General features: G+C 37.2%; 2 protein-coding genes across 4 annotated transcripts; one reads left to right on the top strand and one right to left on the bottom strand.

Moving 5' to 3' along the window:
• The first annotated feature begins 12054 nt into the window (after positions 1–12054).
• DHX36 (DEAH-box helicase 36) lies at positions 12055–42477 on the top strand. Of its 2 annotated transcripts, XM_007432989.4 has the most exons (26): positions 12220–12350; positions 12465–12534; positions 13446–13564; positions 16532–16748; positions 18078–18116; positions 19080–19250; positions 19347–19426; positions 22561–22635; positions 22823–22989; positions 23972–24053; positions 24987–25127; positions 25579–25681; positions 27184–27271; positions 27930–27985; positions 29081–29145; positions 30175–30318; positions 33126–33243; positions 35546–35644; positions 36555–36728; positions 36965–37051; positions 37794–37877; positions 37959–38058; positions 38147–38237; positions 40430–40550; positions 41244–41396; positions 42006–42477. In XM_007432989.4, exons 2-26 carry the CDS (start codon positions 12502–12504, stop codon positions 42189–42191), a joined length of 2793 nt encoding a protein of 930 aa, XP_007433051.2. In that variant the 5' UTR covers positions 12220–12350; positions 12465–12501; the 3' UTR covers positions 42192–42477. The 2 variants fall into 2 exon arrangements, with proteins under 2 accessions (XP_007433050.2, XP_007433051.2); XM_007432988.3 differs by lacking the exon at positions 12465–12534 and having other exon boundaries at positions 12055–12350.
• Positions 42478–49409: 6932 nt separating this feature from the next.
• Positions 49410–108142, bottom strand: ARHGEF26 (Rho guanine nucleotide exchange factor 26). Of its 2 annotated transcripts, XM_088132681.1 has the most exons (15): positions 107972–108142; positions 104349–105453; positions 99316–99355; positions 97291–97436; positions 91417–91473; positions 84658–84818; positions 78082–78234; positions 76646–76775; positions 74302–74376; positions 67495–67584; positions 67011–67165; positions 58989–59198; positions 56019–56086; positions 55390–55494; positions 49410–51335 (listed from the first exon to the last, which is right to left on the bottom strand). In XM_088132681.1, exons 2-15 carry the CDS (start codon positions 105402–105404, stop codon positions 51193–51195), a joined length of 2589 nt encoding a protein of 862 aa, XP_087988807.1. In that variant the 5' UTR covers positions 105405–105453; positions 107972–108142; the 3' UTR covers positions 49410–51192. The 2 variants fall into 2 exon arrangements, with proteins under 2 accessions (XP_087988807.1, XP_087988808.1); XM_088132682.1 differs by lacking the exon at positions 91417–91473.
• Between the last annotated feature and the right edge of the window lie 36037 nt (positions 108143–144179).

The following is a 144179-nucleotide window of genomic DNA, read 5'->3' on the forward strand; positions in this document are numbered from 1 at the left end:
CTTCTACATTTGTTTTAATTTTCAACACTGGGCTAACTGTATATGGACACATATAAAAGTGGAGGTGGTCCAAAGCCATTTTCCAATGGAGTATTCACTATAATTACTATAATTATAATGTAATTATAATATTATGTACTGTGTTTGTACAGAGATACACAAACTTACCTGCACTTTTTAATTCTTAAAATTCAGTTTTTAATTTCATAAAACCGAAATATCTCTCTCATATTTTGAAATAATTGTTCTGTGCTGCATAAACTTTAAAGAGAGCCCTGTGTTGTTTGCTTTAGCACTGACAACTCTATCCAAGTACTGCAGTGTCACTGATTCACAAACTGAGCTCCCATAGGCTTACTACAAGTTATCACGTATAAGTGATCAACAAAGAATTGATTTCATGATCTACATTGCATAAACCAAAAAAAAATCAGAAACATAGCAACTGATTGACCAATTTTTGTAGGGTAAACTTAACTTTCTTCTCCTTCATCTATCTGTGGGTTTCAGAGTACAGGTAGGATACAATTATTCTAATATATCCATTACTGAAATGAATAAGAAAACTATTCTATGTTTGTACAGAAACCACTGTATGCCCAGAAATCTTTAAATCCATCACACAGAGGCTGGATTCCCACATTATACCAAAAAAGGGAAATATCACAATATTTATTAATGTGTATATACATGCACATCACTTTATTCTCTTTCAGGCTAAGCAATGTTTTGCAATTGAGTAAGAAATAGTAAGCTACACAAGTTAAAGGCAAGAGATAAGAAAAGAAAATACAGCTATACCTAATTTATACCAACACAGTATTGTTCCATACCTCTATGCTTGTAATACATCCTTGCTTCTACTACCTCCATGCACTGTTTCATTGTCTTTTGTTCTTTAAATGTATTTATTTATATATGAGGCTTTTATATTGCTTTGTTTGTAACTGTCTCTAAGGTTCTGACCTCCTTCTTTTTATGAATCTCATCAACTCCACCCAAATGTTTCAGTCTGCCCCTTCCTCTCAACCAATCCGTTCTTTCTTCATAGTTGCCTTGCAACATCAACCCCATTCATTCTTTCCTTATGCCTAAACAATTTCCACATATTTTGTATTCAACCCACATTCACTCAGCATGCCTTCATTCTTGATCCTACTTCTTGTTTTACTACACACAATCTTAAGTAACTCATTCATAGTGCAACTAATATTGGTGAAATACCCAACTCTCACTTCTATATAACAAAGGGAACAAAAATGCATGCTTCTATATGGCTAATTTTGCTTCTTTCACCAAAGACTCATTCTTCACAACAGATCATATGCTACCTACTACCTTCCTACTAGCATTGCATGTCTTAAAATTTTACAATCCATTCTTCATCTTTAATAAACATTCTACCCAAGTATATAACTTTATCTTGCTCTAGTTTTTATTCATTTATATGTAACTGGTAATCATTCAATCAATCATTTTGTCTATTGAACACAGCTAACTTTGTCTTTGATGCATTCATTTTCAGATCCATTCTTCTCATTGCATCATATAACCTATCTAACATCCATTTTATATCATTCAGGTTCTTTGCAAACAACATGGCACTGTCTACATACAACAGTGCACACAAGTTGAAATCTGTAAGCAACATACCTCTAATGCCAACACAAGCATTCCTTATACATTTATCCATCAATACATTAAACAACTACAAGGTCATCACATGTCCTTGCTTTATTCTCTTCTCAATGTTGAAACATTTGTTAAGCACTCCATTTATTCTCACTCATTCTTTACTTCCACCATATACCACTTTTACCATATTCAGCAGCCAATATTCAAATCCATATGTTTGCAAAATATTTCATAATCCAAGCCTGTTCACTTTATCATACATTTCCTCTAAATCAGTAAGTATATAAACAATGTAAGTTAGTTTATCAAATCTCACATCAGTTTAGAAAGTAAGAAAGTAGTGTATTGGCAGAAACATCAATAAAATGGGGCCAACTATGTCCCAAATCTCATTATAGGAGGTGAACTCTTCATCTTTCCTACACTGTATGGTGATAATTTGAAATCCACAGACTCATTCTCAACAGTTTGCTATGGACTAAAAGATATATTCTGATTTATAATTTGAAAACATAGCTATTACAATAAGGCTTGAATTTAATCAAATTCAGTTGCACACATTTTTGATGCCTTATTGAAAATGTGGAACTTCTTTAAGTGACTTATTTCCACAGGGATCAACAGTGCAGAGATTTCAAAGGAGCCATCCTACAGGGAGTTGCTGATTAAGTCATCCTTAAACTGTCCATATTCTTGTGATGCTGATAGGAGAGATGCAGAGAGCTGGCTGTTATGCACCAGTTCTATTTTTAATCTGCATTGAAGCCATCAATCTGTTAGTTACAATGATTAATTTATCTTTCACCTTTCCCTGATTTTCATCAAAGAAGATTTTCAATTAGGGCATTTTGAATCCTTCAAATTATTGATTCAGAACTCCTGTCATGATGGCTTTTGCATCTGCAGTCACTGAAGCTGCAAACCACAAATACAGAGAGCATTTTGACTGTTTGTGAAGGATGGGCTAAAGCTAATTTTTACAGACTGAAGTGAAAATTCTGTTCTTAAAGCCTCCACATTCTCACTGTTCAGCACTGCCAATCAGCCTTTTGTCTGGTTTTCTATTAATTTCTTAAAGGACTACAATCACTGGACAAAACACTTCCAAAAATCTGGTCTAACATCCAATGCCCATCCTTTAATACCAAATTGAAACCATCTAATTTCTCCCCAAACTATTATACTAGCTCATAAAAAAGAAATACTTCTAAAATACAAATGAAGCAAACTATATCATCATCATCACCATCATCATCATCGTCATCATCATATTCATCCTTTATTTTATGCAACTCAAGTAATGCTCCATCTCCTATTTTCTCCACAAAAACAACCCTATAAGGTGAGTTGGGCTTGAAGAGAGTGACTGGCCCAAAGTCACCCAGCCAGCTTTCATATCATGCCAGTGCTCACAGTCTCCTGATCACTTTAGCCACTACACATTCTGCTTGTGTTAAGGGTTTTCTTAATACTAATTTGTCACTAGTTAGTTAGTTGTGCATTTATCCTGGGTTAGATAAAAGCAGTTCAGGACTCAACTTATTGTAAGGTACTGTACTGCTGTTGTGTGATAGAAGTAAATAAATTTTCTTGTACAGCAAGTCCATCAATGGCATTCTGTTCAGCGGCCAACGGGATTGTGTCTCATTTTAGTAAAAGTTTGGAGTGATTGGATGTTATTTATCCATCAAGAGCTATTTACATGGTATTAAAATCAACTTATTCCTTCCTAGTGTTTATTTATTAGAGAACATTAGAAATGGTGAATTGCTTATCATTTTTAGAAATCCAGATGGATTTACATTTCTGAGTTCTTTTAAATCTCTTATGAGCAATTATTACATACTTTTCTTCTCTGAATTTTCCATCTTCCCCTGTGACCTTTAATACGCATCAGAACATAGTGTTTGACATTTCTGGGCAGAAGGATGGTTGTCAAAGTGACCTTTTTGAAGGTGACTTGAAAGAAATGTGATGCAACCAGATTGCATGTTGGATAGAAAAAATCCTGGAAAAATATAAGAAGCGGACACTGAGTTAACTGAACAGCAGTAATGTTAGGCTACTGAATAATACATTTCGCATCACACTGAAAATTGGGAGGCTCAATATTCAAAACATTTTCTGTATGTCAGCTCTCTCTTCTCCCTGTCTTCTCACAGCTCAATTTCTATTTAGTTAGACTGTAATCTAGAACATCAATCCTTGGTTGCTCTGAATCCATCTTCATTACCAGTATGGGGTAGCAAATCTATTATTTTAGGTGCTTCTTTTTGAAACCTATCTGACAAAGCTTGAGCAAGAAATGTTGTTGCCTGAGGCAGTGAGCAATATGGTTCTTCTGTCCTTTCTATTACAATGACTCCTTTCAATTATTATTTCTATGTGTAGAAGACAATTGGACTGACTTCAATACTGGCAACAGGATTTGATTTCTGGCTCAACTGTGGGCATTAACCTATTTTAGGGGGTTCAGGGTGAGCTGCTTAGCACACACAGCTCTGTTATTCCACATGATCCTTGCTTCCTGCATCTGCTGCTTGAATGGCAGCCTAGTTATGTCTGATGATTGAGCAGCAGATGCAGCCCACCACAAAGGTTTTAACAAATATGTTAAAATGATCCTGTATCTGCTCAGCTTTGGAAAAAAAGGAAAGGAGCATACCAAACCAAAATAGCGTGAATGTGAACTAAATCTAATTTAATAGGATTTAGTTCCATGTAAATACATGTTGAGGATCAGGCCACAAATGCATTAACTTGAGACTTGTGTGTATTCCTTCCTAGTTTGCATCCCAGTATAATATGGAGTATTTGTTTAAAAACATTAAATAGGCCCTCAAGGCAGCTGACAACAAAATACATATGTAGCATATATAACAGGAACATTATAACTAAAATGTAAAACTAGCACGAGTTAAAATATATGCACAGCATCTAATAGATTAAAATGTTTATTTCCCACTTTGAGGAATATTTCAAGAATATGTCTATTAGTCTTCTAAATCAGTCATTAATTCCTAAGTGTAAATTACTCCAACGTCTCTAATAGCTTGTGTTGTTGTGCTAATGGATTGTTTCCACAGGATTTGTAGCATTTAGTAGACTAATGAATATAGTGAATATAGTATTACTGCAGAGTGATAAGTGGCTGTGAGCTTCCTGTTTTCTTGCCGTACCACTTCTTATAATGTCTGGCAATGCTCTGAGGGCAAAGAGTAAATGCGTAAGTCACATTTTTCAATTTTCATTTTCAACCCCATCTAGCAATGTCTTATCCATCAGTGCTCAACACACTCATCTACCGTAGTATTTATGTGAGTCCTGTCTACTTTGCAAGACCGTAAGAAGGAACTGTGTGGCTAGGTAAACGCCTGTTAGTAAGTGTGAATAAGTCATTACCAAAAAAAAATAATAAAAATCTTCACACTTGACATCATCTAAGATACAATACTTTCTAATGGAATTGCTCAGAGATGCAGCTACACCAGAAGAGGTGTGATCTGTATCTGTATGGCCAACATTTACAGCTAGCACATCATCTACTTCTTCTTGCTCCCCCTTCTTTTTCTACCTAAAGTGCACGTGCAGTGAAGCTGGACCTGCATCCATTTTTCAACCCAGTTGATCCAGTACAAAAGCCATGGACATATAATCCTAAACTAATGGAGGAAAGGTGGTATGCAAAACTTAAATATTAATAATGTTACTAATAACCAGAACACTGTTTTACCTTCAAATATGTAATAATATTTTGCAAAAAGTATTGAATGCAAACCAACATACACATAATCATAGCATGTCTAAAATTCAATTACATTTCAAATTCAGGCACTATATTTCATGGTTTGCTGCCTTCAGTACTTGACTGCAAATCCAGCCAGATGTTTTATTACATCAATGGGTCCTTGTACTTTCAAAAGGAGATTTCATAAGCATAATATTTTTACTAACAGCCTTTTCTGAATAATCAGCAACCGCGGTGCCCCTAATCAATTAGAGGAGATTAAGAAAATGAACATTGCCACTGAAATTTAATTCCATTTGTATAACTACTGTGTCATCAGGAATGCAATCCAACATTTGAATTTAAAGCAGCTTTTAATAAAATCTTTAAAAAATAAGGAGAAAGAGAAACAGTGTGGCTTTATGGGAATTATCTTCATAAAGATAAAAGTGTAATTCGGATCTAAGCTAGAGATCACTCCCTAGTTTGGATGAGATTTACCACCATCATGGAGCTCTCCTACACAACTGATGGATCCAGAGAACATTTAGGGATTTCCCAGTAGCCTAGCAGACAATTCTGATCAGGTGCTTGACAAGATTGCCCCTGAGGGACTCCTGTCTATTATTGGATTCTGGGGTGCTCCTGGGTTTACTGAAGAACTCCAGGAGATGTAGTGGCAGAAACAATGCTGGGAGCATCAGTAGAAATAGGCAAATAGTAAACTTGACAAACATAGGAAAGACTCATGTTCAAGCCTACACCATTGGATAAAGACAGTAAAATGTTCACATTTTGACCTTCTTGTCTAGTGGGTTGCTACCTGGTGGCCCTCTTTACAGTCAATTGAACCCTTTTAGGGAAAAATAGACAAGAAAAGCCACTGCCTGGCCACTGTGATACATTTGCTCATTTTGCTGTCACAGTCACTCAAATGACCAGAAATGTGACTCCTCATGGGCAGGTATGAAATGTGATGGGGGAGGGTCTTGTAAAGTTATCTAGGATTCATTTCAGCTTGTGGACTGTAGTGAAGCAGATAAGATGTTCTCTAGCATAAGCCCTGCCATCTGCAATTTAGATCTATGCCACTCCTGGCTTATTTTGGTGGCCTGGGAGTATGTGAGTACCTGGATTTCATAAGTAGTCAATGTCTGTTTAGGGGATGGAATTCTGCCATATGCCTTTAAGGAGACATTGGTGAGCCTCCTTCTGTAGAGGCCCCCTCTGGATCCAGCTACTGCCCTCCTTCCTACTTTCTCTTTTATGGGAAGGCTGTTGAGAGGTTTATTTGAAACCTTGTTAGTCAAGGTTAGATCCAGACACGGGAATGAAATAACTTTTACTAACTTTGGTGGATTACCTTTGTCAGGAACTGGATGGAGAGCATTCAGCCCTTCAGGTCCTAACAGACTTCTCAGTGACATTGAATATCTGGATTACCTGTGAGGGTTGGATATTGGAGACATTAATCTGCTTCTTTCTGAGTGGATGAATCCAATAGGTGGGATGTGGTGGTGTGGGGGGGGAGAGACAAGTCAACTTGGTAGATTCCTGCAGGATATTTCTTTTCCTGTTACTTTACATGGGCCTGCTGGGAGAGGTTTAGTTCAGGGTGAGATATCATGTGTGTTGATGATACCCAGCTATACATCACCACCCCTTGTAGGCCAGAGATGCCATGGAACTTTTGGCCTACTTTGGACATTACGGCCTGAATGGGGCAAAGTTTTTACCTTAAAAATATGGAGGTGCTGTTTGTCCAAACATCATCTGGTTCTCTGTCTGTTCCAGTTATAATTCAGATAGGGCAGCATTATCCTTGTGGTAACAGTCTGCAATATAGGTGTCCTCCAAGCTACTCTTGTAAGGGTAGGTGAAGGCCATACCAAATGGGTCTACCTGGAGTGACCTGGCAATTGTAACTCATGCCCTCATCACCACTAGGCATGATTAATGCACTGTGTTCCATGTGGGGCTATCTCTGAACACTATTCCAAAATTGCAATTGGTACAGAATGCAACTGCCCATATGCTGACGGGTAAAAGCCACTTCAGCCATGTGACATATATATTGCAGGCATTGCATGGCTTCCAATAGGCTTCCAGGTACAAGTCCAAGTGTTGCTTTTGACCATTGAATCCCTACCTCCATAGGTTGGCTCCTAGGTACTTGAAGGACCATCGTCGCTACATAGAACCCATCCAGTACACTTATTCCAGTTGGATTTGTTGACAGTCCTCAGTATACGAGAGGTCAGATCAGGAGGAGTCTGGAGGTGGTGTTTTCTGTGAGGGCACCCAAGTTATGGAATGGTCTACCATTGGAGAGTAGATTGGCACCAACTTGAAACTTTTCTGCAGTTAAAACTGAGCTATTCTGCATGGCCTTTGAAAGCTAACACCACTCAATATTGGTGGGTGCCTTTGATTATGGGATTTGAAATTGATATTGTTTTAATTGATTGTTGTTATCCTGTTATTTATTCTGGTTTTAATATATGTTGATTTTTGTGTTTTATGGTTCTGTTGTGTTTTACTGCTGTAAACCACCATGAATCGCAAAATTTGGCAGTTATGTTAATTTAATAAATAAACAATCACAGATCAGTGTCAAGCTCTTTCATTAAATAATGGGGATGGAAATAGTGGTGGTGTGGAAGTGCCCTCTGAATTTTTCCAGATGTCTACATTAATCTACTTGAAGAATGCCCCATCTACTGGCCATTTGGAAATTTCCAAATCTATCTCACATAAAATGATATATGTGCATTTTCCATACCAAAGATCACACATGTTGCAATTGCCCTGTGGCAAAAGCCAGATCTGAAGTGTGGCCCTCTGGTATGTTTTGAGCCTTCAGTAACTTGGACAGGTCCATGGTTGCCATGAACTCCTGAGATCACCTGAGATCACCTGAGATCACCTGACCACCTAAATTGAAGTCCCCAAGGACAAGCAACCACAGGCTCTCCAAAACCAGCCCAGCAAATGAATTCAGCAGGTCAGGCAGGGGTCTTACTGTGCAAGGGTGGAACATCAGCAGCAATCCCAATTGTTCCCTAAGGCTCAATGTCAACTGGACAGCCTCACATCCAGTTATCTGCAGAGCAAAAAGTAGAGGTGCCCAAAGTCTTAGAAGTGAGTTCTGCTGTGGGAGCCATGTAACACTTTAAAACAACTTCCAGGGGGTGCTTAGTTTGAAATATCATTGAAGAATCCCTTTGATTACTGGTACAATCCTAGCAAGAACCTTCTACAAGAATATAGACCCTGAGTATCTGATACTCAGAAAAGACTTTTTCTGTTTCCTGTGTCCATAATGGCTTTCATTTCATGCTCAAAAAATCAGGGTGTGGGGCTGAATCTCCAAATCCTCTAGGGATGAATGAATTCTGATGGTAAGATTTTTTTTTTTTTTAGTTGTTCCACACAGGTTTACCCATGGGAAAAAACTAAGATCACTGAAAGAATTTAATACAGTTATATCAAACAGCCAAAAGTAGACTATTCCCATTCATGATTATTCTTTGCAAAACTATAACTTCCTCTTCCTAAGTAAGCGGATGATGGATGCTGTGAAAAGAAAAACTAAGCAAGCAGCATGAAAAGAACCTGCATGGAGCAAAATATTACTTTAATCTGGATAACTCAAAATTTTGATTATTAGTATATGCAGTTCTTCCAACTTTCTCTATTTAACATATAGATCTTGGTGGGAAGAAAAAAGCAGAAGCAGGAAGACAAAAATTCTTCAACAAATGCAATCAAGTTCCTAAAAATCTCTGTTGTTACTGCTATTTTAGTAGTATGCATAAATACAAAAATAACGTAATTTAAGAATAACATATTCTAGACAACTGAATAGTACTGCAGGGACCTCTGGCTTTTTTCTGATGCCCCATCCTTAATTTCCTTTGGGGAACTGGGAGCTCTACCACATCTGTCAGTGACAGAAAAGCAGGGACATGAAATGGTAGGAAAATATGTTTGAAATATGAGCTAGGAGAAGACAGGAAACAGCACAACACTTAACACAAGCAGAATTAATTCTGACCATCATGTCCCACAGCAAAAGGTACATTAACTACAATTAAAGCTGAAAAATTTCATTAATTAAGAAGAAGCTCAGCTGCTGATTTCATTATTACACAGAACTATAATGGAAATACCTACTTGAGATAGTCATCCTTTACAAACATAGTTCATGTTTAAGGTACATAAATGTGTATTTAAATACAAAATGGAAAAAAATCGTATATATCATAAGTTATTTTCAGAATACTTGACATTTAATAATAAATTGGTAATTAGATTCAGTATAGATGCAGACTCAAAGTGAAATTTATTATAACTGCAGGATCAAAATGAAATTTATTATACGGAAATAAATTATCTTAACCAATTATGATGTTGATTTATTCTTATTCAGTGTAGTTGAAAAATGAACTCCAGCATCTAGTTTCTCCCTATGGTTCACTGGATATTGACTGGACACCCAGCGAGCTAATCTGGTGCAGTGGTTAAGGTATCAGGCTAGAAACTGGGAGATGGTGAGTTCTAGTCCCACCTTAGGAACAAAGTCAGCTGGGTGACCATGAGCCAGTCACTCTCTCTCAGCCCTAGGAAGGAGGCAATGGCAAACCACTTCTGAAAAACCTTGCCAAGAAAACTGCAGGGACTAGTCCAGACAGTACCAGGAGTCAACACTGACTCAAAGGCACCAAAAAAAAAAAATTAAAAAAAAAATCAGCACCACAAACAAAGCTACAGTTTATATTTCTAACAGTTAAGCATCCTGGACCTCTGTGGCTGGAGGGATGAATACCAGTTTCACATTGTCTCACATTATTTTTATCATATCTCATTTTTCTAACAACTGGTTTAACCTTTGAGAACTTTACAGAAGTCTTATTGAAAAAGTGAAAACAGAATTTTTAGCCTTTTCCTATAAGAAACAGGCTACAGCTTCCTCAAAGTGTCATCTATGTACATTTGCAGATACAGACCGGACTACTTTATTCACACCATTCATATCCTTCTGGCAGAAAATCAATATCTGTGTGAAATTTTCATTTATGTTTACATCAGGCACTGAAGAATATATGATAGTTAAGATTCTGCACACATACTTGACTGTAATCAGCAGACATCTTTTTCCTGGGTCTAGCACTCAAAATTACATACAACTATATGTGAAGTGGAAATGAAAGAGTATAACTGTACTAACAAAAGCATTACAGCATAATTTCCATAAATCAGAGTTTGCCTAGAATGTCAAGAGTGCCTCAATTTATACCTGCTTCCACTGAACCTAGCCATTGACTGAGTTTTAAGTTCGATTGGTTTTACTTTGAACTATACATGAACTACAGCTATTAAATTGCAGCAATTACATCAGGGCCTTCCAACTCTTTGGGCTGTTGACTACCAGGACTGTACAGCAGAGACTGTGCAACTGTCCTCCCGGCTGTCACATGATCCTGGGAAAAGATTTGTCTATTTTGAAAAGCTGCAGACAGGGATTTTATGACCTGAAAGACTGAACAGCCTTTTTGAGCACAATTTACATGTTGAAAATATATTGTGGGGGCTGTCACAATTCAACTGTTAGGACTGCAGGCTTTCCCATATGCAAAATATTGATTATAATCACTTACAAACAGCTGATGGCCCAAAATGATATCTGCCAGCTTTCATTCCTTTTCCTATGCAAGTGCACACTAAAGTTGGAATGTTAGTTTACAGCATGTCAATTTTATTTAGTTTTTTTTTTTAATGTAAAAGATTAGGGAGGGAAGGACCCTGGCAGGCCTGAACCTTGGTACCCCCAGGCACCATATTAGGGAAGCAAAAATTACAATATAAATCTTTGGACATTTGATCTTTGCTGCCTTTAATAGATATGCCTTAAACTTCATGTGTTACTTTCAAGTTAACACAGATCAAATCAGACAGGTTGCAAATTCTCCGCACTTTGATTTGGAATTGAGCTCCTCCGCCCTGTGGGAGCCTTAAAATAAGCTAAGCTGAGCTCCTGCTGAACGCATGGATACAACCGTGCACTTTTCTTTGCAACGATTCAGAAGCGATTTGCCATTGCCCCTTCCAACTTCCCTTCGATTCCCGTCTTGGCTGCATCGCTGAGATTGCCTAGTAGTCTCGCATCGACCCTACAGCCCAGACTAGGTTGGCAAAATGCTGCTGCTGGTTAAACCGGTGAGAATTACCACTTGATAAAAGGCTGCGATTGTATCTAAAATGCAGGTCCGTGCCACTCTGGTAAAGCTGGACCGAAAACACCTTTCGCTGAAACACCGCAAAAGATTCACGCACGCAAAAATCACGGTCCGCTCCACAAACACCACGGCTGCCTTAGTATGACCGCGACCCCTTGCCACGTACGGACGATTTGCCTAGCGCTGATCCGGGCTGCGCAAATCCCGACCACCGCTGGAGGGCAGCAACGCGGATACCCCAGCTGTATTCTAAATTCTAAATCTAAATTCTAAACCCACGCCTGCTGGGGAATTCTGGGAGTTGAAGTCCACACATCTTAAAGTTCCGGGGGCTGAGAAAAAATGTTCTCTAACGTCCACTTAGCGGCGCTTGCGCCTGCGCGCCAGGCTCTCCTTTCCGAACGGAAGTAATAATCCTGGGTCAGGACGGCTTGAGCGTGTGGCCGGTTCTGCTTCCGGAGGTCATTGCGTCCGCTGACGGAGAGGAGGGTCTTTCGAGCCGCGCTTCGGTTGCCGGGTTTACGATGAGCTATGAGCACCGCCGGGCTTGGAGCCGTGGGGGCGGGCCCCGTGCTTCGCAGTCCTCGTCGTCCTCTTCTTCCAGCGGTGGCGGAGGAAGAGGGGGCGGCGGCGGCGGCGGCGGCGGCGGCGGCCGCGGCCGTCCTCCTCCTCACCTGAAGGGCCGCGAGATTGGCCTGTGGTACGCGCGGAGACAAGGGGAGAGAAGCAAAGAGGCCGAGAGGCAGCAGGTGGGTGATGGCACCGGCAGGGGAAAGGAGAGGGAGCAGAAGAGCTCAGATCTCCTTAGTTTGGGGCGCGGAATATGCCGCCTCCTCCTCAATTAAGGTCGTTTCCCTTGATAGACCCGGGAGCCTGAAACTATGGCGGGGAGTTCGGTTGATGGGGAACTGCAGCTGTAGAATTGGCGATGAGGTATGTCTTGGACGTGGGAAACTGTTCAATGTATGTCAGGGCCTTATGGTTCTCGTATTCTATGAAAAGGGAAGAAAAATCTCTAAACCTGTTTTTGCGCACAGCGGTGTATCTCTTTCAAATCAGATTTTTATTATGGTCGTAGACTAGCATAGTATATATCTTTATGATGACTCATAATTTGTCTTTTTTTCTAAGATAAAGAAACTCCAAATATTGTAACCTTTTACATCTTTTGCAGCTCTTTGATAACTTTGGGTATTCCTTCCTGTTCTGGCTTTAGGAGATCCTTCTGCATGCATTGCTTCAAGTTGAACGTAGTAAAACAAGTGTGGCTGTGTGGAGGATTTCTATAATATTGTTATGCAGTTTTAGCTTGTGGTTCTTTGATAATGTGGAATTGACTCTTTTTTCTGCAGCTCCTATTGGTTTGTTTTCATTAAGCTATTTGTCACAATGCCAAACTATTGTACTATTTTTAGCATGCCATTCAGACACCTTTAGCATATATCTTAGCATATATACGTACTTTGTATAGTTCTCCTAATGAACCAATCTTTTGAGCAGTTCCTAGTGGTTGGCAGATGTTTTGCCTGTTTATCTAAGTTTACCTTCAGTACCTGAAAGCCTTTTCACTGGCCTGTAGAAGTTCTGCTATTCCCTACCACATTAGTAATCAGAAAATGCTTCTTTTTCTGCTCATTGTCATTGACCAGCTGAATTTTGGGGCACCTAACATAATGATGTATAGAGGAGCAAAGATCTTTATAAGAATGATCCTCTTTTTTTTCACCCCCTCTCCTATGTCCTAATGACACTTTTGAATAAAATAGGTCAGTGAGACAATTAAATCCAGAATAAAATTACATGCTATATTTAAATTTTTAATAAGATACATTTTATTTACATAGAGAGCTGTGGTACATATGGATGAGCGCAGAGAAGAACAGATTGTACAGCTGCTGAATACTGTCCAGAACAAAAATGAAAAAGAGCAAGAAGCTATGTCTTGGTGGTCTGATGAAGAAGGGTAATAAGAACATTAAATTTTTTTTGTTTTAGATAAAGTTACTGTTTTTTTATTCCTCTTGGAATTACAGCCCAATCTTAAAAATGGTAAAACATGTAATACTGTGTCAGGTTTGATTTCATGTCCTGATTGGAATTAAAGAATATAAAGTTTGGAAGGATTATTTGAGATAATCTGGTTCAATCCCCTGCCCAGTGTATGAATCCACTATTATCTCCAACAGATGGCTATCCAGCTTCTGTTAAAAAATACCTCCAGTGAAGGAGAGCGCACCATCTCTTGAGGCAGTCTGTTCCAATGTTAAACAGTTCTCACTGTTAGGTTTCTTTTTTTCCCTGATGTCCAGCCAAACCTACTTTCTTGTCATTTAAACTCTTTGTTTCTTGCCTTGTCTTCTGCACCAGCTCTGAGCAATTCTGCTCCTTCTTTTCCATGACAGCCCTTCAAATACTTGAAGACAGCTGTCATGCTTCCTTGCAATGTTCTCTCTTCCAGACTAAGCATATCCAATGCCTCCAACTGTTCCTCTTAATCTTTTCCTTCCAGCCCTTTAGCATGTTGGTTGCTCTGCTGTGACATACTCCAATCTGTCATTGACCTTCCTAAAATGCAGCACCAGAATGAATGCAATATTCTGGGCTCAGTCAAATACTATTAGGGTCTCATGGGATACTGGGTCAAATACTTTGCTGCAGGCAAGATATGCTAAGTCCCCCACTTAACTGTGGTCAGGTAAATGGGCCAGTTTATCATAGAGGGAAATTAGAGTGTTTGGGCGTCATTTATTCCGGATAAGCCCATGCTGGCTTCTATCAAGCAATGCATTCTTTCCAGTATTCTCAGATACTGGAGATATTAATAATCTGTTTTGTCCGCTGTTGACCACAAACAGACCATTCTGTAGCCTTGGTTCTCTTTTTCCCCCTTTCTAAAGTTAAGACCAATATTTGCCTTTCTCCTGTCCTCTGGCAATATTCCTGTCCTCTGTGATTTCTCAGTGATCACAGAAAGGGGCTTGGAGATGACATCTGCAAGCTCCTTCAGAATTTTTGGATGATGTAAGTAGTCTGGTTCTTGAATCTTTAATGCATTCATTCAAGATAACCAGAGACTTCCTAACCATCTCTTTACTCACCTTAGACTCTCACTCCATTTTTGTCATTCTGCTTTGGTCCATTTGAACACAGTTTTCATCACAGTCTGATGCTTTCCTTGTATTTTGGACTACGGTACAGTGGAACCTTGGGTTACGAACGCTTCTGTTAACAAACTTTTCGGGTTACGACCAGCTCCGGCCGCAAAATTTTGCTTCGGTTTGCGAACTCCGCCTCAGGGTACGAACAGGACACGCGGCCATTTTCCCTCCCATGACACGGTCCGCGGCCATTTTCCGCCCCTGACATGTGATCGCGGCCATTTTTCCACCCTGACACGTGGTCCGCGGCCATTTTTCCGCCCCTGACATGTGGTCCGCGGCCATTTTTCCGCCCCGACACGTGGTCCGCGGCCATTTTCCACCCCTGACACGTGGTCCGCGGCCATTTTCCGCCCCTGACACGTGGTCCGCGGCCATTTTCCACCCCTGACACGTGGTCCGCGGCCATTTTCCGCCCCTGACACGTGGTCCGCGGCCATTTTCCGCCCCTGACACGTGGTCCGCGGCCATTTTTCCGCCCCTGACACGTGGTCCGCGGCCATTTTTCCACCCCTGGCACATGGTCCGCAGCCATTTTTCGCCCCTGACACGTGGTCGTAGGGAGGGGGACTCTCCCTCCAAGCAATAGCCACCTCCCTGTCCTCCACGCCAGAATGGATTAACGGTAATTACACTGAACCTTATGGGGAAATTTGCTTCGGGTTGCGACCAATTCGGGCTGCGACCAGAATCACGGAACGAATTAAGTTCGTAACCCGAGGTACCACTGTATTTATAATCCCTTTCCATTGTTCATGCTGCCTGAAACCAGTGCTAGTTGAATCTCTAAATATAGGTGGCGGGGGAACAAGGTGTGTATGTATGTGTATATACACATATAGGTAGTCCTCGTTTAGTGACCACAATTGGGACTGGGAACTTGGTCATTGAAGCAAAGCCATCACTAAGTGAAACCGCAGCTATGTCTATGTACTTACTTCAGCATTCCTTTGCTCTACAAACCTGCAAAGGGCATAAATGTGAGGATTGGTCATAAAGTTACTTTTTTATCACTATCATAACTCTGAATGGTCACTAAATGAGTCAGTCACTAAATGAGGACTATATATAGTAATTTGTTTATTTGTTGTTCTAAAGCAGCACATCACAATAATGCTTTTTAGTTTGAGAGATTGCCCTCTAGGAATCAGAATGGTTAAAGTAGTCAGTAGAATTTGTTGAACTTTTGGTGTCCGTGAATGAACATCTTAAATTGTCTTTTCAGAATGCATTATGTGAAATTGATAAGTTTGATAATTGTAGTCCTGTGAAGAACTAACATGCTGAAGTTTGATTGCTTTTGCTAATGATTATCACTGTTCTTTAAATAAACAGTTGAATGTAAAACTGTACCTGTCCTCTTCTGCCATATTATTCCAAATGCCTTTCCCAACACTTTCTCTGTATGTTGGCTGCATTGATAGTAGACTTTCTGTACATGTATTAACTAGTTCAGTAGCCCACTGAAGTCAGAGAATTGAGTGCACAGGAATCATAATGTTATGCCTTATACATTTTATAATTACAAGTTTTAGGCTGGAACTTACTTGAGTTAGTGCTGTGATGTGAGTATAAGGAGAATGGCAGACTGATACAGGAGAAAAGAAAGACAAATAGAACAAATCTGAGTCTGCAAGATCCACTGAAATTAATAGCACCTACTTAACTGTAGGTGAGCAGAGAGTTGTAGATCAGAATTTTAATGATTAAATATACATTTCAATAAAATATATCTTTTCACAGTAGGAATACTTACATTTATTCTTTTCCAGGTATACAAAGGAGGTTCCTACTAAAACAAAGCCTGTTGTGGAAAAACCTGTTGTGGAGAAGGCTCCTGAAAGGAGAAGGCCAGCCTTGGAAAAAACATTTCTAGGTCAAGATTCAGAGTATCTCTTACAAGAAAACATGCCAGATAGTGACTTAGATGAACAATTTAAAGAAGAACTGAGAAAGAAAAAGTCTGATCCAAGATATATTGAGATGCAGGTACTGAGATTTTCTGAATGGCAGGATACAACTTTTTAAAAGTCATCTAAGATTTATTTTTATTAGTTTTTATTAGCTTTTCCTCAAAATTATAATAAATTGTACAAAAAAATGTAATATAACTCAATGGAGCATGAGGTAGCAGTCTTACACATCTAGAATTAGTGAGACTTAATTTCTGAGTTGATGTGTGTAGGATTGTCTTCTAATAGCGCATCTGTTCCTTCAGTCAAGAATGCTCAGCCATTGAAGCTTCATAATCTCTTATGTCCTGTTGGCAATGGAATGATGAGATGGAAGTGAGGGAGAAAAGTAGTTTATATATTTATGTCCACTCAGAGGTAATAATTTTCATAATAGGACACGATCAATATCAGGGTCTAGGAATAATATAAATAGATTGGCAGTTTAAATCACTATTGTGTTTAGTTTCAGTGGTGCTGAGATAAAGACTTATTTCTTGGTACACAAGGCATGCTAAACTGTGTAGGCAAACAAGGCACCAAGGTAATTGAAGAAACAAGAGTGAACATAGTCTTAGACCAAGATTATGGGTAAGTGATTTGGCAGATGAAATAAATCCAATCAGTGCTAGATCTGCAAACATGCTTGATACCTTGACAGAGTGAAAGGACAACATTTACTAGACTCAAGGTACTCAGGCTTTGGGTTAACAAGATAATATGTAAGATTGTGAACTATGCCGTTCTAAGCAAATATTCATATAGTCAATAAAGGAAGAATAATTGGAGGAGATACATAAGTAAATAGAATTATGTCTCCTCTGCATACCTTTGGTATATCATTTTTGTTCAAAACCAGTGTTGTTCAGTTGACAACTCCATGTGTATAAGCATTTGGATCTCAACATGCCAGTAAGTAGTGGTAAGCATTCCTTCCCTCTTTAAATCATGTGATGTCAGCAAGCAGCTGTTCTGCAGTAGACAGTGTATCAGAACTGTGGCTTACTTTGAAGGATCCTCATTGCAGACTGTGGTATTGTTTTCACTGAGACCAGCACTTCAATAATGTCACCAGTATGACTGAGAGAGAGAGAAGGGTTACTGCAGTCATGCTAAGGTATCACTTTAGCAGAGATACCATCTCTTGAATACCTGGTATACTTTGTCTTGTTTCAATCCATTTTTGAACTGATATATAACAATAACCGTTAAAAAATGTAGTTCTTAAATGTAAAGAGAGAACTAGTACATCTGAACTCTTTTGGAATAGGGGATATCAGGGAAATTATGTTTTATAATCCTACTAAACTTTTTAAACAAATGAATTATTATGAAATAACCAAGTTTCATGTTCTTTAATTTGCAGAGATTTCGTGAGAAATTGCCTTCCTACAGTATGAGGAAGGTAAGGAATGTTTATTGAAATAATTTGTTCGCATCTTTAACATGATTAGGATAAAGAGGTTTAATATGAATAAAATGAATGCTAAGAATCATGAGGGAAATCTCAACAATAAAATAATAAAAGCAGTGTGGTAAAATTGCTAGGGTAATTTCTAGGAAGGAGTTGGAGCTTGGTGGTATAATATCAAATTTAATCAGGCCATTTGTTTAAAGAATTGTCACCTAGTGTTCCTGCTGAGACAGTTATGAACCTAAAGTTAAAACATTACTTCTCTTAGTTAGCATGGTTAGCTTAAAGATGAAGACTGTAACTCATGAAGAAATTAAGTAGTTGCTTATAAAGTACTTGAAAACTGTTTTATTAATGCTAATGTTTATTTATTGGGGGAGAGATCTTAATGGTCTTAAATGAGGCAACATTTTTAGTAGAATTAATGCCCTTTCTAACCTGTAAGGCTTGTGCCAACCAGAGTACAAGATAAGAGACTAGGTGTTTTTGTTTCTATTTAATTCCCATATATTGTCCATTATTCTGATCAGAAAAATAAGAGTAAATGCAGAAGTTTCAGATCAAGTGCAGTTGTCTCCTTTGCTGGAGGTACACTGAGAATGATAACCATTTGGATCCTGCAAATCCAGGCTTTCTTTAACGCATTCCCAACATGTCTATTTTACTCTCTTCCCAGCATCGTTAGCAACAGGTCTACAGTTCGTGTAACTGTATCTGGCTAGGTTACATACTTTTTAAAATAAGGGATATTTGTTTATTCATTAAATCTATTTAGAGAAGCAGTCCAGACAGATAACAAAATCGAAACCAATACGTTATCACCTAATAAAGTTAATACTAAGTTTATCATTGTATAGTGTGGATTTTATTTATTTCATAGATGAATTAGTGCATGAATACAGCGTTGGTGCATCTATACACAAAAAGTGACCATTATTGTTCTTTCCAAAACAGGAGCTTGTAAACCTTATAAATAATAGCCGGGTAACTGTCATAAGTGGCGAGACTGGTTGTGGAAAGACAACCCAAGTAACTCAGTTCATTTTGGATGACTATATTGAAAGAGGAAAAGGATCTTCTTGCAGGATTGTATGCACTCAGCCTAGGAGAATCAGTGCTATTTCTGTAAGTGATATTTAAATCCATTCTGTAATTTAAAGCAGTACCTGTGTTTTAGAAATACATAGATTTTAATAAGGTATTAATTCTCTTAAAATTAAGGTAGCAGAGAGAGTTGCAACAGAAAGGGCTGAAAGCTGTGGTAATGGAAGAAGCACCGGATATCAAATTCGCCTAGAAAGGTACATGATTCTTGTTTATAACCTGATATTTCACAGAATGTAGATTCTCTTAAACAGTTTCCAATCAGTTGGAAGTATACTTAACATTTGAATGCCTGGATCAAATTTTGTTTGATCTTGTAGCCAAGAATGACTTACGTACCACAGTTGTTAAGCTGGACATAAAGGAAGCTGTTGTTCAACTGATCCTCCTCAGAGCCTTTAAAATTGGGTACATGATTGCACAGCCTTCAGAGACTCCATTGATGTGCTGAAGAAAGTTGCAGCTTAATAATAGTTCTGTAGCCAACTAATAGTTTTATTGTGACAAATATTGACAGAAAGAGAAAGGATTGGTTAGGCTGCATTTTTGTGTATACATGTCTAGAGACAGATATAGAATTACATTGTTAGTGTTCTAAACACTAAAAACATATAGCACATGGACAATTATAGACATAAAGAAAGATTGAGATGATAATTATAGTTTGGGGAAATAGTAATTGTCAGGCCTAGCCCAAGGAACTCCAAGAGACAATGCCAATTCAGTCCAGCTATGTTTATTAGCTACAACCTCTAGGAAGAATCTTCCCAGACTAAAACCCCAGTTCCCAAAGTCCTCCAGCCACAACAGTGTGAATTCCTCAGGGAGGTGCCAGTCTCATCCTCTTGTTCCTCCCATGCGGTTCTGGCGAGCTAAGAAAATGTTTATCTCCCTGAGCTTGGCCTTCATAATTCCATTCCATCACAGTAATAGAGAGTTGAGGGAAGGCTTTATGAAGCAGGGCACTTAGAATTGCAGTATCTGAATGGGTCTTGTCAGAGGAAGAATGGACATATCCAGAAGAGTATCAGGAGAAAAAGAGGAATAAAAAATAGATAAGATGATCTCATTTCAGAATGAAGGGAACGCAAGGGGCCTCACTTTCAGTGGGTCATGAATACTGAGAAACTTACTGAGGACTGAACTAGGCTTTAATCTGCTGGCTTTACAAATGCCTTGAATACCTGCTTGTTCTAGAAACAGCCAAATGAATTCAAGAAATGATTGGGAAAGAACAGAGGTTGCGAGTTAGTTATTAGAGGTTTCTGAAGCAAACTCTGTGATTGCAAAACTCTTAATTTAGGATGGAGAGGCTAAAACAGGGAAACATTAGGGCTGAAGACAATCTGGATTATCTACCAATTAAAAGCTATTTGGAACTTGCATGTATTCAAATATTTGGGTCATGATTTGGCAGAACATTAGTCCTGTATGGCTATGAAACATCAAAATCACTGAATCCCAGTTCTGTATCTCTCCATTGTGATATTTAACCTCTTAAATATAGCTGTGTAGACAAAGCAAAAGTCCTGTTCCGTAGTCAGTATGAGAAGCAGCAGTGCTTCCAAAATAGGTGGAGAGCCTGCTGCACTAGTCTCAATTTTGTTATCTGCCTTTCACAGAAGTGGGACAAGGTATTAGGGTGCTATATTTACCAGTGTTTGAAGGAATTAGGAAGTTGCAAGCAAGAACACAAAATGCAAACTATCATGATTGAGGTTTTCAGAAGTATCATAAGACTGACTTTGTGATACAGCTAGGTAGGCAGAACTCAATGTAAGTTACTTTAAACAAATGATGACTTCTTGATTCAAACATTAATCAAATGACTCATGCTAGTGTGATCAAAATATATGTTTGTTGCTACTTCCTTGAATGTTTCCTTCATTTGCATACTGCTTTCTTTGTGTATTGAAGTTAAAGTAGTTCATAGCAAAACATGGTATAGGTAGTTCTCATTTAGTGCCCACAATTGGGACTGGCAACTCAGTTGTTAAGTGAAACAGTCTCTAAGTGAAACTGTGACTGTGCTTATGATCTTACTTCAGCTTTCATTTGCTTTACAGACCTGCGAAGGTCATAAATGTGAGGATTGGTCATAAAGTTATTTTTCATCACCGTCATAACTGTGAATGGTTGCTAAACAAGACAGTCACTAAATGAGGACTATCTGTATTACAATACCCAGTATAGCGCTCATGTGGTTGCATTGGAAGTGGCTGCTTTTTATCTTTTATTCTTATACTGCACAATGGTTCTAATAAGCTGAAGTTTTGCTTTAGTTCAGTGAAAATTTTTAAAAAGCTGAACAACTGCTATTTAAACGATAGGATTTAGGGTGTTGTTTTGTTCAAAATTATGCTCATGACTCTCAAGATGATTCTGAGGAGACACCCCCTCCCCAAATAATAGTAATTTTTAAAAATGGCTGAGATCTCATAAAATCACCAAATGTTGCAAGATTTTGATATTCTCTTTTAAAATCTCAATATGTTTTGGACATCCACGCCAAAAATATTTTGAGATTTTGCACCATCATATCAGGTTTTAATGATTTCATGAAATTTAAAATAATCATTATTTTTATTTTGGCCCAATACCATGGGCCAAATATCTTGTCCATCACCAATAGTCTGCAGACCACCCGTTGGAAATATTGATTTTGGTATATTGAATGTAATGCCCGGGGACTGGGGAGATTTTGCAATGGCTCCCTTACTATGGTTAACATCATCCTCTCTTCTTGTGTATGCTTTTATAGTTTTTAGTTTTAGTGATTGTTTTATATGTATTTGTGGGTTTTTTAATTGAGTGTTGTACACTGCCCAGAGTCACTTTTTTGTGAGATAGACAGTTATATAAATATGATCAATCAATCAATAAAATAATGCAAATTTGTCCAGAACTAGGTCCAGATAATGATTTCTGTGAAGAGTTCCTTCCATTCTTCAGTGGAACTAGAATCCAGCAGTGGCATTTTCCTGACAGTTTTTTTTTCTGCACCACCCAGAACCTTTTTCTGTGCTATTCTAGAGGTTCCTAGAATAATTTTCTAATGCCAGTGGAATATGACTGAATGCAATTTTAAATCCACTCTATTGATTTCAGTAAAAATTTCATCTAGGGAAATGTGTTGATAGAATTATAGTTGTTATCTTCATTTTGAACAACCATGCACTTCATTTGGATCTTAATAAGTGCGGAGCTGTTGCTGAAGTCATATTGATTCATTATGGCTTTTAAAACTGTATGTCCTCCTCCTAGTTCTCTATTGATTTCTTTAAATGCAAAAAAAAGGGGAACTGAAGTATTTTTAATGGGTTTCTTTCAGCCGGTTGCCAAGGAGACAAGGTTCAATTTTATACTGCACAACAGGAATTATCCTGCAGTGGCTCCAGTCAGACAAGTATGTATTTTTTTTTAATCAAAAGAAATAATAAATATTTTTTCAAGGATTTATTTAGTGGAACATTTGCTACTGCTAACAACTGTACTTGCTATGGGCAGTCATTTCCATTTATTTATAACTCTTTAATTGTATTTCCTGGTTTTGAAAACCACCATGTCTATTTGCTTTGTATTTTTTGTTGTAGACAATTGTCCAGTGTAAGTCATGTAATCCTTGATGAAGTCCATGAGAGAAATCTTCAATCAGATGTTTTAATGGCAATAATTAAAGATCTCCTGAATGTACGACTAGATTTGAAAGTAATTCTGATGAGCGCTACACTGAACGCTGAGAAGTTTTCAGATTATTTTGGTATATTACATAATCAACATTTTTATATGTAAAACGTAGTTTGTTTTAACTGTTGTTAGCATTCAGAAATAAAAAGTCTAATCTGAGAAAGGCAAGTAAGCATGAAACAAGTGTTGGATACTTCTAAATCAGAATATCTAAATCAGAATAGCTAATAAATGTTGCATAATATGGCACACATTTTTTTTAATCGAACCATCCATATAAATTTGACAAATAAATACTGCAAAATATAAAATGAGACAAGGATGAAAATTAAACCTATTTGACTTTGATTTCAGTTAATTTTTTCAGCTTTTTTCTGTTTGGGGAAAAAAAGGGTTCTTTTCCCTTGGGGTGATTTCATAGCTTCACAGTGCAAAGTAGGTGTTCCAAACTTAACACACTGAGTTTACACATTTTGGAAGCCAGAAAATAAATTGGTATTTGGGAGTGCTGCAAAATGGGCTTTGGGAAGTACAGGTCCCCTTCTTAATCCATTTCTTAGGCACTTTGAAGGCCACAGCATGAAATCTATTTCTGGTATGTCATGTGCTGAGGCCTTAGATGGGCTGCTGCTAAGGCACTATTATGCTTTGCTGTTGGTAGTAGCAATATCCCTTAAACGTATGCAAGTATATCCCATATGAACTGTTAACTTCTCCAAACAGAACCTTTGTATGAATACTAATTGTGCATATTCCCAAAATGCTTACAGGGCTTACAATTTACATTCTAATGCATAGGGAAGTTTGCAGTTGGGTTTTTTTGTTTGCATAGTTTATGTTCCTTGCAGTAGTCTTGTGCATATGCCAAAGAATGTTATATTCTCTTAAGAAACTAGATCAGTGCAAAGTTTTTGAAATGTTCTTTTATTCTGTATATGCTTCATATTCTTTTCTTCTGGTATTTTATGCCTCACGTATGGTGCTCTGTTTTATTCACACAGCAGTCTGTTAAAAATGCTAGTGTTGTCATATTTTTTTTCACTTCTTTATGACAGATAGTTGTCCTATGATCCATATTCCTGGCTTTACTTATCCTGTCAAGGAATACCTTTTGGAAGATGTAATTGAGAAATTACGGTTAGTCAGAAAATACTCTTTTTCTTTTCAGAATTGTGGTAATAATTCTAATTTGGATTGAGTAGCATATAGATTTCAACCTACACATTAGGCTTCCCTTTGGACTCTTACTTCTTCATATTTCCCACACATGATCCTATACTGAACCTTTCAGAACAGGTTTGAAGCTTGTGTACAGGTAGTCCTTGGTTAATGACCACACGTTTAGCAACCATTCAAAGTTGCAACAGCGGTGAACAAGTTGTACTTACTACTGGTCCTCAAAATTCCAGCTGTTGCACCACCACCCCGGTCATGTGATCACAATCTGAGTGCTTGGCAACTGGCTCACATGACAGTTGCAGTGTCCTGTGGTCATGTGATCACTATTTGCAAGGTCAACAAGCAAGGTCAATGGAAGCTGGCAGGGAAGGTTGCAAGTCACTCCTGCCACTTTTTCTCCCAAGGACCCCCTATGGAGTACGAGATCACAGGGATCTAGTACTCTGTAGCACATTTGTGCTGCAACACCCCCTCCCCAGCCTGCGTGCACTTGCATGGTACCCCAGCAGCCCCCCCCTCACTCTGTAGCACTTACCTGCCCTCCGGCCTGCTTGTGAACCGCCCAGGACTTGCAACTTCCAGCTGGCTTCCCCGTTGTCTTTGCTTGTGGGAAGCTGGCAGGAAGTCGCAAGTTGCAATCACATGTGGTCCTCGCTTAATAACCCACAATTTTTGCTTAACGACAGCAATAGGGACTGCTGGGATTGCTGTTGTTGCGATCATGTGATGTTGCGCTTTACGACTGCACTGCTTAGTGACAGAAATTCCGGTCCCAATTGTTGTTAAGTGAGGACTACCTGTGGTGCAATAAAGAAAAGTAGAAAATCCACTTTGCAAGCAAATATCATCCTGCTACAATCCTGTAATCCTAACATTGTATCCATTTCAAAGGTACATACCAGAAAACATAGATCGCAGGCCACATTGGACAAAGAGATTTATGCGGGGACATATAAGCAGACCAGAAAAGGAAGAAAAAGAAGAAATTTATCATGAACAATGGCCAGATTATTTAAAGCAACTAAGAACGCGGTAGGTATATATATTTCCTTTCCTTTTTTTATGCAACTTTCTTTTTTTTTTAATTTCGTCTAATAACTTTTCTTCTAAGGAAGCAAAGTATTGAAAACTGGTAGTTGACTTCACAGTAAATGTGTGGGATTGTGAAACACTGTTTTAAACTAGCAGTATTTTTATGATTTTTGGTAATATAATTTTTGAGTCTTTCTTACTCAGTGACTTGAATTATGACAAATTTGGATATGCTAGTGTGGGGAAAAGCAAAAACTTCTCATTGCTTGAAAGCAAACAGTTTATTTACTGCAATTCCTTTTTAATAGTTAACTATTACCCTGGCCTTAACACACACTATAATAGTTTTGCTCTTTTTTTTCTTTCATACAATGAGAAGCAGTATATTCTTATTAAGCATAGCAATTTTGTATTGGCTGTACTGATTCTTTAATCTCTACATGATTTCTAGATATTCAGAAACGACAATCGATGCACTGGAAATGATGGATGATGATAAAATTGATCTTGATTTGATAGCAGCATTAATCAGATATATTGCTCTTGAAGAAGAAGTGAGTTTCTTACTGGCTAGTACCTTGCTTGCTTTATTTAGTTGCATGTTTAGTCATCTGCAGAGGAGTCAAACCAGGCAGAATGTTTGTGGCATCATGATCAAAGCCCACCCCTTTTGTACATGCATGTACAAAGGGGCAGAGCTTTGATCATGAGCTGCAACTAACATCTTGGCCCTTTCGACTTTCAACCCACAGACAGCACTGCTTGATTTCTGTCTTAGTTTTATGTGATGCTATTTAAGTTAAGTTAATATGAAATGCAACATTTGAGAAAAAAAGACTTACGTTGTAATTCTATACAGGTTTAGTCAGCAAAAAGTCCACTGCAATGGGGCTTACTGCATTCCAAGTAGTATATAACAATAGCCATAAGCAGTTGGTTAATTAAAAGAAAACAGTAGAACATATCTATGTGACTTTGACTGGATCGTGTACATCATGATTTAAGATTAGAAAATATTTTGCATTCCAGCTCTATGCATTTGTAATAAAGAAAATTATTTTGTAATTGATTTGCATATGGGATTTTGCAAGCTGTGCCATGAAATGGGTGAAATTAAAGTGTCATTTTCTCTTGGAAAATGTTAATATTAATTGAGAAATAGTGAAAACAATTTTTCCTACTATTACATATTGTCCATGCAAGTATTAATTTATATAGTATTGAATAATCACTAGGCTATCAGATTTTGACCATTATCTGATAAGTTTAATCTTTTTTAAATAAATGGTGAACATCAAGCAAGATCACTTCACTGCCATCCCACTTTTATTCACTCAAATATATAGCTAGGAAGAAATTATATAAGATTTAATGGATTATTTTAAGAACTGCTTCATGTTTGTAAAGAGCAATAAAGTACAGAAAAACATTTGTAATATTTTTTGTTTGTTTGCTTGTTAATGAAGACATTAATATATAACTTACATTTCTGAACTTCCAATCTGGTCTAGCTGAAATGGGGTGAAAATGAAAAGGTGGGGACAGATTTTATAGATGATCTGTGAGCAGGATTTTATCTGCTTCGTAAAACAAGAATAGGTAAACCTGGAAATAGACCATCATCATCTCCACTCAAGATTCATCAGCTAACCAGAGAAATATAGCGATATGTTTCTTTGCTTACAAAAGCAAATAGAAGCAAGCAGTAAAATAGATTTAAATATTTCCAGTCGGCAGTCTGTGCTCCTGTATTTGTAAATTCCTCCAGATTCAAAAAAATCTGGAGAAAAGGGAAAAAGGAGAGATCTTGGTGTTGAAAATTTCCTTGTTGTCCTCTTTCAGGTTCATTAGCACAGTATACCCTTTGGCTGTTGTAGGCTGGAAAAAAAGGGAAAAAAAAATCTAGGCCTTGACTGCAGTTGAGGGCTTACTACCTCTGATCTAAAGCTCTGTTTAAAAAGACTGACCTAGAATTATGTATGTGACCATATTGTATGCTATATTTATACATTTAAAAATACAGATGTGTTGTTTAATATACCTGTTTTATATTCAGGAAGGCGCAATTCTAGTATTTCTTCCTGGATGGGATAATATTAGCACACTACATGATCTTCTGATATCTCAAGTTATGTTTAAATCAGGTAAAATTATATAACTGAAATACTTTTTTCAAAAAAAAATAGCATATCGTATGCTAGGCTTTTTGTAGAATTTGACCTTAAGAATTCAGTAAATAATTTTCAGACATATATTGGCTTACATTAAATATTTGGAATTGGAATGAACTAGTAAATCAACACTGCCAAATAACTACTGTAATACTAAAAAGCAAAGTTATGTTTATCTATATAGTGTTGAGCCTTTCCAGTTGGCACTCTGAACCTCTCCCCCTGTTCTGTTTGTCATTGTTCTGTCATCCATGAGAATTTCCAGAGATGGAGAACTCCAATCTGGATCGATTGAGTGATCCATCCCTTCAAATGTATTACGTGTCACTCACTGCTGAGAAATTGTGGTTAAATGTTTACCATTATTTTTCCCCTCAAATCTGTCCATCCAGCTTAGTCAATATCTATCCTAATATTGGGAATGAACAGTATTTTTGCCCTTAGTAACAACAAATGTGGCTCTATTAAAAGTCATATTCAGTAAAACTGAAGTTTTTAATTAATTGGAAAGCATCTTTGAGAACTATTTGTACAGCTTTGTTGCCTTTTTATACTTCAGCTCTCTACTTTTTTTCTTTTCTGCTTTCTAACTGAATTTCACATTCGGTATCATGCTTATTTTAATTTTCAGATAGGTTTGTCATCATACCTTTGCATTCATTGATGCCTACTGTTAACCAGACTCAGGTATGTATAATAACTGATAGGGACCATAATTTTAATAACCTTATCTGTACAGGTAGTCCTTGCTTATCAACTGCCTTGTTAGCAACCTTTCAGAGTTATGACGGTGTAAAAAAAATAGCTTTGAGACCAGTCCATGCATTTATGCCTGTTGCAGTGTCCACAGCCACATGATCACCATTAGTGTGTTTTGCAAATGGCTGGAAACAAGCAGAGTTAATAGAGAAGGAATTTTACTTTAGGAAGTAAAACCGTAAGTTGTGGTCACGTGATGTTTTGCTTAGCAATCCTGGCACTCATTTATGACCGCTGCAGCGTCCCATGGTCATATGATCCCCATTTGTGTGTTTTGCAAATGGCTGGAAACAAGCAGAGTTAATAGAGAAGGAATTTTACTTTAGGAAGTAAAATCATAAGTTGTGGTCACGTGATGTTTTGCTTAGCAATCCTGGCACTTAACAAAAGAGTTGCCAGTCCCAATTATGGTCGCTAAGTGAGGACTAGAAAATGCATGCATCTGTTGAACAATACCTCAAATTTGTATACAATATTTGGCATCGAATTAAATTAATTTAGTCTGGATGTTCACAAAATTCATTACATTTTCTTTAGCATTTTAAGTAACATGAAAAGTCAACATCTTCCTACTCTGAAAACACTAAGAACATACTCAAAAAATAGTCATCCTGAATCTCCACATATGATAGAATGGGCTTACGCTGCTCACCTTTGGGCAGTGTTGTATACCATACAAAACCCTTTGGGATTGGAGTGGGTTATAAGTAGTGTAAAATAAATAATAAATACATATCTAAGATAAAGAACATAATGCTTTAATTAGGGGAAGTTATGTATAAGAAGTGTAGCTCCAGCTCCCTTATTCCAATTTTTTTTTTGTTTCTACTTGATTGCTGTTGCCTGCTATTTTAATGATATGGTTCAAGTAATATATTCATTGTTTGTGTTTTAATTTAGTGCTTATCATTTAACTGAAATAATTTAAATCAGCTAGATACAGTTTAGAATAAAAAATAGATTTTTATAACAAATTTTCTTATCTTACTGTCTTCATTTTCCATGCTATTTTTTTTCCTGCAGGTGTTTAAAAGGACCCCTCCTGGTGTTCGTAAAATTGTAATTGCTACAAACATTGCTGAGACTAGGTAAACCTTAGTTTATGCTTCTAGTAATACATGAAATTAACTTACTAGCAAAAATTTGAGTATCTTAATAAAAATTAAGATGATTTCTTTGAAGAGTAATAGGAGTAAACTGGAGGGAAATGTTTTGTAAACCTTATTTCTCTGTGTTTTCATTATTAGACAATTCTGCTTAGATATTTTAAATGATGTACAAGAGAATCTAGGCGTTTTCAGCATTTATAAATTGGGTTGCAGTCCTGAGTTTGAAGTTAGGGTCAGTGCCCATGGGAACTTTGCTGAACTTGTCTGTAATTTTGTTGAGCCAAGAACTGCCAGAATTCCGAGCCAGGATATGGAGTGGTGTGCTGGGCAATTGTGGAGGGCATCAAATTGAGCAGGGCAGGCTTACAGAATAAATGCAAAGATGCTTTTTTTTTTTGTTATGCCTCCAAAGGCACATGTGAAACTAAATAAAATATAGTATATTGCCATTGCTATTTTCCAAACAGTGTTTCCATTCTTGTCAGTCTTATTTAATTTTTACATATTTATATGTGTACGGAAAGAGTCAGGCCGATTATTTGGTTTAAGGCTACCTGCTCTATAATTATTTGATGCTCAAAGTCTGGAAATTCCTATTGATGAAATGTAGATAATCATACATAGGATTTTGTGTCAAAGATGAAATTCTAAGCATACTTATTGAGCAATTTCATCAACTTTCTCCCAAATATATCGGGTAATGTTGTTTAATTCTAATAATTACAGTGTAAATTTGTCCTCTTACAGTTTTAGCATTTTGTTTGTTCAGTGGGAGCATTCATACTACAGTATGCCTGGGCTTACCTTTTCTATCTTGGTTGGCTTTTTGTCAAACAAAGTAATTGTTGCTGTTCCTTATGACTTGATTCTGTAGCCATGGGGAGGAAAAGGACAGTGTTTGTGTCTTGCAAGGAGAAAATTACTTTATAGAGGGATTGATTGGTATATGCTAAGAATCTGTGTGATGTGGATAAACAAATTGCTTCTCTCTGTTTCTCATTTCTGCAGTATCACCATAGATGATGTAGTTTATGTTATAGATGGAGGAAAGATAAAGGAAACTCATTTTGATACGCAGAACAACATTAGCACAATGGCTGCAGAATGGGTTAGCAAAGCAAATGCCAAGCAAAGAAAAGGTAGAGCAGGCAGGTAAGTATAATGCCTACTATTATAAAATTGGTTAAGTGGGGAACTGTTGGCTCATTTGACATATTTTCTAATTAACTTTAAAGACATTTCAATTTTTATTTTTTCCCTTCACTGCAGATACTTTCTTAATGTTGAAGTCTTTCTTATTGCTTCTCTATTGCAATTTTATTTGCTGACTTGGTTCTTCTAATATTAATACTTTTTTTTAATGAGTGGAAAATCTTTAGGTTTCAAGCAAAAAGTCCAAAAGCAGTTTCCAAGTAGAAACAAAGCTAGTCAAGGTCTTTTCTTCAGTTAGAATAGTCAATTTTGCCATCTTTGCTAACTCCATCAACTTTACCATCCATTCTTCAATTGTAGGTATTTGTGGGTCCTTCCATTTCTATCCATTTAAGAGTCTTGCCACTGTTATCATATAAAGGAATAAAGTCCCATGTTTTCTTTCTATCTGTTTATCCGCCATACCTAAAAGAAAAATCTCTGGTTTCAATTGTACATCCATTTTTAAAATTCCCTGAATTGAAGTAAATATCAAATCCCAATATTTCTTAGCCTTCTTACAAGTCTGCCAAAGATGATAAAGCTACCTTCACATTGATTACATTTCCAACATACATTTGACACTCCCTTATATATCTTAGACAACATATCTGGTATTAAATATCAACAATGCATCATCTTATAAAGATTCTGTTTCAAATTGTAATTAAGTTTAACTTTAATCCTTTACTCCACATATTCTCCCATTGGTCTAACATTATATTATATCCAATTTTTTTTGCCCAATTAATCATGCAGTCTTTAACATAATTATCTTCCATGTTCATTTTCAACAAAAGTTTATACATTTTAGCAATAACATGTTCATTGTTAGTACACAAGGCCAACTCAAAATCAGTTATCTCGTGTGTAAAGTCATAAATCTTTTTGTCCAGTTTAAATCTTTCTAGCAACTGAGCATATGTAAACCATTGACAGATAGGACCTTAATTTAGGTTCTCCCTCATGAAAAGTCAATAAATCAATATATGGCAACCATTTTTGTTTAACTATCATTTCTCTTCTATAAAAAGCTTCTTGGGGTGACAACCATAAAGGAATGTTAGGAGACAATCTTGCTTTATATCTATTCCAAACTCTCAATATAGCACGTCTAATAAAATGATTTTTAAAATCAATATTAACCTTCACTTTATCATATCATAAATAGCATGCCACCCAAATCTTAAATCATGTTCTTCTAACTCCAGTAGCGTCTTGTTTCTTAAAGTCATCCAGTTTTTCATCTATACCAAACAACAAGCCTCAAAATACAATTTTAAATCAAGAACCCACCTTTTTCTTTAAAAATTGTTCTTTCTTGTAACAATTTATTTGTAACAATTTATACTTAATTCTTGGTTTTTTTACCTTGCCATACAAACTTAGAAATATCTTTTTGCCACTGTTTAAATGGTACACCAGTTCTCAATATTGGTATTGTCTGAAATAAAAATAAAATCCTAGGTAAAATATCCATCTTTATTACTGAAATTCTACCCAGTAGTGACAATTGTAAATTATCCCATCCCAATAAGTCTTTTTTAGTATCACACCATACCTTAACATAGTTATTCTGAAATAACATACAATTCATATTAGACAGTATATGAGGTCGTAATTGCAAGCTGGGCACCCAAGCGCTTGGATTGCAATCACGTGACCACGGGGGTGCTGTAATGGCTGGAACTTTGAGCACTGGTTGTACGTCCATTTTTTCAGAACTGCCATAACTTGGAACAGTCACTGAACGAATGGACATAAGTTGAAGACTACCTGTAAACTACTAAAAAGCTCTAAGGAGCTACTTAATATTTTTCCACAATAGACCAGTCCTTGGATTTTTTTTTTTTTGGCTTAGTCACTGGGAAATTCAGTTTGAGCTTTGGTCTCAAATACATTGGTGAATGAAGAAAAATATTATTACATGGAATCTAAATAATAAATGGCAAGCTTAACAACCAAGGATGTGCATTGCTTTGATGTATAGGATTTCTTGACAATCCCCATCCTGTATTAGACACTTGGATGGGGACTGTCAAAGCACTGTGGCTTGGAAGCAGTCAGCTCCTTGTAAAAATAGTCTTTGTGAGCAAGTAACCTCTACTGATATCACTAGCAATAAGATGGCATGAATGTACATATAAGCTGCCCCAACAAATCATATATTTTTGTTTATTCCTTCTTAACACAAAAAGCTCTTGCTGGATCCCCTGCTGCACTGCATTAGTTTGTTGACCTAGATTAGGGATGGGTAATCTGTGGCTCTTGTGATCTCCTATTTGCAATTTTCAGAATCCATTCAGAGCACAATTGCTGAAAACTGATTGCATTGTTTTCATCCCATTTAAGGTGGGAAACAGATGAAAATCTGTATGATAGGCAAATCATGGTTAAAAAACAAACCAAAAAACCCCCATGCTCCCCAAAGAAACGAAGCCCCACTCACATTAGTGACAGGATATTATCCCATACTGTGTATGCCTCCCCAAAACTGTTAAAGAGTAGCCCTTGGCCATAAGAAGTTTGCCCAGCCCTGATCTAGATCATTGACCATCTTTATAACTGCTTCCTGATGATATACGAGGAAGGCATAGGTTTTTAAATTTGGTGTTCTCCCATTAAAATTATTTTAGATTATTCAGTTTGAATTTGTATGTAACGCTGTTCTATTAAAAAAAATGCTACTAAATAGCTGTAATTATACAAGGCATCCTTATTACTACTTGGAAGAAAGTACTTAATAGAGTATATTTATCCTTTTACAGAGTCCAGCCCGGCCACTGCTATCACTTGTATAATGGTCTTCGTGCCAATCTGCTAGATGATTATCAGTTGCCTGAAATCCTGAGGACACCTTTGGAGGAACTGTGTTTGCAAATCAAGGTAATTTACACTATTGGGACAATGATAATATATGCTGGTGAAGCCTTGCTCTTGCACTTTAGGAAATTGATTTTGGTAAAAATGTTCAGTTGGTCATTCAGTAACTTTTACAATAATTTTGAAGCTCTGGATGACCTAGTCCAAAGCTAGGGTTCTAAATGTTGGGGTGCAGAAATCAGAAACAAAAATAAGGAATAAAAAACAGCTAGATGACAGTGCATTTTTTTTAACTAATCATTAATGATTAAGACCAAGCCTCCTCATTTAGCTTAAAGGTTTAAATGATTTTTTTTTTTTGCTTTGAGATAAAAAGATTAAATCTTGTGAGGAAAATGTAAAATAAAACAATTAATTGTACATTGTATAATGTTAACTTTTTGATTAATGTTAACTGTTAATTTAATTATGTTATTCAACTATTGATTTATGTGTATAATGGGCGGCTATATAAATGTGACATATAAATAAATAAATTTGCTTTCAAAGCTTTTAAAATAAATCTTGAGTAGTAAGTATAAGTATAATCTAGTTTGTTGTTGATGTGACTTCTACTGATTTGATATAGATATATAATTTATTTACATCCCACTTTTTATTTTTGGTCAGTCCAAGGTGGTGTGCATACCTAATGCTCCCATCTCCTGTTTTCCTTACAACAACCACCCTGTGAAGTGGGTGGGTCTGAAAGAGATTAACTGGCCCAAAGTTACCCAGCTGGCTTTCATGCCTGAGGGAGAATTAGAGCTCTCAGTTTCATGATTTCTTAGCCATTACACCAAACTGGTTCTCCATGGTAACTTCCCTCCTAGGAATTAAGTTAAACTCTTGAGGATTTTGGGGATGTGATTGTTCCCCATCATTATCTTTTCATTTTGTACTTGTTATTGTTGGTTTTGATTATGTGAGCTGATTTGGGGTTTTGGTGTCATTAGGGTTGTGGTTTAGGTATGTTTGTTACTTTTCTTACAGTTGATGTTTGGTTGTAACGTTTCTCTTTATCATGGACATTTTATTGTGTTTTAGTTTTTAAAGATTCAGATTTAGCCACGTGCAAAATCAGCATCAGCATCTCAGAAATAAAGTTGTACTTAGCTGTCTGCCTCAACACTTCTTTCAAATTAAATTGGGAAGGAGAACATTGTTGAAAGAGTTACAGTAGGGAGTTTGATTAATATGCTCACAGCACATATATTTTAATTACATTTTGCTGGTTTGGATATAGCTAAGTATATTTGAAAAGTAGCCATGCAGATGGTCCTCAACTTACAACAGCAATTGGGATTAGAATCTCCATTGCCAAGCAATGCAGTTGTAAAGCCCAAGCGCATCACTTAGCGACAGCAAACCCTGTTGCTGTCCCAGTTGAGATCATTAATCGAATCCCATTGTCATTGGGTGAGGCAACTTTCTGCTGGCTTCCCACAACCAAGTCAGTGGGGAAGCTGACAGGAAGTTGCAGGTCCCAGGCAGCTTACAAGCAAGCTGGCAAGCAGGTAAGTGGCTGCTGCCAGGTGGGGGAGGCATAAGGGGGTGCATGAGGTGCAAGGAAGGCACAGCAAGCCTCAGAGAGGGTGCAAGTGGGTGTGTAAGGGAGGTGCAGCAAGGGTCAGGGAGGCCATGCAGGGGATGCGAGGGGGTGTGAGGGAGACATAGCAAGGGTCGGAGATGGTGTGTGAGGGTGTGTACAAGCGTGTGAGGTAGGTGTGGCGAGGGTCAGGGAGGGTGCATGAGCGTGTGAGGGAGGTGCGGCAAGGCTAAGGGAGGGTGCGCAGGTGGCCAGCACGGTGCAAGCACAGAGGGCTTGGGGAGGGTGTGCAGTGGAGGGAGACTTATCTCAGTGACTTGCAACCTTTTCTGCCGGCTTCCCTGTTGCCATTCTGCAGAAGCCAGCAGGGAAGGTTGTAAATGGTGATCACATGATCACGGGGCACTGCAACCAGTCCTAAGTGCGAGCTAGTTGCCAGGCACCAAGATTGCAATCACATGACTACTGGGGTGCTGGGACAGCCAGAACTCCAAGAACTGGTCATAACCATCATTTATTCAGCACCGTCATAATTTTGAACAGTTGTTAAACAAATGGTCATAAGTCGAGGACTACCTGTAATGCATTATCACTGTTTTTTCCCCATGTAAGAACTTATTTTCTAATGTGTACAATTAGAAGTCTAATACTTACTTTTCATGTCAGTCTGAAAATAAATAAATGGAAAAGTAATATAACTCTGTAAGTCATATGGCTCTCAAAGTTATGTAGTTCGCCTTGAATTTATAATCAAGTAGAATCTTGGTTTTCTTTCAGATTCTGAAACTTGGAGGCATTGCAAACTTTCTGACCAAGCTCATGGATCCACCATCACATGATGCTGTGTTGCTGGCCATAAAACATCTAAAGGAGTTGGTAAGTTTCTTTTTCTCTTGCTTGCATACTAACAAATGTATTCATACTTAATTGTAGAGTGATAATGATGATTGAAAATTTAAAGAATTGCCAAATAGATGCACTTTTACTATGGAAACATGCTAGACAATTCTAGCACAAAATAATGCATCTACTGTAACAATTAGTATATTTTTAGTATAAAAATTATTATTGGTATAACTACAAATGCAAATTTAAAATTGCAATTTCCCAGATTCAGAAGTTCCTTTTTGAAATTATACATCTTTTTTTCCATGAATTGCAAATTTAACTAGAGAAATTGTCACTTATAAATAAAATAAAATGTTATAAATAAATATTGTATTTATAAATAAAGTGAAATGTAAATAAGTAAACTACCATAAGCAGTGGACATTTATTTTAATAATATATCAGTTGTACATTTTGAAAATTATTTAAAATGAACACTTCATGTTGTGCTTGCATGTTTCTGTTCAACAAATTTTAAAAAATCATGCTCAGAATTGTTTGTATATTGTTTGTGTTTATGAAGAATATTTATGAACATTGGTGTTCTTGTGCATTAGTTAATCTGTGGATTGAACCAGTGTGTGAATTTTCTACCATTTGTTTTTGCCAAAGGATCAAAAATGCAAGCTTTGGCTTTGAAATTTCAGCCTTGTGACTGAATTTGGCCCTCATTTTCTGTTTATCATGTGATGGAAGTATATGTTTGGAACAAACACAGATATCCTCATCTAAATATGTCAAGTTGGATGTTGAAAAAAGTAATGCTACTGCAAGTAACTTAATAATTTAGTAGCTCGTTCTCCTATTAAAGCCATTATCCATGCTCTCATTTTTAGTGTTGTGTGGTTGTGTGATTCTGTTTCTCTCTTCTTCCCCATTTGTATTTTTTCACTGATAGAATGCTTTGGATAGACAAGAACAGTTGACTCCCCTTGGTGTCCACTTGGCACGATTACCTGTGGAGCCACACATTGGAAAAATGATTCTCTTTGGAGCTTTATTCTGTTGCTTAGATCCTGTTCTAACCATTGCAGCTGGCCTCAGCTTCAAGGACCCTTTTGTCATTCCTTTGGTAAAGTATCTGAAGATGAAATTGAAATAAACATGTAAAACATCCTTTAAAAAAAAGTTGTTTTTTTTAAAGTAGCTGGAGGAAATCCAAATGTTTTACTTGATTCTGTTCTAATTGTGGCAAATTCAGTGTCACTGTTTAGTCTGTTGTATACTCAGAATGTTCTTTTTATTTTAACTTAAACAAATTAAAAAGTGTTCTGTGTTTATCCCAACAAGTGTTTTCCCCTTCTAAAGGGTAAAGAAAAAGTAGCAGATGCAAGAAGAAAGGAACTCTCAAGGAATTCAAAAAGTGATCACCTCACCGTTGTGAATGCTTTCGAGGTAATTCTGTTACAATCGGCAATCTAGTAAATTCAGAGGGAATAGATAGCTGCCTCTTTGAAAGCAATAGCATGAAGAATTCATAGATATAAGAAACTTTATTGCTGTACAATGAATGAAATCTATAGGATTTTTCTTGCTTTGGTATATATTTGATTTACTGGCATAGTGAAGCATAATCTATATTACAAATACTTTAGTTTGGACACCAACATTTTATATCAGTACTGCTGTGATTTATTCTAAATAATCGTAATAGTTCAGTTTAATTTTACTTCATTATTTCCTCCAGTTTGTAGATCATAAAGTCCCCTTGTCTCTGTTTTAAAGCTTAAGATTAATTACATCAAGTGTTCATTTGTTTTATAAGCAATAAAAAGTCTTGTGATAGTTTAGACAAAGATAAACTTTTGGATCATAGTCCATTAGATGTCTTTTTACTAAAAATAGTGCTTTGGAATTATTCCTATTCCACATAGTGCTATAAGGAAAAAGGAGAAATTAATTTTGTTTGGGGCTTTTTTCCTGTTCCGCATAATATATACTTGTATGACAGAGATTATCAATATACTTCTTCAAAATTAGTGCATTTTAATTATGAAATTTCCTTTTATTTCCTATGAAGCTTCCGAAATTTACTTGGCATCTGGCATCTCATTACATTTTAACAATCACATTACTCAGTATAGTTTTTCTTTGAGTTATCTAGTAGGTCCTGTATTAAACATGTTCCTGTTTTCAGGGTTGGGAAGAAGCTCAGCGGCGTGGCTTCAGGTGCGAGAAGGATTATTGCTGGGAGTATTTTCTTTCTTCAAATACACTGCAGGTAATAACTGTTTTCTCTGGCAGGAAATGCACTCTACAAAATCTGCAAGAGGTTATTTGGTGCTTATATGTTGCTCTCTAGATGCTGCGTAACATGAAAGGACAGTTTGCGGAACATCTTCTTGCAGCTGGGTTTGTGAATAGTAGGAACCCCAGGGATCCCAAATCCAACATTAACTCAGGTAAATATTGAGGGGGAAGCAAAATAGCAGGGATGCTTTGAGTTTTCCCATTGAGAGTTCCACTTCACCTGGCTGTCTTTTCTTCCAGAAAATGAGAAGTTACTCAAAGCTGTTATCTGTGCTGGGCTATATCCAAAGGTGGCAAAAATCCGAACAAACTTCAGCAAAAAGAGAAAAATGTAAGGCTTCTGAAAATTAATTAATTAATTTATTTATTTATCAAATTTATATGCTGCCCATCTCACTATGTAAGTGACTCTAGGTGGCTCACACATGAGAAGCATAAAAACGGTTAAAACACTACAAAACAAAGTTAGAAAAGACTACAAGACAAAGTTAAAAAACGGCGACAGCATCCTCAAGTCACTAACCACCCCTAGTATTGGGAGCCCCCATTGGATCCCCAAGCTAATTTACTCTTAGACAATTTATTAAGAATGCATGGAACTTAATTTATTAAGCAAAGCTCCATAATATTGCAGCAAATTTATGTTGGTTGTCATTACAGGCCACAGAGGTGTGGTGAGATTTGGTGGGTAGTCAGTGATGAGAGTCCCTTTTCGGTGAGAGCCCTCAGGCTTTTTACTTCCTTTAAACACCAAGATACAGCATTTCAAATGTCCTTCAGTTCCAGCTCCCATCATTTGTAGCTAACATGATCCAGGAACTTTTCTAAAGTCTCTTCACAGTACAAGCTTTTTGGGGCTGCTCCAAGATTTTCTTGCAGGAGTATGCAAGGAAGGTAGAGTGAGAATTGGAAGGCTATATCCATCCATGTTCTTGTTGCTTTACCTGTGTTCAAGACAAATGCCTGAAGCAGCTTACAATTGTTGCAAAAAAATTTTTAAAAAAACCCAAAATCTAGCATACAGGTAGTCTTTGCTTAATTATCCTAATTGGGACTGGTAACTGCTGCTAAGAGAAGCAGTCATTAAGAGAGAAATCACATGACTACGTCTCTGCTTTCTGGCTGGAAAGAGACAAGACGATTCGATTTCATACCTTTGCCTTTTGTTTGCCTCCTAACCACTCCCCTACCCTTTGGAATGTTCAAGTGCCTGCTTACTGTCTTGTACACATTGGAAGCAATGTGATCGTGCCTAGCCTGGGGCTGGGAGCCACAGGCGCGCTACGCAAACAGGTTACTCTCTTGAAATCACTTTGTCTCCAATCTCTCTGCTCTGCAGGGTTGGGGAGAGGAAAAAAGCAAGGGATTTCTATAGGCAATCCCTCCTTTGTCTGACCCTTTCTCCCCCTCTCCCCCCTTGCAGAGCGGAGAGATTGGAGAGGAAGAGATTTCAAGAGAGTCACCTGTTTGTGTAGCATGCCCACAGCTCCCAGCTACATCCTAAAATAATCCCAATAACTGAATTTGAGAATTATTTAGAATATTTGATGTTTACTTTGGTTATTTTAGAAATTCTAAAGCCTTATCCAAGTAGCTTTGAATAAGTATTCTTCTCTTTAAGAAATCAGCTAATCAGATGTTATTGAAGAGCCATTGTGATTATATCAACGTCTGAAAAGCTTAAGCAAGTTGCAGTAGTATTGTTTTGTCACCAGATGGTGTTGCAAATGAACATTTCAGCAACTTAATTCTTAATTGCTCCCCTTTACACATTCTCCCCTTTACATTTCTATGTTTATTTAGTAGATAGCTAGCAAAAATGTGTTAATTACAGATTTCTGTGATACCCTGAATGAGGAATTGGTAGAAAATGGCTTATTATTATGTCCAGAACATATTGCTACTAGATAAAAAGTAAATAATATGGAAACAGTAGGTCAAATGTTTGGAATTATCTTTGTACAAATGTTTTTTAAAGATGCCTAGGAAAATTAGAAAAACATATAAATATATATATATATATATATATATATATATATATATATATGAGAGTACTGAATATTCAGGAAACTAACTGGGTTCTCTTAATTTTGAATGAGGAATTTTAAAAGATTATCCTTAATCTCTTTTGCATGTACTTTTTGGTTCTTATCAAAGGTTTAATGTATAAGCTACTGTCTAATGTATTTACTGAGAGCAGACGTATCTAATGTTCTGCATCTACAGTTGCCCCTCCTTACACGGAACAGTTGTTTTAATTCATTGAGGGAACTACAATCCAGGTTTTCTCCAATTTCCCCCATTCCCATTCACCATCTTTCAGGCACACCTGGTACTTTTTCCAGAGGCTCCCCCAACTCTTAGGATCAGTCAGAGGTCAGTGTCACAGTGCAGAACAGAGAGCGAATCAGCAAATGGTCATTAACTCTTTCATGTCTTTTCTAAGAAAATAATTTTAAATGTTTGAATTCCTGTATGTCTTTGTCACATGCACGTGAGTTATAACTGCTTTGTGTGTTTAAGGGTTAAAGTTTTCACCAAAACAGATGGAACAGTTAACATTCATCCCAAATCTGTGAACGTTGAAGAGACAGAATTCCATTACAACTGGCTTGTTTACCACTTGAAAATGAGGACGAGTAGTGTAAGTTATTTTTTTACTCATTTTAAATATTAATGTGTATATAGATGGACTTTTGTTGAAACAGTTCTGGTCTTTCTATGCTTTAAGACATATCTCTAATCACCCTTACTAGCTACAGGTATCAGGTAAAAATAAGCTTTGCTGGAGATAATAGTAGCAATAGGTACATAATCCTAGACTGACAGATATTAAGATGAATGCATGTAACTATTTTGAACAAATCTCTATCATTTATTTACTTTTGTACCATGCTTTTTGATTAGAAATACCTTTACTTAGCATTTGGTCCTATGTAGTACTGTTTATAGTATAAAAGGGGAAACATTTATGTAATTATTACAAAAGTATCTGGGTTGATTTAAATATTCAATCAAGTGCCAGAATGGGCTGGATTCAGATTTAATGGTAAAACAAGCCTTAATTAAAGCTAAATTCAGTGAATTCATTTAGGTAATATGAAAAACCTGATGGTTTAGAAATGAAAGCAAAAACTCAATTTTTTTTTGTGGTTACACTAGAGAACAAATGTAACTAGTGCAAAGCTGCAGGTATAATGGATTTACCCCTTTCATTATAAATCATGATTTATTGTGCGGTCTGGATACAGGCATTTAAAATCAAATAATGTCCCAAGGGCTCATTTTGATTATATTACTATATTTTATTATGTGCTAAATGCTTTCCTTACTACAGATATACCTGTATGATTGTACAGAAGTCTCGCCATATTGTCTCTTGTTTTTCGGAGGAGATATTTCAATTCAGAAGGACAAAGATCAGGATACAATTGCTGTAGATGAATGGATTGTCTTTCAGTCTCCAGCAAGAATAGCACAGCTGGTAAAGGTGAGTGAGTTTCTGCTATCAAGGTGAAACTGGCCACTTAAAATAGTTGATATGGCTTAATAATTATAATATAAAGACTGTTTTTAAAATCATATCTTTCATGTAGATTATTTCCCTAAAAAGTAATACATTTGTAGGGAAATGATAGTGATATGTCAAGGGGGGAATTAAAACAAATGCTTTAAACATTACTGTCAGAGAAAAAATGATAAAGGAAATCATAAATGCTGTGAGAATTGTAAGACTGCAGGTGTGGATCATATAACTGGAGAAACGTGAGTATGGTTTGGTTATGAAATGGCTGTGCAAATTGTTTAATGTGTGTCTGAAGGCTGCTTCTGTGCCTGATCATTGAAAGAATGCTGTTATTTTTCCCTGAGTACAAAGGAAAAAGTATCAAGGGTGAATTCAGTAGCAACAGAGATAAAAGTATGTATGTAAATATGTATGAATATTTGCCAGTGTAAAAAGGCAGGGTAAAATTTAATTAAATAAAAATAAATGTACAAAGTTTATTATTTAGATAATCTAACACAGCTATAAAAAAATAAAATAATGGTAAAAACTTGCTGCTACTCACTTTCCCAAACAACACTTTTTTATCCTCAGGATCTGAAAAAAGAATTGGATGACCTTCTGCAGGAGAAAATAGAAAATCCACAACCTGTGGACTGGAACAATACTAAATCAAGGGACACTGCAGTGTTGACAGCTATTATAGACTTAATCACTACACAGGAGAACGAAACTGCCAGAAACATTGCCCCTCGTTTCCAAAATGAACAATACAATTAATAGTGTTCCTTTGCGTTGAAAACATGACAGTGCTACTACCACTTTTTTTCCACTCCTCCTTTTTATTTTTTACATTTGGGCATCTTGGAATTTCATCATTAGCGTTAACATTTCATAATGGCTTTGTGTAAATGGCATGCAGTGTATAAAGCACCTGTTTACATAGCTCTAAATGCATTGTCATATGTGATATTGTGTATGTGTGTCAAGTTTATTTGTTGCTTCTTGTATAACTTCCCCCCCCTCTGGTAAAGGTTGGATGGAATAAAAAATGAACTGATTTTTACATTCTCTGACTTACACGATTCTGTGAAATCGTTGGTTTGAAAAGTGATCAGCATTAACTTAAATTTCACTTTTCATCCATTAGTCTTCTACTTGCTGTCTGTTCAGAACTCTCAAGGAATTCAGTTAGAACCAGAGTGCCCATCACTGGGAGCTGTAGGGGTCTGTAAAGTTGAACCAAATCAATAGAAAATACCATGATAGGAAAGACATTCATGAAATGAGTATGTTTAGGAATAAAAGCGAATATATGTGCTCCATTCCAGCTGTTATGCCTATAATGTAAGAAATAACACGTTGACTTTCAACAACCAAGGCTGTTCATAAAGCCTTGTTTGATATGCTGTAAATATTATCTGCCAGCTGTTTGGATGAGAACAGGCTTAAATTTCTTCCCTTGGCAAACTACATATTTGGATTGGGGCTGTGGAATAGAAATAAAGCCCTTCAAATTCCAATGGAATCAAGTATGCTTTAACTGTATACTAAGGAGCAACCGGGCTTCTATTTCAATAATGTAAATTATTCTTTTAATTTTAAAAAATTCTCCCTGTAATTATAATTACACTCATGTACTACTTTTTTAAAAAAACCAATCTCTCCAAGTTGGATACCCTCCTAATATATGCAGCTCCCTGAATTCCTAGTCTTCCCAGCTGAGATTTGTGGGAGTTGAAGTTCATACACCTGGAGTATGTGCAGGCTTGGAAACGTTGGCATTTGTCTTGGTGTTCATAATGCACAAAATTATAGCCAGAATTATGAGACTATCTGTGAAGTTAATTCAAGAATAGGGAGAGTACTTGGCTATGAGCAGAGTTACTGTGATGGCAATGTTTGAATGTCATTGTTGAACTCTTGCTGCATGACTACGCAAATATTTCCTACAGAATCTGGATTTAAGCAGTATCTGCTTAAACAATTCAAATCAAGCAAAGACATACAGATATCTTGAAACTGATGAAGTCAGTCCATGTCTGGCTGATTTAAAGGCTTAAACCATAAACATGACACAAGACCTTCCTCTTCCTGGGGCATGCAACCTTAATTCTTAGAAAACCTTTAACATATTAATTGTAATTTTATAGAAGTTGCTTGTGCGACCAAGGGGTTTGTTTTGTTTGATGTGTTTTACCTTTTATTTCCTGTAACCTGATGAATCCTTAGACTTCCCTAAACTGTGTCCAAAACTCATATATTTAGTTTTCTATGTATATTCCTAATATACATATTTTTTGCAAATAGTTTGCTCCAATATATTTTTTCTATATATGTTTTATTTAATAGGCACATCGTTTTTTAAAAAATGTTCCAGTTCATTTGTAAAACTGAGAAGAGTAGCTGGGAAAGATTGTATTAAAATTCAAGTGGAACATCATTTCTCTCCATCCTATAAACAAAACAGACATTCTTAGCTGTAGTAGACCAAAGAGTATTCCTTCTATAGTATTCCTTCTAAAGTGCTTGCTAATGAAAGTAGCTGAACAAGATTCCAAGAAACAACTATGTGGATTTTTTTCAGATTACTTTTTTCTACTTTCTAGGTGAATGTGTCTGGAAAGTATTGTAAATTAAATGAGAATCATGCCCTACACCTAGGTTCTCTATAAATTCCTTGCTGTTGTTTTAATGAATGTAGGATTAACTTTCTACATTCGTCTCCTTAAGGAATAGAAATTTTTCTGGCATGTATCTTACAATTTTCTGATGTAGATACAAATCTGTAGAAAACTGGAATTGGTCCATGATTACATTAATGGGATTTTTAAAAATATTTGGTTGCATACTGAGCATCCAACACATATTATGTGAACTTTCCCAATAGGTGAAATTTAAAATTTTTTGTGTAACCAAGCAGTGAAAGGTTGTGTTAGGTACCAAGCTGTCCAAAGTAAAATATAAAATGGTATGATGGCTTAAATACTAGCAGTTCCCCAAATGACAACATATTAACTGAGTTCATTGGCTAATTTGATCCAAGATTTCACATTTCATTTCATAGGTTATTGCAATTTTGTTACTCATGGCCCAGTTATATTACTTGGCATGAGATAATGGGTATATTCAAGTACAAATCTTTTTGCTTCTCCCTAAATTGTTTCTTTAAAAAAAAAACACTTAAGGCTACATTTTCTCTATCTTTACATATTGCAGCAATGTTTATCTTGCACTGCAATTAACGAAAATAGAAATATAGCATTCCTAGGCATAATACATGATTTTTATTTTTTTTTAGGAATGAAAGAAGTTATGTCATTTGTTAACATATATGTTACTATGTGCTTGTTCTTCAGCCATATAAACTTCAGGGTCTTGAATTAACTGATTAACTTTTTCAGTCATTCAGTCACTTCTGACTCCTTGTGACTCAATAAACAACATTTCACCAAGACTGTTACTTCCAAGCCCATCCTTCTGTAATCAGTGATGGTATCTGGCCACCTAAATCTTCTGTCATCCCAAAAATCAATCGCCTTTGGGTTTTTTTTTCAGTTGACATCTTCAGGGGTGTTGGCATACTGGGAGGGGAGGGCTGTCATAGCTAGAGCCAAACGTGGTGGGATCACTTCTTGAGACCCCCTCAAGGCTGACTGGGGTAACCACCTAAAAGCTTATCAGTTGAAACTGGCTAAACATTTAGCTGATCCGTGACACAGACCCCCACTAGAGCTGAAGCCAAATTTGTGTAGAGTTGGAGCTTGATCTTTTGCTGGAGAAAATCAGAGCCATGAGCTGCTGTTGCTTCAACACCCGTCGATCCCCATGCCTGCCAAAGGTTCACTTGTTTAAGACAGTGTTTCTCAACCTTGACAACTTTAAGATGTGTGGACTTCTACTCCCAGAATTCCTCAGCAGCATGCTGGCTAGGGAATTCTGGGAGTTGAAGTCTACACTTCTTAAATTTGCTAAGGTTGAGAGATACTGGTTTAGGATGCACATTTTCCAAACAAAAGCAAAGATTCTGCAAGATGTTATGATCAGAAGTCCTCAAGCAGGAACTTGAATTCTTGACTAGCTGTTGTATAGACACGCCACTTCCAGATATAGCTATTGGCTTGGAGCCATAGACACACTGCATCGTCCTAGAGGTAATCTCCCCTGGTTCAACCTTTGGTGGTCCAGCCCCTTGGGCAAAACTGGGAAGCAGCAGGCATTTCTTTCGAGACTGAACTTGTGTCAGATTGGCCAGACGTTTGGATCCATTATTGTCCATTTTACACAGACCAGATACACATGGATAGAGAAAGGGTCAGCTCTAAAACCTGAGCAGCTATTGCTGCTCCGACAGAAAGGAAACAGAACATAATCCTGAGCAATTTGTACCTCAGCAAAAGCTACTCTGATATTAATCACAAGAATGCTGCCACCACGCCTTTGTTCCGTTCATCCCACTTCTAACACCAGATTATAGGAGAAATTTCTCCGTTATTTCATTTAACAACAGATGACACCCTTCCATAGACAAAAAGATGTTTATTTTGGTACCAGAGGCTGCAACAGCAAACCCAAAAAGGCTCAGTGATACAACCCTCTTAAGCAAGTCAAAGTATACAGGTAATCCATGAAGTTAGAGATAGTGAAGTAATGAAGGTGGGACTACAAAGGAAATGGTTTTATTAAGAATACAGAAACCATATTAGGATAATGATTATTGTCTGATGTTTCTATCCCTTCCTATCTCATCTTGCCTCATCTTGGCTTTCCATAGCTTTCCTCACTTCCAAGTTTCCCTTCTCCTTGTCATCTGCATTCCTTGCCTTCTATGCATTTTATGGCTGTACCGGCATTTTTATTGCTTCTCTAAGGGGCCAAAGAAAGGCGACTGTGGGCTGTGTGTGATCTGCTTGGCCTACCTAATGACATTTTCCCTGTGCAGAAGCATTTTTGTCATTAGTTTCCTTGAAAATAAATGTAACTGAATATTCTCTTAGTGAAAACAGATTTATTTACAGACAAAGGGATACATACTCAGAAAATAACCATCTACGTGCCACCCACAATACGATTATCTGATAAGGCCATGTGCGTTGCATAACTCCCATTAGAGTCTGTGACCATAACATAGATTGCTTTGATTGGATTCTCAAAAATGATGCACCATTTTGATGGAAACCTAAACATGACAGTTGCCTTATAGCATGATTCTGGACCATGCAAGCAAACCACTAAGCCCAGAAAGCACCAAGAACTCCACATTATACATATTACAGAACTTTCCATCTACCTGAAAGGAAAAAAAAAAGATATCACACTATGGGTTTATGTTTAGCTGTTTGATTCTTATTAAATGATGAACCATGCCAAAAAAAGGTTGGAAAGGCTAAAATATATCAGTAAAAAGTCATGGCTATTTACATAAGCAAATGCATTACACAGTTCTATTGATAAATTATGACTACAACTGCAAATTAATTCCTGTGTACATCATGTGATAAAAGTGTTTCAAAATCAGAACAGAAATACAGGAGTCATTTAAGAAAGAAAAAGGGATGAGTATATACTTTACACAACCCAATAGGCTACTTTAACAGAAAGCTAACTGCTTAAAACAACTTGAAATCAGTGAGGCAAATCATCACGGCTAGCAAATCTGAACTCAAATCATATCCTAAAGTATTTTAAACTGGAACAAGCAAGTTTAGAATACTATACATTATAACCCATTATAATCTCATGCACTGCTACAATATAATTTTTGAGCCCATTTAAAACAATATATGGGGTTGCTTTAGTTTCCCCTTTAATCAAAAAGTATCCATTTCACAGGGGGATGTTTGAACAGTTAAATATATTTTAAAACAGGCAAATTCTATTACTCCTGTACTTTAAAACATCTTAAGTGCCTCCCTCTGAATAGTTAATTTGGGTAGGGGGGTGGATGGAAGAGAATCATTACAAAAATTTTTTTTTAAGAAGTAGAGATTCAAAATATGTTTGAGTAAACTTACCATCACATATTACACACCAATGCTAAATGCTTGCTTTGGATAGACACTCATAATACATGGCATTAAAGGTTTCAGCCTGCTCTCACCCTTCCTCCCCACACCTTCAAACGTTCATTGCAACGTTGTTTATATAGGGCGAAAATGCCACAACGCATTCAACTAAGTATACATAATGTAGGCAACAGGTGTGTCTCTATTTGAATCACAGCCACGAAGATTATGCCTCAGTGCAGTTCTCAGCTCTTTCACACTATAGCAGAACGATTTAGGGTTCCTCCAAAGTAAGGCACCAATGTTTTCAGGGACTCGAGTTGTCTCCATAGCCTGGAGAGCAAATTTAGCAGCAGCGTTTACATATCTGTAGCAGTCCAAATAGGGGTGCATTGTACCCTTAGAGGTGACAAAGTTCCTGGCTTTTTACATGAATTATGTATTCATCGTATCATAAGGCAACAGAAGAAACTTCCGCAGAAGGATGCTTAATGGAGCCTAAGCAGAATAGAACAATGTCTGATGGACTACAAGTATTAAACATGATCTGCAAGCAGCAGCTGTCAGTACCAGAATAAAATTGCCTTGCTTTTGCTTGTAGAAGCTTTTTCAGAGGGCTTCTGGGTGGTCTAATAACTCACTCCAGGCTGAATACCATGACAAGGAGTTTAATAAAGTGCTGTTTTCTCTGCTACTACCAAGTTACTGATGAAATTGCTTCTTCATTTCTCATGTACTTGGTGATGTGCCAAGAGGGGAGAAATGCTAAATCTTTGCAGAAACACAAAGACAGGCAAGAGAAGGAAATTAAAGGGGTTTCAAAAATAAGGGGATTTATTCTGTCCAATTCAAGTGTCTGGCCCTGAATCAGCATTTGGGTTAGCTGATGAAGAAAATATGTGTAATTTTGAATAGATAAACATTAAAATTGTCCATAAATATGGACCATCTTCTATATCTTGCTTAGTAAGATTTTTTGGTAGTTTATGGAAATCGAGCTTCTTATGGCATAGCTACCATAATCCAGATGACCAATAGGTGGCAGCAAAAAGCTAAGCTTCCTTGCTTGCTTTTTCTTTTCTCCCTCCCTCTCCTTCCTGCTACCATTTAATGGCCACTTGGACTTTCTAGCCATACCCCAAATATTTAGTCATACTTGTAGTTCACTGAAATTTAAGTCGTCTGTTGCAGCATCTTTTTGGGGGGATATGGTCCAGCTCTCCCTTACATATTTATTGAATAGAGTTTTGTTCTTGACAATACAGCATTAGGTTTTATGCTGTTGGATCAGAATTTTATTTATTTATTTAATTTGTCCCCGCCCATCTCCCCACAATGGGGAACTCTGGGCGGCTTACAACATACTAAAAAACATGAATACAGTTAAAAGTTATAAAACCAAATATTAAAAAATAAAAATAAAAAAGCTAAGAAATCCAAGAGGGCGCTGGGGCCACAGCATTTATCTACTAAACAAAGCTTTTTTATAACTGTTCAATTACCATTTTTTATTCAATCTGGTCCTTGTTTTTACCACCACCACCCTCCCCACATTTCTATTTTGCTGTTTGTCTTCTTCTTTCAAAACAGAGGCAAGTGAAGCAGACAGAGGAAAGATACTAATAAATACTATTTAGAACTCAAGTATGAAAAGCTGCAAGTGCATCACAATAAATGCTTTTTTAAAAATATAATTTTTATTTAGAATTTTAATTACAATAGTAAAAACTAATACAACTAAACTTAGAGAAAGAGAATGGAAAGAAAGAATAAAAAGTGCAGGAAAAAAGAAAAAAAAAGAAAAAAAATATAAAGTGACTTCCAACCTTCATCACAACAAGTATAAACAAATGTAATAACTCTTCACTCCCTATAAAGTTAAACAGTTATCTCTTCATCTCATATCCCATCCCAGTTATCTATAAGCAAATCCATAAAATGTCAACTTTTCAATCCTGGTGTCAGCCAAAAGTCCATAAAGGGTTGCCAGAACTTTGCAAAAAAAAAAAAAAGTCTCTATTTTAACCTTTAAATAAACCAACTTTATATTCCTTTCTTTACGTCTTAATCCTTAATTCAATCAAATATTGTCATAGGATTTGATTTCTCTCCAATTCTACTTTCTCCTATCTCACAGTTTTCCTCAAGGCTTTAACAAGCCTCTTTTGTAGATCCAATAAGAAAACATTTTCCAGGTCATTCTTTTGGTTTATCATTTGTATTTCCCTTTTAATTTTTAAAACTTCAGCCTGTTTCTTTTGTATATCCAGTAAAGCATCCTTTTCCAAATCATTCTCTTGGTCTGTCATTTGTAGATCCACATTCTGTACTTTATCTTATCACATAAAATTTGTTCCAAATCTGTCATTCCTTCATTAATGTCTTTTGGATGCAGTCTATCCATAGAAACAGACATCATTACTCACAATGTTGATATCGTAATTACTAACCTCTGGCTCCATTCTTCAAAGATCTCCCTTAATATTTTTGATGTTATAACATTTTGTATCATTTTGTAGGTCCCAGTATTAACTGACATCAGGTTGTAGGCTTGTATTTTTTTTTCCTGCTTAAAATCTTTAGTCCCCTCTAGTGTCGAGTTTCTAAAATCATCATTTATCTTTTGTTACGACACACAATTGCTAGGATAGCCAAGTCTGTTTCCCATGAGAAGATGCTTTTTTTTTAAACTTAATTCCAAAATCTTATAGTAAAAGTCAACATTCCAAATTTATCTGGATCCTTCATCTGTTTATAACTTTCTTAGGTCAAAAACTTACTGAGTTTTTTATTTCAAATTCTTTAAGTTCTTAAGCTTGTAATTAATTTAACTTTTGTTCAGAGCTGAGGATAAACTCACTCAATAAAGACTTTTCAAACTTGTCATTCCAAAGGTCTCTAATAACTTTAAGATTAATAGGAAATATCCAAAAGTGATTAGAAAGTGAGGTTTGCAAATGTAAGTGTCCTTTAAAAGTATCTACTGTGGTTGCGAGCAAGATGGCTGATCCCATCATCTCCCAGCGCTCAAACCTGTGAAAAACCACTGTCCTGCAGTCTCCTTGTAAGGAGCAGCTGTCCAGAGCACATGTGGGTGATCTCCCATCCTCTCCTTATCTGGAGAGGTCTTTGCTGCAGTCAATGGCTCCATTTTCGCAAAACCATCTTCAGTTCACCATACTTCCCCAGGAAGTCTGTGCATCACAGTACATGCTAATGAAATCAATAGTGTTTCAATTTGATTGAAGTCAGTTGGAAGAGTGATAGTTAATGTTCGTGGGTCTCAACAGCCATTCTCTAGCTCAAGATATGCAAACAACAGGCTCAATCATGTGCATCCACAGCAACTGCACACATAATAGAGAAGCCTGTTCCTGCTTCGTGATGTTTCATTGTGGGAGTGAAGCAATTTCAAGAAAATGAAAAGGTTTATTAAATTAAAATGGAAAGTGAAATGAATGAATTAGAGAACTAGCTTTTAGACAAAGGTATATTAGAACTAAGATACAGGAATAATTAGGTCATTGTAAATATTGTAAATATGTAAATAGGAATGCTATTCAAATATAAAATCAGCATTTATTTTTAAAAGATTTTTAAAAAAACCAAAGTTCATAGTGTAGAAACTGATTCTGAAGAGCCCTTATTTGCCTTGAACTGGGTTAGTTTCTTCCATCCTTAAAATCTATTCAAATATTTCATCTGCTACAAGTGGAGGGGACCAAGATGCCACTGACTTTAGTGCAAATTCTAGAATACATGTATTGTAGAGAGCCTTATACATTTGTTTCTAGGCCTAGCAAACGTCCCATTCTTTCCATATTTTTTTCAATAGTGGCTTGACATGTAATCTCCTTGGCACATTCCATTGGAAACCAACCTCTTTCTCCATCACGCAATCGCTCTCCGTCATACCAACCTGCAATGAAGTGCAAACAGGTATTTAACATATTAAAAGACCCCACTGTAAGGACAAAGAAACCTGTCAGATCCACTGGAGCTCTACTGAGTTTAATATTCCATTTAATATAACGGCTAGTCAGCTGGGTTCTCAAAGACTTTAATCTAAGAAATGTATGTGTATATACCATACTGTCCACTAATTAGTGTCACTCAGTGATATATTAAAACAGGATGAGGAACTTGTACCCCTTGAGCCCCAAACTAACCACTATGGGTTTACACATATGCACATGTACAACTAGGACTGGATCAGCTCTACTTTACCTGCACCGTATCTTTCTCTCTCAAGGAAAAGACAATGTATAAGCAAATGTAGCACAATCACCAGGAGTTACAACAATGTCTTTCCCTCTCACCATCTGCGTAGTTAATGTCTTCCTTTTTGGAGGGAAGAGACAGAACACTTTTGTTTTTTTTTTGTATCAGAGGATAGGAGAAGCAGTGGTTCTCCATTCCCAGGCAGAGAGAAATGAATTATTACAGAGGGTGAGGTTTAATGGGCAGTCTGACATCATTATATATATATTTATTGTTTTAATGGATCTTGTGAGCCGCCCAGAGTCCCCCATTACAGGGAGATGGGAAGAGATAATTCAAATAAATAAATAAGTAAGTAAGTAAGTAAGTAAGTAAATAAATAAATAAATAAATTTAAACTCTGATCCCTGATACCACTTGGACTCCTTTACCAAAGACTTAAACTTTCTTGGCCTCTGGCCTTAAATTAATAAAGTTAGAGTTCCCAAAGACTATATTTTGTCTCACATCAAACAGATTAGGAAACATCAGCTTATACGAAATGAAATCACTTAAGCACTGATAAATGCTATGCCGGTGGTTCTTAAACTGGGGATAATTACCCACAAGAGTAATTTGGGCATATCCTGGGGGTAATGGAATAAAGGAGACCAGGTTATCTGAGGGACCGCCTCTCCCTGATTACATCAGCCTGCCCTATTAGATCTGGCAGAGAAGGCATGCTGCAGGTACCATCAACTAGGTACGTACATTTGGTGGGTCCCAGGTGACATGCCTCTGTTGTGGTGCCCGCCTTACAGAACATTCTTCCCCCCCAAATAAGATTAGCTCCATTGCTTTCAACATTCCAGAAGTCCCTCAAGACCTGGTTATGTCACCAGGTCTGGGGCTCCCAGGAACCGGAGACATGCTCTGATGGCTCCATTGCTGAGGCGCCTATCCTTATTCTCTCTTTGCCTAGGGTTTGTATATATTTTGTTTTTATAATATTTATCTTTTAATACTGATTCTTATAGTGATTGTTTTATATATGTGTTGTTTTATTGGATTTTTGTACGCTGCCCGGAGTCACTTTTTGTGAGATGGGTAGCTGTCAGGTTCAGCCCAAAGAACTCCACGAGACAATGCAAATACAGTTCTGTTGCGTTTATTAGCTATAACCTCCAGACAGAAAATCTCCCCAGACTGAACCCTAGTTCCCAAGCCAGCCAGCCACAACACCATGAATTCCTTAGGGAGGTGCCAGCCTCATCTTCTTGAACTTCCCACGCTCCTGCTGGGGGCTAAGAACACGCTTATCTCCCTGAGCCTGGCCTTCATAAGTCCATTCCATCACAGTAGCCATACAAATTTGATTAATACATAAAATATATAAAAATTTGTAATTACTGGTTTGTGATTCAAGGATCCAGTTTGGGCTACCCCTGCTGAGACACTTGTGTAAAACAACATAGGTTTTTTTTTTTGGTGGGAGTAATGACATTATTTGAGTCTGGGAAAAGGGGTAATTGGGTCAAACAGTTTAAGAACCACTGTGCTAGGCAGCTGGAACATGTGGCATTTAACCCATACCAACTGTTTTAGCTTCAGATCCAGTTTAAAGGGCTGGCAGTGACTGATACATGAGAAAGTACTTTTGGATGGAAATCATATTCTTATAAGATTTTAACTGTTAATTTTATTTTATCATTTGCTTTTATCAGTTTTTAAATTAGTTTGTTGTATGCTGATTTTGGAAGATCTAGCCCATTCATAAATAGGCTAAATAAATCCTAAAAAATATAATAACTAGTGCTGGGGTCTCTGTGTCATGAACTTGGTTAATCCCCATTTAAAGCCATTTAATTGTTGACATCTGTTGACTTGTTTCCCTGGACACATTTTAAGTTACAGGCCTATTATTTACCAGTAGGGTCATGCAATGATTCAACTCAGAAGAGCAAGGAGGCTTCCACTGCATGATCCTGGAAAGAGACATGGCTGCTTTCACAACTCACACACAATGCTCAGTTCACACTCCCATGCATTCTGAAGCATCTGTTCCAAATCAAAGCTGAAGAATTGCACAGCCTTATTTATTCCTTGTTTGCTCCTTTTAAGAAAAAAAAAAAGTCCAGCTGCCTGGTACAGGTAGCCCTCAGTTAACAATGGTAATTGGGACTGGAATTTCCATTGCTAAGTGCTTGTAAAGCGCAACATCATGTGACCGCATTGCTTAGCAACAGCTATCCTAGCAGTTTCCGTTGCTGTCATTAACCAAATCCCATCGGTTGCTAGGTGAGGACCTACCCCACTTGAAGACATTCCCAGTTTGGTCCCTCCCAGACCCGAGCCTTCGTAAGGGAAGGGGCTGCCTCCTCTTGAATTCCCGCCACCTATCTCCCCCCATCTCTGCTCTTTTGGCTGCCTGCTTACCCACTGCCGCCAGCTGCCGCCACACCCTGTCCACTGCCACACCGTGTACCACTACTGTCCTGGCTGGGGCCTTCTTTCATGCTGGCACAGCCGAGGCCTTCTTTTATGCACCGGCCTTCTTTCAGGAATGGGGGCCCTGGGCGGGGTATGAGAGAAGCCCTGGCTGCACAAGCGTGAAAGAAGGCAGTGCAAAAGAAGACTCCAGCCAGTACAGTAGCAGCATGCAGTCCAGCAGGCACAGTGGTGGTAGGCAGGGCTGGGTGGTGGAGGCAGCTGGCAGCAACGGGTAGGTGGGTGGCCAAAAGGCATTTGTAAATGCAGGTGGGCCAGAATGGGCCCAAATTTCATTCACGTGAATGTGGGGGTGCTGCAACAGCCAGAACCAATAATAAATCCCTTCGTTAAATCCCATAAATCCCAACCAGGACCAATCATAAATCCCTTCATTCAGCATTGTCATAACTTCCAATGATCATTGAACAAATGGATTTTAAGCAAGGACTACCTGTATTATTTTGGCTACTTTTTAAAAGATAACCATTAACTAATGCAGTTGTGCAATATTATTAACTCTCTGAACAGCTATACACACAATGTTATAAGCACACATTCCAAATACTCAGTCTAAAAAGACTGGGGGAAAAGAATATTTTCTTTTATGTACCATCAAGTAAAGTAAGCATGAATTTGAATTTGCAAAGCTTAGCATTCTTTAAGATTAATCATTAAACCTTCAGGACACTTCACATTCCTTTTTGGTGGCTACTTAGAAACATCTGATTTGTGGTTTTCTGTCAGATAGGTGGGTTTCCTGAACATCCCACCAAGCCTGGTTAGTAAAATTACAGCGTCAGATACTTTCATAACATTTTAATAGAAAGTACTACATATTTTATTGCAAGTATAAATGAAAGATAAAGTGCAGCATTTTGCTAATACTCATATTGCTTACAAAAATGACTTTCAGAAAGTCCTTCAGAAAGATGTTTTCAAATTAAATATTTCCATTTGAGCATATTTTATATGTATTTTTATTCATCTACACATACTTGGGACAAATGCCCAGAGAAGGAATTTATAATGTTTTCATTTTGAGATAACCCACATTTTACTCACGCAGCAAAAACAGAATGAAACGTGAACCTAAATCATCATAACTTAACATTCTCAACAAGTAAAACTGGCTCTTACATACTAAATTTGAATGAAGGTAGCTTACCCTTTAAGAATAAATGATAGAAAATAACATTATGATTTTATGTAGCACAAATGCTAACGCGCTTTGCACTTAAAAGGGTTTTGCAGCAGCTAAACAACGGAAAAAGCCCTTTACTCACCATCATGGACTTTTTGATAAACAAGAACTACATCAGCAACTTGGAGGGACAATTCATCTGGTTGCTTGGCAGTGTATGACCTAATGACTTCTACCTGGGTCAACGCTGAAGGGAAAAAACAGTATTTATTGAGTCATATGGTGAATTTCAAAAGTTCATGAATTCACTTTAAACATGAAGCAATAACAAATGTACTCAGTAAGACTTAAGTGTCTCTACATACAGAGTTTTCAAACTCTTTTCAAATGAAAAATTGTTTATCTCTTCTGCAAATTCAGGAGAATCAGACAGAATACGGAAAAAAGATCAAAAAGGTTCATGTAAATCATTTTTAAAGAAAGTTTTAACTATCAATTACATCCAAAGATATCGACCAGTAGGGGGCATCTTTGAAATGTTCTTAAGTCTTAATCTCTCATGAAAATTAAAAAGAAAAAAAAAAAGGGAATTAGATATTTATGATAGGTCTCTACTGCCTCCTTATTCATAGCTAGATAGATAAATGTGGGCTGGGGCAAAACAAAAACGAAAACAAAAACCCTAGTTAGATACTGAAGATTTAAATTTTTTATCAATGGCCAGCGCAGCTCACATTAAAGTCCCAAATAATTTTCTCATTCCTTGCTTACTTGTCCTGTCCTTGGTCCTTCTATCATTGCTCTGTCCAAGTGCAGTAATCCAGCGAGCTCTCTCATTCCTAAAGAAGGGGGGGAAAGTTATCTATATTTAATTATCTCCCTCTTTTTTAATGGGATGTATTTATATTACACATATTTTAAACAACTATTGTGCAATGTCCAAGCTTCCCTTTTAGTGTGACATGGGGGCATGCAGTATAGAGAGACTCCTGGAGAAAACAGATTATCTAGACCCATATTAATTGGGATTTCAGCCTGGTTACAGGATTAAAACTGCACTGATAAGACTAGGATAGAAAAAGGAGACCCTCCTAAGCTTTCTGGATCTATCTTTGGCTTGTGACACCATAAATATTCTTATGAACCGCATGGGAGCACCACATGGGAGTGGGGAGTGGGGAGACATGGGAGTGGGGAGCACCACATTGTGCTACTTCTCCTGTTCCTTAAGTGGCCAGTACTAGTTTGGGTGGTGGTGGTGGGGAGGTCAAGCCCCCCACTGGGAGGTCACACACTGGGAGAGGTAATTCATTAGCATGGAGTATAGTTATGCTGATGATACCCAGACTCCAACTCTGCCCCAGGCCAGAGAAGTGAGTCAATAAAGGTGATTAAGATCTGCATCACGACAAATGTTTAGGTTGCTCCCTAGCAAGACAGAATGGCTGTAGATGTGAAAGCCTTCTAAATCTGGAGATGATGATGAGGATGATTAATTAACTAAACTTGTATGCCACCCGACTCTCAGTGAAATCAATAAAAGATGGCAAATGTGATGAAGTGGGGGGTCACTGTCCCATGACAAAGGCCTGGGTGAAGGGCCAAGTATTCACAGCTTTTCTAAACAGCAGCAGAGTGGGGGTAATCCAAATCTCGGGGAGAACCTCATTCCAGAAGGCAGGTGCTGCCCTTGAAGACTGCTTGGAAGCTCCAGTTGGGCATGCCACTTAATGCCTGTGAGACCCTACTTCTCTGCAAGCTGCACTGGTTAACGGTTGGCTTCTGGGTGCAATTCAAGATGCTGGTGATCACCTATAAAACCCTTCATGGCATACGGCTTGGTTATTCGAGGGACCATCTGTCTCAAGTTGTGCAATGCTCTGAGTCCCATTCCTTTAGCAGTGTCATCTTGGGGGCCTAGGAAGCATGTCTTCCCTGTCACAGCATCTGATCTTTGGAATGACATCTCCCCACAGATCCAGATGATTCCCACCCTGATGATGTTCAGGAAGCTATTAAAGACCTGAGTTATTCTCCCAGGCTCTGGGGCAGAATGAAATTACCAACATAACCTCCATCATATATACTGGTACATTACAACAATCTTAAAATTATGCTTCAGTATCATGCAAAGCATGACTTTCTTTGTGACTTTCATAAAAGAGACTGCTATTTATTCACAGAGCTAATGCAGTAAGAAAATATATCTCAGGGAGTTATAGTTGCTTTTGAAAACCAGAAAATCAAATTATATCTCGAAGGTGGTTTGTAATACATGCAGGACATTTTCTAAAACAGAGCAGCCTCCATGAATCAGCTTAAAAAAACATCATTCAAGTTTCAGTATATGAAGAAAAAAAGTGATTTTAATAAAGGAAACTGAATTAAACCTGATTGAAAAAAACACAACAAAAAAACCATGCATCTCCACTTATTAAGTTTTAAGACACACACACCAGAAAACAGCTAACTACAGTAATGCTAATGATACCTGTCATGTCATTTGGAATACGGCACAGACTTCTGAGCAGTATTAAAAGAAATTTCATTGGAAAAACTTCAGTTCTTTCAATGAAGAAATCATGATCATTAGACTTTAAAAGGCTGAACAGTGATAGAAAAGGTTTACTTACGCCAATTTTGAAATTGGCTGAATTCAGCAGGGACATTCTGGCATTTAATTTAATAACACCACAATATTTAATCAGCTGCCTCTAAAACCACTCTATAGGAATGTGTGTGCATCTATCTGTGTGTCTATCTATATCTCACAATGTGATGCTTCATGGTTCATTTTAACTTTTGGGAAAGAAGAAATGGTATAACACTATTGGGCAAAAATATATGGACTTTTATGCATACAAACCCTCTTTAGCCTTCCGGTTTCCAGAAACAGATTTAGACTTTTAGTTTCCAGAAAGCTGCTCAGATGCTATGGGCATTCCACAAAATGGAATTTCTTTTTATGGAATTTGAACCATTGAGAACAAGATGCTTCTTGTTGTTGCTGCTGTTTCAGGATGAATAGTCTTTCAATGTAGTCTAGCCAAACAAGGCAGAACAGCTTCTTTTATCTTTCCCCTCCCTTCCCCAGGCTACACAGAATTCAGCAAGATAGTTTCCATGGCTTCACTGCAGTTTGGACTGAATATGTGAATTACAATGCTTATTTCCTAAGAAATATAATGTGTACAAAACAGCCCAAGAACAGCGTCCTATGTATGTTTGTAACATTTATCAATCCAATAATGAATATAATGGCTTAAGCTGAACCTGTTTAGAGACACAAATTCAGAAATATAAAAGAAAAGAGATTTTAGATGACTTATTTTTTTTCTTTACAAATAAAGATTTTAATAAATACAGTAAAGAAACAAATAGTACTGTGATATCTTTACAATATATATAGTTTTCCCTTAGTTAAAACCAAAAAAGAGACTCTTGGCATCTCAAAGTCTAAAATCAAAAAAGTTATGAAGCTATCCAAACAAAATCTGTTCTAATTCTAGTTAACTCTATAATGTGTCGACTCACAAATCTGTAATTCTGTGATAGTTACTAACAAGAAAATCTATAGGTTGATAATAATTGAGAAGCATTTTATTATTTTATATTTGCAGGATAAAGGTCAACAGAGGCAGAAAAATGTATTTCAATACATGGACGGAAAAAACTTGTTCCAGAATCCCAGATGTAAAAGACAGATAGAGGAAATTTACTTACTGAGTGCCATTTACTTACTGAGTTTCAGTTCCCAGAAGGAGTTCAATCTTCTCTCCTGCATGGTTAATTAGGACAGTTAATCGGAAGAGGTGATTGGCAGAACTCTGCCGAGAGTAAAGCATTGGTGTGCTGTTTTTTACTGGAGAAGAATTCAGTTCTTCGTTGTCACACTGTTCAACTAGTAACTGATCCCTTAAGGAGTAATCCGTAACGTTGTAGCTCTCTTCACTGCAAATACAAAGAACCAACAGAGAGAAACTTAAGAGTCAAAGGCAGTTTAGATTCAGATCAATGCTAAACATATCAGGTGTGCAACAAACGGTCCAGAGGACAGTCCATAGTACCTAATTTTTCAGATATTTTCAGCCTTTCAGCCAAAGAGGAAGGGGGAAGGGAAAACAGTCATGAAGTATCTGATTATCAAGACAACAAATGAAGCTAATAATGGATCTTTTAGAGGAATTCTATTCCATAATTAAGCTTATACATCTTTGATGTACTTTTGTTAATGTAAACATTTCTAACTTGCTTCCTTTTACAGATCTGGGTGAGAATAATGTTAACTAAGGGGAAAAAATACCTTTGAAGTTACCCTGTAGCTCTTTACCCAGGCCTTTGGTGAGGGACATTGAGACCTTTTGCTTTATCGTGCTGGCTATATTTTATCATTATTTTTTTAGGTTTTATTGATTTTATTGTAACTTCTTTGTTTGACTATTGTGAGCCACTGATATTCCAGTTATGAAATAGCCTTCCCAATGCTGTTTATCATATGGGCTCCTGACAAGACTTTTATTTTTTAACTGAAGCATTTAAATTAATTTTGCTTCACTTAATAAGTTAATATTCTGCTTTTAAAGCTTTAGCTGGTTATGGGTGAAGATGTGCTTCATCAAATAGCTCAAAACACAATCTAAAGAGTAATTCTCAATTATCTGAAAATTCTAGAACGGAGCAATTTAAGTGACCCTCACAACTGGAATGTTACCTTTATTTACATCTCATCTCAAGGCAACATAAATATCACTCCCTTCTCAAATTTTTTCCCCTCAACTTTTGAGGTAGATTGAGCTGAGACTGAGTGAGTGAGTGGCTGGCCCAAAATCACCATATGAGCTTCCATGACAGAGGGTGGGCTTGAACGTGGTCTCTCCCATCCTAATTCAGCACCTTGACCATTATACCACACATAGCAAAAACAGTGACTATTACTGTAAAATTCTCTCTATGTCTACTATAAATTGAATCTCACTGAGCTTAGTGAAGCTTATTTCTTATATAATAGTACCTAAGGTTGTAGGTTTAGTTTTAACTGGGAATCAAAAATGAGAAGTAATTAAAAGCACAATAAGATATATGCATGATAAACTTGTTTATCCAAATCTTCTATGATACTGCATCATCAAACAAAGTAAAGCTCATAGGAATGTGCATTAAAACATTTCTTTTGTTCCAGACCTAGGCAGGAAACACACGCCTGGCAACTTCTCAAACCTCTGACGACCACCACCACCATCCTTTGTGTGCGTGTAAGTGGTGAGGTCTGCTCTATTTCCAAATGGAAAAAAGATTGTTTTGTTTTTTACATGAAGAGGACTGGAGATATCTAGAAAAAGCTCACAGATTAACAAACAGGCTGTTTGTTTCCAGATTCATGTGCTCATACACTGAGAAATGCTATCAAAGCATACATATAGGCAGAGGAAGCAATGTTGAGTAATAATGCTTATTTCTAACTTATATAAGCAAGAGCTGATTCTATCTATTCTCAGAGGTGCAGAAGTTATTATTTAGTTTTGTTCAACAGTAATATTCTTATTTAAATCTTAGTAGAAAAGAAATTAATTGAAAAACATGAAACAACTTCATAAGAAACAATAAATAGAAGATGACAAAGGGCATGACATTTCATTGGACTGAAAAACAGAGTCTGGCACAAATTAATGCATATAGAGTAGCAATTATGCTAGCATAGGTATAGATACACAAATAGGTACCTTTGGGTGTTGGGACTCCAGGAGACTACCGTACTGCAATGATAATTCCTGGGCACATTCTCAATCCTTCATGTGGTCTTCTACCTTATTACTTACATCCCATTCCTTCACTCACAGGAAACTGACATCAGTTATATTTATCCATTTTTAAGCTTCTATGATATTTAACTGGAAACATGGTATGTTCTAATTCCTTCAATATTCTTTCTACACATAATCTAAATATCTTTAGAGGCTAGAGACTTAAATTCTGACACTGCATGCACTTGGGCATTTCTATAAATTATTTTATTTTAGTTACTGATGTGCTATGCGAGATAGGAAGAAGAAATCTGGATATGAAGCTGTTTAAAGATATCAGGAAGATGGAATATCTGTGCTGGTGGTCATCAGGTTACTTGTAAATCTATGTCTAGTCTTGCCTCTTTCCCCAACCAAGATCTCATACATGTGGCATCTTTAAGTGAAACCATTATGTTTTGGAAAAAAATGGGAGCATTGTACTAATTATGCCCTACTCCTATATATGATTCACTGTCAGTAAAACAAGCTAATAGTGAAACTGTTAAGTCACTAGTTAGTATCAATTGGTTACTGGATGAAAATGCAGTAACTACAGAATCACTGCCTTCATCTGTATAGATTACAGGGCTTTGAAATGGATCTCTTGGGCCAATGAACATAATTGCAAATCTTTCTGCAACATGCTTTGTGCCCCAACCCAAAGGCTTCAAGGCAGAGACTGTATGCACATTATTCATTATGCCATGAATATCTGATGCCAGAACTTCAGAGAAAAGTCATCTATACAATTGTTTCAACCCAGTTCTTTTTAAGGAAGATTAATCTGCTGTCTACCAGCAGGTTCCCCCTACTGCATTATCAGGGCTTCTGCTTGGTTAGATAAGTTTTGCACTTATGCCACAGTTACTAATACTGTACAAAATGCAACATTAGTATATGCATACATAATAAAAAAAACAAATACTGTATAAAACAGATGATAAAATACGTTCAAATTGGGATTTGAAATAACTCTGCAGTACATTACAGCAGATAATTAATATGAACAAATATTCGGCAAAAAGCTGGCTGCAGAACACATTTTATTTGCACTTCTTCCAGAACAGTCTTATGCCATGTGAAATTTGCAAGTTTACCAATTGTTCATTAAGCGTATAATAACTACATAATATTTTTAATTCTTCATTTAATTACAATAAACTCATTTTAAAAAATAGAGCAAAGTCACATTTCTTGTTTCTTTGAATCTGAAAAAAATATCTGTCAGATAAAATCACTCAGATTCACTCTCAGTTGGATGCTGGCATTTATACAGGTCCTGGGGAGATGCCTGGGATGCAGTCCTATCCGGTTATCTGGGAACAGTTTGAACATGTTGGGCCTGAGGAAGTGGACAGGGTCCTTATGACTATAAGCGTGGGCACTTGCTCTTTAGATTCATTTCCCTCCTGGGTGGCCAAGGCCACCCAGGAGATGACATGTGGTGGTGAATTCATCCTTGAGGGAGGAAGTTGTTCCTCTGCCTCTTACAGAGGCATTGGTCCACCCCCTCCTCAAGAAGCCATCACTGGATCCCACCATGCTGGACAATTTTTATCCAATATTTGACCTCCCTTTTTTAAGGTGGTCACGCAACAGCTTCAGATGATTCCAGATGAAACGGATTATCCCCTTCCAGTCAGGATTCAGGCCCAGATGAGAGAAAGAAATGACATTGGTCATACTTTTGGATGATCTCTGATGGGAGCGGGATAGGGATAGCGTATCCATCCTTGCTCTTCTTGACTTCTCAGTGGCCTTCAATACCATCAACCATGGTATTCTTGTGGATTGACTTCAGGGGTTTGGAGTGGACAGCACGGTATTGTGCTGGTTCACTACCTTCTTCCAAGGCTGGTTTCAGTCAGTGTTGTTTGGGAGTGAGAAGTCCAGCTCTTGGCCCCTACTATGTGGAGTTCCACAGGGCTCAATGCTCTCTCCACTATTTAACATCCACATGAAGCTGCTGGGTAAAATCATCAGTCACCATGGGGTAAACTACCATCAATATGTTGATGATACCCAGCTGTATATCTCGGCCCCTGATGAGCTAAATGACACATGTCCTTTTTTTGGTGCCTGGAGGCTATGGGGGTCTGGATGGAGAACAAGAGGTTTCAGCTGAACTCTGGCAAGACTGAGTGGCTTTGGGTTTTGGGGCCTTTTGAATCCAAGGATTTACCATCTTTGGTGCTGAATGGGCTTACACTGCCCCAAACACCAAAGATGGTAAATCCCTGGACCTGGTGTGCAATCTGGGGGTCCTTCTGGACTCATGACTCCTGCTCAAAGAGCAGGTGGCAGTCATGGCCAGGAGGGGCTTTTCACAGCTTCATGTTGTGTGCCAGTTGTGCCCATTCCTGGATCACAAGGCTCTAGTTTCAGTTACTCATGCCCTAGTCACCTCCCGAATGGGCTACTGTAACACACTCCACATGGGGCTGCCCCTGAAGAGTATCTGGAAGCTTCAGCTGGTACAAAATCCAGCAATGTGGTCAGTTATATGTGCCCCAAGAATGGCATATGTTATACCTCTGCTCTGTGAGCTGCATTGTTTACCAGTTTGTTTCCGGATCCATTCAAGGTGCTGGTGATGACCTTTAAAGCCTACATGGCATGGGGCCAGGATATTTGAGGGACTGACTCTCCCCAATCACATTTACCTATTCATCAGGTCCGGCAGAAGGGTCATGTTGCGGGTCCCATCAGGGAAGGAGCTTCATTTGGAAGACCTAGGAAGAAAGCCTTTTCTGTCATGGCACCCACCCTTTGGAACATCATTTCTCCCAAGCTGAGATTCCCCCAACCTTGTAGGCCTTCCAGAAGGCCGTCAAAACTTGATTTTGCCATTGGGCTTGGGGATCTCATGGAGGTGTGGAGCCCATTAAATGGCTGGTATAAGTTTAGACTTATAAAAAGTTTAGAGTTTTTGTTATTATAGTTTTTTTAAATTGTTTTAAATTGATTTTAATGGATGAATTATGTTGATTGTTGAGTTTTTGTTTTAACGTGTACACTGCCCAGAGTCACATGCAAGTAAGATGGGTGGCTATATAAATTCAGTGAATAAATAAATAGGCTTTTTACAGCAGAAAGCATTATTAATAATAAATTACCAATCACACAGGAGTACAAATTTGATGAAAGAAGAATCTGCATAATTTCTACAATGCTCGTTCCTGCCTGAGTGAATGCACTTAACTAAATGCACTGATTTAATGGGACCTAAACTCAACTTGCTTGATCTGGATTCAATCTCAATGCTCACTGAAAAAAACAGAAGTGTATAAAAGACTGTGTGTATGTTTGGGTGGTTTTGAAACATTAAACATATAAGTAATTCTCCCCAACCCTCAACATTAATAAACACATTGGTTCCATTATTGTCTATGGGAGCCAACTGAACATTCATACAAATAATTTTTTATATAAACAGTTTATTTTCTGGAGTTTGTAAAGCAATTATTTTTCAATGCACTAGAATGAGAGAGCTTAATTTGTTTACAGAGCATAATGAGTCTTTACAATCAATGCCAACTCCTCACCATCTCAATAGCCACCATAAGCAACATATTGCTAGAGAGGATGGTTAGCAGATGTATGAAAATGGATATGCAATCAGGCTGGATTTATACAGAAAAGTGTTCCCCTTCAGTATAAGTAGAAAAATGAGGGATCTGCTTGCTAGTAAACCATAACTGTAGTTTCCGCTTAAAATTTGGCTGCATGCCAAGAAATGCAGGCAATGTTACTTCCATACAAATATATTTTTCTTTTTTTCCTTTTCTGTTAGAATGTTCTTTTATCAATTAAATGGAAAAATTGGCAAAGGTTTCAGTACATTTGAGCTTCATAATTTTTGTTGGTTTTAATGCTCTGTAAAGCTTTCCAACCTACTATTTAAAGAACTCCAGCAGTAGTTTAATTACAAAAGGGTATTATTGTTTTGAATATTTTTCTGTTATGTGTAGCACAAGTTCAACTTTATCCAGAAACTGTGGACAGGTAACATTCCAAATGGTTTGTGACCTTTGGCTGGCTTCATATTTAAGAAGTCCAGCTGCATTCCACTGCCAGGATTATCTCAAGAGCTGACAAACCATTAGATGGAGAAAGAATTTCAGTGGTGTCCTAAGGAGACTGTAGGCCATGTAAGAATATTTAATAACCATAGAGTAAAAAAAAAATATGGGTAGTCCTTCTTAAAATGTGTGTGTACTACTCTGCCAGTTACCCATGTTTGTGTTAATGAAGCTTCAGAATAATCTGAATTGTTGTAAAAAACATAATTCAACAGCTGAAAAAGAGAACCATTTAACTGAATACAAGAGAGAAAAATCCACTGGAATTGGTCAAATCACATATGCCATTATTTTAAGGCAGAATAGCCTAACAGTTAACAATATTAACTGAAGAATAAAATGTACACTAATTAGGACTGAACAAAGCCTTGACAAAATTTCAAATAAAGCATCCCTTCAAAGCTGTTTTGTGAAGTACTGAAGGTCTTAATGCAGAGATGGAAAAGAAAAGCAACATATCCACTTAGCTTTAGAATACGCAGGGATCCCACTTGGTTGCCATGTGCTACAAACTAGTAGGAATGTACAAAACTTGCTAATTTGGCCACAGAACATTCTGGAAAATTTCAGGTTATGAGTAACCCCTTTGGATCATGCTATTTCAGGATGGTTTCTGGAAGACATTTTTGAGAACTGACAGCAGATTAGGGTATCCAAGATACGGGATTCTGGACAAAACAGGCCTGTTTCAGGGCTGGACCACACTGAAACAATTCAAACCAGTTCCAGCTCAGAGGATTTAGACCTGAAAACTGTCAAAACTGTCCCTGGAATGACATGGTTCAGAGGAAGAGAATGTTCCAGAGATTCTTGCAATGATCTGTTCCAGAATTCATGAATTTTGGACTTTCCTAGAAAGAAGGTCAAGAATCAAGCACTATGTGGGAAGAACTTCTCGTTCACTGCTGGCCAAGGGCTTTCTCAGGCTGAGCAGTCCCAGAGTATGCTGGGGAAATTCTGCAATGTGAGCTGAAGCAGTCAGAACTAAGACCCTCTCAGCACTCCCAAAGCTTTGACTAGAGAGTTTGGGGGAAGCCATACATATTTAAGTGATGATTACCATAAAGTAGTGTTCTTCAAGTATTTGTAACTCTGGGAACTATTACACTATTACTTCTCAAGACAACAGGATCCACCTTTAGGTCACAACCCATTCTTAAAAAACTCAACTGAAGTGTAACAACCCATCAGCTTATAGCTCTTTGGACTTGAAAAAATCTCATTGCTTGGATGCCTTTCAGAATGCTTATGATTATAAAAGTTCCATGTCATTCGTTTAATGACCTAGCTGGTATGTAAAACATTTGGAAAAGTCTTCTTACAATAATCAAGCAATTTTAAGCCAATGCACAATGTTGTCCTTAACTATGTCATTTTGCAAAGTACTTATCTTTTGCTCAGTTTTGAATGTAATGACTAATCCATAATATTCCAGGTTCAGTTTCCCATATCACTCCTTAATAGGATCTCAAACAAAGCGCTGAGCAAAAGCTCTGGGAAAAATGACTAGTCTAATAAACATGAATATCAGCATATAAGGCACACAGATGAAAATTCTTTCCCTTCTATTAGATTGCTTTCTCAAGAAACTAGTTACCAAGGTTTTTTTTTTTTTTTAATGGCAGAAAAGACAGTATTCCATAATCAGAATTTATTCCTCAACTAGGAATAAAAGGAGAGTAATCTAAGCATATTTAAAGAAAAAACAAAACCATTAACATGGCAAATATTTATACATTATACCCACAGAAAAAGGCAACTGATTACAAATCAATTGAACTGTCAAAAGTTTAAATAAAAGAACTAAACCATTATAATTTTGTTTCTTTTTTAGGCATAATAAAAGAAGTACAGGTATAATTCTACCATTCCACTGTAAAATATCATGTGTTCAGTACCTTTTCTTTTTTGTGATAATGAGGACATCATTAAAGAGGAAGAAGTATACTTGTTGCTTAGAGGTCCTTTTAGAAAAAAGTCCAGTGTCTTCCACAAATGCTGCCAATTCACCCCGTTTCACTAACCATCGTGAAGAAGAAACCAGTGGAAAGGGCTACAAAGTAAGAAAACTGCAATTTAGCCTTTTCTCTAGATTTTCTGAACAGACATGGGCATTTTAACAATAAATGGGTATTCCTCCTACAGTTCTAGATGCAAAAGACAACGAACTGGCATTTACTAGCCAGGGTTATGAATTGTACTGTAATCTTTATGCATCATTGCTTTCAGGAAGCACATTTGTTATCTTCCAGAGCATCAACTGAATAATCTCACTTCGCCATAAGAAAATAAACATAGCTTATTCTCACTGTGCCAAGTCAGCATTAAAACAAAACAGAAGTAAAAACTTTGCATAAAAATATATAGAAGAAAGTACTGTACCTTGATTTTAAATTCTAATTGGGAGTTGATGGTATACATCATTTCTGTCCTTTCCATTTTTCGAGCACCTTCATTGCACAGACGAACCAACTGGAACAGAAGATATCTCTGTCATCTGGCACATCTGCACTCAGTACTAAAAACTGTTACTTTTCCTTCACAAAGTACCATCTTTCAGAGGTACATAACAATAAGGGGATCAAAAGGAGATTTTTTTATTGTGCAACTATCTTTCAAAGAACTAACCTTTTCTACAAACAATGTAATTAAGAATGCTACTTCCATTAACTTTTTTTTAAAAGGACACTGCTTACAATTTCCTTAGTATTCCAACTCATAAAAATATGATTGGTTTTTCCCAACTGGCCCCATCCAACACACAAGCACACATTCCAGGACATAGTAGGTGTTTTGTAGCTATTGACATATTTTGTTTCGATGGATGGATGGGTAGGGTAGGGTAGGGTAGGGTAGGGGATCGAATGCTTCCTAACGCATTTTTTTCTCTGCAAGTTTTGTACTTCTGGAAAACTTGGTGTTGACCCAGTCTGCTAACTTTTGCTAATTACTTGGTAACCACAGCCATCACAATTCAGGGAAGTTTCACAAAACGTGCTAACCTATACATCCTAGCTAGAGAACACATGGCACGCTGTGTGCAAACAAATAAACAGTCTAAGACAGTGTGTAAGCTAGATTCCATCTACACAAAACCTCCCGCCGTCCCTTATAGCATAAGAACTCAGAGAAATCACTGGGTTTAGACTTTGGATGGGGGCTATACTTTCATCTCTCTCCTCTCATTCCAAGAGCTATAGTAGGAGCTATAGTAGCAGAACCTCAGAGCTCAGGGGCTTCTGTGGTACTTTTAAATGCCACTCCTGTCCATAATATCATCCTCATTGGGAATGAGAAGGCAGACCTGATTTGAATCACCAAAGCCTGGGTGGGAGTAGAGAGTAGGCTTCTACCTTGGAAATCTGCCCACTCGGGTTTCAAATCTGGCACCAGCTATGGTCGCTGTGTAGGAGTGGGGGACCTAGAACTACGCAAAGCCCTAGGGAACACTGACTATTTGGATTCTGGGCAGGCAGGTTTCAGACCAGGCAGGTTTCTAGCACAGGAACTGCCCTGAATGCACTTGTCTGTGGAGCCCTCCTGGTCCTCTTTGACCTTTCAGTGGCTTTTGATACCATCAACCACAGTATCTTTCTGGACTGTTTGTAAGGGACTGGAGTGGGGGGGCAGGCTGTTTTGCCATTGGTCTCCTCCTTTCTAACGGCAGTTCCAGTCAGTGGGGAGCAGAGTGCTCTCTCCAGAAACTTGTTTATGTGGAATGTCTCAGGGCTCTTTCCCCTCTCACACCTTTTAGCATCTGCATGAAGCCACTGGGGCAGGTTGTTACAGTGGGCTTTTATATTAATACACTGATAGTACCCAGTTATATACAGGGGGCAAAAAAGTATTTAGTCAGCCACCAATTGTGCAAGTTCTCCCACTTAAAAAGATGAGAGAGGCCTGTAATTTTCATCATAGGTATACCTCAACTATGAGAGACAAAATGGGGGAAAAAATCCAGAAAATCACATTGTCTGATTTTTAAGGAATTTATTTGCAAATCATGGTGGAAAATAAGTATTTGGTCAATATCAAAAGTTCATCTCAATACTTTGTTATATATCCTTTGTTGGCAATGACAGAGGTCAAATGTTTTCTGTAAGTCTTCACAAGGTTTTCACACACTGTTGCTGGTATTTTGGCCCATTCCTCCATGCAGATCTCCTCTAGAGCAGTGATATTTTGGGGCTGTTGCTGGGCAACACGGACTTTCAACTCCCTCCAAAGGTTTTCCATGGGGTTGAGATCTGGAGACTGACTAGGCCACTCCAGGACCTTGAAATGCTTCTTACGAAGCCACTCCTTCATTGCCCGGGCAGTGTGTTTGGGATCATTGTCATGCTGAAAGACCCAGCCACGTTTCATCTTCAATGCCCTTGCTGATGGAAGGAGGTGTTCACTCAAAATCTCACGATACATGGCCCCATTCATTCTTTCCTTTACACGGATCAGTCGTCCTGGTCCCTTTGCAGAAAAACAGCCCCAAAGCATGATGTTTCCACCCCCATGCTTCACAGTAGGTATGGTGTTCTTTGGATGCAACTCAGCATTCTCTCTCCTCCAAACACGACGAGTTGAGTTTAGACCAAAACGTTCTACTTTGGTTTCATCTGACCATATGACATTCTCCCAATCCTCTTCTGGATCATCCAAATGCTTTCTAGCAAACTTCAGACAGGCCCAGACATGTACTGGCTTAAGCAGGGGGACACGTCTGGCACTGCAGGATTTGAGTCCCTGGCAGCATAGTGTGTTACTGATGGTAGCCTTTGTTACTTTGGTCCCAGCTCTCTGCAGGTCATTCACTAGGTTCCCCCCATGTGGTTCTGGGATTTTTGCTCACCGTTCTTGTGATCATTTTGACCCCACGGGGTAAAATCCTGCATAGAGCCCCAGATTGAGGGAGATTATCAGTGGTCTTGTATGTCTTCCATTTTCTAATTATTGCTCCCACAGTTGATTTCTTCACACCAAGCTGCTTGCCTATTGCAGATTCAGTCTTCCCAGCCTGGTGCAGGTCTACAATTTTGTTTCTGGTGTCCTTCAACAGCTCTTTGGTCTTGGCCATAGTGGAGTTTGGAGTGTGACTGTTTGAGGTTGTGGACAGGTGTCTTTTATACTGATAACAAGGTCAAACAGGTGCCATTACTACAGGTAACGAGTGGAGGTCAGAGGAGCCTCTTAAAGAAGTAGTTACAGGTCTGTGAGAGCCAGACATCTTGCTTGTTTGTAGGTGACCAAATACTTATTTTCCACCATGATTTGCAAATAAATTCTTTAAAAATCAGACAATGTGATTTTCTGGATTTTTTTTCTCATTTTGTCTCTCATAGTTGAGGTATACCTATGATGAAAATTACAGGCCTCTCTCATCTTTTTAAGTGGGAGAACTTGCACAATTGGTGGCTGACTAAATACTTTTTTGCCCCACTGTATCTCAGGGATTCAGGGGGGAGGGAGGGCCACTCTGAGTCTCTTCATAGCACTCTCCTGTTTCCCTGGGCTTAATGCATGTTTATTCTCCACCTGGTGTTTCCCTAATTGCCTCTGGATTCCTTCTCTAAGGTCCTCTCCCTGGCCATCTACACTTTCTCATAGCCACTCACGCCCTAGTCTTCTCCCCCAGGGACTACTGTAATGGACTCAGACATTCAGAAGCTGCAGCTACAGCCCAGGCAGTAATGGGTATATCTGGCATACCGGATTGATTCCTCTGCTTATGGAGCTGCACTGGTTGCCTGTCAGCTTTCAGGTGTGAATCAAGGAAGTTACTACTGGTTGTCACTTTCACAGCCCTCTGCGGCTCTAAATCTGTTATCTGAGGAACTGCCTTCTCCCGTATTCATCTACCCATCCAATTAGACTGAATGGGGTCAATTCCTCCAGGTCTTGTCCCTTCATGATTGCCATCTGACAGGCCTCAGAAGCGGGATTTTAAAACAGCCCCCATACCTTGGAATTCCATTACCACAGAGGTTTTCTCTGGCTGGGACTCTCCTAGCCTTAGCTCTTAAGACCCGCTTTTTTTGTCTAACACAAGAGGAGGGGATGCTTTGAACGGTAGTGAGGTTGTGGGCACGATGGTTATTTTGCTGGTTTCATTTCTGATTGATTCTTTTATGTATGTTTGCATTGTATTTTCTTTTCTCTATTGTTAGACTGCTACTTTATGCTCAGTCCTCCTCCAAGTGAATATTTATTTATACGACATACATGGTAGCCCATATGTTTCTGGGTGACTCACAGAAAAGCAATAAAAACACAGACAATAAAACCAGCATTGAAACACCCAGGACCAAAAACTAACATTCCTCCATACAGCAATGTTTAGTTTGACCAGGCTCCAGCCTCACCCTATCCCAACACCTGGAGGAAGAGTCAGCTTTTCAAGTCCTTCTGAAATTTACTTCCTGATCTCCTTTTGACTAAGCTAGAAGGACACACTCTAGTCTATAGATTCTCAACTGCCAAAAGCCAATGACATGTGTATTACTACTGACCGACTTTTAAAAATAATGTAACACTTGTTATTTCCTTATTCCAAAGGAAAAAAATGAAAGGAGTTCAGTGCCAGAGAAGCAAAAAGCAAGTTTTTAAAGTTTTCCCCTTATTCTTTTTTTTTCCTATTGCAAAGTTCAACTTCAAGAATTATAACACCACAAATGCTGATTCTATTTATTTCCAAGCTATATCATTAAATCCATTTCCCAAGCATACCATTGGTGAAAAGTACCACGAGATGTTGCTTGAAAAAAATCACCTTTTCTAATTGCCACCAAGGTAAAACTACTATAACCAGTAGCAGCCTCACCCAACTTCCTAGAGGGTACATTTGGGGAAATCTGTTCTATTTTCCAAAACCTTGGACAAAAACAAACAAACAAAAAAAAGGAACAGGAAAAAAAACCTTGTATCCTTTCTGAGAGAAAATTCATCTGGAATTACTTAGATACAAAGCAGTTACATTTCAATTTCTATTTCTAGCTATTTTATGTGTAGGAGGCATATTAAACTATTTTCTTTTTTCAGTAGCAATGAATTCAGTGCAAATAATGAGTAATTTGGAAAAAATGAAGATAAAGCCATTTTGAAAAGACCCGTAGGGCATATTTTTCCTGGGAAATATTTGGCAAATTGTTAGAGAGCCATTAGAAGCATTTGTTTTTATGAGCCAAAGATAAAAATCAAGCTTATCAATGATAATTTAATGACATCCGTATAGAGTAACACTACCGGTCAGGAGAATGTTATTTTGTCTTCTATCCTGATCTGAGCAGTGTGTACAATATACCGCTTTTCTTAGAACTCTTACAATGTTGATTACATCATATAACATGCAATATCAGCATGTAAAAATAGATCATCAAGAATCATGTCTGAATTAAGAGTTTTCATATTGTTCCCCTTTCTACTTCTCAATGTATTGCCAGGAATAATTTGTAACAAAAATGCCTGTGTCTTAAGCAGAATATAATTTTTATTTCTAATTAGCAGGTAGGCCAATCTACAAGTAGCCCAGTGAGATTCCCCACAGAGTCATTAATGCAACCTGAGTCCTGTGACCTATATGGGATGTTGTTCCCTCTACCCAGTACGGGTGGAAGTTAGGACTGCACTCCTATATAATTCAATTTACAATATTGATAATCTATAATATTTTACAAGTGTTCATTGAAAGCCGTATCACTAGCTAAATTAATTTTCTTGCCAGTAATAAGCATCTCCCTGGGAAATGGCCAGCTTTGGGAAGAAAAGCCATCTCATTTTGTCCTGGAGATTTTGGGGAGAGAATTGGATTCTTTCCTTGTGTTTAGCCAGAAATAATTTTTCCTCTTCTCCACGGTCTCAATTACTGCAATGGAGAGGAACTACTTGTGCTTCTTATGAAAGTCTAAGCCGTGACATTCCAATTGTCCTTTCTTTCACTGACAAACGGAGGGGGCTCTTTCCTTCCCAAATTAGGTTTCTGCAAAAATTGGCAGCCAAAAATATAAAGCCCACCATCCCCAATGGGAGTAAGCCTACCTACACTGCCATTTTTTCTCTTCCTTCAATGTTCTATGCATGTCTATGGAACTACAGAAGGCTCAGAAGCTGCTAAGCTAAACCAAGAACTGCCCCCATATTTAGCTTGCAATAAAATTCCGCTGCAAACTTTAACATGGCGGATGACAGATGATTAGTCCTAAATTCTACTTCATATGATCACTGTATAATTTTAAGACATTCCTTAAAGGAAATTAATTGAAAATCAATGTATGTGTGAGATTCAAAATCAATGAATGTGTTCTAAATGTGAATTTAGTGTAGTAAACATTAATATATTCTGACACAAATTATATCAGCATCAGATTTCTCTGATGATACGCACCAGCCAACATAAACGTATAAAGGTTTGACAAACATAAATATGAGTGCTAAATAAATGATAGAAAATGGTATATTCCTCAGGAGTTTAGAGCTGATCAATCCTGGATGTCTCATAGGCTACTGAGCCAAATTCAGACACCAAGCAATAATTCAGCTGCATATATTTTAGCTTACCCCATAGAGGAAATTAAATTCAGACTACAGAAAATAAAAATGTTTAAAACTGCTGTAATGGACAAAGCAGCTGCAACAGAGACAATGCATTTGATGCTATTGTAAGTGAGCAGAACCTACTATGCAACTATGTAAGTAGAATCAACGTCTTTGATAGTAAGAATCAATGCAGTACGATAAGTAGCATGTTGAACAAGGACAAGGGAGATCCAGGTTTAAATGCCATTCAGTAATGAAGGTCACTTGATAACTCTGTATTGGTCATTATGTCTCAGCCCAATTTAATCCACATAAGATAATAAAACACTAGGATGGGAACCACCTATACCACTTTGAACTTCTGGAAATAAAGCTGGTTGTAACCAAACAACATTAATTCATTTTGCAAAGCGTGTAGGCCAGTTAACAGTCTGGGAAGCCAAGTTCTTCATTCTTCTTGCTATCAACATTTTCCTATAGACAATGATGAATAATTTTTCTGAATCAAACGTTACCAAAAAAAAAAAAAAAAAAGACACTTGCCCAATGCAATTCTGATAGAGAAGTTTTTGAGAAAATGTATGTGGAATTCTGTCTCTTAAACATGCACAAAAAGATTTCAGCAACTAACACATTCTATTCCATAGAGAGAACCTAAAAACATACCTTGCTTACTTCTTTTAAAGCCCTTTTGCAAACTTCGTATTTTGGCAAATCTTTCTGCGTTTTCTGGCAAATTGTCTGAAATAAAGAGTTTGCCAATTTAGAGATGTATGTTTTTCTTTGATTAGTTGACAGAAGAATGTGTATAGCACTTAAATGTGCAAACCTGTATCACGAATTTTCTGCAAACATTTACATTCTAGAGAATCAAAACACACTATTTTCTAGACCACCAAGACATCTTGCTCTGAAATATTATTTTCTCCAGAAAATACCTAAATTTTAGCTTTAATATTTAGTGTGATGCATTGGTAATCCGATCTTCCATTCCACATTTATTTTTTCTACTTTCAAGTAGAAATGTTTCTCCCTCCCACCTCCCCAATTCTAATAAGGTAATTCATAAAGTTCTGCATACTTTTGAGAACATTTAGATAGTTAGATCCAGCACAAGATGCAAATCAACATTTTCTCTTTTTAAGGAACATAATAAAAGTAAAAAGGTCTGACCATTAAATCAACATTTTATTGAGTTGCTTTTATAAGCAAGCTATGAAAACAAAGGAGCACCAAAGCAAACATCCCACACTGATATATTTCTAATGACAAGGGGATGTAGTGCTTTTTTTGTGAGAGAAGCCAAAACACTATAAAACTGTTCCTGGTAATATGTTGTTTTTAGAGAACGAATGTAATAAAAGAACTATTATTGCTGAATTGCAGGCCAAAATACAGCAATTATATACTAATACATAATTCAGTATACCAAGCTATGGTGGCAGAAGATTCAAGACTCTTGCTTGCAAAACTCATTGGGTGGCCCTGACCAACTCAGATTCTCACAACTGAAATTCTGTCTTGTGTTTTATTTATGAATGTAGCTTTTTATTAATAGACTTTTTAATTAATTGAAAATTAATTGTAGTTCTTAACTGTAAGAACTTACCTGTACAAGGTTTGAACATAAATCAAACAAAGACTATAAAACACTTCAACCATGTAAAGCAAAGATATAGGACTTTTTTGTCCCTATGTAGAACTGCATTGTTTTGGGTGGGAATTTGAAAGGGGCTATGTATTGATGATGGTTTGGATAGTGCCAACACTATCCTCTTTCTAGCCCATACACTATCTCTTTTATATTTCTTTCTCTTCTGATACTACCTTTGCCCTTTCCCCAGCAAAGGATCAGGTGCAAGATCAAGACTTGATCAACCAACTTTTTACTCAATGAGCTTTCAAGATGCTTGATATTTCACTCTCAGTTTTTACTTTCTTTCAGCTTTTTTGATACCACTTTTAAATAACCTGAAACAATGAGCATATGTTCTGAAGAATGCCTCTAATCTAATCTAATCTAATCTAATCTAATCTAATCTAATCTATCGTTTTAATCAGTTTTTTGTGCTTGAGACCTCCCATCAAAACTATAGTTTTCACAGTTGAGATCTTGATTTAAATTTTTACTTGCAAGGCGTTCCCTCAGTAAAGATACTTAAAATTACATCCTATTACTAGACTTCTAAAATTATAACTTTCATACAAGATTCTCAAATCATTACCATTAGATGTAAATTCACATTTTTCCCATTCCAATCTAATGCTAGTTACTGTAAGGGAAGGAATTACTACATATGTACCAAACATTTCTTCTGTGGTTTACTTCTTTATTATTCTCTTTTAATTTGTTGGAAGAGAAACTGCATTTCATTCTTTTAATAGATAAAAATGTCAGTGAAATCTTCACAGGTGGAGTGTGTCTTCTTGTACTTCACTCAAGCTACATGTTGAATGAAAGGAGTTTCTGAGTTTCTTTTCTCTCACTGTACAAGCATCTCCATGTGGTCTTCAGCTTTCCCATTCCTTCCATTAAATCCCAAGAGATTATGAACTTCCTCTCAGGAAGTTTTTGCAGGTCAAGAAGCCTTCAGAGTCTTTTTCCACATTGTTAAACCTAGAATTTCTCTAAAACTTTTATAAGAATTGTTGCAGTACTCGATGTGTAAAATATACTCTTCTGAAAAGAAAATGGCATTGAATAGTTCAACTAAAGTCAAGTCAACCAGCAGGAAAGGACAAGAAAAAAGGATGAAATCTTATTTTTATTTAGAACTTTATAATCCCACAGAAGCCAATGAAAATTAAATGTTTACTTGCCCCAGCAAAATGTTTCCCAGGTTTCTCTGGGCCAAAACGTTCTAGATTACTGAAATTATGAAAATTCAGCAGTTTATATGCTGGGAAAGCAACTAAGTGTTGACTATGTAATTATAAATTATGACAATGGAATTGCATATTTAAACTCAATCATAAATAGAACAGAAAATTAAAAATAGGCTGCTCTTACATCCATTAGCAGTGGAAGTCGTGTAACCCTTTGCATTGGCAGAATCAGGAAGGATATCATTGGTAAATTCCTACATTCTTCTTGAGATTCAATCCGTGATAATACTTCCTTGAAGGATGGATTGGTAGCTCTGCCCAAAATAACAACAATTTTATAGACAGCCTTAAATATAAAGGTAGTTTTTGTTCGAAAATTTTGATTGGCTTGCCAGATGCTTTCTTGGAAACATAGAAGTTAACACAAATAATCAGAACTCATATATATTAGGGTTTTGTCCACCATCCCACAAATCTTCTATTAAGATATAGTAATATCCTGGCTGGTTATGAAACTGCTGCTCACAGTTTTTCAATTAAAAGGAAGCTGAAGATTAGTCATCACAAGGCTCTTTCACATGTCTTGCTAAGCCAAGATATATTATAAAAACACAATTATTGTGTAGCCACAGCTACAGGTAGTCCTCACTTAATGATCACAATAGGAACCGGAAAATTAGTCATTAAGTGGGGCAGTCCTTCAGCAAGTGACCACATGACTGGACCCGATTTTACAACCATTTCTATGATAGCCGTAAAGTGAAACACCATGGTTGTTAAGCAAATCACATAGTCATTAAGTGAATCACATGGTCGTTAAGCAAATCCAGCTTCCTCAATGGATGTTTTTTGCCAGAATTTGCTTAACAGCCACATTATTTGCTTAACGACCATGTGATTCGCTTTATGATCATTGGAAAAAGGACGCAAATCGTGATCATGTGACCGTGGGAGTTGGTGCGACAGTTTATGATGGTTGTAAATGCGAGTACAAGTCGTAAAGAACTTCTGAAGCCATCATGATTTTGAACTGTCTTTCAACGAACAGTCGTTAAGTGAGGACTACCTGTATACTTTCTCTAGTTCATTCCATTGATCCATCTACACAATTATAACTGTTAGATAGCACATTATGAATTCTCTTCATTGCAGTTGTGGTAAGAGGGTAGGTGGGGGCTAGTGAAGGGGTTGCATATATTTTAAGAATATTTTAAATATACAGATAACTCATACTTACCTCATAAACTACTATTCCTTCTCTAATTTTTTTTTTCCAGAAGAAATAGGTCTGGTGCTAATATGACAAACTTTTCAGTAAGATTTTTTTCAGAAAATTAACCAAACCATTTTAAAAACAATTGTGACTGTGACTATTTTTGGTTTTACCCACAATTATATTCATACTTCATCACCCATGACACCTCTGGATAAACAACAATTTAGAAATATGTTGAAATAAATTAGCTCAGGGTGCATCACTTGAGCAAAATTAAAATCTAATTTTATTGCCTCCTTCTGTAGTATGGCTGAAATATTTATTTTTCAAAAACCAAATTATACATAATTCATAACATCATTTTTCTCCAAACAATTCCAGTAACAATAGTTCCCATTACTTACAACAGTTTCTGAAGTGTCCGCTGTTGATAGACTTCATTTGTGCAATATTTTATATAAGGGTCAAAAGTTGATGTAGTATGCTTTTCTACAATATCACTGATATCATCTATGAAAATGTTACTCTGATGCCTTTCTTCAAGCTCTGTGAAGAACCTGAAATAAACAGAACAAGTTTGCAAAACACATTTAATCACAATTTGTTTTCTAAAAGCGAAAAGGTCCTTAATTGTCTTTGCACCCAAACAACTGCAAGTCGCTAGACAGCATGTCCTTGAATACTTTTTGAAATTGCCCATAAGAATCTTGACCTGACTCTTTGTCTGAAAATCATTAAGACTTTTACTGGCAGGAAAAAATAGTTTGAGATTTGTCTCTCTGGATGGAAGGTGAACAATCAACTGACTACAGCGAAGACTGCATTCAGAAGATAAATGAACCTATTTCACAGGCTACTCAACAAACAACTGGAAGAAAATGAATGGGAACACATTTGTTTCAGAAAAATGAATGCTTGAATTAAATTAAGTCCTTTTATTCCTCATTTAAAACATTCAAGGTTGAAGTAGGAGTTTAGATATTTCAGGAGACCAGAAATGTTACACAGAGTAGCTGCTCCTAAATGTTTTATTTTTTAGAATGCCAGATGGATGGTGATTATTTTCTCTGACTAGCAAGACAAACTGTATGCATGTACAGGTGTGCATACACACACACACACACACACACAGAGGTACATATACATTATAGCTGTGCAGTATTCCAGATTTGAAGGCAAAAATGATTTGCAGTGGGGAGAGGGTGCCCAGGCAGTAGCAGAGGGGGTTTCCATAACAACCTTTTTGCTGCCACGTGAAGTCCTCTACATATAAAGCACCACATGGCACAGAGCCTGGTTACTTGAGGGACTGCCTGCCTCCCTTGGTATCTGCCTGGCCAATCCAATCTGGCAGAGTTGGTGTGCTCCTTTGATTCAAGGATTAAACAATGCCATCCATCAGGAACCAGAAGCACACCTCTGTTGCAGCACCTGCCCTTTGGAATGAGGTTCCCCCAAATTCTAACTGCTCCTACTGTACTGGTGTTTCAAAGGGCTCTGAAGACCTGGCTCTTTACCCAGGCCTTTGGCAAGCGTGACTGAAGCCCCCTTTTCTTGTTTCCCTTTGTTCCCATCTGGGTTTGTTATCACTGCCATCTTTGCTTTTTGGTTTTGTTTTGTGTTCTTTTCTTGGTTTAAATGTTGTTCACAATTTGTAAACCACCCACAATCACTGGGAGTCATAATTTATTATTATTATGACGACAACAATGACTACTATTCTCCTAAAAGACGTATCAGGGAAAGAATTAGTAATCTGAACCAGGTCCAAGTACCAGGGAAGAAGTTATCTGAAGCTTTCAGCAATTTCACATTTTCTCCCCAAAGTGATTCTCTGCATTTTTTCCTAATACATTTTAACTTCAAAATGTAATACTAAAATAGAAGTATTGATTTAATAAAACTTCCCAGCCCAAGGCAGTCTTTGATGCAGATTGGTGGATTAGGAGAAGAGATGGAATATATTATTCTAAATATTATAATGTAGGAATAATGAATGTTTTAAAGCATGGTGGGACATTGCCAGTTTGAAATTATCCAGCAAAGAGGAGTGAGCAACCAAGAATGCATCATTTCCATGCCTAAACAATTTGCTTAGAAGATACGTCAATGCAGAATTGTCTATTTGCGAGGCTGTTTTACCTACTAAAATTTCAGAAAGGAAAGCAGCTCCATGTAGGAATTAAACATTACACGGAATCCGTCAATGTGATTTAACTAGATATAGATATAGTCTATATCTAGACTATAGGCTAGATATAGTCTTTTATTATTATTTTATTTTATAAAATTTTTATAAATAATAATTTTATTTTATAAAAAAAATGTGCAGTCTTCCTTTTTGTTAACTACATTTTTTCTCCCATCAGCAGAAAGCTTGGAAGGAGGATCAGTACATGAAGGTAAATACTTTGAGAAGTAGGTCCAGCAGCAACGTATCTACCAAGGTATGACTACTTGGTAGGTCTTTACCTGAAACTGAAATCTTAACTATCACTTTTGTAAGTGTAGCCTGGCTATCTGGGCTCAGCTTTGCAACATCAGTATTTGTACCATGAACAATATTCACCATAAAGTGTTTTTCACAAATGTATGGGCTCAAGGATGTCACTTGCAGATTTAAAACTACAGCTTCTAAATCAGCTTGAGATCAACAAATACTACTTACCGAACCAAATCGGGGGGGGGGGAGCCAACTCTTTTTTAGATATTTAGAAAATGGAAAAATTTGAACTCAGAGGAAGCACAGAAGCTCAAGGACAGGTCTCATGATCTATATGCAAAATATTCCAATTATCTCCTGTTTGTTTTAAAGACAATTAAATGGGAAAGAGATGTGAAATACCTTTGCCTAATAAACTAGAGAGATACTAGACACCAGAAAGCATATACTAATCAGAAATTGAGTGTAGAGCTAGTATAAGGCAGATTCTGAATTTTTATCTAACTTTGAATTTTCTTTCCTCATAAAGACACAACTAGCAATTAACATGATTAATTTATTAAGCAAGTGAAAGTTTGATTAGCCCTTAATAACCAAAATATTAATTTTTCACCTTGGTTATTATATAAAGCCAGACATGCCTATTCTTGAAGATATTCACATTTGATTACATCTAACTCCTATATTATGCTATGATATTAACAAGTAAAGTTGTCAACAGGTTCTTTCAAAAGTTTTATTTTTATTTCTAGGATGGGCCAGAGAGCATATAGAGATTGATAAAATATGAGAAGAAACTGTTGCTTTGGATTAAGTATGCTTCATTCTAATTCAGAAGTAAACTTATTTTGATCAATACAGAAACATACTTATAGAGATGAATGTATAATTAGTAATAAAGACAAGGTTATGATTTCAGCCTTTAACATGCAGTAAACAGAGCTAAAACCTAATCTACTCACCCAGTGAATTTTCCAAGAGGTTTTATGGCCATACTAATAGCATCTCATGCAAGATAATACAATTTTTGGACATATTAAAGGTAAGACTCATCAATTACTAAGCAGGTGCATTTCCACTGATGTAAGAAGTAGGAATGGACCAAAGGGGTCCAAATATATCAGACCATCCCAACAACTTGATGGTTTTTTTCTCCCTCAAGTTACTGTGAAAGAGGATGAAAATGTTTCCTAATCAGGAAGGACTACCCCTCTGCCTTGATTAGGCTGAAACTAGAGGGATAGCAATACATTAACTTAATAAATCTAGTTCTGGTTAAGAGCTGCTTCATGTAAGCAAGAAAGGCACTCTATGCATTAATAGCACAGCTGCATGTTTGTATAACATGTACATTTACACTCCTCCTTAATCTGAAGACACAGGAATAAAAATGCATAGCATAGTAAGGGGAGGTCTTCAAGCAGAGCTCTACAGGTAGTCCCAGGGTTAAGAACTCCCAGATTACAAATGACCCATGGTTAAGAACAGAGCCTTAAATTTGAGTTAAATACACAATGATTTGAGTTCATTACTCAATACTACTTATACAGTATTATACATTAATATGTTCTGGCTTACATACAAATTTGACCTAAAGACAGACCTTAGGAATGGAACTCATTCTTCAACTGGGGATTACCTGTATAGCTCTCTGCAAGAAACAATCTGGCTTTTGGTTTGTCATGCTGCTCGGTACATTTTGAACTAGCTATAAATACATGAGTGAGCAAGGTTCTTCCTGGATGCAGGGAAAGATGTCCATGGATACCACAGTGCATTATCCCCATTCAGTGGAAGTTTGGTGATTATATCCCTGGGATATCCCCATGTGACATATCTTATATAGAAATAAACTGCAATATCCCCTGCCAGATATATGAAAAAGCTTCTGTGTGCTTGCTGCAACACCTATTGATTTGTTTAGTAAGTAGTTTTATGGATTTTAAGGGCTTCAGCATGTCCATTACAGCAAAAAAGAAAGTTACCTCTTTCTGTATTTAGATGCTAGTTTAATATAAAACCAGGTTGATAAAACACAATGATGCAACTATTCTATGTGGTGAAGATGTGAAATGAAATATAATCCTGCAAGAGTTTTCATCCAAGAGAAAGCAAATAATAGCACAAATGATTCAGAGTTCTTGGATTAGTCAATCCCCAAGGTTAAACTGTTGCTCTATGATAATTTTCTTATGTAAGAGGATTTCTTTCTTAAGTTTTGATTTCCTTACCTTGGCTCTGGCATAGTACAGCTAATCTAGCAATAACAGATAAATCATAACTTTGACTCTATTTCAGGGGATTATGAATTCTAGTCTTCTGAGAAAGAAAAGTGAGAAAAATATTTGTCTCATACGTATACTGTATCTCTGGTTCACATATTGTGTTAAGCCATTGTTTGTTTAATAACCCATAGCTTGGCTTATGTGATGTGGAATATACCAGTCACTCTAGTCAGGCAGACACAAACATCTTTGTAGCCCTGGACTGAGTTTCAGTTTCAATCTTGATAGATAAACAATGATGTACATACTGCAAGTGTTAACATTGTACTTTGTGTTACAGACTGATAACACGGGCTAATACAGGTTTTATAACTGAAATATAAATCTTATTTTAATAATAGCCTTTGCCATATCAGTATATGGCTGAATTCATACATATTACGATATAATGGCCTTTTTTTTCTAGATTTTTTATTCTGGCTTTCTTATTTTTATAAATAAGTCAAGGCGGTGAACATACCTAATACTCCTTCTTCCTCCTATTCTCCCAACAACAACAACCTTATGTGATAAGTTGGGCTGATAGAGAGTGACTGGCTCAAACTCACCCAGCCGGCTTTTTTTGCCAAAGGCAGGATTAAAGCTCACAGTCTCCTCGTTTCTAGCCTGGTGCCTTAACCACTAGACCAAACTTGCTTGCTTCATTTAGGCTTATTGTGGCACAGTTGTTTGTAAACCATAGTTTGGCAATGTGAGAAACAGGTCACTACGACTGCTTTAATAAAGTATGTTTTAACAGATAAATTTTGTTGGCAATTTTAAGCAACACTAAGCAACTTACAGCCCTCCAACTATTACAAACTGTTCAGGAGGATTACCTGCTGGAAATAAGATTCTGAACTAACCAACCTTGGGGCTAAACCATTGTTTTCAAAGGCAGCCTGAATGTCCTTACACCACTGCTAGCACTCAAAGAAATATCAAAATGTCATCCAACAGAAAACAACACCAACCAAATAGAAATGCTGGAACTATGTGTTGAATTACAATTGGGATGCAGGTGGAGGGGGCCAAAGGGAGAAAGGAAGAGTAAAATCCTTACTAGGGATGGCCTCAAGTCCTGGTCATGATAGCTAGAATTCTGGGAAATGTACTCCCAGAATATTTGGAAGGTTATGAAATTAAACATGTAAATGGAACTCTACTCATAGGATATTCCTGCAGGTAATACAAGTCAATTTTTGCTGACTGTCTCTTCCTCCCTTGTAATCCTATAACCCATGAAAATACCTGAGCATCAGTACATTCAATTTTTTCTGAAAGAGAAAAAATTGCCCCTAGAAATAAAAGCTATTGAATATACTTAAATGCAATTCTATGCATAGTTACTCAGAAGTGAATATAACTGCATTCAATGGCACTTATTATCTAATAAGGACATTTAGATTTTCAGCTTAAACAGACTATCTACCATCATTGTTCACAAAGAAAGGGCTAATTATGTAGACAAGTCCAAACATGACTAGAAATCCATGGGAATGTACACATATAATTTAGGTCACAAATTAAAGAACCATCAAAATAACCTGCAACAATAAAATCAATAGATTTTATCAAATTCACAATCATACAATAGCATCCAGTAATTATGAGTTAATATTTTATGCATATTGTTCCCACAAGTCTCTTAAGTGTTTGGCAAAAGCTGTTTGGTTTAAGACCAGAAAAGATATGATTCTAAACCAGAAATGCCTTAATTAAAGAAATCTGTCAAAGCTTTTGACAGTATTTGTACTATGCACTACATTGTCTGCCAACAGATTAAAACAAAACATATATAAATCCATTTTAATGGATCTGTTAACAAATATACAGCATATTCCATGAAAGTTATAGTATCTCTTGTAGCAAAGATAGGCAACATAATGATTTCAAGCAGGAAAATTTTTAAAAAATTAAAAAAAAATTAATCGTTAAAAAATCGTTCCCAGCTCTAAACTTCTGTCCAGCAGGCATACTTGGTTAAGCTCTACTGATTTTGATAGGTCTTAATAGCAGATGTAAAGTACCTAAAAGCTGCACACACACTTTTATTTAGTTCTTGATTTGTTTGCAATTTGACACTGCAAAACATACACACCACTTCAAACACTTTTATAAATTTGCCCTTGGAGTGAATTGCCTAAGGAAATGTAGCAACAACATACCTGCCGACAATACTAACATTAAAGCATTTAAAAATTTCTGGAAGCAAACAACAACAACAAAAATGTATGTCGCTAATTCTGGCGATAAGGCTGTTTAAAACTTACTTCTTGCTTGCTTCACAGACATCTGCAATATTGGAGAAAAGATGATGGCTTTCTGTCTTTGTCATTGTAGAACTTAGTTCTCTGGAGTTCTTAAACATCCGGATCAGAATCTCTAGACTGAGCAGATACGAATGTTCTGAAGATATTACTTCAAATATAGCCTGCATGAACAGGGGGCAAGAGGAGCAAGAGAGAAAATTGAAGTCATTTCCCTTGATTTTAGATAAACTATTTCATAGTAATGCATCTTCACAAGGGTATTTTTGAAGATCCAAGACAACGATCTTAAGAGAACTATTCTGAACTATAAATTTATTAAAAAATTAATATTTGGGTGCATGTTTCAACAAGTAAACATACAAATTTTAAGACCATTTTATACTTGTTTTAGTACGTACTTTACTTAAAACAAAAAACAAAACTATAAACAAAACATACATAATAAGTGAAGAAGGATGAACAATATATACCTTTTTTCCCCTTGGCCAGTGAAGATATATTAAATACATATTAAACATGCAGCATAAAAAGAAGAAAGTGCGTAAAATTGTTGGTTAGTGTAGATTGGATAGCACAATATGGCAGATTTTTGAGGTATTTTAAAGGGGAAATGTCAGCAGTTTGATTCCTAGGGGCTCCCAATCTCAATCTCATCTTTTAAAAAAAGGAAAAACTCAAAAGCAAAATCAGCCAGTCAGTCAATCCACACCATTCTAGTGGCAACACCAGAGCATTTCTAGTGGCAGCCAGAAGACTGGATGCCTGAGCTGTAGCCCTCAGTTCTTTAAATATTATTCTCCCTGCCCTTTAGATAAATTATGTCAATCACACCATATTTTCTCATATATTCTAATTTAATAACAAATCTGTACCCATGCAATAGCATGGATATACATTTTTAGAAAGAAAAACAGACAAAAAGGAAAGGAAAAACAGTCTCATGAATAAAATTTTTAAAAGATCAAATTGCTTAAAAAATCTTAAGACTTTAAAAAAAATCAACTGTTGACAAATCACAAATATCAGCAATCCACTGCTGTGTTATATATATATTTTTTTAGCCAGCTAAGAAGAAGTCATCAATTCTTGATACCGTAATATATTCGAAAAATCCAGGTTACATTTAAAAGAAAACCCTGTTATTATAACACATTGACTGATATAGTCATGTTAAAAATCCTGTTAATTCAGCCCAAATAAAGCAAAAATAGGACAGGTCCAGATCTTATAAATTATGTCCTAAATTGTCAGTACAGAGATTGTAAGCAAGGCTTATTAAATATTCTTTGAGATGTCCAACATAAACAAAAATAAGCTTTCTTAATTTTAAAATTAAATTGGCCCATAGTAAAATCAGCAGCAAAGTTGCACAAAATAGTGTTGTTGTTGTTGTTAAATTAAATGCAAACAGGACAGTTGCTGAACACAAAAAGGTTAGGGATCCAGAATGCATATGTTGTCTTCCATTCAAACTCTTCCAACTCCTTATTTCCTCATCCCACCACATCTTATAATACAGTACCAAATGCCTCCCTTCCCCATCTTTTTCTCTCCTGTAGTATTTTAACTATTAAAAGCAAAGTAATGAACAGTGAATCTGATTCAAGGTTGTTGTTGGTTTTTTTTACATCATCAATGCACATACAGTTTGACACAAAGAAAATGACAAAGAAGAGCAGAGAGAGACACGAGAATGTGTGATGGATTTAATTATTCATTCTTAGGTTTGGTTACTATAGTAATATCCAAATTTTGGGGGGGGAGCATGCAACAAAATTATGATAGCCAGTTTGGTGTAGTGGTTAAGGATAGAAAAAAGACCTTGAGTTCTAATCCCGCCTTAGGTACAAAGCAACTGGGTGATTCACTCTCTCTTAGCCATAGGAAGCAGGCAATGGCAAACCACTTTCAAAAATCTTGCCAAGAAACCACAGGGACTAGTCCAGGCAGTCGCCAGGAATCAGCCCCGATTCAAAGGTGTGTGCACACACACAAAAAAGCGGCAGACATAATGCAAACCCAGGATGGCTAATCAAAAATTCCCATTTATGAATGAATATGAGTGTTAGCAAACAGCCATTCTATCTTCCCAGGATGCTTTTTATCACCTCAGTGGGCCTTCATCACTTTTTACATGATGGCTCTACCAGTTTCAGTGTGATTCTCAGCTCTCCCCAAAGGTACAGTACTGTGCAAAAGTTTTAGGCAGGTGTGAAAAAATGCTGTAAAGTAAGAATGCTTTCAAAAATATATATTGTAATTGTTTATGTTTATCAATTTACAAAATGCAAAGTGAGCGAACAGAAAAAAAATTTAAATCAAATCAATATTTGGTGTGACCACCCTTTGCCTTCAAAACAGCATCAATTCTTACACTTGCACACTTTGTACACTTGCACAAAGTCAGGGATCTTGTAGGATTAGAGTCAGGTGTATGATTAACCAATTATATCAAGCAGGTGCTAATGATCACCAATTTCATATGAAGGTTGAAACAGTCATTAACTGAAACAGAAACAGCTGGGTAGGAAGCTTAAAACTGGGTAAGGAAGAGCCAAACTCTGCTACTAAGGTGAGGTTGTGGAAGACAGTTTCATGTCACAGGTCGTACACCATGGCAAGACTGAGCACAGCAACAAGACACAAGGTAGTTATACTGCATCAGCAAGGTCTCTCCCAGGCAAAAATTTCAAAGCAGACTGGGGTTTCAAGATGTGCTGTTCAAGCTCTTTTGAAGAAGCACAAGAAATGGGCAACGTTGAGGACTGTAGATGCAGTGGTCGGCCAAGGAAACTGAATGCAGCAGATGAAAGACACATCATGCTTACTTCCCTTTGACATCAGAAGATATCCAGCAGTGCTATCAGCACAGAACTGGTGGAAACCAGTGGGACCCAGGTACACCCATCTACTGTCTGGAGAAGTCTGGCCAGAAGTGGTCCACATGGAAGAATTGCGGCCAAAAAGCCATACCTCTGATGTGGAAACAAGGCTAAGTGACTCAACTATGCACAAAAACATAGGAACTGGGGTGCAGAAAAATGGCATGAAAGCATTCTTACTTTACAGCATTTTTTCAGACCTGCCTAAAACTTCTGCACAGTGCTGTATATCTTTTAACGTATTATTTATACAGCCCATTCTTTCTTTGTTGTTGTTTTTACAATGGATATTTTGACATACTGGTTGACATACTGTCTCTGTTTTTCAACTCAGACTAACCCAGAAATCCACAGTGAGCTGCATTATAGCTATAAATTCCATAAGCATTTCAAGCATGCATGCATGCATGCATTTCAGTCCTTCTCAATCTGAGCATTCTTCAGATGGGTGGGCTTTGAATCCCAAAGTTCTCAGCAATGGTCATTCTGGCTTGGAAACCCTGAGTGTTAAAGTCCACATATCTGGAAAAAGTCCAGCCATCTGGGTCCGGCTGGTTAATTGTTTTCAAGTTCTTAATCAACAGCCAAATGAACAAAAAGAAGATCTGTATAATATGACTAGAGGGAACAGAAGCATCATGACTTACATTCCTGCAATCATCTTGCCTTGAAAACTATGTTTCTACTGCAGGCAATTTGTTGCCTTAACTACAGTCATAAAGAAAGGATTTGCCTAAAGAGAGCAGCAGTGTTCCATGACTAATTTGTTCTGATCTGATTTTTTTTTTTTCAAAGAAAGGACACCAGAGAACTCATCTTCAAGACTATTTAAGGATTCTTTGTTCTCAATCCTGATGACAGCCCTAATTGATTCCTTCAAAGCTGAGAAATCCAAGGCTAGGCATACCAGTTTTGAAAGTGAAAATGAGATAGGGGTTAGGCAGTTATATCTGCTATGAGCCAAGCAGATAATGAAAACAACTTTTCAAAGGATTTCAGAACACTTCAAAACAATTGGTTCCAAAAAACAAAACAGGGAGTGTTTGAGCTCATGTATTAACCTAGTGATGCTAATTGGAGATGAAGAATAATAACATATTTTCCAATTCTTATTTTTCACTCAAGACAAGTGACAATCTCCATGAGTGACACTCCAAAATGTAGTCTTAGTTCATCTGCATAGCATCAATACACACAGATGTTTAAAGCTTGATAGCTGATGAACAGTTGGTAGAACTCTTCAGAGATGAAATGTGCACTGAAGCTTTGCATATGGCACTGGAGAAGCACTTACATTTAAGATTAAAAGGGCTTTAAAACAGAAGGTGCATTTTTAAAAGCTACTGCTTAGGTCCAGTGTAGTAATTACATTTAAGATTAGAAAGGCTTGTAGATAGCAGATCCATTTTTAAAAGCTAGCACTTAGGCCAGATTATTTATTTTTCCTTGACTTGCATTATCACACATGTTGAATTAATAAACTGCAATAATAGTGTCCAAGACAGACTATTATGTACTTTGTAAAATCTCACTCAATAGCTTTTACTCTCTGTCCTTTTTTAATAAATAAATTTAAAAGTAAAACATATGAAACTTAAACTAATCAGTAATGCAAGGGAAACAGCAGCAAACTGTATACTGTGCTGCTGTTCATGTATTTATTAAAGCAGTCTAGATTAGTTACAGTTTTTATTAGAATGAGACTCCTCAACACTCCTATCCAATGGAACTAGTGTGCATTTGGAGAACTGAACCCTGCAGATGTTTCCTTGATTCATTTAAAGATAATGCCTTCATTTCTTACCAACATGTATGGCTGATTAACATTAAGCTAAGGTTTGTTTTAATCAGTTTATTAAAAAAGCCAAGTGAACCAACACATAAGCCACAGAGTTCACAAACCATGATGGAGTTCATACCTAGGCTAAGCCACAACTTTTGTTGTAACCACCACCACCACACAGTAAAAAGCCTTTCAAGGTAATCTCCCTGACCATCTTGATCCTACTTTACAGTCTACAAAGTTGTAGCTAATCCAATCCAGCAGTCTTCCGTTTTTTCCTCTTTAGTTTGAGTCATTACCCAGCCTTGAGCTCCTCTGATATGGACTGCAGCTGAAGAGAACTGCACCAACTTCAACTTTTCCCCTGACAGTTGATAAGTTCCTATCATTTTAATAATAAGTTGCTTCTTTCCCACTTTATTCACAGCACGGTTTAATTTAGAATGCTGATGTTCCCTCCTTTTGACATTCCCTACCCTGACTTTATGCAGCTTAAAAATCTGACTTGACTTACACTCAGAATGCTCTTTAGGTCCTTCCTTATGATTTTTCATTGAACTGTCAGGACTATTCTGAAGAACAGTTCTCTTGAGTGCAGTCCAAACCAAAAGGAGCTGGAGGAGAGTTTTCCATACTCATCAAGAGGGCAGCAGAAGCCTCTAGAGGGCTGAGGAGGAGAAAACAGCAGATTTTAGGATCACTCCTCATAATAATACGTTATAAAGATTAGAGATCCTAATGCAAGCTCATGAGCAGAACATCATGAGCAGAAGTCACAAAGGGGGCGGGGGGAGAGATTACTTCCACATTTCCACCTACCTCTGGTCCAACTGGCTATATGACAATCTTTAACAAATACCAAACATTCCAGAGAATCTTCTCTAGCCCGCCTTGATATATTACCTTCTGCTATTATTGATGGCAGATATCCTAAAATGTTCAATATACATAGATATGGTAAAGAAGGTAAAGGAATAGAATCAGAAATATCTTAAGACCCTCAATTCAAAATGTTTTTGCCCTTGGTATGGACATCTTACGATATTGCCATTTTTATATGGAGTTATGAGCCATCTTAATCATGTCCGTCATAAAAGATTTACCAGGCACAGAAGATTATTTCTCCCTTCAGACCTATGTTATAGGTTCCATACCCAAGTTTTCCATTGCAGTCACAAGAATATGTACCCAGCAGAATACTCACCAATATTTAATACTATCCAGGTTACTAACTATACTGCTGCTGGAGGTCTAAGATAGTAATAATAATAAACACTGACTGGATTTGAAGTCTAGAGCTGAAAGGCGAAAAGTTGTACAGCCTACATTAATCTCTTTACACCACATTAGCTGCATAATTTCTCTCTCCCCTTTTAGTGATTTGGCAATTGTTAATTCTGATTTGACTCTCATCTTTAATTTTCTACTTCTGTTGTTGTTGTATTTGAGTCAATGACTGTAAATAACTATTGACTTTACTATTAACCCATTTATCTCTGCAATCCCAATACTGAGTAGTATGAAAGATTATCAAAATTAATTGGTGAACTTTAATTTCACCAATTAATAATAAATTCCTGTGGACAGCAGTTTCCATCAACCTTTCTACAAATGGAAGGAGCCAACAAATAGTCATACTATATGTGCTGTGTCCCATGTACTTCCATCTCTGAAAATTTAAGACATATAATACAACTAGTTGACAAGGAAATTATGAACTGCATAAACAAAACTGGTTATGAGTAAAGTCACCAATATACTGTACACTATTTATTCTACATACTTCACTTCTTTACATGGGCTAAGAATCTTCTCTTCCCATCCTTAGATATCCCTCCCCAAAACCACATATAATTTATACTGTACATGGATTTATACTTTATATACCTCTTTTCTACCAGCAGAAGTATTTTCCCCCATAGGTAAGCAATACAATTCCAGAAAGCCTGGATAAAAAGAATGCTATTGTAATTTGGTTCAAAGAAAAAAAAGTTGAAAAGAGAACCAGAATTTACTGAGGTTGTCTTTCTAAAACAAAAGTACTAGAAAGGCATGTATTCATAATTGAACTAATGATTATAACACTTCAGGTACCTCTTGCCTTTTTCTTTCTTCTTGGGTGATGGTCTGAGATAACCCATTCCTCTTCACCTGAAATGAATGCTAAATTATTAATATATTTCTATAACTCATACTTTTTAAAAAAAGATACAGTCCATTTACTTACTTTAAACCATAGTTTCTAAAATGTAAAGCTATTTCATTATAGAGACAGCAACTGACAATTTATGATCATACCTACATGGTCTGTCAGCTACTCAGTGGTAGGTAACTTCTGTGCTGTCAGTTCCCTTTGCAGGATCACAACTACTGAAGCTCTGCCCAACCAAAGGCATTCTGCAGAGATTCCATTATGGCTTCTGGATGTAAAAGGAAAATTGCCCTGTTCAGGGTGTTACTGCCAAAAGTGTGTTCTCAATTTCCAGTAAACTAAGGTGTTAATTTAGTTCTGGCAGAGCAGGAGTTCCCAAACTGCACGATGCCCCAGAAATTTCAAGGGTGGAACACGAATGTGAAATTTGGGGGGGGGGGGGAGAATCTGTGCTAAAAAAAAAAGGTACTTGTTATATGAAAATTCTAACAGACTGGGAATATTGAGGGGAGCTGATGGAACGTTCTATGAAGATTGGCGGATCAGTGCCGGGCATGTGATAGGAAGGAGGGAGACAAAAATCTTGCAAATATTCATGAATGTGTGATTGGAAGATTAGGGTCTGGACAGACTGTGGAAAGGAGGAATAGAAGACAAATACATGCTATCTCTGTTACTTTTCTTTAAATTACTTTAAATTATTTTCATTAATTTTTTGCGCAAATAATCATTTGTGCTTCTTTTTACTCAAAAATATAAAATGTGTATCATGTGTTTGCATTTTATTTAATTAGTTTTAATTTATTTAACTTAATAAATTTAAAAAGTTTATTTAATTGAATTGTTTGTAAGGCCAGAAGTCAAAAACAAATAAAACGTAAAGTATGTGCGTACATGTATGTATGTATATACATACGTATATGTGTGTCTGTATATATACATATAAGTAAAACAGATAAAACTAAAAATTAAAGAAAAAATACAGTTTCAAATCACAAGGAAAGGTGGATAATACTTATATGAGCAACCTGGGAAGACATATCTGCATCCTGGTTGGACAAAAGCAGCAGCAAACAGAAGGCATTCTCTCTACCAATGAATCTCCCCAGAATAGGATACAGAAAAGTCATCCAGAATTCCATACAGAGAGACCAGAAAAGGAGCATACGGCTCAGGGACATATGCATTGGTGGTATAAATGGGTAGTTTTGTAGCACCTGAGCAAAATGGCAGAGGACAAGGCATCCAACCTGGCCAAATAAAGGCCTGATGAAAGTTCAAAATGGTGATAGAGGAAAGGTAAGAAGCTGGTGGGAAATGCACAAGTGTAAGCTTTAAGTTTGCTATCTCTTTGCTTGATGCACACTTAGGAAGCCTAATTTATTTATACAGTCTTATGCTTACCACAGAAAGAGGCATTACTTTACTGTAGGCTTATCCAGATTAGCGAAAGCATGCCTCTAATAATTTTAATACAAACACAACTCTCTATTACTATAAAAAAAGGTTAGAATTAAAATTAATCAGATCTGTCCTTCCAGATTCAATCATGCAGATCAGCTCCTCACATTCCTACAGCCTCAGCATGTCAAACTTGTCTTGCATATAAGAAAAAAGCAATTCAAGTCCCCATCCCCATATATTTTCTTTTCTAAGATCAAAATTTGGGACTGATCCAGATAACTGGTCATTTATAGGTACCTAGGTAATGAGAAAGGCCATTCATCAGATGATTTTATAAGACAGGGAATACTTAATTGTTCCTTTGTAACAACACTTCTTTACCTGAGATTCTCATTGTTCATGAAAGCAAAGGGGCTGTCACTCTGAGAATGGGATATTGGTATTATATCTCTGAAGACCTATTCTTTGTCTCTCTATGCTTCTGATGATCGGCTGCCTTAAGTCTCAATGAAAAAGTTCCCTGAAAGGCAATAATTAACTGTACCTAGCATACTTCTCTGTACAGCTTCACAGTGTATATTTGATACACCCTGTTAGCTCTCTATTTCTATAACTACTTTTCTGTATTTTATGTACTCTGGCAAAAGATGCAGCTATTTTAAGGTGTTGCAAATAACTTGAAAAACTTAATTGTATAACTTAACATATACTATTGCCAAGTTCATTTTCACTTTACTTCCTTATATGCTCACAATTCAAGCTATCTTTCACATGCGTATTATTGCCCTGTTATTGCATATTGTGAATGAGACAGCATAGCTTTTACTTCTTCAAACAAAGGGGGCTTTAAAAAGAGCTGGAATATATCACATTTCAAATAGCTTAGGAACTATTTTCAAAAGACTTTCTGTTCTATCCAGCTCCTTTTTCATGCAGTCAATTAAGAAGAGATAAGCAAACTAAAAAAAACCCCAACAGCCTTACATAAAACCAGAGCACATGGAAGGAACAAAAAGAGTAATCATAATAACCCACACACATAGTATCAACATTACATACATATTACCTATAACATTACACGCATGTACATAAGTGGGTGTTACATGCTTGCTTGCTTAAGTGGAAGTCATTTATGGTCGACAAAGAAGAAATTTCCAGTTGCAGCCCCTATGCAACATCCCGATCCTCTTCCCTCAATAGTTAACCACGTATCGTTTTAACTCAGCTATACTAGCTGGATTTACACATTACTGTAAATCATAAACCATGATTTCTACCCGCCAATGACTGTTAAACCAAAACCAAACAAGCCACATTATGTTCTAATTTGATATGTGAATCCACACAATGTTTTCATGAGAACTGTATCAAATAATAGCAGAACAGGGTTGACTCCAAAGCCTCATTGCCTAGTAAGAATCCCACTTTCAGTCCTTTGGATCCATCTCATAAATTCTATATGGAACCCTGGTATCAGATTTTCATGATACAGTAGTATTTTATTGTGAATAAATGAGTAACAAAGTGATTTGATTTTGCTATTTAGTCATAATACATGCCATTTAAAACAAGAGCATAATGGGAGTTGTGCTAATTTTTAGACCATACAATCCACATAGCTTGCAGTTGATGCTTGTACTATTAAATACAGGAGACAAAAGAGGACACAAGTTTACAGAAAATGTCCATGTTATAAGTTGTATATATACCACTGCCCCCAAAAGACACAAACTCACCAAACTATACTTTTTTGTAGAAATATAGTACTATTTTCCTAGTGCGGAAAACTGTGACTAAGTGATCTATGTTTCTATAGTCTGCTATTGTCCATGTGTTACTATGTTCCTCCTTAGAATTTATCCAGCTTTATCATGAAAAGACTTTCCAAAAAGGGCACTGTTGAAGACAGAACTATCCTCTATAAAGTATAACACACATATTTACCTTGTTTGTATTAACTATTTATCTACACCGTTTAATGCTGCAGCCTCCAGAGCTTCGTAAGAATCTGACTACAACCAACTTGTTACTCACCAGCTATTTAGCGCCTAGCAACTTGGTCCATCTCATCTTTGAAAGCCATGTTTTTTAGCCACAGCTTAACAGATTAGATTCTGCTAACCTACAGATCTTCCCTTAAAAACACATCACCTGGGCTCACAAACTCATTAAGTCATAACAGTTTGTTTGGTATGCTGAATAAACCCAACCAAATTACTCAATTTTGCTTCATATTTGGGAGAGCAAGAACAGGCCATAATGTGTGATTACTGAACTATATTTGGCATGGGGAATTTTTCTCTTATACCTTTCAATTAATCCAGTCATTCTTACATACAAGATTATGTTATAGCCTATAGTGCCTTTTTTTTAGAAAGTCATCACTGCATAAATAATAGGCTAAAGACAATTTTACTAAAGGGAATCAGAATCATTCTTGAATCATAAAAGCATTAAGTTTTCTTCTATTCACTTTTGGGAACAATAGTTGTATGCAAAGATACTGCCAAGTATTAAAATCAAATATAAGCAGCTAACTACACGTCTCTTAAGCGATTTATTAAATTGTACTTGTAAGTGCAGCTAACTTCAGAATACAAAAAAGTATAATTTTTGACCTCTTACAGATTAAGATTTTTCAAAATTATTTCCGTGGCTGTGAAACTGCAGGAAAATCGTTGTATCACGGCACTGGTTTTCATTATCTGCTTGCCCATTATCCATTTCACAGGCTGCTGATATCAACTGGGCAGGGGCTAATGACATGATTATTTTTTGCAACAGCTCTATCCAATCCCTATGGAATGGTGTGGGAAGCAACCACATGAAAGCAATAATCAAACTGCTAAGATAATGGCTAAGTTTGGATGTTCACACTATAATTTAAGCTCCCTGCAATGAGCCATTTCAGGCTGGAGCAGTCCATCTTCTCTCCTAATCCAGCAGAGACCACAGCAGGAAATTAGCAGCACAGCACAATTGGTTGTTCTGACTGCAATAGGTCAAACTTTGAGTAGTTAATGAAAACAACCGTTTTAAAACTGTTGATTAAAACAATGATTTTTGGCTTGTTCTTAAACTATGCTGTTAAGTTATGTTGTATATCCGATTTAGCTGAAACCCAGTTCAACTATACTGCTTCAGAAAGATTTAAGGAATTTTCACAGTGAATTTTTTGACTAAGCTCACATTTAAACTCTGAAAATTTTTAGCAATTTAGAATTTGGAAGGACAGAACATCTGTTCAGCTATTCGGCTGACTGTGTGGAAGGACAGACATATGGAAATACATAGAAAAACATGACCTGCCCTTGACTCTCCCTGCTCTTCATGGAGCGATCTGCATTTCTTAAGGAGAACTGTTACTTACATTGGCTAGACCTCAAAGGAATACACCTCTCCGTACAATGAAGGACCCCAATAAGGCAGGAGTATTCAGGAAAAAGTAACTTTTAAACTTCTACCTGAGCACAGAGATCAGGGACATAAAGAAGAAACCTGCTGGAGTCTTCCACACATTCAGTTGAATGCCTGACCAGGGCTTCCATCTCTGCAAAACTGAAATTGCTAGCAAAGTTTCAGGAGAGTTAGGATTCAAATTTAGTCAGTTTCAAAGAAGTCCCAATGGTTCCTTGATACAATAGTGACACGAAACGGCAGAGACAAGGAAAAAGGAAGGGGTAGTCTTTTGAGTGACAGCTTTAAAAGAGAACTATCACACTTTAAGGATATATTAAAAGCCATGCTTTCAGGGAACCAGTGTTTGCTTGTTCTGGCATTTATAAGAAAAGAACGTATTTCCATAACCTCTGTGCAGCTGCTCGTTCTTCATATTTTATATTTTTATTCTTTATGCACTGCTATACTGCCTACTCCATAAATTCAGCGCAGCTTAGTCATCACACATTAAAACATAGCCAATTAATCATTGGGCAATTAAACAGCTAACCCACATACTGCTGTCAGCCACATGTGAAGATCTCTCCAAAAGGCTCTGTGGAAAGACCCACCTTTTACTGCTTTCCTAAATGGTAAGAAGGAAAGAGCCATCCTGACCACCCTCCCTATGGTTATTCTATTAAACATCAATCTATTAAACATGCATCAAAGGTTTTCCTCTCCATAAAATTCCAGTAGAGATGGTTCCTGAAGTCTTAACACATTTGACTTATGGTCTGAATGCTTTAAAAACCATGAGTCAAAGGCAGGAGTAAAGATCCGGCAGCTACCTCTCTTTGTCAATTACAACTGTTGAATATTATCTGGATGTTCATAAACACTTTGCTTTGGGAGGAAGCTGAGGGTAAAGAAAGGCTATAAAACCTCACATTGGCTGGTAAAGAGACTTGCTTATAAGCATCACTGGTTTCCAATTTTAGCTTTTAGCTACATACTAATATTATGACACTTACCGCAGACAGTTGACTCCATGTCGATCTTAGAGGTTTGTACTGAATAACTATTTTTTCATCTGACTTGTGTTCTTTTGATTCTACCTCTTCATCGGAATCTATATCCAAAGCTTTTTCTTTGTAATTCTGATACAACACTGCGTTTTCTGCAATAACACAAAAAGGAAATTGATTTGAGGAGTTTCTAGACTACATAATTATAATTTTCTCTTTGATAGACAGTCTTGTTCAGAACAGATACCAGACTAGCATATTGCAAGTTACAGGAACAGCAATAAAGAAATTTAGTAAGGAAAAACAAAAAGGAACCCATTTTATTCTCCCCCATCCTGTAGGTAAGGGTTCTTGTGAATTTTGGCTGATTTAAGCAAGTAAGCAAGGTATGTGACGAGGAAAGAATAAAATCAACTGAAATTTTAAATAGGATCAGTTAGCTTCTTGTACTTATAATTGCAAACACAGAGCTGAAATGTATATAGTGACATCTTAGATTTTCAGTACTATATATAGGTCTTTTTTCTCATTCCCAGTTAAAATGTAATAAATTATGTTCACAAAATAATCAAATCATCCCATATTTAATCTTGTTGCATAATTTATACAAGCTATGTTTAGATTTCCTTTACATTTTAAATACTGAATGCACATTACTCTAATAAGATCCAAGAAACTGATAATATCTTAGCAACATGTTGTAAAGCCGCAGTAGTACTGAACATCGTGTTATTGGAAATAAAACGAATGGGCTTGACCTAAGTGTTTGAAGTCTCAATGAGAAATCCCAGATAGCCCCATTTTCAGTTAAATGTTAAGTCCCTTTATATTCCACATGAATAATAATAAATAATTAATATAATTCAAAAATACACACATAATCAGTTAGGAGACCTAGCAAGTCAACAGTAAGACGACTTTGTGAAAGTAAGCTGAACTATGTTTCAAGTCTTCTTATATGCCAATCCTATGAATATTTATTTAATTCTATAGAAGTTAGTTCTATGTATATACATGGGATCAGTCTGAACAAGTCTGCTTTCCTGTTATTAATACTCTTTGTGGAGGAGGATAGGAATTGGACTTGACCCCTGCTTTCAAACTTTCATGTTAGATTTCAACTGTTGTTCCATTTACAGCTTGGGGTGAAAGCCTAAGATTTATAAAATATAGAACATATAAATATGTTATACTGGTAATAAACAGTGTGAGGACACTGATGTGGAAGATGTGAGAATATATTAAAAACTGCATATATTAAACAAGCAGTGTATGTAATCAAATTAAATTTTTATTACTGTCACAGACCAGCATAAAGCAGTGTATGTCTACTGTAGCTAAAAAATGAAGCAGTCTCAAATTAAGAGAACCAAGGTGTTGAACGAACAAAGGCAAAGACATTAAAGGAAACTACTTGATGAGAAAACTAGGACAATATAACAAAGGGAAAATTATGAATTTAAAAAAAAATCCACTGACAGCAAAAGTAGTTTAACATGTGAAATGCAGGTGACCAACAAACAAACCAAAGTGTTGGCTAGGAAAGTGATCAATAAAACAATATGTAAATTAGGCCAAGAGGCAACAGTGATGACAACAGAAATTCACAACGCCCATGAGGATAGATGGGGAGGGCAAGTGGGAGATAACCAATGCATATATAATCCACTATAAGAAGATGAATAGCTCCCTCCCCCCAACCTTAACTATACAATATGACAGGATGGCAACTACTCCTTGCAATAGGAAGTCCCCTTCTCCTATTTTACTCTACTTGAATACATCATAAAGCTGGTCCAGAGAGTGCTCCCACCCAAGCTACTGGTGGAAGAACCCTACTAGATATTACAACAAAAATGCTAGTTTATATTTTCTGTAAAGGCTTTGGTTTTGTTTTCCCTCACCCTGATAATATAAATTAAACAGAAGAATCTATACCCTTGGTCCAAACTTTGCATTGCAGTGTAAAATGTAATTTGGTTCCACTTCTTTATATATCATTAAAAAGTACAGTACCCAACCAATTCTTACCTTGTCCATCAAAGGTCCCTTGTCCTTTGAGCATTTTCTTCTATAATATTTCAAAAAGAAAATAGAGAAGAGGAAGAGGAAACTGGTAAAAATAGGAATGTTCAGTGAATTGCATAAGAAAAATGAATTTAAAATGTTTTTCATAACATAGTGAATGACCAATGACAAACCTCATTAGTAAGTTATATTAGTAGCCATCTTCCAGGAGATCTATAACTTTGGTACAGTTCTGATTCTGAATCAAAACTTTCCAAAGCCATTCATAAAGAAAAAAAACACACTCTCAGAATCACTGCCTCCACTGACATTAGAGGAATAGATATTTACAAATAAGAGAATTTCATATGCATATCACTAATATTTTTTGTTCAAGAATAATTTAAAACTTTTTGTTAAAGTATGAAATGATTCATTGTGGTAAACTGTAATAAAATGCATAAAATAAGTGATTTTGTTAGGCTGAGATCATCTTTAAAGTCCATGGCATTTACGTAAAAAAGTCAGTCTTTTTTCCTAATTATCCTAAGAAAACTTCTGATTCTATAGAATAGGGGTTTCAATATACAATCATAAAAACTAATTCACACACCAGGCTTTATCTAAATTTGTGAAGATTTTTAAAGCATTTTCTTTTAGACTCTCTATATATTCCATCACAGGTAATGTTATTAAGGCTTAAATTTTACATTATTTGTTAATAAGTCTAGGGGGTTAGACTGAAATTTGGGTACATGCAATGCGACTGGCATAAACAGACCTCCTTATTCCACCTCCACCTAGCAGATTTTCCAGTCTCCCAAAGTTATACAGAAAATCAGAAGTATCAGCCAGAGAAAACAGGTGAGAGGTCAGATGAAGGCTGGATTTACAGAGATACCTCTTGCATCCCAATTTGCCTCATTCACCTTCATCATGAGAAAAGAGTGACAGAATATAGTAGCCATGATCTGTTGGCCAAATCACAAGTAGTTAAGTTTATGTATCAACCTAAGCCATAACCATAATTTGCAAAACACAATGGCTGGATTGCAAAATGCATTAAGCTACACGTTGCAGTAGAATCACTGGAGTCAACAAACCACACAGTCTCCAGAGACTTAAAAAACATTCCTCAGATGGTATCCACAGATGACCAAAATGAAATATTTAAAAAAATAATTTTCAAATCCTGTCAGTTTTTTTATGTTTGAATACACACATTCCTCCCTGAAAGTACAGGATGGAGAGGGGTTAGATTATGACATTTTTAAAGAAATATTATTTGTAAGTTTTAGTGGCCAGACAGCTGTACCTTGATGCCTAGCAGTGATTGGACTGCAAATTAAAAAAAAAAAAAAAAGGAATTAAGCATGCTGTTTTTAGTAAAGACACGACAGCAAAACTACATACGAGAAATCCAGTAATACATCTCTGCCATAGTTAGTTCAGTTATACAAATGTTGCCCTTGCACAAATTATTTATGAGTTTGAAATTCTGGGAAATTTATCTTTTCTTCATGCAAAAGGGTCTGTGTTAATGGTTAGTGAGTAACCCTGTCAGTGTAATGAGGTTCAGCAACAGATAATGAGCCATTTTGACTAATATAAATTAAGATGCCAGAAATGTTGATTTGTAGATATCTATCCCCTTACTCCAACGATCTTAAAAGAAACCCCAATTCTAAATAATGCTTCCAAATATACACATTGGACTCTGTACTGGATATGCAATCTGCAAAAAAAGTTCATGAAGAATGAATTCCATTAGCCACCGTAGAAAGAACAATACTTTCATTCTGTTCTTCCAGTTTCTCAATTCCATGATTGTCCTGATATAAAACTGATAGAATCTCTATAAAGTGAATTCATCTTGAGGTATAACTGAAGAGCAGTTGCATAAACAATACTTCCATAAAGGTTTATACAGACATTTACAACCAGGAAATAATTAGCATAGCACCATCAATATAATGATAAATCAACATATACAATCTCAAATCTTTAACCAGGGCTTATTGACAAAATCTGGAACAATCATGTTTACTACATAACCCAATGTTATAAACTTGAGCGTCTGAAGGGAAGCTTATGAAACAGTAATCTCATTCTCTCAAACACACATCTACAGGTGAAACTCGAAAAATTAGAATATCGTGCAAATGTTCATTTATGTCAGTAAGGCAACTCAAAAGGTGAAACCAATATATGAGATAGACGCATAACATGCAAAGCGAGATATGTCAAGCCTTACTTTGGTATAATTGTGATGATTATGGCGTACAGCTTATGAAAACCCCAAATTCACAATCTCAGAAAATTAGAATATTACATGACATCAATAACACAAGGATTGGAAATAGAACATTATCAGACCTCTGCAAAGTATAAGCATGGATATGTACTCAGTACTTGGTTTGGGCCCCTTTTGCAGCAATGACTGCCACAATGTGGCGTGGCATGGATGCTATCAGCCCGTGGCACTGCTGAGGTGTTATGGAAGACCAGGATGCTTCAATAGCGGCCTTCAGCTCCGCTGCATTGTTCGGTCTCATGTCCCTCATCTTTCTCTTGGCAATGCCCCATAGATTCTCTATGGGGTTCAGGTCAGGCGAGTTTGCTGGCCAGTCAAGCACAGTAATCTCATGGTCACTGAACCAGGTTTTGGTACTTTTGGCAGTGTGGGCAGGTGCCAAGTCCTGCTGGAAAATGAAGTCAGCATCCCCATAAAGCTCATCTGCAGAAGGAAGCATGAAGAGCTCCAAAATCTCCTGGTAGACGGCTGCGTTGACCCTGGACTTAATGAAGCACAGTGGACCAACACCAGCAGATGACATGGCTCCCCAAATCAACAGAGACTGTGGAAACTTCACACTGGACTTCAAGCCTTGTGCATTGTGTGCCTCTCCATTCTTCCTCCAGACTCTGGGTCCTTGGTTCCCAAATGAGATGCAAAAGTTCCTCTCATCAGAAAAGAGGACTTTGGACCACTGGGCAACAGACCAGTTTTTTTCTGTAGCCCAGGTAAGACGCTTCTGACGTTGTTTGTTGTTCAGGAGCGGCTTGACAAGAGGAATACAACATTTGAAGCCCATGTCCAGGATCCGTCTGTGTGTGGTGGCTCTTGATGCACTAACTCTAGCCTCAGTCCACTCCTTGTGAAAGTCCCCAACACTTTTGAATGGCCTTTTCCTGACAATCCTCTCCAGGCTGCGGTCATCCCTGCTGCTTGTGCACCTTTTTCTACCACACTTTTCCCTTCCACATAACCTTCTATTGATGTGCTTTGATACAGCACTTTGGGAACATCCAACTTCTTTGGCAATTACCTTTTGGGGCTTTCCCTCCTTATGGAGGGTGTCAATGATGGTTTTCTGCACAACTGTCAGGTCAGCAGTCTTTCCCATGCTTGTGATTCCTACTGAACCAGCGTGAGAGACCATTTAAAGGCTCAGGAACCTTTTGCAGGTGTTATGGATTCATTAGCTGATTAGAGTGGGACACTTTGAGCCTAGAATATTGAACCTTTTCACACTATTCTAATTTTCTGAGATTATGAATTTGGGGTTTTCATAAGCTGTATGCCATAATCATCACAATTATACCAAAGTAAGGCTTGACATATCTCGCTTTGCATGTAATGCGTCTATCTCATATATTGGTTTCACCTTTTGAGTTGCCTTACTGACATAAATGAACATTTGCATGATATTCTAATTTTTCGAGTTTCACCTCTATATACATTTTCGGCTTCCAGTCTGGAGAAACACCAAGCAAGTCAATTCATGACCCTGCCTTTTTCTGAGATAAGAATGAGGCACATGGCTTGCTCCCGATCCCAACAAGAACTTTAAGTGCCTAAAATCACAGGTCAAAGAAAGTCACTGCTCTCAATGTTTAGTTTGTTTCTATACTGGACAGTACTCCACACTAACCAAGCTCTGAACACAGGGAAGAGAACTGGGCTTTTATTCAGAGCTTGTACTAGAGCTGAGATGTATTTCATTCACAAGACCTCATCCCATACGGATATCCAGGGATAAATTTTTGGATAGCTGCGAAGAGAACTTGATAGAATAAAGAACTCACTATGGGTGTTTTAGCCATGCAGTTTCAATCTTAATTTCCTACTCAAAGGAGTAAATATAGGATTACCACAGATAACAAAAAGTGGGTGATACATTGTATAAAGAATTAAAACATGTACATTTTAAGAAACGTAATGCACTTCACTTTTAAGAAAGTTTTTTTTCCCCCTCCCAAATGGATAAGGTTATATGATAGCAAAGGCTCCATTCAGGAAGGTTTCAAAGACTCATTTGGTGACAGAATCTCCTAAATCTGATACAATAATAAAAATACGAAGGCTGTTGTCTGTAAGTAGTTGACATTAAGATCTGTGTTATAAATTGGAGATAATATAGAATATTATGCAGATAAAAATGAACTTATTTCTTTTCCTACTGGTTTCCTACTGAGAGAAGTTGGTATATTTGTAGGGTCAATATACACATAACACAACATGAACTTTGTGGTAGAGAACACTTCCTTTCTCATCCCTAAACCTACAAGATTTCTCATGAATTTTGTTTCTGCATACCATAAATCCATTCAAGGGGCAAGTCATGTCATATTAGAAGTGTGTATACACACACACACACACAAATATTCCTTGTACTTTGTTTTGTTATCTTTTTCCTTCCCTAGTATATCTCCATCTAAGTCAACACAGTTTAGGAAAAGTCACAAACTGGACAGATTCTTTCATCTATTTCACTTGCCATTTGTGTTCATCCTACGATTAACCACTCTAATGAATGCATGTTTGCAGAATGCATCTTTCTACATTTGGCTGTATTCATCAGAGCAAATATGCCTTTTAAGTAATCTGTGAATTGGTAAATTGCAAGATGTAACCCCTTTCAAAGATTACTCTATGGTTAAAACACTACTCTGATCTTCTTGCAGCATAAAAAGTAAAACACCAAATGTTTAAAATAATCCAATCTGAACTACCAATGATTGTAAACTATTAATAATTTCATCTATTTACTTACCTTTATTCTTCCTAAACTAGAGAATTTCTCTTTATCTTCCATGACTGCCTTCAGCACTGGCTGAGACATCCTGCTTTTCATTTTAAAATTGGCAATACCATCAAAGTCAATACCACTCACAACAGCTCGTCGGTATGAAGTAGACCTCAAGCTACGCTTTAGCATCCCTGGATTCTCCACATCCCCTTCTGCTTCATCTTCACTGGCTACCAAAGGTGCATCAAGAGTCTCTACCATGCTGCGTACCTTAAGTACCCTGCTGTTTGGTTCTGCATTCTGACAGTTAGCTTTGCCAATCACTCTTACTTCAGAAGCTAAACTCTTAGGGATGATCTGCTGTTTCCCCACTTTTAATGCAGCAAGACTATTTGTACTCAGAATAACAGCTGACATATCTGATTGGTCATTCCGATTTGATGGTATTCTTTGTAGAGGCAAATGCGGGACATCTGAGGGAGCACGCAGGCAAACAGATTCCTTTTCTAAGTTTTTAGGAAGTTGATTGGGTTGTAATGCTAAGGCAATAGTTGTGTTGTTATTTGGTGAATGCACAATTTCTGTTGGCGACAGTCCAAGGCTTGATGTAAAAACAATTTGTTCCTTCTCAGGGCTAAGTGATGCTCGATTAGAAGCCTTTCTTGAGTGTGTTGATTTACTGCCTGCTGAATCTATGCAACCACTAGATGTGAAGTCTGTAGAATTATTTGAAACCATTTTCAAGATTTGAGGGGACTGGTCAGAAAGTGTAGAAGATAAGGTTCTATGTTCTGGAAACTGAACTTTTCCATTTGCCACATTTTTACAGGTGAAAAGCAAGGGACTTCTCTGAATAGAGTTGCTGTCCGGAGAAGTAATTATTGTTTCGTCAGGTTGGGTTAAAGTGAATGTATCTTTGTCTTCAACAGGAAAATCTGTGAAGAGGACCCCAGTGGAACTCTGATAGGATTGTGGTCTGGGTTTGTTCTTTGTATGCAAATGCCCACGATGAGGTGATCTTCTCTTCCACAATGGTATAATGTTGTTATTGGAAAAGTCTACTTCATTTTGTCCATCCATAACCCAGAACTGAGGTCAATTCAACATCAACACAGGAATGCAATATGTCCTATTGCACAATAAAAAAGGGGAAAAAGAACTTAAATCATTCAGTAGCTATTGACAATCTGGCTAACAAATCACCCTTGATGGGGAGAGGATAGAGAAGAAAGTGTCCACCATTTCCAAAGCACTACTAGTTCATGTTGGCCAAGAAAGTGGGGCTTTTCAGTCTGGGAGACTTGTCAGGTGGGGGGGGGGGGATTTCAGCAGCGGCATAGCTAACAGATACTATTCAAACCCCTCTCAGATGTACAGAGGAGGAATAGATTAAGTTTTGGGACCTCTGCAAGGTTCTTCTTTTAAACAGTAATTGCCCAGGCCCCATTTATGGAGGAAGAAAATCTAAATATAGGTCAGTATTTGAAATTATCAGATGTATTGATATTTCTCATTCAAATAAAAATCCTAATAATTGTTTCAATATTTTCCATCTTCCCATAGACTTCCACTGTGGTTAAAGAATGGAGAAAAATACTGCATTCCATAGGATGAAATGAAAAAAGAAGGGTGCTTGATGAACATTCTCTCAAAGACTTTAGGCCTACAGCTGGTGGGAACACTTATTAGTGGTGGACCCATGGAAGCAGAGTTTTGCAGAGAAATAATTAAGCAATCTGGAATGTATTCTTAACATAATAACTGTAATAACTTAGTTATATAAAATGGCTCACTGGTTATATTGTGCCAGAAAAAATTATAAACTTTCAATTGAAGTTTTACTGAGGTAGTTTCTTTTTCTACATGCAGTTAAACGGAAAAGGAAAAAGGTGGCTTTTTAAATAAAGGGGCTACTAAACTACAGCACTAGAAGACTTGCCAAGAATAATTTAACGTAAGCCATGGTGGTTCCAGAAGGCAAAGCAAAGCAAAAGAAGTAAGAGTAATCATTTGTATTGGATCAACTTCTGTTGATGTACAAGTAAGCCACACTCTGCTCTTCAGCAGCCAGGCAAATGAAGAACCCTTTACATTTCCTGTCACTAATAAATTCTCTAGAAAAATATTTTTTTAAGTTTGAAATCATGTAGGTTATACAACAATCATGCAATCTGGTGCAATTTCCTTCATCAAATCTAATTTCATTCACTGCCACCATTAATCCATATTTCAGTACACTCCTAAGATTATACAAAATATGCTCCAATATGTACAATGAATAACAATGCTTTTGAGAACAAGGAAAAGTGGGGATGCCTTAAAAAGTACCCCAAAAGATACACAATGATGCATTCAAAGTGTCTTACTTTTTTCCTAAGGAATCTAAGGAGGTAGCTACCATATGACAAATCTGTTCCCAAATTCTTCTGTTTCAACAAAGAATAATGGCATTACATGCTGCAAAGTAGCACAAATTTAACCTCCTTTCCCAGAAACAAATCCTGCATAAATTTACATTGAAGAAAGTACCAATGAACTCTGTGGTATTCACTTCTGAGTTAACATGTACAGTATAAGATTGCACTTTAGCAGCAGTTTATTACATTGTGCCTCTGGCCAGCAGAATCCCAACCTGATAAGCAGAACTGTACAAAGTCTAGGAGCATTTTACCACCTAATGCATTTATTACACAACATGAGCTTTTAAAGCGAAAGATAGTGGCAAACTAAGATATTGCTTTGAAACATTTGTTCCACAATACTTGCATGGGGTTTCAGAACTGTATTTTGCTCCAACAACTCTATGCTCAAGTATGCATGTTAGAAAGCTTTGCTTAGCTTGAGGCTGAGAAAGCCCAGGCCCATTTTGAGGATAAACCCCATACAGTGCCATGGGACTTGCTGAAAACATGCATAATATTACAGTTAATACTTTGTAAGAAGCACAATAAACAAGAAGAATTCCAGCATCCACATTAGTCCAACTGCAGGCCACAATACAGTTGCAAACGTTCCAGTTCTCCAGGACTCTTGGACGGCGTTTCTACGAACCTATCCATCATAAGCAGAAGGGGAGGGGGGACGAGACGCTTTCTGTGGGCTATCCTCGAATTGAACTGTATCTGAAACAAAGGATTACTTTTTCCCTTTTGTCCTTTCAGGACGGCGTAATCTGTCTGAAGCCTTTGAAATTAAGCAGACTGCACCTTTAAGAAGAACAATCTGAACTCTCGCTCCTCGTATGAGCACTAGAGTAATTCCCATACTGTACATTCCTCCGTAACTGCTTGCTGTTCACTGTTCCTGTTGTTAGCATTCTTGTAGCACTGATATTACTCCCTACAATATTCCTGTTTGCTTGGTTTTTTTGGGGGGGGGAATAGAGTAGTCCCCCATCTACATGAGAAACTCCTGCGGCGCAGCGGTGGAAGAAGCACCGTGTTTACGCTCACCAACCCACCCCTCCTTTCAAGATCCCTTTAACTGCAGCAGCTGCTAGGGAAACTTTTCCTGCGGGAAAGGGGAGGGGGAGTCTTCCAGCCTGTCCCCCAGCTAGGGAAGCCCCAGCTTCTTTCCCGCCAAAATACCCAAATCCAGAAGCCGCCGGTCCCGTCGAATCCTTCCCCAATTAAGCCCAGCCGACTCACCTCATCGGAACCACAACGAAGTAAAGGCGGCGGCAAAGGACTTGCAAAGCGCTCGAGCCTCCGCGCTGCCGAAACTCCGACCAGTCGCGCCCGCGCGCCTGCTCCCAACTCGACCTGCCGCTCGCCCTCCTGTCCCCGCGCCGTGCTCGGCCTTCCGTCGGAGTCCCGCCCTCGCAAAGGCAAACCCCACCTTCTCAACCCGGCAGGAGGCGCAAGGAGAGGCTGGGTCCGCCCGTCCCCAAAGAACCTGTTCTGCTTTGCATGCAAGGGCGCAACCCTCCCGTCTGCCGCGCATCGGAGGAGGACGGGAAGGGCTTTTGAGGGCGCGTGAAATGGCCCCATCAATCACGCAGCGTTTGGGAATCAGACGTCCCGGTCCTACGGCCCGAAGGGGATGACTTCCAAATGGGATGGCGGGGGAAAGGGGAGCAGGGCGTCCCTTGAGTTATTTCAGTGTGATAAACAGAAGTACAAAGACGCAACGAACAAAATATACAACACATTATCAGACCAAAAATGTGAGGACTCTACAAGCTATTTAAAAGGTATCACCTGGATGAGGCTAAAATCAAATCACATTGTCATAAAACAAAATAAAATACTGCTTGCCATCTGGAGCGCGTTTTAGGTAGGGTGGGGAAGCAGCTGCAGAACTTTACCTCTTCCCCCCCCCCTTGTTTTATCAACTTATTGATCATTCTAATGAACTTGAAAATTTGCATGTTAATCCTTGGTTCGTGCACAAGCCAAACAGTTTTTGTTTTAAAGTATGATCTGTTAAATTCGCCATAGTATAAGGCTACTAGTTCTAAGCTGCAAATATCCAGATGGTAGCAAATTCAGTGGTACCTCGGGATACGAACTTAATCCGTTCCGTGACTCTGGACGTATCCCGGGTTGGTCGTAACCCGAAATGTTCGTTAGTAGAGGCGTTCATATCCCGAGGTACCACTTTACGGAAAACTCATGACATTTTTGCTGCTATCTGGTTGAAGTTTGGATGCTTGCCACGTGGATATGTTAGTTTATTGTTTATTAATTAGTCAAATGACTATATCAAATAAAATAAGGTGAAGCCACATGGATATGGTAATCCTACCATCGTGGACTGATTCACATAATGCTAAAACTTAACAGGTAAAGTTATACAGCATCAAATCAGAAACAAGCCATGGTCTGTAAGTGCTTTTTATTATGCCCTGTTGACCAGTTTTGGAACCTAAATGGAGGTCTTGGCACTTATAATTCATTAAAGATTTGAGCTGTACTACCTCACTCAAATATGGAGCCTTATTCTGTACCCTTATTTCTGCTCAGTAAAGTATAATCTCAAGTAAGTATGCATAAATTTGGAGCCGTAAGCATCTACCGGAATTTTCCAGTCTGATCTAGAGCACTCAATGAAACCTAACATCTAAACTGGACCCCACACATAGAATAGGCTTATTCAAAATTTGATCCAATAGTTTCAATGATTCAAGTACTAAACCTAAATAGTAAAATAATAGTAATAATAATAATAATAATAGTAATAATAATAATAATACTACAAAGCCAGAATTGAAAAGACAGCAACAGACAGAAAGGCTGCCTCTGCAAAGAAGCTGAAGAAACAGTGGACCACCTAGTTAGCTGCTGCAAGAAGATCACACAAACTGACTACAAACAACGGCATGACAAAATAGCAACAATGGTGCATTGGAATATCTGCAAGAAATACCATTTGCCTGCAAGCAAGAACTAGTAGGGCCAGAAAACGGACAAAGTAATAGAAAATGAAGAAGCTAAATTGCTCTGGGACTTCAGAATTCAAACAGACAAGCACTTGCCACACAACACCCAGACTTAACAATTGTTGATAAGACAAAAAAGTCTGCATAGTAGACATTGCAATACCAGGGTAGAATAGAGAAAAAACTGGAGAAAATCACAAGATACAAAGACCTGCAAATAGAAATAGAATGACTGTGGCAAAAGAAAGCAAAGAGAGTACCAATAGTAATAGGCACCTTGGGTGCAATTCCAAAACATCTGGAGCACCACTTGAAGACCATCAGCATTGATAAAATCATCAGTCAATTGCAAAAGGCAGCTTTACTTGGACAGCTTACATCCTGCAACAATACCTTTAACACCATCAAACAGCATCTGCCTATCCCAGGTCCTTGGGAAGGACTCGATAGGTGGATAAAAATGCCAAATCCAGTCTAAATAACTGGCTGACCGTGCGACCAACAATAATAATAATTGTAGGAGCTGAGAAATGTGAGGTTCTTGTATTTTCATTTATTGGACTATGTCTCCAGTGGACATATAGGAAAGAAGAAGAAAAGTACATTGTCATAACATGTAAGAGAGAAGAAGGTTGTCAGGCAAGGAAAGCCTCTCTGAGTTAAAAAGGTCCTGGGTGCTCCCCATGATGCTTGTAAAAAAATTGTCAGATAATTGTCCATTATTACCCTAACTTTTTAATTCTTTTGCAGATGTTTGGATAGATATTTAGTCCTTAATTCTTATGAACGAGTTGTGATCTTGAAGGGTTGAAACAGAAAGTAAGTGCCCACACAATTCACTGCAGAATTGCCACTATCATTCTTTCTAAAAAAAAATGTCTGGTATAATGAAAGGAAGAATGAGATTTTCCCTGTCCTTCCATATTTCCAACTGCAGTGATTTTCCTGATCTCTTATCCCCACTCGTTCTGTCACTTACCTCCTGCTATCATCCCGCAGCATTCCAAATGATGTTTTATGATGAAAGCTGGAGAAAGGTCATAATTCTGGGCTGTAAATAAGCAGAAGCAATATTGGCCATCTTTGTAAATTATGTAAGCACCAAAGCCTGCAGCTTCAAGGATGTCGTAACTTTTTAAAGGCATTGGTACATGCTGTACTGTAATTTTAAGGATCAGAAAAACATTAAAAGTAGTAAACATCATCTCTATATCATGCAAATTTGCCAAGAGGTTTTTAGGTAGCTACAAGTGTGCTGGCTGGGGAATTCTGGGAGTTATAGTCCATACATCTTAAAGTTGCCAAGTTTGAAAAGCAGTGATGTAGATTTACCAAATTCTTTTCCAGAGGAGTCTTGCACCTCTGTTTGCATGCCAGCTAGAAATCAAGTAAGTGATGTTTTCCTTATTATTGCATTTCCATGGTGAAAAAAAAAATCACATCACTGTTAAAGATACACAAATCCTTTCAGCGCTGGCAAAGATTACACTACTATTTTTGTGGTTTGGGCTGACAGACTTCTCTCCTATGTCTCTGCTGGCAACTTCATATGCTTATATAACATATCATGCTTCTGTTAGTAGCACAGCATCAAGCCAGATAGAAACTCTACTGGCTTGGCTATGAAATATAAAAAGACGTACTGTATTTCCAAAGCCTCAGCAAAGCTGGAAAAGGGTGGATTGCCTCTGCTCTAAAAGAAATACTTTTCAGACTCTTTGTTGAATCAATGTGGCCCCTAAGGTAAAATGATATATTCTGACATATCCAATAGCAGGAAAAGGCTTCTACATATGAGCTGCACACATGTGCAAATGTGTCTTCCAGCTACTAGTTGTGCCAGAGGAAGCACTCAGAATGATATGAAACTCCTGGTTGAGAATAGCATTTTCTCTGTATTGCAAAGCAAAACTAAGGTGACTTCATACAAGTTTACTATTTCCTAGATAATAGCTTACCAGAACATGACTGGGTGCTTTCATACAGTACTGTGTTCGCACATCACACTATATCACCATGCAATCAGCTTTGGTGATTTATAAAACATGATTTACATATTAAAAGAATTTGTGAACCCCGTCAGTAGTACCTTGTTCAATAAACCATGCATAACAAAATTGTGGCTTACTGTGATATAGGAACCTAGTGGCAGTTCTATGTATGGCTTTTTTCATCATAGCAACACATAGCAATTGCATAATCCATAAATTTTCAAGCCAAAAAAATTATGCAGGGTAAAACAATGTAAACAGACCCTGTATTTGAATTGGTACTGTCAGTAGTACGTGCATATATTAAGACTCAGAACCTTCCTTTATTAGTTATTTACAGCATCGCTGGGACAGCCTAGCAACCACAGTTTTGTCCCCTACCCCTATGAGGGTGACCTTTGTTAGACCATGATTTACACAGCTTTATCCCACTGTTTTCTGAATCACAAAACCCCAGCAAGGCCAAAAACAAAGGAGGATAGAGATTGCCAAGACAATGCATTATTATGCCAGCAACATTTTCTACTGCCACAGTAAAAGCTGAGCCCTGCTAAGGACTGCTAATGAGGAAAGGCTCTGAAGGGTGATTCTTTCTATTGGTAGAAGGCTATTTCCTTATGACCACTTTTTTAAAATGTGTTTGCATGCATGCCATCCTTAATTAATGCCTCTGGGGCAATTTACAGCATAGTAATTAAATACATTAATAATAAATCTGAACAGCCACCTTTAAATAGAAGGACAAAAGGCGGTTGTTAAACCATAATATTCAGCAGGAAATAAAGCCCAAATGCCATCTCTCATTGTTGGTAAATAAGAAGTAGTGTCAAAGGCAATATAATTATACCATCTAAGTACAGGAAAAAGGAAACACTCCTACTAGTAATTTAGATTTAAAACCTGAGCTTTCCCTAAGGATGACTAGGAATGGCATTTCCTTTCTTGTTTCTTGATCCTCTTTCACTGGTCATGAAAGGCAACTGAGGCTAAGAAACAGAGAACTATCCATGGGTCACCAGCAAGAATTTGAAAATTATGTTTGTTCTGCACTCTGTCCACTTGGCATGCATACAGAACACAGTTCTGTTCCTGGGAGGTCAGATGTAACCCTTGTGTTAGGTAAAGTGAATTGGGAACAACTCATCTGGTCATTACTCCAGAGTCCCAAGATTATTCTGCATCCTAAATTAGTCTGTTGCTTTCAAATTGGGATGGTGATAAACCCAAGAGTGCAGTAGAGTTCAAAATATTTTCTGGATGCTTCCAGATATAAAGCAGAGTTTCTACCAATTTTTGCTTCTTGGGGTTCAGGTAATTGCTTGGTCAGGACGTAGCTTGGCCAGGAGTATCTCTTGCCACCTTCAAAAAAAGAAGGTCTAGTTTGAATACCTCTACTACATTTCATTTGGATTACTGTAACATGTTCTATGTGAGACAGCCTTTCAACACTATTTCCAGGCTACCAGTAGAAAACATTCCATCCAAATGTTTTTGGTCTGGATATCCTTCATAACAAATATTACAACTTCACTGGCTTCCAATTAATTTTAAGGCATAACTCAAGATGCTAGTTTTGGTCCACAAAGCCATAAACTAGGAGCATGCAACTCTGTCAACTTGAGGGCCACATCAGACTTTGCATAGTATGTCAAGGGACACACTTCAAAAGTGGGCATGTTCAAGAGCTGTTTCTTTATTTAAAGGGCTGAAACTGTATCTTAAGCATCTGCAAGTCTTAAAGCAATAATTTTGTTCTGTATGCAGTAAAGGGCCAAAATTTGTGACCTCTCCTAATCTGGGGTCCATGAAAGGAATACTGGTGGACTGTATTTTTGTACTCCATTCTAAACAGTATGGGTTAAGTTATCTGAAGCACTGCCTGTTCCTGCTCTGTAATTTGCAGAGCATTCTGTTATAGCACACTCCTTTTAGCAAGGTTAGATTCTCTATTTCTTTCCCTCCCTTTCTTTCTTCCTTCCAGTTGGGATTTTAATTTTTTTTTTTTTTTAGTACCTTTTACTGATGATTTCTAATCCAATTGCACTGAGCATTTTGTTCCTATGCTCTCCCATAATTTTATTGTGATTTGATTTGTGTATGACTGCCCATGTTGTTGAGCATGAAACTGAGCAAACTCAGGGAGGCAGTGAAGGACAGGAAGGCCTGGCGCGATATGGTTCATGGGGTCACAAAGAGTCGGACACAACTTAACGACTGAACAACAGCAAGCCCATGTTGTAGACAGAAGATGCAATTTATAAATCCAATAATTAAATAACTTCATTCATTCATTCATTCATTCATTCACTCACTCACTCACTCACTCACTAACTGGTTTATATGTTACTAGTCCAATAAAACTAAAAGCAGTTTACAAAGGAAAAAAATATAACATAAAAAATATAAGATAAATTAGATTAACAGGAGACATAAAAGAAACCAAATAGCATCCCAAGGAACAGCCATAACATACAAAATTATACAGGAAGGTCTTCCTTATTACCAGTCCCCAAGGCTCTCTGGAAAAGTCGGGTTTTAATGGATTTCTGAAAAACTAATAGGGTGGGGGCCAATGTAACTTCTGCAGGAATACTGTTCCAAAGAAGGAGGGGCAGTGACTTCTTTTTCAGTCACTTTTGATTCTTCCTGACCTGATGACATCATTTAGTCACACTGACTATCAACAGTTGCTTTGCTGGGTTCTTGTCAGTGGTGATAGCATCTAGCCACCTTTTTTTCTCTTGGCTTCTTTTTCAATTGCCTTTGAGTTTTCCAGGTGACAAGATCTTTTCCAATGATTCTTGCCATTTCATTAAGTATCAAAAATATTTAAGCTTAACTTCATTATTAGTGCTTCAGAAAAGCAGTCTGGTTGTACTTCATGTAGTAGTGAATAATTTATTCTTCCTGAGGACTAAGGTGTTCTCAACAAATTTCTCCAGAACCTCAATTCAAAGTTATGATTTTTTTATTCATTCAATCCAATGTTCCAACTTTCACAGCCATATGCTACAACTGGGAAAACCATATCCTTAGTTGACAACCTTAGTTGTCAGTGTGATGTGTCCGCCCTTTAATATTTTCTCTAAATCTGTCATAATCTTTCTCCTGAGTAGGAGATTTCTCTTTATTTCATGGCTACAATCACCATTTCTGTGAATTTTAGAGTCAGGGAAGACAAAGTCTATTACCATATGAAGTGTGTCTCTACCTGTTTACATTCTGCAGGTTTTGCTTGTTGACATCATCTTGGGTTGTTGTTTTAATATTAAGCAAAAACTGGCTTTTGCACACTCTGCCTTCACTATCAGCAAGAGCCTCCTGCAGTAATATGTAGAAACCATAATGGAGAACTTCCTAAAATAACGCTTCTTGAGAGATTTCTAAAATAAACCATAGTCACTGAATCAATAAATGAAAGTGGAAAGCAGACAACTTTACCAACTGCTTAGTATTAGTGAAAGTTGTTTTAGAAGTTATATGCATTTAAAAAGAGGAATGTGTCTGCCTAGAGTTTCTCTTATAAACCTTGCATTGAATTGTGATTCAAGTTGGTATGTTCACATTTTCACCATTCATTTTTTTAAAAGCATAGTGGGTGAAAAAAAATGTTCACAGTCTACTGATCAACCAGCTAGCCTGTATTTATAAGAGATAATAAAGGATGATAAATTATCAGATAAAGTCTACCATAAAAAGCAGGACTCTATATGTATAATCTTTTATGTACTGGGCATGCAACCAGGATAACAATAGATTGTACAGTATGCAAACATTCCTTTCATAGCTATAGAAGCAACATGGTGCTAATTTTAACAAAAAGAATGCTCTTAAACCAGTTTTCCCTGATTTGACTGCCTTCAGGTAAGTTGGTCCATTAGCCTCAGTCACCTTATCCTGCCATATTTAGTTGAAGGCTGCACCTTAATATAAGGTAGCTTAATATAATGTAAAGGTAAAAATTCCCTCAAGTCAGGCACAATTTCTGCTGATTACATAGACAACTAAACAAACTGTGTAGTTTGGCAACAAGAGGTCAATGGTTTGCCTTTAACTTCCTTCAGGATTTGTTTGTTTGTTTGTTTGTTTTAGCCTATAGCCCTGGGATTTCCTGATATTCTCCCGTCCATACTAACCTTATCTGGCCCTGCTCAGCATTTTTGATCAAGCTGGCTTCAAGAATGCATTTTAGGTAAACTGATAAGTGGATGTCACTGAAGACATATTTGGCATAAAGCCATTGTTCTAGTTCCCCTGTAAAACAACATGAACATGACCAAATAGAATCAGATTTTTTGTTGTTATAAATTCAAAAATGTACAAAGAAGGCAAAGTTCCATTGCAAATCTTTTCAAATAAACAAAACATTTAAAACATTGTCATACAGTCCTTTTAACATTGTCCATGGGGTTTTCTTGGCAAGGATACTGGAGTGGGTTGCCATTTAGATAGCATATTAAAAAGCAGAGACGTCATCTTGCCGACAAAGATCCGCATAGTCAAAGCTATGGTTTTTCCAGTAGTAATGTATGGCTGTGAGAGCTGGACCATAAAGAAGGCTGAGTGCCGAAGAATTGATGCCTTTGAACTGTGGTGCTGGAGAAGACTCTTAAGAGTCCCCTGGACTGCTAGGAGGTCAAACCAGTCAATCTTAAAGGAAATCAACCCTGACTGCTCATTGGAAGGATCGATAATGAAGCTCAAGCTCAGATACTTTGGTCACCTAATGCGAAGAGAGGACTCTTTGGAAAAGACCCTGATGCTGGGAAAGATTGAAGGCAAAAGGAGAAGAGGACGGCAGAGGATGAGATGGTTAGATAGCATCACTGAAGCAATGAGCATGAAACTGAGCAAACTCAGGGAGGCAGTGAAGGATAGGAAGGCCTGGCGCAATATGGTTCATGGGGTCACGAAGAGTCGGACACGACTTAACGACTAAACAACATACAGTCCTGGTCAGCATAAATCTGTTAAACATTATCTAAGATAGCCACCCATTTATTTTAGTCTTGATCAAATAAACCAATTTTGTATTCTTTTCCCTTTCTCCCAACAATCATTAGTCCCCTCAAATAATGTCCTAACGTCTGCTTTCTTTTCATGCTCTCTTTGTCTCTTCCCTCAAAATCAACGGCACCTTTAACAAGCCCCTTTTGTAAATCTAGTATAAATAGGTTATCCATGTCAGTATTCATATTCTCATTGTCTCTACAAGTCCCTTTTGTAAATCCAGTACAAAGAGGTTATCTATCTCACTCTTCTGGTTTAGTATTTGTGTTTCTTTTTTAATTGTTAAGTCATCAGCCAGTTTCATTTGTATATCCAATATTTCTTCTTTTGGTATATCCACTATTTCATCTTGTTTCATCTATTTCTTATAGGCTTTCATTTTTAAATCCACATTCAAATCGATTTCAGTTTTATTCAATGGAACATATTCCTCTTAATCTAGTTTTTCTATGATAGCAGATAACTTTAAAATTATTTTCTGAGCCCAATAGTCATAAATCTCTCTCAATGGATCCACTGATGTATTTATTTCCTTTAAGGCCCTCTAGTGACCAACCTTCAAAGTCACCTTATCAGGGTTTGTTTGTTTTTTTCCAATGTAGTTAAAAGGTTTCCCATGGGAAGGATTCTTATAGTTAATTTCAAAGATTTAATACAAGTCCACCTGGATCCTTAATCCCTTTAAAATTTTCTAAAATCAGCACTGTAATCACCCTTTTACTGTATATTCCAGAAAAAAATATATATATTTTTGTAAAACCTTAAACTCGTAGTTAAAACTTTTCTTAAAGGATTGAAGAAAAACTCACCAGTGAATATGATCAAACTTGCACTTCTGAAGGTTCTCAATCTTTAGAAACCAGTAGAAAAAAAATCCAAAGTGATTAAGAAGTGAGGTTCATTCAAACTTTGAGTCCATAAAGGCTAAATTGACGGCTATGAGCTTGCAGTCCCATGACTCCCAGCTGTTTGCAAGTCAACCACACAAACGTTGGTTTCTGCTGTCTACTCACAGAAAGCATCCATCCGGAGTTTGTATGGGCAATCTCAAGATCTCTCCTTTCTCCGGAGAGATTTCAGTGGTCCAGATCCAGCATCCATTTGTCGTTTTCAGCCATAATGTCTCCCGTTCTCCGAGGGAAGTCAGTTCGCCATTTCCCCACCAGAAGTCTCCACTTGCACCTTCAAGTTTCCTGCCACTTAACTTCATGCTGAAATATTTAGGTCATTGTTTCTGAAACTGAGCTTAAAAGGAAAGAGCTAGAGGAGTACAAGCTAGCTAGTCATTTAGTAGACTTATTGCCAATTTCCTTGTACTTGACAAAAGGCATTCTGCTTTCATTATGCCTGGGAAAAAAATAAGGCTTCTCTCCCTTGACGAATTTGAACCTGAATACTCACCTACACACATACCTTTAAAACAAAGACTTGGGCCTACAGCCACCTTGTCCCACGGGGCACAGTGATGATTCTGTACCAAACATTCTCTGGAAAAGGAAAATGTGAGATTTGGAAAGCAGTTGGAATGACTATTTAGAGAATTGCAACAGGATTTAACATACGATGGCCATATATCATCCCTCTGCGTAGCACTGATACAGGCAATTTCCAACTGGACATATAGATCATATCTAGGTGAGAAAGCAGATAGGAAATCTTAGATTACAGAGGAACTCAGAAGTATAGGATCTTTTTATATGAATGTAGTGCCATACATTTTCTTTAAACATTACCCGGTTTTCCTGGCTCTGTATTTAAATTTTTCTCTGAAAAGGCCATCAAGCTTAAGAATCTTGTGGAACTGATACAGACAAAAGCACGTGAATTGTTCCTGCACTTTTGTCACCATCAGTTATTATTCATGTGCTTTGGCTGCCAAGTGAGTTAAGAAGAAACGCATACCTCTTGAAGGAAAATTCACAGAAAAATGTGTATCTCACTGCAAGCCTCCACCTTGCCAATAAAACCAATAAGGAAACCAACTCTTTAACAGATCAAGAATTTCAGTTTACCACCTGAATAAATTAACTGCATATAGCAATTTTGTCCATGGTAATCTGTCTTTGTTTAACAGTTCTAAAGGCAATGAAGCAACTTCAAGTTTCTGTTTCTGTCTAAGGCTTGAAAAGAAACACACTGCTTTCTTTGTTTCCACCCATCTTAAGCACAGTCCCATGATCACTGAGTCCCTTGCTGCTTTGTCCAAAGCCTATAGTTGTCTTTAATATTGAGCATCAATTGTCTTGTCTTGTTCATTGCTTGTTATGGTATTATTTTTTCCAGAAATTCCTGCCTATTGATTTGGTTCAAGAAATTGACCTGGATTTTGTTTTTAATTTTTTAAAAACCATTCCTTCTAATTCTTACCTAAAACTATCTCTATCTTAAAAAAAACAACACAACTATCTATGTGGTTGCTAGGATTCAAAAATTACTTGATGGCACATAATCAGTAGAAAAACCCCTATCTCTACCCTAGTCAGGTTTTTCTTTTCTTTTCTTTTCTTTTCTTTTCTTTTCTTTTCTTTTCTTTTCTTTTCTTTTCTTTTCTTTTCTTTTCTTTTCGCCTTTGAGTCAGTCTTGACTCCTGGTGACTGCCTGGACAAGACCCTGCAGTTTTGTTGGCAAGATTTCAGAAGTGGTTTACCATTGCCTGCTTCCTAGGGCTGAGAAAGAGTGACTGACCCAAGGTCACCCAGCTGGCTTTGTGCTTAAGGCGGGACTAGAACTCACGGTTTCCTGGTTTCTAGCCTGGTGACTTAACCACTAGACCAGACAGGCTCTAGAGTCAGATACCAGGCTCTAATTTCCAAGCCAGAGCTCTCCGTTTCTCTCTTTGACTCCAATTTGTTGCCTCACAAGCCCAAGGATATACATATGCCTTATTGGCACATTCCATACAACTCATCCACTGAATCCAACATGTAGTTCCTTACTGATATAGGTTTAGCATCCATATTTTCTGTATGAGCTTCTGACTCTGAAGCAATGGTTACTTTGTTTAAACAAGGAACCTGAAGTTTAAAAGATTGCCATCGAAGCTGTCATGTGGATGGTGACTACTGCTCCTCTTAAAGTTATTTTTACAACCAATATATTGAGGATTCAAAACTTAGGCTTCCCTTCTTGTCCCCAGACATCACTGCTGGAACTGGCTTGCGGGGGGGGGGGGCGGTGTGAGGTAGACAGTTGGAACTATCTTTATTTTCTGGATTATGTCCCAAAGCTTGAAATGTTTGACCCTATTTTAATTTGGATTTAAATACAAAAACACCAACTTCTCTAGGATTCAACTTGTATACAACATACTTGTGTTACCTAAATATGAACAGCTGAAAGTTAATGCTTGTATGTTCCTGTTCTCTGAAACAGATACTGCTTCCTTTTGTACTTTCTCAGTTTTTCCTTTCTTCTAATAATTATTTCACACACACACCCCAGCTTCTCTTTTTAATTAGCGATTGAGCTTCCCTTTGCTTTGTTGCAGCTCAACCCTGTTATTTTCCTAGCACCGCCTTTCACTCTGAATTTAGATAGTGCTGGTTCCCTTCACGCTGTCATTTCTCTTTTTAAGTTGGGGTAGTTGGAATTAATATGCTCCTTGTGTTATAAGGATGGAAATACTAACCAAAATCTTTTTCACTTCTATAATATGAATGTCTACTTCTTCATAGCTTCGCCTCCTGCGCTCGCCAGCTGGGCTCTGCCCTAGGAAGGAGGCCATGGCAAACCACTTCCGAAACAATTGCCTTGAAAACTGCAAGGACTCGTCCAAGCAGTCACTGCAGAGTCGGTAACAACTGAGCGCAGATTAAAAAAAAAAAATTGTGTAAAAGAAAGCTATGAACCTTTTGGAAATGAAATGTTGGTCTCTGCTAAACATTTCCTATTGCTTGGGGTTGAAAGTGCTTGTTCAGCTGCAATGACTTATTTGGCCAATGATTCCATGCTGTTTGTAAATCTGAGTAAGAATCTGAGCAAACTGTTCTCAGATTAGGCAGAACATGGTGGAACATCAGTGCATATACTATGTGTCTGTAACACAGCTATATGGAAATATCTAGCTTGGTACCCATGCAAGTTAGCAAAAATTTGAGAACTGAAGATGTTCAGCAGCAGAAATCAGCAAATGATCTTTTACAGAAAGGAAGTTTCTTATTTGGTGTCAATATCACAATGGAACTTAGAAATAGGAACATGTGGGTGTAAAAAAAAAAACAGAAAAATTGCATTTGTTATTACAAACAATTTGCTGTAATAGACACAATTTTGTATGCAACTTCTGCTAACATAGGAACTTAATTTAACAATATCTAATAAATAAGCACATGTTAATTGACCATGATCCATTTCAGTGAAGCATTTCATCACACAGAGGGAAAGTGCCTTGTTGTAGCAGTGAATCTTTCTACCTTCCTGAAACATGGAAGTAGGCCTGATCTGTGTGAACTCTGCTTCTCTTCAACAAGGGTTTTTGAACTTATGCAGAACTCCTGTTATTAGGTGAAATGAATCAACTGCTCTGTGACATTACTGAAGGGGCACTTTGCTTAAATCTCTGATGAACGAAGCGTCCCGTCGAAGATTTACACAGCTCTGCTAATATTTTTTTAATACATGACTTTACAACATACATTGTCTTTTAATATGAACTTTCCCAAATAAATGCTTTTTTTTGTTTTTGAGCTGAACACAGTAGAAGTTAGCAATCTTTGTAGTGACAGAGGCTATATTGTTGGATTATGCCATTTTGCATGTTCCTAGGAAGATGTTTGGCAGACTTCTGATTAAAAAAAGACATGAAAGGTGACAGTGAACAAAATTTGGAAAGGGCAATATGATTTTATGCTATGCAGGGGGTATGTAGACCAGATTTTTTTTATTTAGCAAGTCACTGAGAAATGTATGAATGTGGAAAGAGAGTCTATTGTACATCTTTTGATTGAGAGAAAGCACATGATAATGTGAATAGATTTAAATTATGAAACATTTGCATGAGTATGGAGATGAACGACCATTCTGAATGTCGTTGGTATATAATAGAAGTAAAGCATGTGCAAAAGTAAATGGAATACTTAGCAAATGGGTTAACATTAGGGAGTAAAACAAGGATATATGGTATAATGTTTAATGCATAATGTGTAAGAGATGCTTTGATGACATTAGAATGTATGTGAATGTGTGTTACTTTTGATGCAGATGTTAGATTATATGTGTTAGGTAGCAAGTAATATGGATCTGAAAATGAATGTATCGAAGATTGATGTTTGAAAGGGAAAAATGGAATGTATGATTCCATAAATGACAGAAAGGCTCAGAGCAGGTAGATGAATGTGTATATCTTGGTAGAGCATTTACTAAAGATGGATAATGTATGGATAAATGTTAAGACATGCAAATGTGAGTGAAAGGTGGTGGATACTATGTGGTCTGTTGTGAATAATGAATGTTTGTTGAAAGAAATGAAAATGGCATGCTTCTGCCCACTTTGTTATATGGAAGTGAGAATTGGCTATGTCAGGAAAAATATACGTAAAAGATAAGTTAAATGCATGGGGAATGAGTTACTTAAGATGTTTGAAGAGATAGAGTCAAGAATGAATGGATGATGAATGAATGAATGTGAATTGAATAAGGAAGTGAGTGACCGGTATGAAAAAAAGTTCACTGGTTTCGTCTTAGAGAGATAATGAATGAGGACTGAATTGCAAAACAGTTATATGAAAAAGAGTGAACGGGATGAGAAGGAAAGGAAGACCAAGAATGATTATGATTGAATGGAATTTAAGAGATCCTGATAGAGTTGAGAAGTTTAAAGAACTACAACTTTAAAAAATGCAGGTTGGAGCTCGCCCTACCATGAGTCCAATCTTTTGAATTGATAGAGATAAGAGGCCAACAGTTTTTCTGTCCTCCAAAGCACTGACAATAAGGTATTTCATTGCAGCAGCTCATTAGATTCCAGGCACTTATACCTAAGAACTTCATGCCAATTCAAATGAACCTCCTGGCTTTTATGATTCCACCATTTCAGCTATATTCCAAAACTGACCTGATCTACAGTATTTCTAATTCATCTGTGGTGCAAAAAAAAAAAAAAAAAAAGTGGCAGTAAAGTCCTATTCTGTCTTAAACGCCATGGTTCTTTGGAGCTTGGAGTAGTTCATTTCCCCATTTATAGGAACTCCGGCCCCACCTTTTTGCTCCCAACTCCTGGGCTTTTGCAGTCATAGAATTAAGGAGAAATGTTGTCCTTGCAGCTCCTCTCCATAGGGACTGCTCAGATACTTTGGAACAGTGAGTGAGTGATATTCTTTGCTTTATGTTCTTAGCATTTAGAGGTCAGCAAAAGGAAAGATGATTGTAGATGATCATCAAGCTGTTTTGTCAGATTGAAGAGGAGAAGCATTGGCACTGTAAAAATACTTAACATCATGATAACCCTTGGTGCCAACACCTCTTTCAGCTGTCTGGCACTCTGTACAACTTTAGCTATCCAGTTCTTGTTTCTCATACAGACATAGTTCTTCTCTTTCAGATGCTGACCAGATTGTGTATTTCTTCTATTCCAGCCTAGTCTATGAACTTCTCAGAATCCTTTTTATTACCACTAGCTTTTCTACCAAGATATTCTTTTACTTTTTAAAATGAAATTAGACATTAGTTAATATATCATGCTCAATTTAGAATTAATGAGCACAAGTATTGTTTTTGGAATGTTCATATAATAGGAAGTGCTTAGCCATGTCCTTATAGTTAATCCAAGGCTTTTAAAAGCTCTTGCAAGCAAGAAACAATTTTGCTTTTCTAATATACCCTGCTATCTTAGCTTTAAAATGATATATTGTAACTTCAAAGCAGTATTCATGTAATTGCTACTTTATCTCAAAAACCACATGTAAATAAATGGCCAGTTAACTCTTGAGTTAAATTTGAAGTTGGTGAATGATTTTTGTCTTTAAGTACAAACATTTACATAGATAGAGTAAAAATGGCTACATATGCATTACCACAGAATAGGGCTCTGCAACATTTCATATTTGATTTCAAAAGTGCACAAGGGCACAGACCTAGCACATGTCTGCAACTCATTAAATCAGCCACATCTTTTCCTACAAAGAAGCACAGATATTTTAAGTTACAAACAGATCCTATATTTGTGGCATTTTATGCTCATAGCACCTTTTGGGAATCAAACTGAAAGCTCTGTACAGTCCTTCCAAAAACAAGGGAAAAAAAAGAGGTAAAAATGGCATGTTTGTGTATACTAATTAATTTATAACTAAAAATGCAAACTTTAACAAATGCTGCACTTTAAAGAGAAATAGAATACTTCTTACTACACCACAGAAAACTGTCATGGTTGATCTGTATGCCTGCATCCTATTTTACTTTATAACCAGGTATACTTAACACACTAAGCCCTCAACCATGGTTTATAAGCTACCATAAATGAGTTCACAGAGCACGTTAAGTAATATATTTATTCAATAAACCATGATTGAACACAGCACAGTGTATAAACACACATTGCCTGTCTGATCCTGTCCTGTCCCAGGCCAAGCACACAGAAACACACAGAAAGGTGGTTGCAAACTTTACTGATAAGTTTTGTGAAGTAAATAAACAAGCAGCAAAGGAAATATGAGTGCAAACACACACGCATGCTAGAGAAACAAGCCCCCCAAAGTTCAGCCAGCTTGCCTTAAAGAGTTCCAATCCAAAACAGCGGGCAGAAGAGTGGTCAAGGGTCCAAACATTGTAGAAGGCTTGTCAGCCAGTCCAGGTCCAGAGTCAAAGTCACGAGGGTTCAAGTCAGAGTCAAGGCACACAGAGTCTAGATAAATGAATGGTTGTCAGCGGAGAGGCTTGAACTTGCTGCTCTTCTTAAATAGAAGCAACTCCGGTGTTGCTCATTTGGAAGGGTGAGGCTCCTTTCTTGTGAGGAGCCTTGCAGAGCACTGTCACTCTGCTCTCCTCTCCACATGGCGAGCCCTTGCACTGGGGGTGGGGGTGGGGTGGTGGGGGGACAGCTCAGACTCCTCATCTTCAGAGACTGATGGCAGCTGTGCCTGCTATCAGGGGTTACCAGACAGCCCCACCTTCTCTGCTTCCCACTGCTCAGGTAGCAGCTTGTCTGGCAACTCTGGAACTGGCTCCTCATTACTCCGCATCTGAGTCTGAGCTCACCGTGACAATAAATAGGAGCTGCAGAAAGTTGGGTCCCATTGTGAGGTTGGTGGGACATGGGTGTCAACCCTTTGAGGTAAGCCAGGTCAGGAAACAGACACCACAAAGAGTACTGGAACTTACTGTGTTGTTGTAGAGTATAATAGAATCTTGAAAGTTTCAAGTTTAACAGTTTACCTCCTCCTCTCCAGCTTCTTATACTAAAGAGAATTGAGGCAGGGTAATCTTGAGTTTCTTTCTCACCCTTTCCTCATCAGGGCTGAATGGATGTTACTTCATTGTCCTTCAAGGATCTCTCCATACTCCTCTGCAGTGCATGAGTTAACATGCCTTCTCTGAAATAGCTCCCAGCTTATGGAATGTTTTCCCCCCAGAAGTATCTGTAACTCTCACCTTGCTGCAGTTCCATAAAAACATTAAAATACTTCTGTTTTAATGTGCTTTTGGTCCTAGCTAGTTAACTGTGGGTGCATATCTGGCGTCTCATTTGAGTTTTTATCCTTGCTTTTATCTTCTGAATACTGATTTGGATTTTAGCTTGTTTGTTTGTTTGATGTTGTATGCCACCCAGAGTCCTTTGGGACTGAGGTGGGATATTTATAAGTACTATAAAATAAATTACTTAAATAAATAAAATTTAGGAGTCTATAGAATAAATTGAAAAATATTATCTCAGGCTACCAGAGGGAACAAACAGAATTTGTTCCAAATTGAAGAGCATGGCCACACATGGCAAAAAGTCCACATGTAGTCTTGGTTACTTCCTTGGTGCTGTCACAGGGGCGAATCAGGACCAATGCACCGGGGATGTCACAAACAGATCCCTTAGAGAATGAGGGTTTCCTTTGGATTTGCTGCCTCACAGCTGGAAGCAACATGTCTACATCTCCACCATTGCCTCTTTAGTGGAATCCCAGCTTCCCACTGGTTGTCTGCCCAGTCTTCCACAGCAGCAGAGAAGGCTCAGAAAGATAAATGTCAAGCATAGGTCTCCAATCGAGGCAGGACTTAATGTAAATATAATGCTGGAAGGCTGAATAGAATGTGATGTTGATGTAAGACAAGATAATATTGCCAGAGATAAACCACTTGGGATACAGCAGCAGCATCTGTCTCCCATGTATATATACATGTGTGTCATACTGCTAAGCCTGGCTATAAATACAAATTAGACAGCCAGAAATGCAATTAGCTTAAACAAAAGGGCTCAAGAAGCAAAAGGATGCCAGTCAATCCCCTAATTTTTCAAAATAGACATGGCCTTTTGTGGGAAAGGGGCCCAGACAAATGTTCCTTTGGCACTGTTTCTGAGTAAATATGCATATGATCAGGCAGTAACTCTGTCTTATACAGAAACACTGATGGGTATGTTTTTGAATAATATCTGATCAGAGAATATTTAGGCGTAACTGCCACCAATATTTTCACTCCTCATGAACTATCCCCAATTTTGCCACTCTAGTGTTCAATTTTAAAAACTATCCACAGCACAAACAAAAGAAAAAGAGAAAGGGAATGTGAAATACTCTCACATAGAGTCTGTGGTTGCTATTGGAAACTAAAGCAAGCTTCAAAGGAGAAATAAAACAGTTTTGAACTTAAGAAATGTCTCCCGGTTGACAGAAGTCTATCTCCCCAGCCCCAGCCCCAGCCCCACCATCATCTCTGCAAATCCACACAGCACACAAAGGGTGTGCAGGTAAAAATATTTTATTGGAAGTGTAGGGAATATAAATTAATTTTATTTATTTATCCAATCTATTTATAAACTGCCTCAATTGCCATGGCAACTCTAGGCAATATGCGGCCATCTAATAAATACATCAATACTACTACTACTAATAATAATTTATTAAACCTATATGCTGCCTGTCAGCGACTCTGGGCAGCACATAACAATCAAGGAAATTATAATAAAAACAATAAAAGGTAAAAGATAAAGATAAAAGATGGCAAGTGCAATGAAGCGAGGGATGTCACTCTCCCTCACCAAAGGCCTGGATAGAGAGCAACAACAAATTTAACAACATCAACTTTAACAGTCCATGTCACGGAAGACAATAACTGTAGCTGCAAATACAAACATCAATTAGTTTGGTTTTTTTTTAAATGGGGTCACAGATCATCTTGCCTGGGTCCTGCTGAAAGGGCAAGTCTTTAGAGCTTTCCCAAAGATCTGGTACGATACCAAATAAAAAATAAAATTAATCCTGTTGCTAAAGGTTTTGCTGCAAATAACAGCTTATTGTTATAATTAAAAATCAGGAATACAAGTATATTACAATAGGAGGATTCAACAAGGATGATGAATAGTTTGAGTATTTTGAAGATCTGGAATTCAGGTTTCATCTTTTTTTAAATAAAATACTTGTGCAGGTGTACTGCACACCTGTATCCATGGTCATAGTTTCAATTACCTTCTGGGCAGTGAATAGGGGAAGGCGGAGAAAGAGTGTCTGGGATGGGTGGAGCAGATATGTAGAGATCCAAATGCATTTCGTTAAGATCTGCTCCTGATAAGGATGGAATCTGGCAGGTTTGTTGGCAATAAAGTGAAGAATGAGGTGTGCGGTTGCCACCTGGCAGTTCCACAAGTAAAATAAAGTAGAAATGGACAGAATAACATCAAAGAAGGCTCACGTCGGGATGCAGCCTATCTTTCTGACGAAAACATTTACAATTTTGGGTTCAAAAAAGAGAATGCGGTATATGATTTAAAAGGTATCAAAACTTAATTTTTGTGGAGACATAAGTAGCAAGCATCAATAGAAAGCAAGGAGTACAACTTTTAAGACAGATTTGGTTCCTGAGGTGTGAAGAAAATTTAAATCCTTTTCCTTGCTTAGGGTTTATGTGATCCAACGTGCACATAGATAAATACCTTGAAGTGTGATAACTTATTTTTCTGTGCCTCTTAGATATATACAGTAGTCTATTTCTTGATAAACAAATCCATTTGATTTTAAAAAGGAGTAATCTCCAGACAGTAAAGTTGGATCTTCAGAGATAAACAATATTCACAACTATTTATTTATATTTCATAGCAGCTGTGAAATTTAAGAGATTTTTGTGTTACGTGTATACTTCTGCTTTTCCTAAAATACTAAGAATGAGCCGCACAGTTCAACATTTACTCACTGCATGTTTGAGTAAATGCCACTTGGCTCTTTCTGTAGAGGAGGAGGTATTTTAATAGTCAACCTAAAAATTCATATTGTGAGATTTCAGAGAATCTCTAAAAGTAACATGCTTTGCCACTTAGATAAAACAGGATTGCTGTAATCCAACCCACCCTTCAGGTATAAATGAAAGGTTTTGCTACATAACCATCAGGCACCATCATTTTGTGTCAGGATTAGAGAAAAATCATGTTAAGTTTATAAAAAAAAAGGAAGCTATTTAGTATAGGCAGAGTGATAATAATCTAGTCACAGGTATGTGAGGAATAAAGTGATTTAGAATAGTCCAAATGAAGTTGCAGATTGTTTTTACTAAAATCATGCTGTATCTTTGATTAAAAGCAGAATTATTGGGTATGGTTTAGGTCTTAAAGATTGTTTCAAGAAGTAAAGAAAACTACTATGTCTAGTTTCATATGTTTAAAGTCAGTTCAGCAATGCTTTTCTTAATCATGCTGAACTTTCTCTGTGCCATGGACCCAGTTTTCCATAGAGGGCACACACAAGCACACACAAATTGGAAATTTGGCATTAAAGGTCTCAGTAATCCCATAGGTCCTCCTCAATCATGTCTGATATGTGGTTCCATTAATTTATGAAAACTATGGAGATACCAAGCTTTCATTTTCAACAGTGGTCAGCCAGACATGGTCAGCTGTAAGGCAAGAATAAAACTACAACCATTGGTTGTATAAATCCCTCTAGAATTACCTGACTGGAATTAGTTGAACAGCATACAATCATTGTGTATTTATTTATTTAGCATATTTCTAATAGCCTTGATATATATATAAAAAACTTAATAAAAATCTGCATGGAACTAGTCATTCACTGTAACTCAGCTGTCAGTCTTAATAGTATTCTCATCCTTGACTGGGAAACTACGTGTCGAAAAAGAAGCTTTTTAAAATATATATATTTGAAGATTAATAGTAAACTAACTGGTAGAAGAGAGCAGCTCTTCAACATGCATAATAGTCTACCTTCAAGCAAAAGAAAAACTCAGCATGGTTTTCTTTTAGTGCTTTTTTTGAAGAATGAAGATATGTTACAAAAAGCTGTTTTCCAAGTTAACAAAGGCAACAGCTATACTGGGATTGCATTTATAGCTAAACAAGCAAGCTTCTTTTGGATTAACAAAAATACCTTAAAATTGCACTCTCATTCTCTCTCTCTTTTTAAATGCTGCTTTCCAGGAACATTTCAGTGTGTACCACAATACTCTTTAGCATAAGCTTTACATTTTGCCCCTTTGATTTTGGAATAATCTGCATCTTAAAGAACAATCTGGAACTGAATCTCCCAAAAAGTGCTATTTACCATGGATATTATAAGCAAAACAAATACCTTCAAAGTGAGAACTATAACCGGGATTTGGAAATGGAAAAGGCGTAAAAACTAAAAGTGGTTTGCACATGAGAGGAAGAGGGTTGGAGAAAGAAAAAGAAGACCAGAAAGGCATCTGCATTATAATGGAATATTGTATTAAAAGATGCCACTTCTCAGATAGTGAATTTTCAATAACCGAAAAGTATTTCTGGCCAGGGTTCAAATCCTCTTCAGATCCAGCCAGGTTATCAGGCAAGCTTCCAACTGTTTTTTTTTTTTTTCTTTTGAGTGTCAAATGTCTCTCCTCAGATCTATATGGAAAACATTAGGAAAATGGGACACTTCCTGGAAAATAAATCCAAGGCCCCTTCCTCACTTTCAAGCGTTTTCTGAATATTCAAGGCATATATATTGTGGAAGGAAAGCCTTGCAATGGCTAGTGTGAACTCTTCCTTCCCTTTGTTTTCTCCCCTGGGACTTTAAGGAGGCCGGAAGAGCACTGGGCCACACCTGGTCTCCAATTACAAAAAGAAAACACTGATAACACTGTTATCAGCATGGGGGTGTAGGTGTGTTTTGGAGGAAGCTTTGTGTTGTGTAGGAGTGCAGAGAGGAAGAATTTGCAGCTGAGGGAGTGGAGCAGCTGTCAGCTCAGCAGGCAATTGATGGTAAAGGAGGAGCAGGCTTGGGCTTCCCCAAGCTAACAACAGACAAGCTGAAAGGGTTGTAGGCCCTCAGAGCCCAGCAGCTTCACCACCCAACAGAGATGCTGAGGGCCTACAACCAGCCAGCAGCTGGTAAAACATCTTCCTTTTCCCACCCCAGCACACACACAGAAACTGCAAAGCCAACACTTCAGAAGCAATTCAGAACAGCAGCTAACAGCAACAGAAGCCAACTAACTCACAGGTGGCTAAATGGTGGCTAAAGGCCCTATTATAAGCTCAGGCAACAAAGAAGAACAGGATTGTTTGTAGGACCGTTTAGGAATTAGATAAACACATAGGCATAGACATATACAGTACATCAGTGTAAGTATAGTATAAGATTGATTGAATGATTATGTGCCATTAAATCATTTTCGACTCCTAGTGACCACATAGATAGATTTTCTCCATGATGAACTATCCCTAACCTGTTCTTTCACATCTCCCAATAGTGCACTCATCACCACTGTAACTGAGTCTGCCCACCTTTGTGCTGGTCATTCTCTTCTTCTCTTTCCTTCCATCTTCCCAGCATTAGAGCCTTTTCCAGAGAGCTGGGTTTTCACATAATTTGTCTGAAGTAAGATAATTTTAGCCTGGCCATTTGTACCTTGAATGAGGGCTCTGGCTTGATTTGTTCGATGATCCATCAGTTTGTTTTCTTGGCTGTCCACAGTGTTTTCAGGACTCTTCTCCAAAACCAAGGTTCAAAGGCATCAATACTCTTCCTGTCCTGCTTCTTTAAAGTCCAACTTTTCCTTCCATACAGTGTCACATGGAATAGGCTTAGTGATAAGTGTTAAGGTAGAGGTTAGGAATAATAAAAGCCTACCTGGAAATGCAGGGAAAATTGTTGGTGGTCTGTACCTTTTTATCAAAAGAACCCCTGTATATATATATTTTTTTCTCAGAAATCTCACAACAGTTTTTTTAAGGTAACACAGTTATAGATAGGAAATCTTACGAAAGACTATGTTTTTGTGTGCTACAGATTCATGACGTTTAATTCCAACATCATAAAAAATTTATAAAAATACAAACTAATCAAAATGTTCAAATATTATTAATTATTATTATTAATTATATAATTAATATAATTAATTATATCAAATATAATTATACTTTATGAAGGAATTATATACATTATAAAGACATGTTATTAACAATAATTTTCTCTCTCCTGTACAGATTTTATATTGTTCCAAATATTTACTTATTTTCAGAACTTACATGGCCACCCATCTCATACAAGGATTCTAGGCACACAAGAAGCAATAAAAACAGGATCAAGACAAAATCACTCTTCTCCCGCAGGCACCAGATCAACAGTCTCCCAGTTCAAACCCCATCCTAGCCCAGTGCTGGGGGGAAGAGCCAGGCCTTCACTGCCTGAGTCACTACTGGTATCTGGCACCCAGGAAATCGCCTGGAGTCAGTTTGGATCTTGGGCTGAAAAAAGTTCCCTACTGTTGCATTAAGTACTGTCATATGCCTGAAATGCCCACACAAGCCACTTGAAATTCAGTTCTGAAACTACAGTGTACAGTGTAATTAGCTCTTCAAGGTTTCTTCTTGACATGATGTCTTCCTGAACATTTATTATAAGAATTGATAATTTGCATAATAAATCTGCATATGACAAATTTGCATCTTCTTCTTTCTAGGAAGAACCAGAACAGATGTTTAAGGAAAACGTTCTTGGCTAATTGATGCTCTTAGTTATGCAGAGATAACAGCAATGAAAGTAACCAGAGTCAAACAATAAAAATCCTTCACTGAGCTAAGTATTACATCTTTTCTAAGGGAAAATTACTATTAATATTAAACTTGGGGGGGGGGTTCCCCACATAAGGAGCATGAAACTAATGATTAAAAGGGAGAATGCTGAATGTTTCGCTGTTGTCACTTGAAAATAGCTCTATAGCAGTTAGAGAACGAGGATCAAACATGTTTAATTGATTTGTTGTCTTAAGCGTTGTATTTTTGTTTTAAGCATTGTAAACCACCTTGAATACTTCTATAAATAGAAAGGGGGAATATAAACTCAATAAATAAATTCATATATATTATATTACATTAAAAATACAAAAAATCCATAGTGGGTAATATTTTTATTGGAACCAACCAAAAGTAAATAAAAAGGTATGCATGGTTTTAAATTCTGCAGGAATGATTGTGTCAATTTACATATTACATTTACAGGGAAAATTATTGTTTCTTCTGCCTTGAAAACCAAAGAGCTTCTGTGTCCAATCTGTTTCTTACCAAGCATGATATATACAGATGGTGTATCATGGTCTATATGTAATTTTTATATCAGCAAGGCCAGAAAGTAATTGGAAGCGGGGAGGAGTTTGGGGGGATTCCCTATCCCATTTCACACTAACAATTATTCAAAATATAAGCTTGACCTTAGACTGACTTTGATATCCAGGTCATGTAACTGGAAGGTGCTTTGAATGCATAATAAGACACCTATATGAACTGTATAAACCATATCAACTATAGATTCAAACTTTCACTGTAGGCTTTAACATAAAAGAGAAGCAATGACTTTCCCTTTATTGTCTCAAAAAATAGTTACTTAGTTTGCAATGTTTCAAATGATTAATACTAATAAGAGGATTATTTCCTCTTTTTCCTTTAGGATACAAATAGGTTTTTATATCTATATAAAAATAACACAACAATGATTTGCTGAGGTTGTTGGATTGTATATTAGTAATTAATCTAAAGTCATCCAATCAGGGTCTAAGGATGGACTTGAGCTCCCCTCAATTCTGTATGGTCCAGGATTCAGTTTCATGGCGGTCAATCAATGCCTGTGAAAAGCCCACAAAGAGGACTTGAATGTCACAGCAGGCTCTGTTTGTATTCCCCAGCAACTAACAGTGAGATTGTTTCAGATATGGAAAGTAATGTATACTCAACATAGTTAACTGTTCATAATCTTACTACCAGTACGTCTGTCCAATCCCATTTGTAAAATATCTATCTTGATGGCCATCACCATCTTCAAAAAACATGGGTGCTGTAATCTAAATAGGAATTTACCAGACTATGAGTAGCTGGCAAAATCATTGTAATTGGTACAGTTCTTCATTACGGATTTCCACTCTTTGAGCCTGTGCATAAAGTAAAACTAATGTGTCAGGAAAATTAAAATCCTGCTCTCTCTCCTTGTTATGCTTGTTTTATATTTAAGTTTTCACTTGGAGCAGCAAATGAAAGGGATAGAGCTGTTAATCCCTTTCATCAGAGAAAATTCAGAGCGGGTAGAATTTATTTTTCATAACTTCAAATATCGTACACTTGCAACCAAGACCAATAACTTTGCCACTAGCAATGCTTTTTCGTCTCTTGCTGGTTTATCAAGGGTTACAGTTCCAGATAAAACAGAGCGTCAATCTGCAGTCTCTTAGAAGACTTTGGGAGTGCAAGCATATCTCCTTACAAATTCTTCGGCTTGCAGTCCAATTAGAAGAAAAAGAAAGACTGTTGTTAAACAGGGATACGCTGATGCTGTTTGGAAGAAGGAGGTGATACCCCAGTTTGGCTCACGTATGGTTATTTATCAATAGTATGTATATTCTAAGACAACTCACAGATTCTGCACTGAGTAACTCTTGTCATTTTCAACTGTACAATATACAATTGTACAATGCAGTTTAATCAAGATGTATATTGCACAAGTGTAGGTATGTGATAGAGATGTAAAACGTTATCATTATTCGGATTGTCTGATTTTCCACTAACAAGAGAACAATTCCTCTCATACAGATTGGGGCTGTGGTATTTACAAATCCCCCTCCCAACTTTAGCATGTTGTAACCACACTACATGCAATTCCAAATAGGATCTTTTATCTGCATCAGCCCTGGAGAGGTGAGGGGTCATTGCAGGAAAGGGGAAAAAATGGGCACTCTGGCTTCTCTAAAATCATAGCCGGATAAAACCCAAGCTAATTATTTAGTTCTCTGTCAGAAATAATTTAACTAAAATATTGACAAAAAATAAACTGGAATGTAAACAATTGACTTTATAAAATCAATAGATGACTACCATTTTGCAATTGATTTAGCCCACCTTAGTTTTTGCTCTTTAATTTTTAGACATGGCTGTTGTTATGAATGATTAAGTGCATCTTTGTACTATACATGCATTTGTGGATGGCAAAAGCACAAATCTGTCTGCTTAAACAAAGAACAGACCTTGGAGCTGAATTGATAACATTGCTGTAATTATTCTGCAGTATTTAAATGATTAGAAAAATACATGGTCATACAACGTATGATTTTATTTTTGCAGATTATCTAATATCAGTTCTTTAAAGCTGCCCAGTCCCCCTCTTTTTGTCAAAACTCCTTTTCTCATCCAACTTACATCTGAAATGGTTTCCCCAGGAGATGTTCTGTACAAAAACAAAGAGGAAAAAATTGCTAATAATTAGGAGATTGATGAATGGAGACTAAGCTGGGATCCAAAGCATACTTCTTTGAAAAGAGGTTCCACTGAAATCAGTGAGGTTATTTCCACGTCATGTCTGAAGAATCAAAGTGTGTGGAAGAAAGAAATGCTTATTGAGAACAGAGACTGGAAAACGTTAAAGGCTAAAAATTGACTGGCAGCCAAAAAACATACCAAGTGGAAAAACAGACATGGGGATTTGCGAAGAGTTGGCAGGCACTTGCTCAAGGAGATGCCAAGAGAGAACACACAAAGCGACTAAAATGAGTTAGGGCTTATGAAAGGAGAGAGGAGGAAGAAAAGCCAGAGCGAGGGTAGACAGAAAAATCAGGAAAGCTCCAAGACTCAAGCTTTCTAAAATATGCGAAACAAAAATAAATGGAAAACCACCAAAGGCAAAATAAAATGAAATGAAATGGTATACATCTACAATCAGAGTGTAGAGATATCAGTCTGTAGAGAAAAAGGGCTAAACATTATGATATAGTTCATTTCTTTCTGTCTTCAAGACACTGAAGATAAGTTTGCTATTGGAAATGGTGTCTGGTGGTTAGTTTTTAGAGCTGAGAAATACGTGCATCAGTGGACACGTTTGATTCAAATAAGTAATTCAAGATTCCTAGAAAGCTGTATTGAGTATACAGTAATTGTTTTCCAACTGTGAGCTAAAGTTTTATTGTTTTGTCTCCACCTGCTGGCAATGCGTTTAATCTGCAGTCTGCTAAAAGCTGCTTCAATTTGAGTTGATTCTTGATGACCATGTAGACGTCTTCATGGGTTGTTTTGGGTGGGGGAGCTGGGAAAGCACAGATATGGAAATGCTTTGCCATTGTTTTCTTTTGGGATTTTTCCCCCTGTATCTCCCAGTCTCATTTACAGTTCTGATATTCCTTAAACTTCCCACCAAGGTTCAAACCTGATCAGGTTTAAAAAAAAAAAAAATCAACCAGAGTCAGTTAGATGTTGATGCCTTAACTGAGCTACCTGCTGAAAACAGCATGACAACGATGCTGCCCAAGCACCTGGCCATCTGGGTTTCCCACTTGCAGAACCCTCAGCCACCATGTCTTTCCCTCTATTTTCCTCCAGCTCAGTTCAGTGTTGAATTTCACCAGAAAGGATTCTGATGATATTTTCAAAAGAGTTCTAAGCATATAGTCAAGAGACCATCTTCTCTCCTATGGATCTGCCTACCATTTATGAGAATGTTCAGGGACTCTGCTCCATGTTTCACTATCTAAAGGCTGCGTTCACACAGAAGGCTTAACCAGGTCAGTTGCAAACTTAGCGGCTGTGTTTGTACAATATAGTACATTTTGTTAGTTTTAATCTAGGATTGTGGTGTTTGTGTGGGTGTGTTAGTATGTCATAAGTAATTTATGAGTCAGTGCATTCTGTGAATCCAGAAAATAGATGAAAGTGATAATAAAATTAGGAGTGTGTTATAAAGCCAGCCAAAGAGTTTCAGACTGGAGAATGCAAGAAAGAGATTTTTCTGTAGCAGCACCCTGATCATGAAAGCGTCTCCTGAACAATTCCAATATTGATAGCATTTAGGTTATTAGTACTTTTCCCTTTATTTCAACGGTATTTAATTTAGTTTATATAATGTCTTACTTTCTGCCTTTAATATTCTTTAGTATAGTTTTAAATTATTAGTTTGATTATAATATTATTCACTTTTAGAAACCGTATTAGTACCAGAAGGTAGCATTATTTTTTCCCAATTAATTAATTCATGTTGTAAATAAAAATAACTAGCAATTCTTTGCTCTGAACTGGTTCACCAATTTTTCTACATCCTGACACATCGAGTTCCAAATTGTGCTTTCTTTCTGCAGACTACATATAATGTGAGTTTGCACATAAAGACCTGTTAAAACATAATGTGTTTACGTATGCTGAGTTTAATATAGGCACAGACAGGGAATCTGATTAAAAATAATAGGATGCAACACTGAAGGCAAAAGATAAAACTATTGCATGTTACATGTCAACTTCTTCCTACATTACATATCAATATTTGTGAAAGAGTTGTACTTTCAAAAAATTTTTAAACTAATTTTTGTTTTCTGTTTTAAGTTTTTCATGCAATTAAAACTAAACCATGTATTTAAAAAAAAAAGAAATCAGCAAATACATTTACATTTATAGAATGCAGTGTTTTTCGCCTGAAAACAATTTTTTTCCCTATGAAACATCTGACATAGTACTCTAACCTCAAGAGACAATGAATTGATCCTATATAGAAGACTATTCCACTTAGTTAAATGAATCTTCATCTCAAAGCATTGCAGTGATTGTTCAACATTTTCCTGCATGGTAATTTGTGCTAGGTCAACCATTAAACTAGAAAAACTTAAGCTTGCTTGCAAGATATTAAAGTGCTTAATTTATATCACTTCAGGAAATAACTTAATGTACTACTAACATCCAGTGTCATTTTTTATTATTTTTTCCCCAAAAAAACCATCTATAATTTCCATTAAGAACATCTGTTGTTAGTGTAATTATTCCAGAAAGAGCTGTTTTGTCTTATTTTTAATCCACTGAATCACATAAGCCCTCCTGTTGCAAAGATGTAAATAGGCTGGTAATGGTAATAGCTTTCTGGAAAACTAGAAGAATTTAAAATAAACAATGAGATGAGAAGTTGTTGACAGTTTGATTTTCTAGGCTCTGGAATTGATAAAAATTATGTGGTACAAAGGAAATTCAGAGATGAATAACAATGGGCAAAAAGGCATTGGGGGTCTATATAAACTCATGAAAGACCATGACATTTCAATTAATACAGAAGTCAAAATGGCCCACTCAATGGCCTGTCCTTTTGTGGTGTATGGGTATGAGGAATGGACTCTGCACAACAGCAAGAGGACTCCTTTGAACTATGGTGCTGGAGAAAGTCACTTAACATTCCTTAGACAGGAAGGAGAGGAGGCCAACAGTACATGAGGTGGATACATGGAATACTGAAAGCTACAGGAATGTGCATGCAAAAATTACATTATGCGGTAAGCAACAGGACAGCTTGGAATCTTTTATTCATACAGTCCCTAGGAATTGACTACAACTGGACAGAATGTAACAACAACAGCAACACTGGGATGGAAGACAGGTATGGAGACAGGTAAAACCCCATGAAAACACTGAAACCATTTTAGGCGGTGTAAGAAGTTTTTTTATTTTTACAGCCATACAACACCACTAACATTGTTCTACCTTGAGTATTATCAAAACAGAGGGCATCAAGAGATTCAGCTGCAAAGAGCTGGAAGGTTATGAAAATTCATATGATTTTGACTCACCTGGATCAAGAGAGATAAATATCAATCATTTTTAAATAATGGATGGGTGAGAAACCATTGTAAGGCTAAAGAAACGCTTCTTTAAAAAGTAAATATGCCAGAAGTGCCATGATTGTGTGGGTATGCAGACCTCACCTCTATCAGCAGACAAAGTAGTATTGTAAGTCTGGTGCTGATTGCTATTTTATTTTATTCTATTTTATTTTATTTTTTGAAGCACAGGTCTCTTAATCATGTGGAAACTTACTATATCCTCTTGTTGCATGAGCCATCAAGTGGTACAAGTTGAAGAGGAACTATACAATCAAACATGACAGATGATTCTTCATTTTGAATGGTCCAGGGGTTGGAGACAGAAATAAAACAATAAGAAATAAGGAACACTGTAAAATTTCCCAGCTTGCAAGAAGCAAAAGTCATAGAAATATAAGACACTGCCTTACCCAGTAGTTTTTGTTTCCCCAATATTATTTCAGTAACTTTCCAGATTTCAGTAGAAGTCCTTCTTACTAACTGCTAATTGGATATGCCAGTGATTATTCATTTTTAATGTTTTTAAAAAAAACACCCAATAGCCCAAGCTTTTGAGGTAATTTACAATAAAACACACTAAAAAATACACTCTGAATAAGAAAATATGCAGTAAAATGCAAAACAAAAACACTGTATAAACTAGGTAACTGCAAGGTGGTCATTCAAAGATTAAAACAAATTCAAGTGCAATTAAAATACAAGCCAGTTAAAAAGATTGAATTTGGGATTTTCAGTACTCCAGAAACAAGAAATTGAACCCAATCTGAAAACCAGATTCTACATACACAAAGATGAATCTTCCTCCAGGTGCACCAGTTGTTTCCATTCAAAGGGGAAAGAAAAGATGCACTTGAATTCAATCAGTGTGATATCCAAAAAGAAAAAGACAAATGCAGTCAGAGCATGGCTCCAATCATGTATGTTGACAGGCTCAGGCTCAAGGACAGGCTCAGCCCATGTCAGTAGGTGCCATTCAGTTTCAGCCATGTTTTTCCTTTCCTAGGACAGGTAAATCCCAGGAGAGACATGCAGCTTTCCAAGAGGGAAGGAAAGGTATGGGAAAGGGGAGAACTGATCTGGCACACTGGATTAGGCCCTCAGACTATAGATTGCCTATCCCTGCCATACACAAAGTTTATATGAACTAGCCTTCTCAAGCAAAATAGTAGGAGAACCCTCATTTTCTCCTCCCAGCTATCATGCTAAAGACGGCTGTTTTTCTATTGTCAATGGAGAATAGAAGCAACATTAGAAGAAGCTAAAGTTTATATAGTGCCTGGAAGTTCTGCAAGCAAAACAAAGACAGGTGAGAGACTTCTGTGGCTTGCGTGCTGCCCAGCATGACATAGAACAGGGATCAGCAACCTTCTTCTGGTAGGAGCCAGAAACTATACTGCTGCTGCTGCCATTTTCAGGGAACAACTGGTAAACCCATCACCAAAATGGTCCCTTGAGGAGGTAGCAAGCACTTTCTTCCACTCTTGTGCAGGCCAGGTAAATATATTTCTTTTGTAGACCACATACTGGATGATTTTAGGTGGCAGGTCACATCTGGCCCATGAGCTGTAGAATGTCGACCCTGACATAGGTGATTATGATGATAATGACAACAAGGGAGAAGGAGGAGGAGGAGGAGGACAAGGACAAGGACAAGAAGGAGGAAGATGATCAGAATCTCAGACTTCCTGAGATTTTCTGGTGGATCAGGAATTAGTGAATTGTTACACAAAACACTTGGTGTGCTTTCTAGTTGTACAAAGTTCTGAACCACCAAAAATGCACATTGAAAGTTCATGGAAGATGCATATTGGTTGCTTATAAACTGCATCTGACTTTGAAAATGGAGTAGGTTTACTGCATGAATATTATACACTTTGTATCGTCTGCATAAAATCACAGCATATCATTTATCACAGCATAAAATTATGCAGCCATAACTTGTAAATTATGTAGAGTTCACTTGCCTTCTCTCTCCCTATCAATAGCTTTGTGAACAGATGGTTAAAAAAAAAACCCCACAGGATCAAATACCACCCACATCCTAAAGCTGCTTCCTTTGAAACATGTTGCCATGTGATTGAAAAGACAATGCTGAAGATGAATGGAATAAGCAGTTCCCAATCGAAAGCTCTAATAGATGCTGGGATATGGCTGAAAAATAGTTTCAACCTAAAAAAACAAAAGTGAAATGTGAGTAGTATGCCAAATCTACAAAACTAAGAAGCTTTGCTGTGTCATAACTTCCCTCTTCCAGTTTTTTTTTTTAAAGGTGATCAGTTAAAAAATGCATGAGCAATTTTTTAGGCTGGAGGTGTTATTTCCTCTTTGTGCCCTACACAGCAGGTATGGTGAGTGGTTCTATGATGTCACTAGAGTTAACGTAGCCTTCTTCACCTTCCAAACAAACAAATGAACAAAAAATAGAAAAATAAGGAAAGTCTTCCAAAAGATCTCTGAACTCAGAAAGAGATTCCAACCTTGAATTGGTATGCTAAAGGATGCCAGTGTACAGATAGTAACTGATTCAAAGGAGATCAAAGGTGGAAAAAATATACTGAAATACTGTACAATAGAGATGTCAACATCTAAGGTATCTTAGAAGATATTCCCTATTTACAAAACTAGAAGATGAAGCCAGATCAGCACTCTGGAGATTGCCAAGTTGGAAAGCTACAGGAACTGATGGAATACCCACTGAAATATGGCAAGCAACAGAAGAATCAGTAAAAGTTCAAACTATTTATCTATTTATTTAATTTTATTTATATGTCACATTTATATAGCCACCCATCTCACAGAAAGCAACTCTGTGCAGCCTACAATTAAATAAAATAACAGATGAAAATCATTATAAAAATATTTTTAAAATTATTATTAAAATGAAAACATTATCAAAAATTTTATCTTTGCTATGTCAATAAACTGTGCTGACCTGTGCTATGCTATGCCAGCAAATTTGGAGAATGATACAGTGGCCATCAGATTGGAAGAGGTTAATCTACATTCCAATCAGCTCCCACCCTACCACCCTGCTTAAGAGAGTATGCAAACTATTGTTTAATATCCTTGGTTTCACCTGCTAGCAAAATGATGTTTAGAATCACCCAGTGCAGGTTAGAACTATTCATGGAAAAAGATATACCAAATACAGTCTAGCTTTAGAGAAGGCCAAGGCATATTGCCAGAATTTATACATTTATATTTTGTTGATTTCCCCCCCAAAAATATTAGATTTTTTCCCAAAGATTATACATTTCTCCATATTTTGTAAATTAGGATAAAAGCATTTCCACATTCTGTCTGAATTTTGAACCCTGTTATTGCTTTGATTATCTTCATTGTTCACCATATTTTTGCAACCAACTTTCGGGTTTTAACCAATAACCTGGCAATCATATTATTGATAATAAAACTTTCCACCAACCTCCACAATCTGGAATTTGAAAGAGTTTTCCTGTTAAAAGCCTGACTTCTTAACCAGTTTGAACCTTACCATTTTTTATTTCAGAAATTACATTAATTGCTGCCTGGAGGTCACCTAGGAAAAAAAAACAACTCTTCATAAAAGCATTCTTGCCTTTGTGTAAGATTATGTATCTCTTAATTTCACCAGTATGTGGCACTAAAGCAATTTTTTCCCATGTGTATCATTTTAAAGAGAGTATTACATATGGTTTGTGGCAACAAACTATTGGCTTGTTTGCAAAATTTGAGCTGCTGTTATTAACTACTAATTGACTTAACAGGAATAACCTTACTGAGGTATCAGCGATCCTTTTCCATGCCTGTCTCACCAATGATCTGACCCTTGCGTTTAGTGTTTTATAATGTGCAACTTGGTCACAAGCTTAAGGAATGGACAAAGACAGTGGAAATAACTGCTGAAAACTAACTAGTGTGGCAACAATCATTTAGTAGAGCAACAAGCAAAGGGGTGGGGTTTTAAAACAGTTTTCCGAGAACAGCTGCATTAGGATAATTTCAGAGAACTACAGATGGTGTCTAGCAATACAAAAGTTATTTTTATTATATTCAGACCAGGCTGACACTTAAATGTCTTTGTACAAGTATGTGTGCCAAATTAAATTTTGTACAGGAAACCCAAAATTATACCTTTTTTGCATGTTTAATGGTACAATCTTCTACATAGTCACCAAAAGTTATCTTCCTTATTTTTAAACGAATGCTGAAGCCCAGCATAAAAGCTTGCAGCCATAATATTTTAATCAATGCCACTGAAGGATTTCTTAGTCAAAACCAGCTGGAATCAATTATCACTAGGGTGAGACAGAGTTCCATTTGTTCAGTCTGAGATAATTTTTTTCAGCGGACTGCTAATTCTCTGCCCAATTTCTTTTCCATGACATATTCAATTATATCTTTCATTGTAACTTCAGCAAAGAAACCTGCGCAAGTTCCTATATGCACATAGAACTTTCGATTACTTTCACACACAGGTGAACAGCGTACATACAGAGAGTATACAGATAGAATCACACTGAAGCATGGATAGCATATACACCCCAGCATAATAGTAAAATGTATTAATTCTACTAAGGTAGCACAAGGAGATCCACACAAATATCTGCACAATTAATTGCATCTCCGGGTTGGAATCACAGAGTTTGTCAGGTGCCTTAGAGGTCATGAAGTCCAATTCCCCTGCTCAATGCAAGATCCCCCCAGCATCTTGGACAGATGACATTAGCCTGTGTTCAGAAATAAATTATGAAAAGGAAAGGCTGTAATGTCCATTTGTCAGTCATTGTTGATGACATATTACTCTCCCAAATCTTCCTGACAAGGTTGGAGAAGCTTCAGAGAAGGCTGGGACAGTGCTGCAGTGGACAGCACACTAGGCAGAGAGGAAAGGAAGCTCCCATTAAATGCAAGAGAGCCCACTAGCACAGTGTTCAGTGGCATCCTAGGGTTTTTTTTTCTTTCTTTTACTATTTTGGGGGGGAAAAGCAGGTTATGGAATCTCAGGACACTAAAATTACACTATATCACCGTAATGTAAAACAATTCAAACCAATAACAATACATGAACTATTGGAAGTTTTGTTGGCCATTCTTTAATTTCCCCAAGCCAACTCTGAGATTTAGAGATTTAGAAATCAGGCTAGTTCAGCTTGGCCTCCCAGAATTGCCCAGCAAGCATGGGAATTGAAATCCACACATTGAAGTTGCTGAGGTTGAGAAACACTGCTATAGATGACTTTTGACTCAGTTCAGAATCCAGTCAGAATCTCACTGTAGATATTCAGTTGTTTCAGTCTCCCTTCTGAGTATTGCTGAAAATTAACAAGGGACTATTTTTGTCAGAATTATTATAAGATTTGTAGGCACAGTAGGTACCTTTAAGAGTATGAACCCTGCCAAATCTCCAGCAGTTCAAAGTTAGATCAGGAAATTGACAACAATTTTTTTACCTGTTAACATAACTGTAAAAATAGTTACCCTTTCTTCAGAGCTGAATTTTGCCAGTTTTCAGAAAGATAGGTGGAATGGGTTTTATGCAGGAGTAAACTTTGCCATTTGGGTTCTTTTTTTTTTTAAATGAATTTATTTATACCACCATGACACACCTGCATGAAAATAGTATACTTTATATAGGTAGCTATAGAGAAAAAAAAACTTGCAATATTTAATAGGGATACATTTGGGGGAGAGGAATTATTCTAAGTACTTTTAAAGTTGATTGTGCTGGGAGAAATTAGAAAAGAGATTTGCTCACCAACATTTTTGGGACATACATAACTACAGAATGTTCATAAATAAGAAACGTACAAAGTATCAGGAGTCATATGCAGTGGATATGATGAATGAAAAGCAGCTTAAGGGATTTGTGTTTGTAATGACAGGTCCAAAATCACAGAAACTGCTTCATTTTTAAGGGAGTAATTGATTATTATTGAGAAATTACATAGATAAGGAAGGCCCTCCGGATGTTGTTTTTCTCTGCTTCCTCCTGCTTTAATACTTCTTTTTTCCCTTGTGAACACTAAGCACAAGCAGAATTCCACTGCTCTAATTTAAATGGAAACCACAGTATAGATGAAGCTAATTGTAAACAGGGTTTCAAATTCTATTTAAAGTGAAATGTCGCTGGTGATCAGCTTGCTACAGTTCCAGTTACAAACTCAAGGTGCTGTGCCACACCTGACATGGGGCAAGGGAAGGTAGCTACCTCAGACAGCTGTTGTTTTGGATAAATGTAAAGGCAACAAATAGTTGAGTGATGAGGTTATTTGTTATTAC

The sequence above is a fragment of the Python bivittatus genome, unplaced genomic scaffold, assembly GCF_059951505.1.
Source record: "Python bivittatus isolate LINGU-HERP-01145 unplaced genomic scaffold, Pbiv_v1 ctg000980_np1212, whole genome shotgun sequence".
Taxonomy (NCBI): Eukaryota; Metazoa; Chordata; class Lepidosauria; order Squamata; family Pythonidae; genus Python; species Python bivittatus.

What these genes read in the sequence shown, in the direction of transcription:
- ARHGEF26 (XM_088132681.1), bottom strand. Translation starts at nt 105,404, where the DNA reads ATGGATGGACAAAATGAAGTAGACTTTTCCAATAACAACATTATACCA. An exon ending in CGGACACTTCAGAAACTGTT is followed by an intron (nt 76,776 to 78,081) that starts GTAAGTAATGGG and finishes TATTTTGGGCAG; the next exon opens with AGCTACCAATCCATCCTTCA. An exon ending in AATTAGAATTTAAAATCAAG is followed by an intron (nt 67,166 to 67,494) that starts GTACAGTACTTT and finishes CTTACTTTGTAG; the next exon opens with CCCTTTCCACTGGTTTCTTC.
- DHX36 (XM_007432988.3), top strand. Translation starts at nt 12,126, where the DNA reads ATGAGCTATGAGCACCGCCGGGCTTGGAGCCGTGGGGGCGGGCCCCGT. An exon ending in CTTCCTACAGTATGAGGAAG is followed by an intron (nt 18,117 to 19,079) that starts GTAAGGAATGTT and finishes TTTCCAAAACAG; the next exon opens with GAGCTTGTAAACCTTATAAA. An exon ending in TCAAGTTATGTTTAAATCAG is followed by an intron (nt 27,272 to 27,929) that starts GTAAAATTATAT and finishes TTTAATTTTCAG; the next exon opens with ATAGGTTTGTCATCATACCT.